Genomic DNA, 144179 nt, shown 5'->3' with positions numbered 1-144179 from the left:
GGCTGATAATATGCAAACACAGTGTAAACGAGAAATAAATATAAAAATGCTAAACAAATTTGCCTAAATCGGCCCAGCACCGCTCCCATTAAGAAGAGAGGTCCCAGTGCAAAAACCCCACACTGACACGCCCTCAGTGTACTTTTGTGGGCTATATAACACATTTCCTAAACTAAACATTCTTTTCTGGCTCCACACACAGTGGTCTAAGCGGTTGTTTGGAAGAGCGGCGCCGATTATAACAGGACAGAGGGTAGTTTCTAGACCGTCTGAGTCTGTGTTGTGGATCCTATAGTGAGATGCTGTGCCAGGAGCCCTAAAAACAGCACCTAACTGCTAATGTAAAAGACTGAGCTGTTAAAGGGCTCTGCAGTGTGTATTCCAGAGAACAGTTCCTACATTTAGCAGTATACATTTGAGTGATTTTTAGGGCTCTTTCTTGAAACATCACTGTATTTATTACCACTGGGGTGAAGTAGTTACAGAGTGACAGCGCAATGGAGTTTGACTGCAGTGTTATAAGTACAAATAGTGTGGTGTAAAAACAGCAAGTTTAAGACTGCCCCCTGCTGGAGACATACAGTACAATAAACATATAATTATCTCATTGTACTGTATTAAAAGCTGTGGATGATAATTCACTACCTATAAAAACTGATAATAAACAAATATTTTAATGCAGCACCTAATTAGAACAAAGCCTTTGCTCACAATAAGCTGGTGATCAGCAAAGAGTTTGGAATTTGAACAAATATTTATTGGCTTCTTAAAGGAAATCCAACAGCTATATAAAATCTTGAACCAGCATGGCCAACTGAAGAAAAACAAACCACCCAGACTTGACAAACATTCATCAGGTTACTGCTGAGCTGTCCACAGGGACCTAGAAGTGAACTGTTAATAAAATAAAGCATCAACAGATGTCTAATTTAATGTTGATGGTAAGTAGAACGCGAGAGGCCTGTATTACACTCTCACTGGGCTCTAAGTTCTGCTCTGTTAATAATGAAGCCAGTCATTTTAGATCAATGTAGCACAACCTCCCCTTTGGTGATATCTGCCCACTTTTATATCACTGAAAATTATACCTTTATCCTTGCTTCTGACTTGACTGATTTGAGGTGATCTGCAGAACCTTTGAACTCTTACGTTAGGGGAGATAACATTGCTCAGATTGGCATACTTTTTCATTCAGAAGGTATAACTGGGATATATTAAATGAATTTATTATTATTATTATTATTATTATTATTATTATTATTATTATTATTATTAATATAATAATAATAATAATAATAATAATAATAATAATAATATACATCACCTATCCAGGCTTTTAATGAAACTGAAATGATGTAGACACAATTACATGATTATATTTTAATGATGTCACCATTATCTTTAAAGGCCGTTTTAAAATTAATTAATTGATGAGAATAACTGATAATGATTTTGGCACTGGATGCAATGTCAGCATAATTCCACCAGTTATTATAGTTTTTATTATTTATAAAAAGCTGTTGTAAGTACCTTAAAATTCAAGCCTGTGGTAAATCTGGGTATATTTTTCATTTGCTACAATTACAAATAAAGACTAGAATCAGTTCTAGAAATGCATTGAATGGCTTCAATTTTGTTATTAAATTAAATACAATGTGTGTTCTGTCTTACTATTTTTGATGACTAAAATGTTGAAGCAGTACACTGTTGATGTGTGTAATTACACTATTGTGATAAGTTTTAGGCACCACAAGAGGGCAGAATATTTTGATGTAAAAAAATGCAGTTCAAGCAACCACGACTTTAGTTTTTCTCATTAGTTCAGTATAGAAAACTCTAAATCCCATATGCTGAGTTGCATACAGTACATATTACACAGTGATCTCAGTGCAGGCATGTTATTATGCTGTTGTGAATACAAACAAGGACACCCTTAAACAATGTTCAATAATTACAATGTGTCACATATGGCTTTGTGGTTACGTTAGACCAGGAAGAGAATCGACACACGCTCAGGACTGGGATATGCAAGTGCTGCTGCGGGTTTAATAACAAATAAACAGTTCGTACAAAAACAAAACATTGCACACAAAAGAAAACGTCATGTTGGCCAAAACAGACAAACAAACAGACACAACAAAACAAGTATCATGCTGGTGTATACTCAGCACACGAAGCAGTCGCTTATTTCTCTCACTTTCTTTCTGTACTCATGACTCCTGTTCCGCCTCTGAACACATTAACCTCGATCAGCTAAAGCTGCAGCTTTTTATACATGAGACTGTCTCCAAATTAGTAATAAATTAATCCCTCTGGAGATGGTCTGATTCTGCACAAGTTTAGTATGGATGGAGAATTTTAACCCCAAACAAAACATTGCGTTTTTACACACTATAAACAATACATTTTAAATAATAGTAACGCAACACCAATACAAAATAATACACATACACACAGGGGAGGGGTGTCCCCGTCACATATGCACCGCCTTGTGTGCAGCACGCATGGTCTCAAAGGTCACCTCCCCACTTAAAAACTCAACAGTCCCAATCATAGTCCTGAGCTAGGAACGGAGGCCTCAATGGGCCCTCAGGTGGCACTGCTGTTTCTGCTGACAGCGCACAAGCTGAATCTTCCAGTAAAGGTAGTTCTGGCAGTGGAAATGCTGCCAGTGACACAGCTGGCAGGTGCCCTGCTGACAACGAACATGCTGACAACTCCAAGGCCAGCTCCTCCAGCAAAGGCAGTTCTGGCAGCGGACATGCTGCCAGTGGCAACACTGGCAGCTGTAAGGCTGACAACGCAATGCCGGCAATGCAGTACTGATGATATATAGCTAGTAATGTGATAGAACCTGTTACTAGACATATATATATATATATATATATATATATATATATATATATATATATATATATATATATATATATTAAGTAGGTTATTGTGTATGTTAACTGTTGTTCATCCATGAACATTATAAAAAGAAACAAGAATATGTAATAATACTTTTCGTGTCATCTATACAAATCGATTATGAAAACAAGCTATCGGTAGATTTGTTTAGCTAATAATTGACCATAGCCAGGGAAAAAAAACCTATTAACGGTAGAGTGACATGAATGCTCGTGTCATAAATTGATCCATAACTAGGTAACTGTGAACTTATAATATATATATAATAGTAATAATATATCTTCTATATATATATATAATTATATATATATATATATATATTATATATTACGGTACTGTTTCTGTTTGTTTCTTCTGATTGTAATGTACCTTGCTCCATAAATAAAGTTTGGCTGAATTGCTTCCTTTTCATTAAATTAGTTTCTGTACAGAATGGTATATTATTATTTTGGTGGTCATTTATTTAAGTTTATTAAATTAAATCGACAGAATGTTCTTGATTTTTGTCTGCCTTTCTCCTGCCGTAACTTTTTTTTATATATATATTTTTATGCAAAGTATGTTAAAGTGACGTGGTCTTGAAATATAAATGCTATATCAATGTTTTATACAGTTCACTTTTAAACATACGCAGCGTGTAACAGTTAAGTTTATTAGAATAAACTATAATGAAACTACTGTTTAGTTTTTTTTTCTCTGTTGGCTTGTGGAGAAACTGCATTTAACAGCCAGATTTGGATAAAACGTTAAGAAGATATGAAAAGCGTTGTCAGTCACAATACAATAAGATTCTATTGCTGCTGGGGGCTAAACGGGACCCCTAGCCCTCTGTTTTTTTCTTCCTCCTTAGTTTTATATTTTGCCAGCAGCCACCACTGCTCAAGTCTACTCCAGCTTTGCTGTCAGCCTGCTAGAAATTTTGCCTCCAGCCACTACAATTCCAACTGACCTTGCCATGTATAAAACCTCTTTGTTATGTCTCCAACATCTTTATTTATGTTTCTGACGGTATTATTCCGCACACTGATTCCATGCTGAACTGTTATCTGTATCTCAATGCAATGCAGTGTCTGTGTTTTTTTTTATTTGACCAGAAATGGCAAAAAACACAGACACAACGAAATAGTAAACCAAAACAGTAAAATATCTCAATATTAAACATGGTTAACCATGGACATGATACAACCTAAAAAGTAAACTGTATTATGTTTTACTGATTTTAAAGAAACTTAAAATTAGATTCCTTTAGCTTTAGTGGTGAAAAACTAACAGGAAACAGTATACAGAAGATCAACCAATCAGATTAAGATTAGATTAAATTGGCTTTGCATGACTACAATAAATACAAGTGGGGTTACAGTGTCATGAGGGCAGGTTTTCAGTAATAACTTGAGTAAATCCCTATTAATATATCTGACTAAATAAAAAAAAAGAAAATCACATATTTGCATTTTTTTTCACAACAACATAGCTTAAAGTGCAACCTAGTGTGGATCTGAAATACTGTAGTTAGCTCACGTATTCTTGTGTCTAGCTATTTTTAGCCCAATTTTCTAAACTTGGTACAGGTTGATGAGGATGTGTGGTGTTGGACAAATGCTTCAGAAGCAAAGACACTTGGCAGAAGTATTTAGTACCATCATTAATGGTGGTTTATGACAAGGAGTTGTATTGCTTCCTTTCAAGGTACCCCCTCCATGACCGACGCCCTGGAAAAGCAAACAGGCACCGCAAGGTCCTACCCTACCTAAGTTAAGTACCACCTCCAGGGTCGAAAGACCAAACCAGAGTAGGAAGGGCCAAGATCAGGGTGTAAGTGGTGAATGACCATCAAGTGCTGTTTGTTCTTCCATTGCAGGACCCTGCGTCGTGGTGCTGGAGAGAGGGGGTACCGAGCCTGAAGGGAGCTAAATACAAACCTTACACTGTGACAGACCAACGGATTAGAAGGTTCTTGCATCACTCACCTTCAAATTTAACTTTCTTTGACTGCGTTTCTACCGGAGCAGTGTTTGGTGACTTGAATTAAGTACAGGACCCACAAACTGAGTTTTCTAGGCCTGAGGCCCAGGTGAATATACTGGAACTATAGTTTCACCAAACTGCTGCTTTGAAAATTGTATTTGAGTGTCTAAATTTCCTGTAATAAAGAAATCATTGTTTTACTTACCGGTTTGTGTGGTTCCTGAACACTCATTGGGGAGGTTCAGGTGGTCAGTTTGAAGTCTAAAACAACCTGTGGGTAAAGGGTTATAAAGATAATTATAAAAATGTATACTTACCTGGAATGAACAGTATGAGTAAACCCTGACAGTATCAGTTATGTGTATGTATTGTTGTTCTTCTTGAGATTCATGCTGTATATTTTTTTTTTTTTTTAATTTCCTGATAGTTACGATGTCAGTGGAAAGTGATGACAGAAAATTATAAACAAAGTGAATCTCAAAGAAAAATAGATTAAGATAACTGATACCTTGTATCAGTATCAAGTTTTGAAAAATAGTGAGGGGTTTGAGATACATTTTATACCACTGAATTTTTCAGCCACCAAGAATGCAATTTGCCCCTGGTCTCTTTCTCCTGACCGAACACCACACATTACATGCAACAAGGTTGTACAACAAAAGCTCTGCATCCACCCCCAATGGGAAAACTGCACTCTTAAAAATTAAAAATGAGCTCCAGTCAATAGAAATAGAGAGGCACACAGTGAATCCCATCCAAAGTGACATATTGAGACCTTAGGACCATCTGTAACAAGTGAGGTAAATAAAGCCTCTTTTACAGTGGCACTGCTACCCAGGTCCCAGTCCTGTGTAGTGTGAAACCACGTACCGGGTCGTAGCTGGGTTAACCCGGATCAATACGGACTGACTTGGGTCGAGCGAAACAAAATGCATGGCCTTTCGTAAGCTTAGGAAATAACAAATTTATTTTGTATAACCATATTTTTGTAGATGAGACACACTATGAGCTAGATTGCAGCAGGGTCCGACCCAGGTAGAGCATGCCAGTGTGAAAGAGCCTTAAGTCTCTCTAATGTGACCCCTGGACTTTTGAAACTGGTAAACAGTTCAGTATTCTAACCTTTTGAGTCTAAAATTGAAGCCTATACACTCCATTTGAATTATTTATAGCAACTGAAACTCAATATTACAATATAAAGGGTATTCCCAGTAAAGTTTGTTTTCTTGACTTGTTGAATTTATTAAGTTTTTTCGTCTCCTGATATTTTACCCATCCTGTGTTGTTTCCTGGTTCTGACGTCACCACTCATTCAGACTGCCACAATTACAAACTAGGAGGAGCTGAAGGAACAAGTAACTGAATGGCATTGCAATGGTGATAAAGACACGATATCATCTATGTAGCATACTTTGCATATTACCATACTTTAGTGCATTTCCAACAGCTCTCCTTTTTGCTTTATCATGTTAGCACCATGCTTGATAAGCCTTGCTGTGTTTTAACAGTGGTGTACCACATAATTAGTATACTATATACCAAGTTTTATAAGCAAAGTAGCAAAACTGCAGATTTCTACAGGGACTCTGAAAATATGTCTAGCACACTTGATACAATTTCTACCTTGGCTTTCCTACACTGATTTGGGATTTCACAGCTGTGAGCACTGTGAACAAAAACCTGCAGGCTTCATTGAATAAATAGATGTGTTTACTATTTTTAAGGAGGAGTACATAGATTTTAAAATATCTTTAAGGATGCCTAAATAAAAGTCTATTAAAAAATTCATGAATATGAATCAACAAGAGGGTGAACTTTTTGTTTAGTTGATATTATGGGCTGCTGAAGCCATCTAACCTAATACACCTAGAAATCCAAGAGCCCAATTCAATTAACTTACTAGCCAAGGGAAAAGCAGTGGCTTGGCATGGGTGTAATACATAAACCAAAATACCTCTATGTATGTCTCCGCTCTTTTCAATGCAAGAAAATTAATTCAACTTAAAACAAATTGCATTTGTACTTTGTTTACTAACTGTAAACAAATAAACAACTGTGTTTATTTTTTTATTTTTTTTAGGAGGGAATGTGTGTTTAATGTATTTGTGAGAGAGTTCTAGAGGTACAGTGACACAGGGCTGGGAATCAGAACAGCTCTAAACAGTGGTGCTAGAGAGGGCTACTGCTTTAGCCTAGATATGTGTTACAACCATTCCCCTTTACTCAGGTATTAATCAGTTATATTTAATTTATAACCTCTTAAACCTGACGAGGACCAGAACTGTGCACCTGCGCGCTAAAGATTTTTTGTCAGTTACAGCTCCCATTTAGAGCTGTCTGGGCCTAAAGCCAGCTTTAGTCCGGAATGTTAACGCAGAGCACCTCAACAAATGGGTGACCAGTGCTGCTTTAATATTACCACTTGCTCTCCCTTTTCTTGTGTTGACAATATTTGGTAATTTGATTGTTATATTTTGTTTAATGTGCAGAGGTTTCAAATACAACGTTACAGATAAAATAAATAAATAAATAAAAAGCTGTTACTGCTTCCTGATGCCTCATTACTTTATTCTGTTGTAGTTCAAACTCACTCCAGCAGCACAGGCTCCAGGAATCAGCTGTTTACCAATCATTATGTATTTAAAAATAGCTGCATTGCCAAGATATTCATCACAATAAAGGTAAGGTAGGAAAATTGATTTTAAAGCCTTAGTTAGCACATCTTTAAATTATGGCCTTTTCCAAACCTAAACTTTTTTTTTTTTTTTTTTTTTTTTTTTTTTTTTTTTTTAAACTGATCCCTAGTATTTTGTAAGGATTGTGCAGGTTTTCAATATAGTATTGATTTTTTTTTTTTCTTAATTGAGAATTTTAAACATCCAGTTATAATCAAATTTTAGAATGCTGCTATTCTTATGAGAACCCAAACAGATGACATTTGAGTATTTGTTTATTTAAAAGTCTAACGGCGCTAACCCGTCTGAATTCACCATATCCAAAACCTATTGGAGTCACCACAAAATAAAAAAAAGATCATTTAAAATAGGTTTATGGTAAAATAAATACATAAATAAAGAATCTTAATAATTAATTTGAAAAATAACATATTGGATGCTATTTTGAAGACCAGGCTAATTATTCAGAGTGTGATAAATATTTTTATATTTAATTATGTACATTGAGCTGCAATGGTTTTATTCTTCTCACACAAATGCCATTTTCTTTCACACTTCAAAAAAAGTCATCCCCCCCAAAACGGTGTGTTTAAACCAATATTTTAAATTACAGAACTTGATTTCAGTAAGATGAAATCAAATGTACAGATGTTCATTTCTTTTTTTAATATTACATAAACATCATAAAGATAACGTACACGACGCCTCAGCAGTTTCCAGTTACTCGCTTGGTTTATTCTTGATTGAAAAGGTAGTGAATAAGCGCAGGACTGATTCATGAAACACCAAATCAAGTAGAAAATTGATTTCCTACAATGACCATTCTGGGGTTGTGAGATAATGCAGCAATTCCGGTCTCAATTCTTTTCTCCAAAATGAGGGGCGTTTCTAAAAGGTTAATTGGTGCTCTCAGAAGCCTATCACGACGAATCACTGACTACCATTTACTTGAGACACTCCAATCACTTCTAGCCAAATTCCGGGACTAGTCGCTCACAGAGCCAATGAAAGTAATCGCCAGTTCAAACCCGGGCGTAGCAGCTTGCGGCTGGGCGAGGAAACAAAAGAAACAATAAAAAAAGCCTTCCGGAACACGCTGATTTCCATTTCAGCCGGCGCGGGCGCTTTTTTTGTATTATTAGTAACCACATTTGTAAATATTTTTATTTTTTATTTTAATCTATTTGAATATCTTCTTTTGAAAATATTTTAACAATGACCAGTAGCACAGCATTATTGGTTACCGAGGAGAGGGAGCCCGAGCTCCCGCCCCTGGTTGTAGAAAGGCTTGAAGACCTGGGCCTCGATGAGCACGGCCCGCAGAGCTATTCAGGGCCGCAGGAAGCCCCGATCACTGCGGTACATCAACATCATCAGGCGGCCCAGTTCAGGTTGCTCGCCAGCGTGCTGGATCTGCAGCCGCAGCCGCAGTCGCGACATCAGCAGCGGGACGAGGAAGTAGAACTAGACGAGGAGGAATTAGACGAGGCAGAGTCAAACACGCACCTCACACAGGCCCATATACCATGTTTGGGCTCTGTTATGCTGCCGGGGTTGGAGGCCCCAGAGACGGTCATGCTGTATAGCGGCGGCGTGGAGGACCCCCAGCAGCAGCAGGTCCCTGGGATGATAATGATACTTCCTCCAGGTTACGGAGAGCATGGTTTCGAGGGCGATCATTCTTCTGTCATGCGGAGGAAGAGCGTCAACACCACAGAGTGTGTCGAGGTGCCGACCTCCGAGCACGTAGCAGAGATAGTTGGCAGACAGGGTGAGTCCTGCAGCATTATGACCTACATTATTAAAAACAATATCTACAACCAGGCATTTATTTGCAAACCGCTGTGACGGGTGACTTGCATTAACAAAATACATGTTAATAAATGCACAACATTAAATGGCAATAATAATTATGTTGTGCATTTGTGAACTGCATGTGGTCAAAGTAAACGGGGTTCACCTTTTTCTAAACCAATATACCTGGGCGGGTATTTTGCTTTTATTTGTTGAGGCGGGGAAATAAAAGATTCGAGCGATTTAAGTTTGTTTCAGTATGTATTAACCCAAAGTACACACTACATGTACTAGTGCCCTGTCTGATTCGACACGCAAAGGCTGTTTCAAAATCGATCGTTGTCTGGGTTGGCGAGTTATAGACAATGTGTAAGTTAGTTTTAAGAAAGTGTTACGGTAGAACAAGTCGAATGCTTTCCGAAGCACTTACTTATGTGAAAAAGCAGAACATTGTTGGTCATATTTTCAAATCGCACGTTATCTACGAGTGAAAAGAAGCTTTACTCTCACAATTCGTGACTTGCATTCTTAATGATCAAGCTTGTGTAACCAAAACTCTATGGGGCTGTTCCCAGAAGTTCTTGCCAAAGGACATTGACCTAAAACTACAGATATACATTTAACTATGTAGAACAGGTTTCATACTGTCAAAACATGGTGCTAGTTTTGAAAAATGCTTCAACTTTTTGTTTCACCAACGTACTGCAAGTACTGTGTGTGTGTGTGTGTTTATTTATTGCCTCACCATCTCTTGAATTGCAGCCCAAAAATGATCACACTTGTGTTTGCGGCTCCAATCTTCTACAGTTTGTCATGTTTACTTTTACAGAGGTAGCCCCATCCCGCTCTTTTTAAAATACTTACCACAGTGGGCCTGCTACTAAAGGTTATTGTTGTTATTGTTATTATACTGTGTGTACTTTAAAACATGGGTTTATAGGGCAATAACCAACTTAACTTATTTGAGTGACCAAGTTGTAAAGTCTCCAGTTATTGTCAGTGCTACATTAAAAAGCATTCCATATAAAACGTTTAAATTAATATGGTAAACTAAACTGTTTACATATTCTTAAGCTTTGCTTATTGTATGAGGTTTTTGGTGAATATTATCTGGTAAAATAAAGACCCATCTTGGACTTCTAAATGGTTGTTTCCATGGTGTTTAAAATGCACCTTCAGTCTGTTGGGCCCATGGTTATGAACTCTTCACCCAGTTTATAATGAAACTTGGAATGGACATTCCACTGGGCTTGGGCTGTAGCCTCAGAATAGCTTGCCTAATCTTGAATCTTTATTACAAAAAGGTAATCCAAATACTCGTGCTGACATTTTGAAGGGCGAGTTGTCTTTTGGTTTTGCCAATGACTGACATTGTCATGAACTTGAATAGCAGCGTATTCATTTAATATTTAAACAGAATATTTTGCCATCTGTTTATATATATATATATCTATATCTAATATATATCTATCTAACCCTTTGCGGCCCATTTATTCAGAGCGTGTGAGGCACGTCACGTCTAATTTATTTTCACAAGCTGTTTTTTTACACACGTTGTTTAAATGTAATTTTATTCACAGTAAAACAAGTTTAAAAGGCACTGCATATAATCTCCAGCCCTGCCCCATTTGCTGTATTTCACATATCTCTTCATAGTAGTGCATACTAAAATCATCTCCTGATCACTCGATTTATCACCAAACTTCTTAATAATGTTAGCCAAATCAAAGCCAAATGTCTGCAATTTTCTTTGAGCACTGGATGCGGAAGCAGCTCTGTATGTTTTAGGTCTGTGGTGAAGGGACTATGCATATTGCTCGGGTCCGCCTCTTATTTATTTATTTTTATTTATTTGTTTGTTTGGCTTCTAGTGGCCTTTCAGCCATTGAAAGCTTTTCTCTGCTTTTTGCGGAGAAATAACCACTAGGGACCTGTGTCTGACACCGGAAAGGAAAAATTGTAATGGCTGACCTGGTCCGACATAGGACTGCAAAGGGTTAATGGGAACTACAGTTAGTTAAATTATATCTTCTGTCTAATTCCTTTAGTGGGCCTGAAAATCCATTTCAATATTTATCTCCCTTGTGATGGCATTTCAGCAGAACTCACCACTCTCTGCTCTCTTCCTTAGGTTGCAAAATCAAGGCGTTGCGGGCCAAGACCAACACATACATCAAGACACCGGTGCGAGGGGAGGAGCCAGTCTTTGTGGTAACAGGGAGGAAAGAGGATGTGGCCATGGCTAAGCGGGAGATCTTTTCCGCAGCAGAACATTTCTCTATGATCCGAGCATCTCGCAACAAGACTGGCCCATTGACCGGAGGACTCCCTGGTGCCCCCAACCTGCCTGGCCAGAACACCATCCAGGTCCGTGTGCCTTATCGGGTCGTGGGCTTGGTGGTGGGTCCCAAGGGTGCCACGATCAAGCGGATCCAACAGCAGACGCACACCTATATCGTGACCCCCAGCCGAGACAAGGAGCCAGTGTTCGAGGTGACGGGCATGCCAGAAAATGTGGACCGGGCACGCGAGGAGATTGAGGCGCACATTGCCATGCGAACCGGCAGTTACGTTGAGATGACTGGGGAAGAGAACGACTTCCACTACAATGGCACCGATGTTGGCTTTGAGGGGGGGCCTACTGGTGGTGGTGGCGCTTGGCTGAACAACCGTGCCCCACCGGGGGGAGGACCCAGTGGCACCCGCGTGATCTCCAATTACCGCAACGACAGCTCCAGCTCCCTGGGGAGCGGCTCGACCGATTCCTACTTTGGGGGCAACCGCATGGCAGACTTCAGTCCCACCAGCCCCTTCAACGCAGGCAGCAGCTTCTGGTTCGGGGAATCCTTGCTGCCCCTGGGCTCTGAAGACCTGGGAGGAGTGGAGTCTCCTGGCTTTGATTCCTTGACAGCGCCACCTCCTCCACTGCAGCAGCAGGTCATCTGGAGCCCTTTTGAGCATGGGAACCCCCTCTCAGGGTTTGAAGGGAAAAACCAACGGCGGGATAGCCAACCCAGCACTCCACGCCTCTCACCCACCTTCTCTGACAGCCAGGAGCACCACCGGATGTACACCCAGGCCTTCTCCTACTCCAGCGAGAGCTCCACCTCCAGCTCTCCTCCCGACTCTGCCAGCTCAGCAGGGCTGTGTCAGGGCAAGCGGGACTGCATCAGGTGCTTCGAGAGCGAGGTGATTGCTGCTCTGGTGCCCTGTGGCCACAACTTGTTCTGCATGGAGTGTGCCAACCGCATCTGTGAGAACAGAGAGCCTTTGTGCCCAGTGTGCCAGGCTCCTGTCACACAGGCCATCAGGATCTTAAGCATTTGAAATCCCAATGAGTTAGTTTGTGAGCAAGATTGATGGATACAGAGGCATTTCAGTGGGTGATGGGGCGAGGAGACGGGCAGATGGAATCTTTTGGTACCGTCTTTTTGCATTTTATTTTTTGACTGTTAATAGGCAAAAAAAAAAAGGGTTAGGATTAGGCTTAAGTTGTTGGTCATATAACATACATACACAGGGTGTTTCTAAAGCCCTGCCCCATAATGGTTTTGTTTATTATGGTCCGTTGCAAGCGAGACTCTAATGTACCGCTATAGCACAGTATACACCACAGTGGGCCAGGGCTTTTGAAACATCCCGTAATAATTATACTCTTCCCCCAACCCCATAGCTGCTAAATTGAGAACAAACTGCATGTTCTATTGGTCCCCTGCCTGCCTCTTCCAGGGATGCCAGTTGTAAAAGGGAGAAAGTGGTGCTTACTTTATATTTACATTTAAAAAAAGTAAAAATAGGGCATGCGCTTGTGTCCAATTTTTAAATCCCTATGGCATATAATCTGCAGAACAGATTATTTAGTAGTTGGTGTGGGGTGAAACTACTCCAGAAATAAAGCCACACCTCTTAACTGCCTTTGATAGTACTGCCGTGCTATGTAACCATTTTTGCAGTTTACAGCAACTTGTGCCTAATTCCGCTGTTAACAAAATTTTTGTTTTAAAGAATTCATGTTTGCATGGGAAGGGGGTTTACAGTGGATCAAGTATCACTGTTACTACAGATCAGTCAGCCTAGACTGAAAGTATTAATGTTTTACAGAAGAATCTTGAAAGCGTACTTTGTACAGTCGGCATAAGATCAAAGGATCAAGAAATCAGTCTGTTTTAACCTTGATTGTTCAAGTACACCCAACCAGAGCTTTTAAACTGGGGAAGTCCACTGGTCCTTCACATAAAAAGGCATTTGTGCAAGCTTTGGTTGATTAATGAAGCTGTTTAACATTCCATTAATATTACATATGTTTGTGTGCAAAGCTCAATGAAAAGAGATCACCCCCAGCCTCCCCTTTTCAAAAAAAAAAAAAAAAAAAAAAAACACACCATAGCTGTTGTCATGATTAAGGCTCCTTATCACAGTCTGCTTTCTTGCATATATGTTTTTTTGAAAATATGAATTGTAGCTTTTACTGAGTATTTTAGCTGATTCCTCCCCTCCTTTTCCTGTAGTATAATGCAGTCGTGGTTTTGAGTTGCAGGTGACGTTTTGACAGACCTTACTCCAAGTTCCAGCTTTGTTTTCAAGTAGCAGTGTTACCAGTCTTATGTAGCACACCAGGGAAGCCTATTTCTCTGTGATGGTTTGCAGTGTGTCCTGGAAGAGAAGAGAGACTGGTGGTTAAGACTAGTTTTCTGATTGGCTGTGTGTGTAGCTAGTCCAGACACGGCTCTCCTGTTGGTACAATGTTCAACCAGTTACAGTTTGGAACCACATCAGACAAACTTGGTCAGGAGCCCAGTGGACTTTCCTGCAATAATTGTTCAACAGCAATTCTTTCCAAAACCAAAACAAACAACAACAAAAAAAAAAAAAACACTTATTTGGTTGTGCTTCACTGATCAAGGTTAACATGGACTTTTTTTGCATGTATTAAACTAGTAAATATAGATAAGTATATATTAAATTCAATATATATATATATATATATATAATATATATATATATATATATATATATATAGATATATTTAAACTAGATCCATTTATTTAAAAAATATCAAAAAATATTGTTTATAAAATTTCAGTATTAGACTTTTCAAAAAATAAAAGGTCATATTAACCTTACGATGAACTCTTTTTAAAGCTAAGTGCTTGTAGTATAGTTCGTTAGTATTGAATCTTAAACTTGGCAGCCGTCTTGTAGTTATGAACAGATGTTCACAAAGCATGTGTTTTATATTATTGTATTGCAACTAAAAAGCCAAGGAATTAACCCATTATGTGCGTGTACTATTTCTGTAAACTACAAACTAAGAATGACATACTGTACCAATTAGTTTAGTATTTGCTAATTTTACTACACTTTTGTTATGTATATGTAGGGAAGTCATAGGGATTATAAATTCAATATATTGAGTAAAGTTTAAAAAAACATATATTTTATGATAAAGGGCCTTTAACTTGTGTGGCCAAAGCACTGATATTATTATATATTTGCTGTAAAGAGAATTCTAAGAGTTTTATTTTTCTGATATTAAAAGTTACTTAATAAAGACAGTTTCCTTTAAAAAGTTGATGTACTTATTTTGTTTTTTAATTGTGTGTGTATGTGCTGGGTTCAGTTTTCAGTGCTTTACTATCTTTTAAAATTAAGTAATGATAGTTCTGTGTTTGTCAGCAGTTATGGTAATACTTAACAAAAGTTAGATTAATCCCAGAGCTTGGTCTAGTCTGTTCTTAAAGGATCCCAATCACTACAGCAACAGCGTGGCTTGCTAACTCATCTCATACACTCACCATTCTACTTTCTTACTCAAGACTGTCTCCACTCCAACTTTATCTGGTCCTGGGCTCTGTTGTGCCTGAAAGCATGACTATGATTAACTTAGACTTCTTTCTGAGGATTTCTAAACACTTTGCTAACAGATTTGTTTTAGAATAATAGGTCCACTTCCCTCAGCCTGTCTTTATAACATACCTTTTTAGCCCTGGGACTGTGGTCATTCTTCATGACAGCGTCAACTAGTGGTGCCACCTGAACGTGCAAATTAGTGAATTCTGTGTTCCTGACTAGAAAGAAGTCTCCCGCACTTCTGTGTTTAGTACTTAGGAAGTAGTTCAAAACAATCACCACACACCGGTGTATATGTTTGTTTTAAAACTATGCATATTTTTTTATTTTATTTTTTTATTGACAACATTCTGCCACAGTTTGGCCTCTGTGCAAATTATATTTTCAGTTTTGCGATGGCAAAGTGGTAAGTGTGTTCTTTAGTGGGAATATCTGATGATACAAGGTGACTGTCTCTGGTGGAATTTTGCCTCTTATTTCTTGATAGGACAATAGCTTAGGATACAAATATAAAGTACAACTCACTGCTGACTTTGGGGAGGAGGGAGATGCGTTGTTTTAAAATAACTAGCAGGAGGACAGGTGCTGAAGCTGTGCAATCTCTTGGCTACTATAACGTGGGAAGGAAAGGCTTTTCAAGTGTAAGACTTGGGTAACCTTACCTAAATGTTATCTACACTATAGTAACTAGGCATTGACATGCTTTTATGCATTTGTGTGATCTTCAGTGCTTATGTTTGCAGCAGTAAGTGATACTACACGTGTATTAGACTGACCAGTCTAGCTTTCTTAAATCAATGGTTATGAGCAAATCCACATTTGAAAGAATAAAAAGGACCTTTTGTACCCTGGACCAGGCTAATAGGTATGAAAACTACCTGCTATTCTACAGCATATTACTCTCTGGTTATACTCCTATAGATAAGTATTGAATCAAGCTAATTTGGCAAATACAATGTTAATGCTGGAGGAGGAGAATGTAACTTACCAAATTCTATTTTGATGTACTGCGACAGTAACATCACTGGCAAGGCTAGTTACTGGTAGGAAGAGACTCGCCCAAGAAGCTTTATTGTGCATTTATTAACAAATTCACAAGGACCAAAACAAAAGGTTCACAAAAAGTTACCTTCATTTGGGCAGGCCAATGGCCTTCACTGAATTGGTTTCCCCACAAACACAGTACATCCATTCTCTAAAACTGCACCTTCAAACAGGATTTCTCTCCTTTTATAGCATGTGGCTGGGCTTAACCGATCCTCAATTGATCAATTAAGCTCCAGCCACATTCACACACACACACACTACGCATCCATTAAGTTGATCTTCAAAGTGAGCAGGCATTTGGTGGGGGGAGATCGCACCTGCCAAGCTCGCCAGGGGGTCCTTCCAAATGGCAGTTTCTATGAGAAGTTAAAAGGCTTGAAGTGCAGTGACTAGCCTGACAATGTAACGCTGATGAATGAAACATTCTCTTTTTTCTTGCCAAAAGCTGCAATTTTACTGTTTTGAAATTGTTCTGCATATAAAAAAAACGTCATAGCAACAGCCTCTCCAAAGTTGTTGCGATAATTTGCATTTGTTGAAATTCAAAATGAACGATAGCAGCTGTTGTGTACCTTGTGGTACAAACAGAAAAAGAGAAAGGTATGTTTTACTAATAATCATGTTCAAATGTTTACGATGTGTTTTGGGAACTTGACAGTAAAAGTGCTTCACTTATAAGATCTATCATGTCACAGCAACTAAGAAAATAGCAAAATAGGCAGGGCCTGCGCCAGCCCCGACGCCAGAGGGGGGGCCTACACACATGTAGAAATAAATATACAATTTCTGTTGCAGCTATCCTACTCAAGCAGCCTTTAGGACTAGAAACGTTTAGTTTTCACTCAACTAAACTAAATTGTAATCATACAGTGCAGTGAAACTTCAGATCCCCCCCCCTTTTCTTTTTACTCTTTTCCTGCTTGCCTTCTGTTCCCTTAATCTCGCCTCTCCTCACTCCCTATTGGCTTGTGTCCTACCCAGGGCTTTGTAAAGCCGAAAGCTATTGGCTGATCTTGACATATATTATACAAATGTGCCAATTAAAGACATACTATAATTGGCACATTTACTTTCCAACAATCAAGACTCATTTGACAAGCATTTTGTTGAGCCTCAATATAACGTCTGAACGCCTATTATAATTGTACAGTTTTAAATCATCAAAAATTAAACCTGCTAAACCTCCAAATTAAAACAAATCTGGATATCAAAAATGGAAGGAAAAGACTACAAAAAAAGTAACTTCCATTACATGAGAGTAGGTGTTAAAACTACTCGGCTCTGTCCAAGATAAGCACCAACTAAGGCATAGCTTCTTTTACTGTAAACTAATGTGATCCAACTGCATTTCCTTCCATCTGATGATGCAGATATCCTTCTGTCGATGTTGATGGCTAAAGTATAATGCTGGCTCCAGGGATCAGCCTATTTTGCCTCCCTGGCGCATCAGCACATACAACAGCTGCAGTGCTGCCTCCCTAGCGCAACAACGTGACAACTGTCTGGACTGAGCTGAGTAGAGTACTTCTCTGGGGTCTTCAAGTGGGCACCTTCCATCCTTAGTGTTTCGTCGACTAGCCCACAACACTTTAAGAGGGCTTGACACTGATTCTGGTGTCACAGCATCACCCCCTCCATCCCTCACTCAGCTAAGCCCAGCTTACTTACCTTCTTCCTTTCCATTGACATTGCTTTCTTTCTACTATGCTTGAGGTCCTCAACCAGACCAGAGCCAGTTGCTGCTCCTTTCTGCTGTTTTAGATCAGTTCTTCACTATGTGTTGCAACTCTTGACCACTGAATCCAATGTCTCTGAGATACCAGGTTGTGGAGTGTGCCACAAATCGACAACCCACCTCCACTGGATAAACCTGGACTCTCCATCCTCACTGTTCCTCTTCAGCAGTTAGTTGAGCTTATCAAAGTTTCTTCCTTTCATATGCCTCATTCACCGCATACTCCCATGGCACTGTTAACTCTACCAGGTGAACAAGCATGCTGATCCAAACCACAAGACTAGGTTAGTGGTGGCAAGCTCCGGAGGGAAAATAAGCCATTGTCCAACATCTGCCAGCATTTTCCAGTCTCTAGCAGCTTCCAGTTGTCCAAGATGAGTTTTGGTTTCAATACCTTTTCTTGGTGGTTGCTCCCCTGAACAGAGGAATGTTGTTCTTCATGTGTCATATATTTCTGGAACTGGTGCGCTTGTCTTCCAATGCCAAACATCGCAGCATCTGGTCATTGCACCAAATAAACCGTCAATGGCTAAGACCCACCTTACATCCTGTCAAAATGTGTCAATGTAGCTGGCGATTAACACAAAGGACACTACAGATCCTCTCCTGCCCATAAATTAGGTTCTGTGATGATGGGAGAACATAATATATTGACCTGATGAGGAAACTGATCCTGCTCTGTTCCATTGTCCTTAGATCTCACCAGCTGGTCTTGCATTGTTCCACACTCTCCCATCTCATCCATTCTCTGTGCTTGGCCTGGGAAACTGCCTTGAGGCACCTCATGCTTTCCTCCTGCTTTTGCACCTTGTTGACTACGAGCTTCCTCTGTTGAGCTGGGGCTGCTTTGTGCCATGTAGGAGGAGCTGAACTGAGACCTCTTTCATACTGTACATATTTCATGATATCACTGATACGAAGGGCAGCCTTTGCATTTTTGCAGAGAGCATAAAGATTTGTTTTAAGTTAATATATACCATATAACAGGAAATTTTGGCTGGTATTAAATTTGGCAGATTTGCTACATTGGGGGATTTTTTCACAGCACTTTCACAAAAAAAAAGTAACAGTTTTGCTTTGTACTTTTAATTCCAAAAACATTTAAATAAATGTTTATTTAATTAAATATGTCTACTAAAACAGAATCTCATTTACAGCAACTTGTTATAGCATCTACAATGCAAATACAGCAACTTGGAGAACTGTACTGAAGAAGTACCGAACTGTATGCATTAGCTAAATCCAGGAATGTCACATGGAGCTCCTTCCTCTCCTTTTTAGCTGCTTGAATTTGCTGCCAGATCACGCTGATGTGCTCTAAGCATCCTGGGAAACCTTGAATATCGGCGTTCTGTACTGAAGTGTAAATGAAGCAGTTCTTCAATGGGTAAGCTGACAATCTCTGAGCAACAATGCTGAAGAAAATTTTGCCTTCCACATTTAACAGGGAAATAGGGTGAAACTGACTGATGCTAATAGAATCTTTTTCTTTGGGTACAAAAACCTCACCTGCTTGGCGCCATGCACTTGGTACAACCTGTTTTTTCCCATGCTACTTTCATCAATTTCCATTCTGACGCATTCTGACGCAGGCCCTGCCTATTATTTTGCTATTTTCTAAGTTGCTGTGACATGATAGATGTTATAAGCTAAGCACTGTTACTGTCAAGTTTTAATTCTCTTTTTGAGCTGGTACAACTCAAAAAGGATACTTGCTATTACTTTTACTTATATATTACTAAAGAATCATCAAGGTAGTCCTCACTCCTCCAGTAACCACTGAAAGCAATGAGCGTCTGTTCCGCCCGTCACCCCCCTCCCCTCTGTGAAGTGACGCCCATGTGGGCAGGGAGTTTTTCTTCTACATGTTTACTGTGTATCCAATTGAGACAGCTCAGTCTGCAGGACCTAGTAGGGCAGTGTCAGAGTCAAAGTTGCCTTTCAGTGTTCATTTCAATGTAGGGTGGTCTCATGTTAATAACAATTTGCATATCCCTCAATATACAATAAAACCCAATTTGTTAGAAAAAAAATGTGGTTCAAAGCATACGTGTATATAGTCTAGACTTTCATAATATTTAATTTCCTACCCGATTAATGTCATTATTTAACAGGCTTTACTAACTCATATTCCTTTTCAACTACTGATCAAACCAAATTTGTAAAGTTTTGTTTAATAATAGTTGTTGTGGGTTCAGATATTACAGCTGTACACTCCTAATGGTCATTAACAGATATGTTCAATAACTATTGGTAACACATTTCACTGCAAAGTCTGATCAAGTCCTGACTAAGAGTTTAAAAGATATAGCCTTCATTAGCACAGTAAATCAAAATGCAGAGAAAACCAGATTCCATGGTACAAAATGCGTATAGCAAGTTTCATCACAAACCTATCAACACGTCAAAAGATGCAAGTGAAAAAAGTGTCACATGCATTCACAGTATGTTAAAACAAGTAAGTTAGTACTCTACACCCTTAGTGTGGCTGTGAAAATAAAATTATAACCATCACTAAAATGAAAAAGTAGGTCACCATGACCTACATCCACTCCATATGTAAATGTTAAATTGTACGAGACAGGTTCCTCCATACAACCAGATTTATGATGCTTTCTGAACTTAAATGTTGTATAAAACATTTTATGACAATGGGGCAAGTAGTTCACTAGATGCAAGTTTGACACACACACATACATTATATATATATTATATATATATATTATATATATATATGATATATATATATATATATTATATATATATATTATATATATTATTTTAAATTCTACGTGAGTGTCACGTCCTTACACTAAATTGTTTGCCATCTTTGAGTTGAAATATTTATGTAATCATTACACCTACAAGTGTTAAGACCTTAAATGTATTATTGAAACTTTGAATAATTTCAATAGTTAATGTAAATAAATACATACCATTAATCCTCCAAATAAATAAATGTATGTATGTATGTATATATAATCTGTATTTGTAGTATCTGAACTCTTCCCCTTCCCTCCCAAAAAAAAAATTTCCACAAATCCCCCAAAAAATCCTCCCCCCCTTCCCCCCTCCATTTCTCAAAACCCCACCCCAAAAATCCCCTCCTGTCCCTCCATCTCAATACCCCCCCACCTCAAATCCTACCCCTCCCCTTCCCACCCTATTTTCTTCATCTTGTACAGAATCCAGGAACCCTGTTTCCAGTTTCAAAGGGTGTCTTTGATTGACCATTCAGCTTGTAGTGTGGGGATTGTTGAGGTTCTACTATCCATGCAAGGTTTAAAGAAACAGTACTGAATCAGAATTACTAAGCAGGCCCCTGTGACCTAAACGCTAGAACTCAATTTACTAGTTCTGTAGTACCTAAAAAACCCCAATTACTACTATTTGAGGTTTACAGATAACTCCACATTTAGACCAGACTGTAAAAAGTCCTTGACTTGGATACCTGTATTACCAGTAGGATCCTTTCTTTGTATGACCTCAGACTCCTGTATTTCAACTGGAGAATAATACCAAAATGCAAGTCAACTGAAATAACCACATAGCTTTTATTGATGTCTGTCTGTACACGTTATGCACTTTGGGAACTTCAGATTTTTACATCAAATTAAAATTTCCAAATTGAATCCCTGGAAAAAAAAAAAAAATTCTGGTGATTTTAACTTGAAAATATGCATTGGAGAAATAAAACACCACTACAGTTAAGTGCAAGGTTAATATAAAATGAACAAATTATCTGTTCATACAAATAACAAAAAAAACCTCCTTTTAAAAGTTGAAAACAAATTAAATCTAGATTTACTAGAATAACTTCTACCAATAGTCTACTTAAATTTTCAGTACTATTTTCTGTTGAAATTTGCATAGCCAGAGGTTACATTTACACATAAACTGTTTATTCCACTGATTAAAAATAAATTCAACTTTAAAAAAAGGGAAAAACAAATTCTAAACATTATATAACTAGTTTGTAGTCTATGCAAATACTATAGCATATCAGAAAAGCTTGGAAAGGCATGAACACTAAAATACGTATGTCTATGCAAAAAACTACTTTTAAAACCTGTAAAAATGTAATTCATGCATGGTTATAAACTACTACATGTATACATTCAAATACCAAAAGCATAACTTACAAATACTATAAGATAATGAAGTTTTATAAACTTAGACTACAGAATGGCTTATAAAAGTTAATTTAACATCTCAATGTGTTTAAAAAGGACAACATAATTTGTGTTAAGATGTTAACACACACACTGATGTCAAATTATTTATCAAGGTTCTTATATCAAAATATAATTTGTGCAAGACGATGATAGTTTCCATATCAAGTACAACCAACATGACTCTGAAGCCTGTCTTGGCTTTGTAACACTGTTTTCACAGATCTAAAGACCTTGATATAAAGCGTGACATTTAAAGATAGCTAGGTTTTTAAACATATTGGGAATTATTTTTTTGTCCAAATATGGGGAAACATGTACATATAGTTTATTGAAAGAAATTAATACAATCAAAACTGGGTTTGCAAATATCAATGTTTTAAAATCATTATTTTTGTATTTAGTGTAACAATTTATTTATTTATTTTTTAATATAAAAAGTGCCAATGCAAATTTATTTGAAACATTTGCTTATACAACTATGGCCAAAAGTTCTGCAGCACCCTATAGAATTAATTTTGCTTTTTAAAGCCGAATGAAATCTTCTGAATAATGTTACATTAACATACATTAAAATGTGAGTTTTAAACCTAACATGAAACACTGTACTCTTATTATGGCTTCCAGTAGACCTTTGCAATATTATTTTGTAGTTTCTGTGATTACATGATAAATAAAAATCTAAATTTATATATATATATATATATATATATATATATATATATATATATATATATATATATATATATATATATATATATATATATATATATCTATATGATGTAAAACTTTTGGCCATAGCTGGACATTTTACCTTCTAACCAGCATTAAACATAAAAATGGTTATTTTGATACACTATGATCTCATTCAGACCTTGTAAGAAATGACTCACAATTTAAATTTGGTTGCTTTTAACATTTTGTCTTGAAGGTCGCAATGTTGACGACCAAAAAATAAAATAAAAATCTTAGTCAAAATAGTGAAAAGGGAACGGTTTCCTCCAGGAAAACAAAACACACAAAAAATAAACTAACCAAAACAAATCTGGCATAGAAAGCCACCACAAATGAAGTTAACACATATATAGTCTCTCAAGTTAGGTGGTTAAAAGAGGGAGCACCAGTCAAATACAAGGAAAACATGCATTTATATATTCCCACAGAAAGCTCAATATACATATTTGATGGTTTCAATATTAAACATTTAAATGCACTGCTTTCTAACTTGATAATTTTTTTTCTTCTTAAATCAATCGATTAACAAGAGTCAGAAGGTGAAAGGGAGATATCTGTAACTACAGCCCTTAAATTTCAAAAATAACCTTTTCAATCTGAAGGAGCTCCTAGTGGCATCTATACAAAACAGTAGCAAGGATCATTTTAAAGTTTGTGGGATCAGCCCATCAAAACGCAACTCAGGACTTATTAAAAACCAAAACACAGAAACCGTGACAATCTTCAAGGATGCAAAAATGAATACAAGCATATAAAAGAATTTAATTGAGTGTGGATCCACTCTGGTTAAGTTAATACCTTTTACTGTTTTTGTATAAAAAGGAAGAGATTTTGGGGTTCATTTTAAAAAGGAAGTCTGGTATCTCTAAATGTGTATTACGATAGTTTATTGTAACATTCACATGCATTAAAAATGTAATTTACAAAGCAGTAGTTGATATTCGCCTAATTGTGAAGATATCTGTACCCCCAAAATACACCCTTCTAAACCATGAAATACTAGGTACCTGCGCACCCACCATTACTGCACTTTGCTTTATGATAAAAAAATAAATAAAAACAAAAACAAAAAGTATATTAGAAAAGTCAAAAACAGAATATAGTTTTAGATTTTTTTAGTCATTAGTGTTAAAATAGAATCAGTATTTTTTGTGTGCTGGAAAATAGTCACTATATCGATTTTCCTTTTTTATCTAAACCTGTTGCTCAACATGTGTGCATAGATCAACTTTTGGTGACGAAACCCACCAGATCCACAAGTCAAAAGATGCACACAACTCTTCAGCATATCTATTAAATCTAAACAAAACAAAACAAAAATTTAAGTGCTAAAATAGCGGTTGTTTATTTAAAAAAAAAAAAAAAAAAAAAAATCAAAATCTAAATAAAAAACAGTGCTCTAAGTTGAAACACTGATGAGCTTGTTGCAGGGTGTCATTTCTATTGCATCAATGCTTGCGTCTTCCTATTTGTTCCAGTGTCTTGTAAGAGTAAGACAAACAGCAAGGCCCTGTTCACATGATACGTGTGAAGGAAAACAGCAAGAGCCTGAAACCAAAGCTCAAAATATTGTAATTTCTACTTGCAGCTTCAGTTTGTCCTAAAGGACTATGGAGATCGAAGACTGAATACGTCATTTTGTTACGACATAAATTTGTAGAAGTCTGTTCTAACTGGCTCCTGCATCCTGCGGGCTCGGCAGGGCTCAGTCCAGAGGCTGCGGGTCTGCGATGGGCATGGTGTGCAGAACCTCATCTAGAAGCTGCAGGGCACGGTGCAGGTGAATCTCGATCCAGCACGGGGTCTCCTTGATGCTCTGTCGTGGGTAGTCTGGCCCCCAGCCTTTGACAAAGCTCATTCGGAGGATGCACAACCGCCGCAAGTCGTCCACGCCGATCCCAGCAGCAGCAGACAGACCTGTATAAGAAACAGACAGAACTGGGTTAACCAGCTGGTGTGAAGGATATAATTAGATTAACACAATGGTACTCAGGAGTTGTGTTATTTATTTTTTTATGAGAGCATTTTACCAGAACATCCGTCAATTTGGACAATGAAGTTGCTACCTCGTGATAGGGCTTTGATTGGGTTAGAATTCATATTTAACAGGATTTTACAAGTGTCCTATACTAACTTTTATACCAAAGTGTTTGGATACCTAATAAGTACATTTTGTGTTATAAATATGAATTACTGGTATTCAGTTCACATGTGTAATCTTGTTTATTGGTACACAGTGTATTCAAAAGAGAGCTTTTTACCACTACCATCTGTTCTTATATGGACAATAATATTTTCCCTTTTTCTTTTGAGTTATGAACACTAGCTAGTTCCTGTGGCCTCACATTCCAGAGTTGTATATGCTACATATATTTTATTATGGGTTGTTTAGGGCAAGCATATGGCAATTGCTAAAGCAGGGGTTGCAGTTCACAACCAAAGTTCACAATGCAAAACAATAATCCAGTTATTCTACATTAACAAAACTGTGTGCATCTTGCCAAAGCTGTTATTCATAAGTTTTTTTTTTGTTTTTTTTACACAAGTAAGCAGCTCTAAGAAACCGAGCAAACCTTGCCGTTGTGAAGTTAGTTTTAGTAATTGCAAGCCGACAGAATTGGGCAGGAAAGTAAGTGCATGCAAGTGTACTTACTGAGCATGCATTAATTACAAATACATGCAAGTACCACCAATTGGCACAACCAATAACAATGGCATATCTGCACAGTGCTGCACCTCAGATTCCCACATGTAGTTTATTAAAAGGAAAGTGTTAAAAAAAATGTAAAAAATCAAGTACTGTTCTTTTGAAGGTAAGTATTCCCTAAGGCAGTTCAAAATACTTGCCATGTCAGAAGTACTGGTTTACTGTATATAATACTATATATGCTGAATAAAACAAATTAACAGTATAAACTTAGTTGCAGGAAGGACCAGTCAAGAGTTGTTTCCTGTTTTACACCATTAAAATTTGGTCTTATTCCTTTAAAAAAAAAAAAAAAAGAAGTGTAATTGCCTTTGTGCTTGCTGCTAAATATGGTCCATTGAGTTAGAGGGGGAAGTTTATATTGGGGCAAGTTTTGCACTTGCTTCACTTCGGGTACAGTATTTTATATCCTTAACAAGGGCTGACAGTGCGCAGAACAATGGGGAGAGTTATATAAGCAAAAATATTTTCATTACCTTTACGATTTCAGATGCGTGCCTTTGAAGTAAGAGGGCACTGTCAGCAAAAGGACTGCGACTCATGTCTTTTTACACACAAATGAGTTACTTGACTTGAAAAACCTCCTAATGGCAATGAAATTCCTACTTTGTCTGATTTAATGAGTAGTATACAACAAGCTTCAACATGGAACTGAAAATGTGTTTCAATAAACAGTATTCTGTTATTCTGAAAAACCACTGCCACAGATTATTACTAGTGCTTAACATTTTTAGTGTTGGACATTTCCATGCCAATACATGTGTAAATGTTTGTGTAAATTGACAAGTTGCAGCTTGATTTCTTTGAGATTAAATATTAAAATTAGATAAAATACACATTGGAAATAGTGTAGATAACTTTGTCTGAAAAAACTAAGTTGAAGAAATTTTATCTGGTACAGAAGTGTACGCTCTCTCTCTCAAACATGACCCAAATAGAACATGGCAAAACATGATGACTTACAGGGTGTTTCCTAACAGCATTGTCACATTTACGTCTAATTCAATTGATTATTCTAAATCTAGAAAACGTAATTATCGTTTTTTTTTTTTTTGTTTTTTTTACCACTGTAGCAATAGATTCTATATTCGAGATCAGTTTTTTTAAATGCACTACATTCATATCAGTGTCTGCCCACACTTACGACGTGAAAGTTATTATTTCACCTCTTTAGGAAGGAATAAGTGTTTTTTTTTGAGAGCCAATTTATTACCTGTACTATTTATTAAAACGTGTTTTTGGGGATGCAGGATTTTGTTAAAAATCACTAATGAAGGTTTTAAATCTTGTGTCCTGAATTTTGTCCACTCATTTCTACGTTTGTAAGAACCAGGAAGTCTGTTGTAGTAAATCCAAAAAGGTGCCATCCCTTATACATTATCTAGGGCATTGACCCATGCTCTTTGACTTCTGACTGAAGAGTCTCTTCATTTTGCTTCAGTGTTATTATTGTTATTGATCTGTTGACATCTGTCCTTCATGTTGCGAACGTGATTGTGGTTAGGACCTATCACTTACTTGAAGGGTATAATTATTCAGTGCATTATATCTTCCATCTTTCTAGTTTTATAAAAGGTAAGTTTCTGGATTTTTACAGCAAATTTGACCAAGACAGATGAAGCGTGTGTTTCAGTATATCTTGCAAAAAAGCTGTGTGGATGGAAGTGTATGCCTTTCCATGTAACCATGGTAGTACTAATCCACTTGTAGGAAACTTTTCTGCCTTGATCTATCCTATTTATCTATGTTATGCAGAAGTGTTGCTTATATTACACATTTTATATTACTGTTTGATAAGCACTGTAAGTCTGTGATGGAGAAACGTAATTCTCTCTCTGACTGTAGTAAGACGCTGTTTTTCCATCACTCAACCAGAAAGCAGTTCCCTTTCAATTAGAATGACAACCATTACCGATTATAAAGATCCAACCTGTCCGTCCAAGCCTTGCAGGAAGACAGATGCGATGCTCAAACAAGCTTACGCATCGGCAGCGCTGTCGGCCCGAGCAGCAAATGCCATGGCCATACTGGTGCTCTACCAGAATCAGTTGGCAGAGAGCCTGCAGGTGAGGGCTACACAGGCAGACACGGGGGAGTTTCAAGCGGTGGGTAGGGCGATGACCGACCTAATATGGGAGTTACGTCAGGCATCAGGGAGATCGCTGGCAGCACTGGTAGCCGCCCGTCGGCATTTGTGGCCGACACAAGCCAAGGTCAAGGAGACCGAGAAGGTGGCGCTACTGGACGCCCCCATTACACTGGGGCAGACTTTTGGGGCGACCATTGATGTAAGCCTTGAGAAGTCCCACAAGGCCATGGAGGTCGCCTTTTTGCTTACCGTCAGCGCCCAAGTTGACATGGGCAGCCTACCGGGGTGAAAGGGTATGAACATCGCCCTCCACCCATAGCCAAACAGGCAGAGGCAGGAAAGGCCCAGCGGCAGGGGACCACCACAGGCCAGGGGTAACCGGTTCTCCGGCTGGAGACGAGGCCAAGGCCTAAGAAATACCTATCCACTCCCAAGCCCAAGGGAGACCGCCCCAGAGGGGCCCCGGCTGCCACCAAACCCCCCCACAACCGGACTGACCAACGGCAACAATCCATGGCAAGGCTGCACCCAGCACTCCTGGGTGCTATTGACAATGAGACATGGATACACTTTACAATTCCGCATAGGTCCATCACCCTTCAAGGGTGTGCTCCCCACCACCGTCGAACCAGCGAGGGCGATACTCCTTCAACAGGAGATTGTCAATCTTCGAAGGAAGAACACTGTATGCTTGGTAAGTCAGCGGCTTTTACTCCAGATACTTTCTGGTGCCCAAAAGGGACGGTGGTTTCAGACCAATTATGGACCTCATGGTCCTCAACTTATTCCTCAAAACAGAGGAAGTTCAACATGTTGACAGCACAGCGTATCCTCCAGTCCGTCCAACTGGGCGACTGGTTCACATCAATTGACCTGAAAGATGCCCACTTTCACATCCCGATCTGTCCCGCGTACAGAAAATATCTGCATTTCGCCTTTCAAGGCAATGCGTACATATTCTGCGTGCTGCCATTTGGCCTCTCGCTGGCGCCCCGCACATTTTCAAAGTGCATGGATGCAGCACTGGCTCCACTCAGGCTGTGGGGTATTCAGATCCTAAACTATCTAGACGGTTGGTTGATTTGCAGAGGTGCACACAAAACAGGTCATAGATCATGTGTTGAAGTTGGGGCTCTCAATACATCAACAGAAAGCAACTTCGTACTGAATCAGTCCACAGTGTTCCTTGGGATCAAACTGAACTCTGAGCATGCTTGCCTCACTGTCCTGGACGCACAGAAACTTGCGTTCCATCAGGGCAGTTCACCTCCCCGGTGTAGACAACAAGTGAGCAGACCTCCTGTCCAGAGGAGCTCCAGACAGCTCGGAGTGGAGGCTGCATCCTCAAGTGGTGGAGCAGATTTGGGAGAGGTTTCGGCCGGCACGAGTTGACCTCTTTGCCACAGCCAAGTCCACTCATTACCCCCTACGGTTCTCCATGGAGAGAGACAGGGGTCTGGAGCCACGACAGCTTTGGTACAGCTTTCCCCATTCGGTAATGGTTGTCATTCAAATTGAAAGGGAATGTTAAGTTATTACCATAAACCTGGTTCCCTGAAAGAGAATGACAACCATTACCCTTCGAGGTAGTGTCCCCAGCTGACCTCTGTTTTCGAAAGAAAATGGCGATGTGCTACTATGAGGATGTCCCTCTTCAGCAGGAGGTGGGCGGGACTTCCCCCTCACAGCAGGGCCCTGATAGGGTAGCTTTTGTATATTTGCTCAGAGATACAGTCAAAGAGGCTCTTCCCATTCAGTAATGGTTGTCATTCTCTTTCAGGGAACCAGGGCTATAGTAAGAATCTAACGTTATCCGCCTACAGTAGCTTTACAGACAAAACTGCACACTAAAAAACGATACTTTTTTTTTTGTAAATGGACAGATAAAACTACCCCATAAATTTGTTTATTCAATCTATTTGCTTGTCAGGATTCAGGGAATGGCATAAATGAAATCTGCATTTGTTTGTTTGTTTATATATATATATATATATATATATATATTTTTTTTTTTTTTTTATCTTTTAAAGTATTCTTTGCTAATGAAAATGCTTATGCATACAGGGGTTGTGAGTTTTAAGATTAACAATTAGCTATAAACACGGTGCTTACCATTGGATTTAAGGAGCGCAGGTAATACATGTCTGCTTGTTCTGTGGCAGGCTGTTGTCTGTATGGAAAGGGGAGTGAGCTCCTGAGGCTCATGCTTGATATGCACTGTTCTTTCAGGGCTGTGCTTACCTTTTCCGTAGAGGGGACGTTTAATAATGTTTAACCCTATTTTAATAATGGTAAAATTTAATAAGGGTAAGATTTGAGTTTATATTGAAAGGAATGTGAAGCAAAAGCACTCTTACTGAGTAAATAATAACAACAATAATCTGGATTAATGTATAATTATTATGGCTATTTGCCCAGTAATGACTTTGCTGGGGGATGGACCTACCTGAGATAAGGTATAAAAGAGGTCAGTATAAGGCGCTCTGGGTGGGCTGGAAGTTAGTACTTGACCTCTGTGGTAGTGTAGTATAGAAGGATCTGCCAATGTTTTTTTTTTGGTTTGTTTTGATCAAGGATCATTGTAAATAGTTATTTGTTGAAAGAACAAGCTTATTTTTGTTCACAAAAAGTATTTCTTTCTTTAAACTGAATTTTTGGTTGTGCGTCCTCCCTGTTTAACATCAGCCACCCAGCACACCCAAAGTATCCTTGTATAAAGCCGTCTGATAACTGTGTGCAAGCAACCAAACTTGATTAAAAGCATCATAAGGAATACGTTGGACTTCCATATTTGACTGTTTTTCATAATGAAATGTCAATAAACAACAAGTCATGCACAAAATGTTAACAAATCTAATTTCTGGGGCTCTTTTCATGTCTTGTGTCCGTCCTTGTTTGCAGCGTTTCCATGCACGGAGCTTGAACTTCAAGTGCCTGCAACATGAAAAGTGATCTTCCCTTTAATAATTCTGTCACTGAGACTCTAGAGCATATGCTAAGAGGGGGGTGAACATCACATCATGAACTTTATTTTTCAAACTTTGTGTTACACACGTGTACCCCGTTAGCATGGAAACGCCCCGTTGGTGTTGAACTTAATCCCGTTCATGGTCCTGCAGCAACATGAACCTACTAAAATTCCTTATTTAAAAAAATAAATAAACCACCATCTGATTCTCTCTCGCCTTTTTTTCAATGCATATAATTTAACTAATAGAGAATAAAAACAAACTAAACTACCTACCTAGCCTTGTATATTTAACACATGTTTTGTAGTCTCCACAAACTGTCCAGCACCTACTGTTGCAGTCACACCAGTGCTAACTTTAGCTGTTGTAAATAGTGCAGTGCAGACTACGGGTCAAACCAATGTTCATGTAGGGTCCAATTTCTTTGGCATCTCTACAGGAATCGTAGGAATGGACCCGGGAGAGCCCATTTTGGAAGAATTCCGTCTACAGGCAGAAAACTTTCACCCATGTATAATTTTCATTAGTTCTAAAATATACATGGCAGGCCTCTTCATGACTCAAGGACTTCTACTTAGGATCCATCTCAAGCCTCCACTACATCCCCGTTGCCAGAGATATGTACTCTGGTAGGAGCAACAAGTTCATTGAAAACATTTCATGAGATAAGATTCAGGCAAGTGGTTCCTAAAATATAGCCTTAAAATGACATATAAAGGATATTTCTGCTATAATCCAAAATACAACAACATCTGGGCAATGAGGATTAGCCCTGAAGAGCTCAATGAACTAGTAGACTAAAATAAAATCACAGTAGAGTGAATATAAAACTTACTGATAGCTGGAGCGATTCCCCCAACAGATCCCGGTCCAGGGATATTACCAGCCACTGCTGCAGCCTGAGCAGCAGCTGCAGCCTGCGCTGTGGCAGCTTGCTGTTGCATCTGCCGATGGCACTGCCGCAAGTCAAACACCTACAGTGGGAGAAAACAAGGCCAAATTTTGACTTTGAGATTCAAAAAATCTCTTAAATATTTCTATGATTAAACACACAAAACAAAATACAAAAATGGTCTGGGAAGGCGGCGCTGTATGTCAAGCGTAAATAGAATTGCAATGTCAGCAGTGCTGGTGTCCAACTAAATTCTGATCCATTTTAAAACCACAAGTATTTTTTGCATACCTTCCAGGCACAGCAGTCCAAGAGCACTCATTCTAGAACTGACGGAGGAATCAACCCCTGCCATGCATAAACTGAACTCCTAACCCACTGAGCATGGCTTACCACCACGACAACATTAAGATGGAAGCAAAATGATTCTAGTTATTAGGCAAGAGACTTCCAGAATGGTCTTCGCATGAATCATAACCATTTGCACACAGTAAGAGTGAAGTTAAATTTGTTCTAGGGAAAATAAATATGGTTTGGTCAAGTCCCCAAGAAGCAAACCAGAGAACGAAGAGAAGTTATTGTTGATCATTTTAACAATGGAAGGCAACAAGCCGAGATTCGACCTGTGTGCCAGCAAGATTAAAAATCAAGTGTGGCCTAATTGATTTTATTTTTACATCAAGGATTTACCTTTTCTTGCCAAGTCACACAAGTACCAGTACTCAGGAAATACAACAATCTCATTTTAAAAGGCACTATCAAACCAACAGTATAGTTTAGGATCATCTTCATCACCATCAGATCTGAGCCAATGCAGGTATAACATTTGCTACTCGCTATGCTACTTACACTGGAAACATTAACTCGTTCAAAACTACCAGAAGCATCTGCGAGTGTTGGAAACATTACCAGTCCCTAGTGCATTCATTTGCATCCCTACAGTATTTCTTTTTTTCTAGGTACTTCGAAGTCAAGGTACACACTTCTTACCAGTATCTCGCTATTCAGATATTTTTTTTAAACCTATACTTTTGGAAAACTTTTTTTTTTCTTTTTAAAACAAAATTGTATACATTTTCTATTTATTATTATTTACAATAATTATTCAAAACAAAATTACATTTTAAAAGATTAAAACAAAAAACAAAAGCAAAGTAGGTTGTGAATCTTATTTCAGTTAATTTACTGTATGAATTCTGTATCGTGACCCTCGCATCGCGATACGTACGTACAATGAAGACACTGCTGATGCACAGCCCTAGTGGGTTTTTTTTTTTTTTTTTTTTTTGGAGAGGTTAAAACAAGGGCCTGTATATTTGCATATATACATGCTCTAAGCCAAATGACTACCCCTTACCAATGTCAAATCAAATGATGTGGTTAGGCAACCAATGCATTCAGAATTAGGGCCTGATTTTGTTACATGACTCTTACCTTTATATACGCGCTTGGATAAATTTTGTGAACTGCATCCCCAGGTGCTCGGCCAGCCTCCCTATCCAAGTAGTAGCTCTGGACAAAAACAGCGTGATCACTGAGGCACCTGACCCAGACATCTCCTTCTCCTTTACACTCCAACTGTACACCTTTTCCAATGTGCAACCTGCCCACAGAAGGAAAAAGGAGAAAGCAGTGAAGACATCATCACCATGAAATAAGTAAACTTGCACTTTTGATTTCAAATAAGTTATACTTAAATGAAGCAATTATTTTTTTTTTTACCTGGCTCTCTCGATGGCTTCTGTCCTGTGAACGTTGGACAGCTGACCCAGACAAAACCGATCTCCTCCAGATGGATCTACATAGCCGTCCACAGTGACTATGGGGCAGGTTGAAGGCACCTTGAAGGTCTCCCCCACCTGAACATCCATCTCAAAATAAGCAATCGAGCACCAGTACTCAGGAGCTGGGTAAGAACAGATCCAGATAAAGTCTTAAACACAACACAACAATAACTACTGCTCCAAAAAATTATTAAAAAGGGCTTACTGGAATACATTTACAAAACTTCAGCTAATTACTTTGCAAGCTTTCATTTCAGAGAATTAGATAAATAATCTAACAGAAGACACCCTGATGATATTTAGGAAACCTGCCAGCTGACATGTCAAGGCGTCACAGTCAATTTTATTCCCCCAGACGATGATTAGTTTTAGAAGTTGCCAATTAGCGCAAAATAAATCCACAGTTGGACATTTTACAAGTTTACTCTTGCTTTGCATTTTAAATAGGGGCTCAAACTTCCACCTAGTTTTCGGTACAGAAGTCTGTCCTTAGTTGTATAAAACAAAAGTACTGTAGCTGAATGGGCTCGGCAGTGCAGTAGGACTGATTTAAAACAGGAGATATGTGAAATGTGTTCAGTGGTTTAACCTTAGACAAATCCACTGCATAATTTACCACAATGGGCAGGTCCAGGACTGAATGGCAGTGGACGATCAGGTCATAAATGAACTGCTTTCAGATAGCCATTAGTGGAAGCTCTTAAGGCACATGCTGGCAGCATTAAAAACAAAACAAAAACTCACATTACAAATACTAACAAGGGCCCTCTGATCCACAAGATGCAAGAAAGCACTTTAGAAGGCGTACAACTTAAGGATGACTCAGGTTCAAAGCCATACTACTGTTATACAGCAGTTACCATATTAAACTGATTGACTCATTCAATTTCTTACAATCAAGAGCATGAGTTCAGCCATTCTTAAGTGACAGAAGCCTAGGAAGGGTTATTTTAAAAATCTCAGACAAACAAAACTAACCTGGATGGTTAGATATTGGTGGTTGGAAAGCAAGTTCATTGTGCACTTGCCCTGGAAAAGAAGAGACTGAAAATGAATTGGGGTACTGTTACAGCAGGTAAAGAATTCCCTAAAATTTTCCGTATACACACCACCTAACTTTACCACTGATTTAGTAGTTAGCCAAGTCGAATTTAAAAGATCATTTTCTAAGATAGACCAGTTAACCAGACTAAGAATATAGTCTGTTTTAATGAGCTTAACAGTTTAGGGAACAAAAGCATAACAGTCTAACTTGTGTTTTTAGAAACATCTTTAGCTGTGAACTCCAAAGTGTATTAAAAATGACTGTCCTTCACAATAAACCTTAATGAGTAAGGTGAAGGGTCAAATTGAAGGCTGTTAATGGGTTTGAAAGGAATGAATCCGCAGTCTTTGTACGAAGCATTAACAGTCAAATTGCAACAAAATTGAAGCTGTGTTTAAACATGTAATAAGCTGAATTATTACGACAATACTGAAGCGGTGTCTTTGTGCATTATGGTTAATAGTCAGCGCCTTGTAAAAGCTGTGTATGTATCCACTTACAATAGTGCCCTGGATGTTGCATGGGCGGGTGGTGCTGGAGATGCCCATTCTGGTTGTGGGGCATGTTGGGAGTATATGTTACTGTCCTGCTTCCTGACCAGGTTAAAGTTGGGTCTGCAGACAAAGCATACAGCAATTTTACATCTAGACCTGGAAATCTTGCACTAAACCGATTTACAAAAAAACACAAAGAACTCATGCCAGATATAAAATAACACATACAGCTGGACTGAGAACACCACACGTTACAACACCCTACATCCACAGTAGGTGGAAATATGAACAATCAAAACATATGCCCATGCACAGTTTAATCAATCAGACACGTGGTTTACAAGAACATAACATGGATTCAACAGCTATATCAGTGGTAGCCAAGCTTACTGTGGTGGTAAGTAGCAGGCTGTGCCTGGAAACCATTTTGCTGTGATCCAGGCTGAGCAGCAGAAGCAATCTGAAGAAGTCCATCACTGTGGCTTCCTGGTAACATAGTGCTGGACTGGCCTTGAGAGTACAAAAATGATCAGAAAATGCTTACTGACAGCTTTACATTAGATATACAGTAACAGTCAGTTTGAGTACACTTGCTGGAAACTAGGTTTTTTTCATAATTGACTTTTACATCGTATACGTTTCTGTAAATACTTAAATGAAAACATGTCACAATATACAAAACAAAACATAAGTAGTATCAAAGCAATGTTCAAGAAAATTGTCTCTAAATCTTGGATTCCTCAAAATAGCCACCCTTTGCCTTAATAACAGCCTCACAAACGAGGTATTCAGTTAACTAATTTCAGCAGGAAATCACCAGACATGTCTTCCCAGCTCTTCTGCAGCAATTCCCAGAGATGTAGAACACTTGTGGAAAGCTTTGCTTTGACTCTTCTGTCCAGTTCGTCCAATACAAGTTCTATGGAATTGAGGTGTAGAGACTGGGCAGACCAGGTCATTAGACTGAGTTGTCCTTCACTTTCCTTCTTCACCAGATAGTTCTTGCACAACTTTGAGGTGTGTTTTGGGTCATTATCTTGCTGAAGAATGAAGGACTTCCCAACTAGACGTAATCCTGATGGAATGGCATGCCTCTGAAGTATGCTATGATAGCCATGCTGGTTGAGCTTGCCATGGACTTGGTAAAGATCACCAACTCTGTCACCAGCAAAGCAACCCCAGACCATGACTCTGCCTCCTCCATGCTCGATAGTGGGAACCACACATGCATAACCCTCTCTGCGTCTTACAAATACTCGGCGGTTGGACCGAAATATTTCAAATTTTGACTCATCGGTCCATAAGACCGACTTCCACTCCTTAAACGTCCAGTTTGTGTTTTTTGGCCCAGGCAAGTCTCTTCCTCTTTTTCTGCACTCTTAACAATGGTTTCTTTGCATCAATTCTTCCAGTTAGGCCAGCTTCACGCAATCTCCTCTGAACAGTTGATTTTGAAACATCAGCACTTCTAGTACATTTAGCTGAGCTTGTATTTCTGGGGCAGTTAATTGCTGGTTTCACAGACTTGACTCTAATGAACTTGTTCTCCGATTCTGAGGTCACCCTTGGCCTGCCTGACCTTGTTCAGTCCTCATGAGTACCAGTTTCTGCAAATCGTTTGATGGTCTTGGCCACAGCAGTTACAGACACTTGCAAAGTTCTTGCGATTTGTCTTAAAGACTGACCTTCATTTCTTAAAGTAATTACAGACTGTCTTTTTTCCTTGTTTAACTGAGCGTATTTTGTCATTTTCTGCTCCCTTACATTCAGGAATGACAAACTTGTGCCTATGCTACCTATATTTGTAGTAATCATGGACCCTCACCTGTTAACAATAATTGGTGACAAAAGATTAATTAGGTAACATGCTAGTTAGCTCAGAGAACATCTAACAAAGACACTTATACTTAGGCCAGTGTTATAACACCGTGTTAAACACATTTCAGACTTTTAACTGACTTGGGCTTCAGACTGAAATCCCCTTGCTTTGGGTGACCACTTCATTGAAATTGACAAGATCTACATTTTCATTTAAAAATTAAACTTCTGAATGCAATTCACTTATGATTATCAGCTTATATAAAAGTACATGTATCATATAATGAAATATTAAGTGTTTATAGACAGGTTTATACAGTTAAAAGCATAGATAATCATGAAAAACCTGGTTTCAAGCAGGTGTACTCAAACCTTTGACTGGTACCGTACATCAACCTTTAGTCACACAAGCACATGAAAACAATGTGATTGTCCTATGAATAAGACTTAATTGGTTTACTAGTTATTGCTGTATATACTGGGCCAGTATTCTGCAAGGGACATGGACATGCTATGGAGAAACCTACACATATTTATGTTCCATGACTAATTGTGCTACTTCCATAAGACATGTCCTTTTATTTCAACACAAATTCCATTGCCCTCCAAATTATGCATGTATTATTCAAGCACATTCAGCAATATGTATGTGTGCACATAACTGTGGCTTTGGCATTGATTGATGGCAATTATGCTAAAATATATTTTCTCCATTTTAAAACATTCTATTTTACTGTTTCAGGTTAAAATATACAAACATGCATCGTTTTAATTATATTTTCTTTAAATATTGCTCGTTTAATGCAACTAGTTAAAAAAACATAGGTCATAAAGTACACAGGGTTCTGGTTCTAAAAATCTGATACTTTTGGTTAAACAATTTGAACTTCTTGATTAGAAGAAGATTAGAAACTAGGGGGATAAAGATGAGGTGTTACAAAGGTTTGAGAGCAAAAGGACCAAGCCAGGAGATCAGCGGTTCAATCCCAGCTCAGTCACTCGCCTACCATGCAACGGGTCACTTGACAATTGCGTTCAGCACTCCAGCAGTATGGAAGCTGCAAATATCTTGCCAAGTAACATTAACCATTTTAAACTCATCATTGATAAATTATTTGTAAGAACACTTTTAGAATATAGGCACATTTGTATTCTGCATCTACCAAATTAAAATATTTTTAAAAAACTGAAAAGGGGAGGAGGAAAAAAAATCTGTGACAATTTCTACTGATAAGAGGCATCAGTATCAATTATAAATCATTACTTATCACTCCTTTAATTGATCGATACAAATTATTATTATTATTATTATTAATAAAAACTGCAGGTATAGTTGGCATTAAGATTAATGTGTTTACATTTTATTTAAATCAGAAGATATCAATTTCCCATTAGAAAATGCCTTACTTGAAGAAGCCACAGGAATGCTGGGAAAGCTGGTGGAGCTGGAACTACTGGATTCTGAAGGCGGTAGCATGGCTGGTGTGTTGTAGGCCTCAGTGGCAGGCCGGCTGCTTGGCTGGTGTTGAATTGTCTGAATCAAGTGCCCTTCACTGGGCAGGGACTGCGGCCCCTCCACATACTCATGAAACTCATCTTTCACTAGAAGGCCTGAGGTAGCTGAAACAAATAATATAGAGATACAGTGCATATGGGTGGAGGTTTTCATTAGTCACTTCAAAAGTTCCACTAAAACCCTGGTTATATTTAGAAACTTAACTCTCAGACTATTTAACATGACTCAACCTGTGTGTCTCAATGTTTTGTTTTCTGTCAACTCTGCCCTCTTAATTTCTGACCTAAGCAGCCTGCAAACACATTTCTGTTTTTACTTACTATTTAAAACACCACTTTTTAAAATCAGAACACAAATAATTGTCAGTTTATATATAATTTAGCACAAATAGGCTCCCCATGCCAACGAGGTAAAAAGTAGCAAGCACATTTGCAGGTTTTTTTTTTTTTACTTAACACGATTTCAACATCTAAACATTCTGAATTGCCACAAGTAACTAACTCCTCTTATGAAGGGAAGTCCACAAAAATGCCACTGGAAAAAAAAGAGTTCAGTCAACATTTTAAAAGGCATACTGCAACCAGCTAGGAATTAATCTCCAAAATAAAAACAAACAAACAATTTCAAAACCAAAACGAATGGTTATAATCCAACTCTGGCTTGTTATATACACTAGAACACAAAACGTATTCACACACTATTAGGCATTCGCATAAAAAGAGAAATTCATTAAATGCAACAGTGGTATACAATCATGTTGGAGGACTGAGAAATGAGCATTTATGTGCACAAAAAAAAAAAAAAAAAAAAAACATCCAGTGACCAACAGATAATTGTTTTGGTAAGGGAACAAATCAGAAATTGTCAAATGTGTTTGGTTTTAGTTCCCAGTTGATTAACCACCCAGGATGTTTGAATAAAAATATGAATTAAATCCCTGAACTAAACTAAAATAAGAGTCAGGTTGCGCTATTTCGAAAGGCACATTTCCAGAGAAGAAAAAAAAGCAAGAAACAACTTGGCTGTAGAAAGGTGCTGATCAAATTTTGTTCAAGTTCTGCTAGTTTTATATCATTGAGTTTATCTGAAAATGTCCCTTTGTACCTAAAATAGGGCCTGCAATTTTAGACGTTTCAAGTGAACATGAGGATTGTGGAATAACACAGCATAACTTTTTGTACAATGAAGCATGACTAAAAAGCAAAAAAAAAAAAAAAAAAAAAAGATTCTGCTTTCACGTTATTTTTTCATTTATATTAATTCTGCTGTTCATTAACAAACATTTTACTTACCAGAACTTTGTAATGTCAATCCTGAAAGGTCTGTGAAAGAGAAATGAAATTAACAAATACATTTTCATTATATTCACTATTTTTCGACGATAAGCTTTCAACTGATTTTTACAAGTATAGAATCTGTTTCCATTATTGATACAAAAAGAAATTACAGAAAATGAGGCATGTTTAAAAGATCTAAACAGCGAGGATCTAAATACTGATGCTTTTTAACTATACTAATTCACCGACCCAAGTAGAAAAAAACAGATAAACAAACAGTTGAATAAGGTTTATGAAAAATCTGAGAGGTGTGTCCATGCTATTTTGCTCTGCACTGCTCTCAGACATGGCTTACCTATGCCAGGTGACACAACCCGTTCGTAGTGGTAAGGGTTCACACAGACATTGTCACATTTCAGGTCAAAGGCATACTGACAGTATTTGACGTGTTTCAATTCATTTTTGTGAAGATCAGGCCACCTCCAGAGACGAGCATAGATAACATGGGGAAACCCTTTGCGACCAGCAACCTAGCAAAAAACATACAAGGCGAAAATAGGTCACAAAAATAAATGAAGAGCTGCATATAAAAACTGTACGTGGGTGTACATCCTAGAGCAGGACAAGCCTAGCCTATCAAACACAATTACACTGACAATCAAAAACTACCAAAGTGTTAAACATGAAAATGAAAATACACTACATTTAATTACAGGAAAATTTATTCTGTCTGGGTGTGCTATAACAAAATGTAAGCTACTACAACAATTCACGATAACGTAGGACTATGATACAGCCAAAGTATACCAAACCTGGGCATTCACTGCAATTATTTTAGACTCAATGGGATGGTGCCAAAGCACTACAGCCTTAACTTTAAATAACTTGCTATTTGTGGAAATGTCTTGCTTGCTGAAACACAGTAACACTTTGAGCCGTGGGGTAAAATTATTACCTGTTTGAATGAAAAAATAAATCTTACTTTTTTTTTTTTTTTTTTTTTTTTTTTAACGCACGTTAAACATACTCCTGTCTTGTCCCTCTTGGCACACTAATTAATTTCCTGCTGAACCTTTAATACAAATGAGTGTAATTCTTGTTTGAATATTAGTCACGGAACCTCATTATGTAGCAAAGCACTTAACCTTTGACCATTCATTAAACAGAAAGCAGGTTACTTGTATCTACTGTCAAAGTGAGTTCCAGTATCACAGATGTGCATCTAGTCTTCTCTACCACCTTTGTGCTGCACATGCTTTCACTTCTCAAAATACACTTTAGTAGTTTTTTCTGCTACAAATGAAACTTGTCAGTTTCGGCACAGTACTCTTTCAGAAACCCATGAATCAAGCAAAGTGCTTGATGGGATAGCTACCAACTGCAGCCCCATTAAAATTGTAGCTTTGTTTTATTTCAATAATCACATTTATTTTTAAACAATATTAATTACAATTATGGAGGCTGTAACTATCACTCAGTGAAGGTTTTGTTTAATTGAGAATTTCAAGTTAATAAAATATAATTTAAAATGATTACTATTTAAATGGCATGAAAGACATTGGTTTTGGAGTAAAGGAAACTTAGAATTGTAAATTCAGTAAGGCAAGTAATCAACTGGCTACATTGTGATTTAGCATTTGGTTCAAACAATTTAACAAATTCTGGATTGTAAATAAACAGAGAATCCAGAAACAGGAAAACAGGGTTTTTATGCTGGGTTCTTTATTGGAGGATGATGATGATAATAATAATAATAATAATAATAATAATAATAATAATAATAATAAGAGTAATAATAAATAATAATAATAATAATAATAATAATAAGGGAAAATGCAACAGTTTTAAAAGCGGTCCAAAATTTATAATGAAGGTATATTTTAACGGTGATGGGAAAGCACGAAATGCAACACTGAAAGATCATGATCATCTATAAATAGTGTTCCATCGTGCATCAACCTTGAACTGATTGTTTGACTGATCAGTACCAGCTTCTGAAAAATAATCATTTTCACAACTGATATACAAAAACTAGGATGTTAAGTACAGTTATGTGTGTCGTAGAAGACAAATTGGGAAGTTGGAGTGCAGCAGAAGCAGTTGCATTTATCTTGTTATACTTCAGGGACCTTCAAACCCTTTGTTGTGGCAAACCTAAATTCAGGTGCACAAAATGACCTTAACGAGCCACACAATTAGTTCAATGGCCTCTGCCTGTGTGCAATATTAGTGGTTCTCATGATTTCAGAATAAAAACACCTGTCTCTGTGAGGTTCCTTGGTCAGGTAGTGAATTTCAAGCAATGACTCAACCATGCAGATCAACGAGCTTTCAAAGTAAGTCACAGATAAAGTCATTGAAAAGCACACATCAGGAGAAGGGTACAAAAGAATATCAAAGTCTCTGAATATCCCTGTGAGCACAGTCTACTCAATCATCAAGAAATGGACGGTGCATTGTACCACCCAGACACTGCCTAGATCAGGCCGTCCCTCCAAACTGAGCAGCCAGGCAAGGAGGAAACTGGTGAGGGATGCCACTGTGAGGCCAACGACAACTTTAAAAGAGCTACAGGGTCAACTGCAATGAACTGAATGCAGCATACTAACCCCGTGCTTAGTACGGAGATATGTATTAAACTAATACGCAAGTTAATACCAATTGCAATGAACTTGGCAGCTCAAAATAACAACTACTGCCCTCTAGAGGATATGAAGTACAAGACTAACTTCGTCTAACCTTTCTATAGACTAATGACTTATAGTACCGTACTAAGCGGAACAAATGTGAAAAACCCCAAAATGTACTGACAACTTTTGTCACTGAACAATTCATAATCACAAATCCATACCCTATATTTTACATATGAAAGACATATTTATTTGCATATATTTATTTTATTTTTTTTTATACAAGGGATATCATTGCAATATATTTGTGTAGCGCTGGGATGAGTTTCGTGGCATTATAAAAATACGGAAAACGACACTCCTAAATTACTTCCACAGAGGAAAAATGATCCAATGGCAAAATATTACAATTACAATTGAAATGACTTATTACAAATATCATGAAATTGAGAATATATTTAAAGCCGTACAGTAATTATGTATTACCCACATGGAACAGAATTGTAATATTTAATATACAAGTAATATATAACAGGCTATATGTATACTTGTGTGAAAGTATGCTTTTAGTAGCCAATGCTACATATTAGTAGGCTGTAGCATGCATGGGTTAGGGGTCAGGACTGGTAGGTGACGCAACAAGAATATTGATAGGCTTATAACAATGGGGTCGTGGCCCTACAGCGGACTGGTGTTGTAGTCACTGTGCCAGTTTTTCAAAACGGAATCTGGATCAAGTGATCCGGATTTTGTAATCCTAGACTTTGTGATCGAAATGCCTTTAAAAACAAAACAAATTTCATAAGCATAATTATTTGTAAGGTGGATACCAGTAATCCAGCAATGACATTTCCTGGGGAAAAAAAAACAAAACACACAACACAAAACAGATCAAAACAATCCAGATAAAAGGAAATCTGGAACACAAAATATCAGAAAACAAAATTCTGATCACTGTTATCCAGATTAAAAAGTTTTGAAAAACCAGCCCCTGGCTGTGCCAGTTTCAATCTCTGCCTGTGCAATATTTTTTATTTATTCATTCATTTTAAATAAATAAATATTGTATTCAATGTACAACACCAAACAAGTTTGTCGGTCTCATTTTGATTAAAAAAAAAAAAGACATAAGGGATAATTCAGCCTCTGTATTTGTTGTGCATAAATATACCCTTCAAGTTTAAAACTTAAGCATGAATAAATCAAAATAAATAAAATGTTAGATTTAGATGTAGATGTTTAGGTTGCGTAAAAAAACAAAACAAAAAAAACCTTTATGAAAAACCACACTTTTAAAATATAATTTGTAACAATAGCTCAGATTTTGAGCTCCGGCCCTCTTCAGTTCCTGTTTGGAAGCACACCAAAAAAAAAAAAAAAAACACATAATCCTTACTGTGGTACTAGAGCTGAGTATCAGCTAGTCCCCAGCTTTGTTCCGCTTCTTTTTTTCGTTGTAATTGGTATTAAGTTAGTTACCGAGATAGTACCGTACTAGCTGCTACGCAACTTAGTACACAGCTCCATACTAACGTTGCAATTGACCCACAGAGTTCAATGGCTGGGATGGGAGAAAATGTGCATCAGTCAACAACATCCAGAACAGTTCGCAAAAGTAGCCTGTATGGCAGGGTGGCAAGAAGGAAAGAGTGCAAAGTAGAGCGACCAGAATTATTCCAGGCTTAAAAGGCATGTCATATGCAGACAGGCTAAAAGAATTGAATCTGTTCAGTCTTGAACAAAGAAGACTACGTGGCGACCTAATTCAAGCATTCAAAATTCTAAAAGGTATTGACAGTGTCGACGCAAGGGACTTTTTCAGCCTGAAAAAAGAAACAAGGACCAGGGGTCACAAATGGAGTTTAGAAAAAGGGGCATTCAGAACAGAAAATAGGAGACACTTTTTTACACAGAGAATTGTGAGGGTCTGGAATCAACTCCCCAGTAATGTTGTTGAAGCTGACACCCTGGGATCCTTCAAGAAGCTGCTTGATGAGATTTTGGGATCAATAAGCTACTAACAACCAAACGAGCAAGATGGGCCGAATGGCCTCCTCTCGTTTGTAAACTTTCTTATGTTCTTATTACTAAAAAATAAGCCATCTCAAAGCCTGCATGGAGTTTGTAACAAAGCACCCGAGTGATCCTGCAAAAATGTGGCAAAAGGTGTTGTGGTCAGACGAGATCAAATTGGAACTTTTTGGTCTAAATGCCAAGTGTTACGTTTGGTGCAGACCCAACACAGCACATCTCCCAGTCAACACCATCCCTACAGTCAAGCATGGTGGTGGCAGCATCACGCTATAGGGATGCTTCTCCTCAGCAGGGACTGGAAAGCTTGTTAGGATTGAAGGAAAAATGGATGGAGCAAAGTACAGGCAAATACTAGAGAAAAGCCTGTTTCAGTCTGCTAAAGACTTAAAACTGGGGCAAAAATTCACCTTTCAGGAGGACAATGATGCAAAGCACAAGGCCAAAGCTACGCTGGAGTCGCTTAAGAATAAGAAAGTGAATGTCCTTGAGTGGCCCAGTCAAAGTCCTGACTTGAATCCTACTGAGAATCTGTGGAAAGATTTGAAAACTGCTGTCCATAAGAGATCCAAGCAACTTGAGAGAGCTTGAGCAAATCGACCAAGAAGTATGGGCACAAACTGCACAAAGCCAGTGTGCAAAGTTGATAGAGACTTACCCAAAAAGACTTGTGGCTGTTATTTGCTGCCAAAGGTGCTTCCACCAATATTGAGTTGACAGGTCTGAATACTTATGTAATCAACATTTCAGTTTTTTTTTTTCTCTTTAGTTTTGCTGACATTTACTGTAACTTCATACCTTTAGAAGTCTTCAGTTTGAACATTCAAGTTTTGAACAAAATATTAAGTTTAAAAAAAATGTGTATGCATCATTTTGTAATTTTACAGAATGGGACACCGTAGGAAGAGTCTGAATACTTTTGCAAGGCACTGTGTGTGTGTGTATGTATATATTAGTGACAAAAAAAAATAGATCAACTTTTAAAGAAAAGTCTTTGTAAAAGGTACTTTGTGAACAGAATACAATACAACTGAGGACAGGCTAGTTTACCTGCAGCCTCCCATCCAGTGTCCTCTGTATGGTGACACACTTGCTGGGATGAGCTCCGTTGGTGGTGATAGCCGTGATGAGGGAGTCCAGCTCATCCTTCTTTTCTTTAAGCTTCTTCACCAGGCTCTCAATGGCCCTTTTGGCAAAGGTCTCGCTCTCCCCACCCTGCCTGTGGCACATGAGGCTGTGAACGATGCTCAAACAAGCATCGTTGCTTGTTGGCGTGTTGGTGATGGACATTTTAAATATGCGATGTCCCCTGCTTCGAAAAGACTCTGCTTAATTTAAAAACAAGAAAAGGGAAGGGGAGAGAGTGTCTGTAGGAATGTGTGCACAGTGCACCAATGCACACTGCCTGCTGTCCCCAAGCAAAATCAAACTGAGAAAACCTACAAGTTCACAAGCGCAACTGCCTGGAAGGTAATCTGGAAAACAAAGAAAAAAATGAAATTAGAAATGCATCCTGGAACACATTCAGGGATAAAACATCTAATTCTTTGCAAATATGGATACATTAAATATTGCTATTTGTATAAGTTTTAGAATCAAATATAATTAAGTACTTTTACCTCCTTGCTGATCATTGAGTAGTTATAATTTGATACGCTTAAGGAATTAACAATCTTTGACAAACTTTGAGCTCTTAATAATTGTAAGTATTTTATCAAGATTACTTTATGCAAAATGTGCTCTTGACTAAGTTTTATTAAATCACAAAACATAACAAAAAAATTCCATACTATGCATACTTTGTGCAATTTCAAATCCCAAGTTCTGTTTTTGTCTTGTAATTCATGTATTACCCAATTGGAGCATTGCTTTGTTAAAACCAAATTAAACTCCCTCCAATTTTAAGAGCTAAGTTTTGGAGATGCCTCAACACTGCAACGATGGTGCTAAATACTCCATGCTTGCCTGCTTTCAAAGACAAAGTTAGACTACTAATAAATATAAGTGTTCCACAAAGAGACGTGAAAAACATTAGGAAAAGATCCTCATGAACTGTGTAACCATGTCACCTGCAGTTGTACAACCATTAAGCTTATAAAATGTAACTATTCAAAACTGAATACATCATGTACTACAGGCAAAAAAATTGACTGGATGAAACAAAAATGAATATCATCCACCTGCTGTCCACAGCACAGTGATAGGAAAAAAAAAAGTTTCAATGTTCCCTATTCAGAACCAAAATAGCATGCTTGGCTATGCTGAACCATCATTTTATGAAACGTAATTATCTTCTGAGGGCGTATGTACAGCATCATAAAATTACAAGTTGCTGGAGTTGGTTCTCTGTTACACTATTTGTGATCCACAATTTAATTTTTTTTTAGATATTTATTTTGACATTTAATTTTTTTTGAAGATTGCTTAGTCAAAATAAAACTGGTTATAGAATATTTTTCCCATATTCTATGAGACATTTGGAAATAGTGCCAGCTATATATTTTAATAAGCTAAATTGTTTTATTATAACCAGCTGCAAGACTGTGCACCAATATGTTTTAAAGATTATGGGGAAATACAGTATGTGACATGGAGGATAAATAATGCAAGACATTGTATGTAGAGTATTATGTACACCCCCATTTATTGATCACATTTTTCATATTGTTAGATTCTCACAGACAGTGACATACAATTATAACAGCAAAGTGGGATACAGTATCCTGGAACAGGTTTCAACTTTCACATAGCATCTCCACTGCTGTGTTGTCATTTATTACAGAAAAACCCTGATCCTGGAAGGCCCGCAGTCCCTCCTGGTTTTTGTTCTAACCAGTGTTCCCTCTAAGCTTTTTAGATGCCTGGATGCTTGCCGTTTTGACTGAGAAAGGGTAAATCAGTGAGAAACCTTTGGACCCGCACTAACCCTTTTAATATAGCTGTATTGCATTATACAATTTTGAAGCAATATTTCAACACAAGTATCTCAACAATTTTACAATTTACTTTAAACAAGACATTTACTGTGGCTCTGCCTCTGATTTTGAATCATCCTCTGATCCTATGCAGCTCCGTTGGTTGTTATCAAAGATATAGACTGCATGCTTAACTGGTGGCCTGCATAAAATTGCTTTATACTACTGCATAAAACACTGGCTTCTGCACTGCCTTCAACTGTAACCATCTCTAGGGCTACTAATTGTTCCATTCTTGGGACCAAATACGGTTTTTCAAAAATGGCCAATTCCATTTGCTCCCACTTTATAAATGTATTAATAAGTAAACACAATGTTGGTAGTTTAAAATAAGTAAATGTAATAAATAACCACAATTGTTTTTTTCTTCAAATCAGACTCTTGTTGCTATAACAGATAGTAAAGCACCTGAAGACACTCAAACCTGTCATAATGTTTATAGACATCACTTGGCTCATTGCTGGCATTAAAATAAGTAGGAAAACCTAAGAATTATATTAGAGCAGTTCAGAAACCAAATGTCCAGTATTGTTGTGTGAATCATATTTACAGACTTCCATTAACACAGTAGTTCAACCTACAAATAAAGGTGTTTTGAAATTACCTGGTTTAGCTTATTGCTCATTTGCAAGAAAAAAAAAAAAACATGAAACAGTTTAGTACCAGTCCAGCAATGCCATATGAGAGTAATCCTATGTATAGTACTCCACAAATGAATTTTAGTGTTTAGCGATTATAATAATAACCAGGATAAAATATGAAACACTAATAAAGGTGTGTTGACTGACTTGTTGCTCTAAATCAGGTTCACTGCTGTGTATTACCGGTAATTTAAATAGCGCCCCTTTTAATGTAAACCCAATTAATCCTCTCATTTGTTTCTTTCCTAATTGCAGTGTTATTTGCAAGATTTCAAAAGAGGCGTGTCTCCAGACAGAATGTCTTTATGAATGTGTGTATAGTGACTACATCCTTTCTACATTAAAGGAATCTATTTCCTTATAGATTGTATAGCTAGAAAAATAGTTTTTAGCTCATTTCTTCGTCATCAGAAGATATCATTCAATTAAGAAACGGTCACAGTTTAAAATTGCTAATTATAGCTTAATTAAAAGGCAGGTAGCATGGAAAGAAATAAACTAAACAATGAAATACGCAATTAATTTAGCCTACTTCAGAAAAGCCCCGCCTCAAGGTCCTTAGGTCTTAGTTTTTCAGCATAGAATACAGTGCTTTGCCATTGCTGGCATCTTATTTGCTTTCTTACGACTGGCATTATGATATATAATGGTATTGACTCATACATGATCACATGAATTACAGCAAAACTTTAAGACTACTACTGCAGCATCATAGACAATCGAATTTCTTTTAGCTCTGGCTTCCTGAAACATTGTTTTTTTTTCTTCATTGGTGCAGCCACAATGTTGAGTTTCAGCAGAGACATGGAGTGAAGTCACATTATGAATAAACCGAAAAAAATGGACACGGTATGTCTTCAATTACTATACACTTAAATGTGTATTTGACTAATGTGCTGATTACATTTTTACCAATTTCAAAATGCTTGACGTGTGTTCTGAAATGGACGTTTTTTAAAAGTCAAAAAATAAAAAATGTCAAAGTATGAGTATTGTGATTTTTATTGACGTTTAACGGAGTATTTATACTTTTAAATAATGCAGGAAGACTGTGGTTCACTGATTTTAGTATTCAATTATATGACGAGTTAAAAAGTTCATGAGCACGAGAGAATTGCCAGATGCCTGCTTCGCCCACCCTGTACCAATAGATTCGCTGGTGCCCGAGCGAGCGCTGCACTAACGTGAAGTGCATGTTTTGAAGAGGGAAATCAGAGAATCAGCTGAAAGACAAACACAGTGCTTATGTTAATGCTTTGTAAGAATGGTCTCAAAACAGGTTTACCTTGAAAGGCTGGAGTCTTGATTGAGATTGATATTTATAACTTGGGAAAGTTAGTAAACTGAATGAAAGGTTGGTGCAAGTTACTGCGAAAAATGCGCACATTTTAGCCTTAGAGGGAATGCTGGTTTTAATTGTACACTAAATTGATTGACCAATTAAGCTTCTAATAAGCACTTAATTGGTCCAATTAAGTAATTTAGGGTACAGTAGTGACAAAAACAGGAGGGACAGCAGCCCTCTAAGACCAGGGCTGAGTAGCCCTGGTGCAGAGTGTGACTAGATGTCTGGCAGTGTAGAATCTGAAATTCAATCCACTCCACAATGCACTCCATTTAATTTCTGTTTACAACATGTGTACAGCAGCATGTTGCAGCCTTTACTGTTGTTGACAAAAATGAGAAATGTGGCAACAATATCAGAGTACCAAAACTGGGCATTATTGTATGGTAATCCTTGAAACATCGTCTTCTTTGAAGGCAAACTCAATAATCACCATGTTCAGGTATTAGTATATACAGCAGCAATGATTGACTCACTCAGGTATTTCAGCGCCATACTCTCTGGACTGTCATAAAATGCATCAGTACTGATTTACTGTCCAGTTCCTCTGGGGAAGTTGTATTACAAGTGAAAATCTTTAGCAACGACACTTCTCCAGGGTGGCCCATAAATCTAGTCATCAGTCATTAGTTCAGTGGTGGAGCTGAAAGTACCTGCCAACAATCAAACTGCAGAGTTTCTATCATCTTCTATGATCAACTGACCATCTGTCAGATCTGATCAACTGTGACTGTAACTGAAACAGCTTTTCAAGGGAGGTGCTGCTTATATATATTACAAAATTAGACATCAGGAATGCTATTTGCATTACAAGATCATCTGTTATGTGTGTGACATTCCACTTTCAGGAAAGCGTGCGCTGCATATTCAAGAGGTTCTCATCTTTTGGCCAATGTCTGCACATGACCTATCAACGCATTCATTTGTGAGGAATTTACCCTCTTAAATTATGTATAACCTTTGTACACGGTTTGTCCTTTGCTTGCACTTCTGTTTTGGGCAAATATAAAAGTACTACTTGCCTGCTCTGTCTAATTATTGTAATTCAACTGGATATCCCTGCATGTGAAGATAAAAAGTGAACAGTATGCTGTATCTCGGATTTAAAAGCTTAAGATGCTGGTTCATAAAGTACTGAATAACCAAGACAGAAATGCAGGATTCAGGGAAAATCAAGAAGCAATCAATATGTTTTCCATGCAACGTCCAGATGCTGTTCAATCACCAGTGGATCAGTTTTCTTGGGGTGAAACTGTGAAATCATATCTTTCAACTAACATAGATTTGCACATGCACAATACATAAAGATGCCGATTCATTCAGATAAGCACAGAACCATTCATATAAACCAAAAGTACCAAGGAGTTACATTTAAGTGTTGCTACCACTACTACTTAATGTAAAAATAAAATACACCGAAACTTAAACCTGTCACTATTAAACTGTGGTACTATTATTTCAACACCGTTTGTTTCACACCCTCTACTGCCTATTACAACTGACATTCACCGCCTGAACTGCAAAGTAATACGCAGTAATATTTTGACCTATATATCTAAAAAATAAATTCAAAATGCATGTAATTTTCCTAAATTTTATTTCTAATTATAAATTAATGACCTATTAAACGCTTAACAACAAAAACATTGGCAGAATGTCCTATTTGAGTATATCAGTTGTGTACTGTAAACGTTTAAATTCTTATCTAAAAACAACTTAATATATAACTAAATTTCCCTAAAGTTTTTATCAATAAAATACTTTCTTTTTTTATTATTATTACGTAAATCTTGTTTTAATACAACAGGGTCTTAGTAAAACAAAACAAACAAAAAAAAAAAAACGTGACTTGATTAACTTGATTATTTTAAAGATGTTATCACTGTCTGGTTGTGAGAGAAATAGTAAGATAAGAAACATTGCAAAACGGCACATTATTTGTTAGTACACAAATCATAATTTTGCAATTGCTGATACTGTATTTACATTTCTTTCTGCGAGGTACTCAACGGATAGGTCATGTACGTATTTTAACATGCTCAATAGTACATGCAAACAGTTTATAATAGACACGCTAATACACTTACAAATCCAAAGTACCGTAGTAGTATATTAAACTATCCAAAAATAAATAAATAATAAAAATATGCAGTATCTATTTTATAGCTGTGCAGATTACTGCTGTGCTCAATCTAATTCACTCATGCAAGTCTTCAATACAAAAATACGTAAACACAATCCAGTAACTGATTTTAATATGGGCTTTCTATATAGACAATGTCATCATTTCACTACTGGGTGAAATGTATCCACCCCTCATTCTGTGAAATTATGCATTTGTAATCCACGTATGTGAAATAATTTAAAAACAAAACACTCAGATGGTAATGCGACACTGGCTTCCCCAATTAATAAACGATTTACAACACAACAGAAGCAAAATAAACAGCCTCCTTCCAAAGACGCTTTATTGAACCAGCAAAATACCACCAACGCTACCCAAATCAGATTGAATGGGCTCTCCCACGGGTGCCATTTGTTTTAATAGTCTCCTTAATTCCGCTCTGCTGCAGCTGGCGAGTGAACGAAAAACACTGAAACTTTCAACTTTTCCTGCGAATGGACTGGATAACTCGCGCTAATTCGGCTGTTTTCACTCCAGCTGCATTATTTATTTTAAGATCCGTACCTGTCTGTGACGCGATGGGGTCTAGACTCATCTGGGTTGAGATGCCTTTTCCACTGGTGTTAAATTCAAAGTGGAAGTTTAGCACAATGGAGAGAAAAAAAACCCCTCAAAATCAGCCTCCATCCATCCGCCTCTGCTCTCTCTTTGGGTGCTGGTTGTTACTGTTATCAACATGGCGAACCGCGCATGGGCACAGGGATGCTCCGCTCTGCTGACGAGCACGAGCACGACTGGGTGGGTGGGATTGCTTTGAAGGCACAAGCACGAGCACGTGTGGGTGGGGATTGCTTTGCAGCGCCGGCTCGACGCACAGGGTTGATAGAGTAGTGTCTACTAGATAGAGTACTGTAGCTGGTTGCCAGATAATAGAAATGTAATTTCTTCTATCAATGTTCTTGAACAGGGAAATACAAAAATGTAATGAGATAACCAGTTAGATACACCAAAATGTGATCTAATGGTTAATGGCACAGTACTACTCACACTACTTTCTATTCCTGTGTGAGGGTGTGTATTATTAATACATGAAAAACAATAGCCTATACAAGTATACATGCCAACTTTAACAGTACAAGTGACAACACTAAATCTTTTAAAAATCAAGGTGCATAACTACATATCAGTGTAAATACTGTAGCACTGGATGAAATTGCCATCGACTAATACAGCTCACAGCACACCATGCTCCACTCTCTGAATCTATGCACACTCACACACCCTCAGGTCCGCCTGCACCCATCGCAACATTGCCCCTCCTTCCTCAGTTCTCTGAGGAGACAAAGTCCAGGAGGCAGCGAGGCAAACGTCTGTGGCATTGTGGCTGACAAAAAGGGACACCCTGGCAAGCTGCTGGCTGTCAGAGCGAGCTGGCGATGTGTAAGTCCCGGGTAAAGATGAGTCTGAGGGTCCAGCCCCCAGGTTGTCTCTACACCCCGCGCCGGTAGAAGGCAAGCTGATTTCAATGGATCACCACCTTCCGGCCCCTGGTCACCTCCCCAAGTCAGTCCAGGACCCGGCCAGGCCCCTCCCAAGCACTGTCCAGCTTGGGGCAGCTTACGACAGGGGCTATAAACCCCGACAAACTTCCTGGATGAAAAGTGCCATCCCCTCACCGGAAGGGCATAATACTGCTTTTGGCGGCCACCTGCAGCCTGCAACTGGACGCAGGAAAAGCAATGCACGGTGCCCAGATAATTTGAAGTATCCTCTGCAGCATCGGATGGCCGGCCAAACAGTAACTCAGCCTGATCTCTCAGCTGAGCATCAAAGCAGGAGTGCATCTGGTCGACTCCTGCGCAGCAGTGCGGCAGGTTAACAGGACCAGGGGCAGCTATACATCTCAATCTTTCTGGTGGCTAGTGGTGACAATTGTGCAGAGAAGGTAAGGTTAAACCGCTCCAGCAGCCCATCACTCTGAGAATGCAGCAGAGTGGTGCAGGTCTTATGTATCCCTATATGTATCTCTGCAAAGACAGAGGACCCAAAGTTGTGCCCCTGGTCTGAGTGCTGCTCCTGTGGTACTCCAAACCATCAGGAAAAAGTCTTCCAGCAGCACTTCTGCCACTGTCTCCGCTTCTTGATCTGGGGTTGCATACACCTCTGGCCACTTCATGAACTTTACTGTGACCTCAGTGCTTAAAACTTTGCCTGAGGATGTCATTGCTGCAAAACTAAACATTATACATTGTTACCATGAAGTCAATACTGAAAAATCACAAATAGAATAAAAAAACAGAAGAAAATTGTTTGTGTTTGTAAAACCCTGTTTGGTTGACATTGCATAATTAATTAAATGTGTTACAGTGTGCCAATTCATCAATATTGGTAACCTATTTATTTGACTTCTGAAATGTATGACATATGCATTGATATTTGTGGTACTATATCAAACCAAAACTATAGTCATATATGTGTAGTTGGGCAATGCCCCTCTTTCCTGACTTGTATCCATCATTGATTCTGAATACTTTAAACTAGTGGTGCATAACTCGGTCCTGGCGGGCCGATGTCCTTGCAGGTTTTTATTCCAACTGCACCCTAAAAAGTACTTTATTGGACCTTATTAGAAGCTTAATTGGTCCAATTAACTAATTTAGAGTATGGGTAGAACAAAAACCAGGAGGGACATCGGCCCTCCATGACCTGAGTTGTGCACCACTGCTTTAAACATACGCCAACTGAGTGGAAGCAAATTCCTACATTTCTATTGGAGTGCTGTAACAAGCTTGCAAGATTTAAAACAAGATTACAAGAAACAGAAGGTTGTTCTTCCTCGCTAGATTTAAAGCTATATTACAGTTTGACAGGGAATTACACACTAGTGGAATTTAAAAGAGAATTGCAAACTGTGGCGAAATGTAAACAAAAATGCCTAAACACACAAAAAATCCATAAGAATTTGCCCGTGACCATAAGGATTTAGTTGTGAAAGTCAGCAAAGGAAAGAAGGTAAAATTGAAGTGTGCAAGTACTGTGAAGTTACTCTACATACCAAAAGAAAAACCCAAAATAACCGAAAACAATAACTTCATACAGCATATGAAAAGCGAAAGCCTCGAAAAAAAGAACGATTTACATAACTCAAAAACAGCTAAAAATAAAAAATAAGGACCGAAAAATTAAATTAATAAATACCAAAAAACAGAGGCCCTAATTATAATTATATACAGTTTTGATTTTGCAAAATTGTGAGGCAATCCTTTTTCACAAACCATCTTTTTTTATCTTCTGGAGAATCCTTCAAAATGACCAGAGCTATGCCAGCTTAGGCATTCTCCCTGCATGTCACTCATACTTAGAATAACTCATAAAACATTTTCTCCCTGGGGACGCTCTTTACAAATGTAACACGGTTAGGTAGGAGGTGGGCAAGCTATGCTTCTTGCGATTGTTTGCAGCTGTTCACTTTTGATTTCTATCATTTTAGCCCATAAAGTCATAAGGCACTTGAAAACATCACATATTCACTATCTTCTTTTTTCCTTGTTGGTAAAGGTTACGTCTTGAAGAGTAACAAACATAAAAACAGTAAGCAAAGGCTTGGTAAAAGAAACACAGCCACAGGACAGTCAGGAATAACCTTCGCTCATTAACAGAACTCTGTTCACAAAGCTTGGTTACTGTAGTAACCCTAAAATACACTTTTTTCGACAAATATTTTAGAGATGTTTTTAATAGCAATTTATTTTTTAAGCCAAATATATCCATTTTCAATCATCATTTTCTGTAACATTTCCTGGTAACTAATCAAAAGTGCACTTAGAGCAGTAGTGTAATCAAGAGTGTTCACTGGGAAACAGCGTTGGCTGAGGGCCAATAACAAATGTATCTGTTCAATCCAACAAACAGGGGAGTTTACCTGCTTTTGTTTTATTTGCCATAGAGTATCAACCAGTAGTTAACTACAACTAGCGCTAGTTATTGCTAGTAATAACCTTTTTAATAAATACAGGACTACAGGAAAAACATGTTAAACACATTAAAATTTTTATTCTGATACAAAAAAGACAATACAAAAAATTAGACTCCTTTTTTAATTGGAATTACAATTGTTAAAAAATCTTCAGCCAATATAACCTCCTGGCCATTTAAATGTGCTGCAGCTTGCCGTTTCAGTTCCATGACATCATCCTCATCCCCCTCTTTTAGGAGAGCTGGGGGCTTGTATCTCTGGCTAAAATGACAGAGAGCCAGTTGCTTTGCTTGGCACACTTTAGCAAACTCTGCTGCCATGCTGGGAGTGCTGTGCCCATGCTCCATGGCCTTGTCTTTCTGGGTGTCATCCAACGTGGCTTCATGGATAAGGACATCTGCTCCATGGCACAGCTGCTGACCAGCATCGCCCACAACGCTGCAGCAGTCACCCAAGATACAAATCTTTCTTCCTGGGATAGGTTCCTCCAAAACATCCGATGGGAAAACTGTGACTCCATTTTCTAGGACTACAGATTGTCCAGTTTTTAGTCTGCCATAAACTGGTCCTGCCTTTATTCCTAAATGGAAAAGAAAAGGACTGAAATTAGACTAAACTTAGACTTGATGGCGAGTGGCAGTTACAGAACTCCTTCGAATTGATTTATATATACAGTGGCTTGCAAAAGTATTCAGAGCCCTGACCAATTCACTCATATTACTGAATTACAAATGGTACATTGAAATTTCATTCTGTTCAATATTTTATTTTAAAACACTTAAACTCAAAACAAATTATTGTAAGGTGACATTGTTTTATGTTGAGAAATATTTTTAAGAAAAATAAAAAAACTGAAATATCTTGCTTGCATAAGTATTCAATCCCCACACATTAATATTTGGTAGAGTCACTTTCGCTGCAAAAACAGCTTTAAGTCTTTTGGGGTATGTATGTAACAGCTTTGCACACAGTGTCAGAGTGATTTTGGCCCATCCTTCTTGGCAGATTTGCTCCAGGTTGTTCAGGTTGGTTGGATGATGCTTCTGGACCGCAATTTTCAAATAGTGCCACAGATTCTCAATGGGATTGAGATCAGGACTTTGACAAGGCCACTGTAGGACATTCACCTTTTTGTTCTTGAGCCATTCCAATGTTGCTTTGGCCTTGTGCTTGGGATCATTGTCCTGCTGAAAGGTGAATTTTCACCCCAGTTTTAAGTCTTTGGCACACTAAAACAGGTTTTTCTCTAGTATTTGCCTTTACTTTGCTCCATCCATTTTTCCTTAAATCCTAACAAGCTTTCCAGTCCCTGCTGATGAGAAGCATCCCCACAGCATGATGCTGCCACCACCATACTTCACTGTAGGGATGGTGTGTCTAGAGGCATGGGCAGTGTTAGGTTTGCGTCACACATAGGGCTTTGAGTTTTGGCCAAAAAGCTTTATCTTGGTCTCATCTGACCACAAAACCTTTTCCCACATCGCAGCTGGGTCACTCTCATGCTTTCTAGCAAACTCCAGACGTGCTTTCAGATGGTACTTTTTGAGTAACGGCTTCTTTCTTGCCACCCTCCCATACAGGCCAGTGTTATGCAGAGCTCTTGATATGGTTGACTGGTGCACCATTACTCCACTCCCAGCCACTGAACTCTGTAGCTCCTTCAAAGTGATTGTTGGCCTCTCTGTGGCTTCTCTCACAAGTCTCCTTCTTGTTTGAGCGCCGAGTTTTGAGGGACGGCCTTTTCTTGGCAGTGCCTGGGTGGTGTGATGCAGCTTCCACTTCCTGACTATTGATCCAACTGTGCTCACTGGGATATCCAAACACTTGGATATTATTTTGTACCCTTTCCCTAATCTATGCATTTGTATTACTTTATCTCTAACTTCTGTAGAATGCTCTTTGGTCTTCATTTTCCTTCAGATTCACAGCCTTACCAATGATCCTTCAACAGTGGGGTTTTTATCCAGAAAATGTGACAGCAACTTTAATGGTTCACAGGTGGAGGCCAATGGTAAGGTAATTTTGTCCTCGTTTGGGCAATTTCTTTCATCGGTGCAAACTGGGAGCTTCCACAGCACAGGGGTTGAGTACTTAGGCAAACAAGATATTTCAGTTTTTATTTTTCTTAAAAATATTTCCCAACATAAAACCAATGTCACCTTACAATAATTGATTCTGAGTTTCAGTGTTTCAAAATAAAATATCAAATAAAACAAAATTTCAATGTACCATTTGTAATTCAGTAATATGAGAGAATTGGTCAGGGGTCTGAATGCTTTTGCAAGCCACTGTATGTATGTATGTATGTATGTATGTATATATGTATGTATGTATGTATGTATGTATGTATATTATATATATATATATATATATATATATATATATATATATATATATATATATATATATACATACACACACACACACACACACACACACACACACACACACACACACACACACTACTGTGCAAAAGTTTTAGGCAGGTGTGAAAAAATGCTGTAAAGTAAGAATGCTTTCAAAAATAGACATGTTAATAGATTATATTTATCAATTAACTAAATGCAAAGTGAGTGAACAGAAGAAAAAATCTACATCAAATCCATATTTGGTGTGACCACCCTTTGCCTTCAAAACAGCATCAATTCTTCTAGGTATACTAGCACAAAGTCATGGATTTTATAGGCATATAGTCAGGTGTATGATTAAACAATTATACCAAATAGGTGCTAATGATCATCAATTCAATACGTAGGTTGAAACACAACCATTAACTGAAACAGAAATAGCTGTGTAGGAGGAATAAAGCTGGGTGAGGAACAGCCAAACTCAGCTAACAAGGTGAGGTTGCTGAAGACAGTTTACTGTCAAAAATCATACACCATGGCAAGACTGAGCACAGCAACAATACATAAGGTAGTTATACTGCATCAGCAAGGTCTCTCCCAGGCAGAAATTTCAAGGCAGACAGGGGTTTCCAGATGTGCTGTCCAAGCTCTTTTGAAGAAGCACAAAGAAACGGGCAACGTTGAGGACCGTAGACACAGTGGTCAGCCAAGAAAACTTACTGCAGCAGATGAAAGACACATCATGCTTACTTCCCTTTGCAATCGGAAGATGTCCAGCAGTGCCATCAGCTCAGAACTGGCAGAAAACAGAGGGACCCTGGTACACCCATCTACTGTCTGGAGAAGTCTGGTCAGAGGTGGCCTTCATGGAAGACTTGCGGCCAAAAAGCTATACCTCCGATGTGGAAACAAGGCCAAGCGACTCAACTATGCACGAAAACACAGGAACTGGGGTGCAGAAAAATGGCAGCAGGTACTCTGGACTGATGAGTCAAAATTTGAACTATTTGGCTGTAGCAGAAGGCAGTTTGTTAGCCGAAGGGCTGGAGAGCGGTACACGAATGAGTGTCTGCAGGCAACAGCGAAGCATGGTGGAGGTTCCTTGCAAGTTTGGGGCTGCATTTCTGCAAATGGAGTTGGGGATTTGGTCAGAATTAATGGTCTCCTCACTGCTGAGAAGTACAAGCAGATACTTATCCATCATGCAGTACCATCAGGGAGGATTCTGATTGGTCCCACATTTGTTCTGCGGCATGACAACGACCCCACATACAGCGGAAGTCATTAAGAACTATCTTCAGCATAAAGAAGAACAAGGAGTCCTGGAAGTGATGGTATGGCCCCTACAGAGCCCTGATCTCAACACCATCGAGTCTGTCTGGGATTACATGAAGAGAGAAAAGCAACTGAGGCTGCCTAAATTCACAGAAGAACTGTGGTTAATTCTCCAAGATGTTTGGGCCAACCTACCTGCCAAGTTCCTTCAAAAACTGTGTGCAAGTGTACCTAGAAGAATTGATGCCGTTTTGAAGGCAAAGGGTGGTCACACCAAATATTGATTTGATGTTGATTTTTCTTCTGTTCACTCACTTTGCATTTAGTTAATTGACAAATATAAACTATTAACATGTTTATTTTTTAAAGCATTCTTACTTTACAGCATTTTTTCACACCTGCCTAAAACTTTTGCACAGTACCCTCTAAATCCATGGTTGGAAATTCTGGCCTGTGATTCACATATTAAACATCTACTGCAGACTAAGTCATAGTGGAAAATTAAATGCCCCTCGGGAAGACTTTTGTTATCTCCAGGGTGCAATGCGGCTTCGGGAATTATAGCCTTCAGGTCACACACACACACACACACACACACACACACACACACACACACACACACACACACACACACACACACACACACACACACACACACACACACACACACACACACACACACACACACACCCCCGACGTCAAGTAAACGTAGGAAATTTTATGACCGGGTCAGTGTCTTGAGTTTTAAAAATCTCACCATGCGCACGTTTATTAAACACAAAAACAAAATAAACAAACAGAACCTAAATCCCCTCTGAGTTTAACTAAACTTTTGGTTTTTCCTGGGGAAAGGCCTTCAGTGGTTTTCTTTTTAAGCTCTAAGCAGAAGAAAATATTGCCCAAAGTGGCCAGCAGAGCTTTATAGAAAAAAAAAAACCAAACAACATTCAGCTGGCTTACAAAAAAAATAAAAAAATACCATCAACATGGTCTGTGAGGACCCATTATGGCCTTCTGGTTGAAATGAATACCTACAGGCAGAATACCCATGCTTTGCCAACCATTCTGTCACTGGCAAACAGTACATCATCCATTGAGCACATTAGCCAGTACACACAGTTACCCATGACAGACAATTTAATTGAAGATTTGAACACAGAAAACACTAGTTAAAGCAACCAAAGCGACAACAAGAGAAATGCTGCATAGTTTATTTACCCAGTTCCTTCAGCTTCTGTACATTTAGTCTTCCTGGACGCTCCCCTTCCTCCACTACAAACCCAAAGGATGGTATCCGATGATAAAGCCGAAATGCTTTAACAACGACTTGCTCGTTTTCAATAAGAGTGTAGGAGTTATCTGCTGGCTCCAGATGGATAGTCCTTCCTTGGCCTTCTTGTGGATGAAGTCCTTCATCGCAGTTAGTCGTTTTTGGGTCCAGAAGTCCCTCTGATGGACTCTGGTCTGCAGTAGGAACAAGCTCATGGACTACATAAGGAAACAGCAGCTGTGAACTGGAAAGCCCCAGCGTGACTCTGAGAAACTTTCTCAGCCCAATCGGTCCATAGATCTCCACAGGCTGGTGATCTTTGCCAGCGGTGGAAGTGCAGTGGAGGCTCAAAGTGCAGAGGAGACCTGGGAGTCCAAACACGTGGTCCCCATGAAGATGGGTGATAAAAACTTTTGTGATCCTACCTGGCACATTGAATAAGAGAAAACAATGCAGTTTATTATGTCTCAGTAGCATGCTACTTACATTATATATAGTAGGGTATTTTATGACAACATTAAGTTAGATGCATTAAGTCCATTATGTTAAATCCATTATGTCAATGGGTGAAATACTTGCAAGCTGATTAGCTATTATTGCTAAATTATTATTCTATTAACGCTCGGTTTGCATACATCTTTACAACAACAACATTATCACGGAGTAACTTTTCACATGCTAAAGATGTATTGCTTTAATTCAGATAACATGTAGGTAGCTGTTGCTTCCAGGAATCTAATCCCGTCCAGTTCTGTAGGTCACACAATACATGACTCGAAATGATTAAGGAATACGTACCACAAACCTTTATTCTATAGCGTTGATTTTCGCACAACAAAATGGGAGTACCCAAGCGACTACAATGACAAATTGACAAATTATGTTTTCAGTCGGTTATATATATATATATATATATATATATATATATATATATATATATATATATATATATATACACACACACACACACACACACACACACACACACACATATATATATTACACACACACTGCACTTTAATGGTGAGACTGGTTTCTGACTCTCATATATGTGGCACGTATCAGTTAAAAAAAAATAAAACACACAGAACAACAAAATATAATGCTTCCTGGACGTAGCAATATTACCCTTTTACATTACAGTGTCTGGCATACAATTCTTGCATTGTGTAACTAAACTACACGTGGATGGTAGTTAACAGTAACTAATGCGTATGTCAATACTGTATAAATAAAAACATTTACAGGATGCGGGTACCCTGCACTATTGCCTATTGAATTTTTGTTGTGTCGTCATCGGTTCGCGTCAACTTAGATAAAAAAAACAGTCGACATTCATTACATGAGCTCACAACATGCTTACAATCTTAAATGGCTGCGAATCAAAACACACAGACTCACTAGCTTTCAACTGGCTCTTCATTAGTTGGGTCTGTGTCCCTTCCCCGCAGTCAAATAGCCAGCAGTCCCCCTCGATCCGAAGAACCAGCGCTGAGGCACCGCGATGCGGAGATGGGTTGGCAGAGCCGGTCCCCAGGAAAGTCAAATCCATAGCCATTTTATTAAATGATAACACCAGGAATTAGAAGCAGTTTGATTTTGCACGACAGAGGGTTACCACGGTGTAATTCTCATCCACTGTGTACACCTTAGCCTGAACTCAACTTTTTCATTCGCTGCATCAGAGTGAGACCAGACTTCATGCACATTTATCTTCTGAACTACATTTCCCAGCAACTGTCTATATTCCCGAGTCCCGCGAGATCTGTGTCTGGCCGTGCGCTGTTCTGTTGCATTATGGAAAATGCAGTTGCTTTCAACAGTAACATCTTTAGGGCTTCAGATTTTTGGTGTTTTATTCTACTCTCCTTTAAGAATTATATTAATACATGTTAATCCATATCGTGTATCTCGATCACAACTGAGAAACGTGTTAATAGTAAAATGTATTTATTTTTTTCTTCTGTGAAACAACTAAATGTGCTTTTAAAATACTTTTGATTATTATTTTTACCCACCTACAAATATATTTCATGTTTAAAAATAAGAAACAAAAGTTTCTTTCATTTCATGTAATGCATCTAAAATTTCGTCAAGATAATAAATACATTTAAAAACAAATCTGTGCTGTGGCACCCCTACATCCAGCGACTTTTAATCTGTGGTGTTTCTTTCATACCAAAATAGAACAGTATGTAACAGAAACTAAACTTTATTGTTCTGTCAAAACAGCTACTAAAGTTTCCAACATCATTCCAAATGTGAGAAAACGCAGCTTGTATTTTCAGTTTCTAAAGAAATCACACCACTCAGTGAAATTGGGATCTATTTGTGGTCTCTCAAACATTTCCCCACTTAATGTAACTAAAAAGATACCAAATGAAATATTACTTTTATTGTGGTTGCAAATATTGTCCAATTTCTTAAATATTAAAAACTGCTATTCTGTGGTCAGCAGATCATTCAGCTTGACAAAACAGGTTCTACATTTGGGTTGGTAAATGTATTTTGTACATTAGAATTTTTTTTTTTTAAAGGAAGTAATAATTATAAATAAAAATACACCATGTTATATAATGCTTTCAATGTTCGGTAGTTTACTGGTGCTCGATTGTGCTTACCCATTTGTTATCTTATCCCTCTGCACTGCTGCTCAAAAGTACTGTATTTTCAATGCAAAATGCTGTGATTCATATTAATAGTAATAGGACTTAGGAAACATATGTAAATATATAGTAAACATGAGCAATTTTAGTTTATAGGAACACACTTAAGTTCTCAAATTTCATGAAAAATACCTGAATTTGAAATTACGAAACAAAATATGAATTTCCAATGTAAAAATAAATAAATAATAATTTCTGTGTGCAATCTTATTGATTTAAACTTGTAAACATGATTTAGTGATCATGGCCTGTAAAAACGTAGGTCACACACAGAACCACTTGTCCTACTGTGGTGAAACTCTCTACATCCTTTAGCATAAATCATTGAGAGATCAGACTCTGGGGCACATGGGTCTGTCTGTCTGTCACACGTTTTTCTTTTAAATCAGAAAATATTACTTTAGTTGGCTAAAGTTGGTCAGACTGATATTCTGTAACTAATTCCATTATTGTCAGAAGCAAAACAAAGAAAATAGTCAAGAAACAATAAGAAAAATAATTTTAAAAAGTTATATATGCAAATTAAGAAACATTTCTCACTTTCAAGTTGAAACCCAAGGTGTTTAATTACTGCTTCACAACTGTTTTATATTATTTGTAAAGTGTTTCCCCATATTTGCATAACAGCAGGTTTGTGTAAATGGGCTCTTACAAGACAGAGCAAATTATTATGCTGACATAATGCCAGAGAAGAACAGTATTACATGTCAGGTTTATAATGGGCAAGCCAGCAGAACTGAAAACCCTGTTACAATAAGGCACTTTTTTGGCATATGCTCCTGTATCCAAGACAAGATATTTCACAAGGACCAGTCACTGTTTTCCACCCAAATTACCCTGAAGGAATTAAAGGTGATAATCATTAAAGGCTAGTTGTATAGTCTGTGCAATAGCATAATTCTTTAAACACTGCAGACCTGTGTACAGGGTTTGGAAAGAGAACTCTATTCAAATCAGCCAGCCAGTAAACTAAGAGTTATGCAAGTGTTGAGCTCTACTGTTAAATAACGCTCCACAATATTTTTATACACGGTTTGTTCCTCTGTACTAATATGTGTGTCAATTAGTGTTTGTTTTTCTGTATCTATTTCACATATTGAGTTTGTTGTTCTACGTTTTAACAGTAGTTTTCAAACTTAAAGAATAGTTTGCAGAACTATGTGTACTTTGGATACTGTACAATATATCCTCCCTCATGCTGTATGATCATGTATGGGGCAAATGTGTGTGGGGGGGGGGGGGTCTGTTTGAGGAAAATCTTGAGGGCAGCTGTTTATAGGTTAATACAGTCATCAAAATCCCAAGAAATTAAGTACAATTGCAAAATACATTTTATGTCACATGGATTACACACATTTGATTTAGTATACAGAAACAGAAATACAGTAATACGATGTAAAATGGCCAGAACAATTTGACAGTAAATAAACAATTAAGAAATAACCAAGATATAATTCTGCATGACTGAGTGCACAACTTCAGTTTCTTCAGAGTAAATACCCAAACTTTGTCAGCTGAGTCACCTTTGGGTCCTCATTATGTGACACCATACAAAACACCAGCTGATTAGGAGGAGGAAGTGAAACTGTTGGCATGTAAAAGATTAAATACTTAGTTCTACATCAGAATATCAAGAAATGCCTACTTTTGAATGGTACAACAGTTTATACATTTCACAATATGGGCATTCTGCCGATCAAAAACATCCTAAAACAAAGAAATACAGAAAAAAAGCTAGTTTGTTGACTTGAGATTAAGCAGTGTTGTATTGTATCTGTTTTGAGAATATATTTATTTAAACTAACCAGCTGTTTTAAAGGTAACCAAAAGGTATTTTAAAATCAAAGTTAAAGGTTTTATATATATATATGTGTGTGTAAGAATTGTACATTAAATCTGATTTTTAAATGTGTAATCTAGATTTTAAAAAATGGGAATTATTAGAAATAGAGCTAAAATAAAACTAACTTATCAGAATGACACTACATACATAATACAAACATATTGGAACAGAGCTACAGTAACAAATCTGAGGTACAGTTCTGTGTTTTTTTTTAAATGAAAGCAGACTATTACAAAAATAAAGTCCATAAAAACAAGCTACAGTATAGCAGTACATCTTACACCGATGTCAATGATGAGGAGATATACGTAGTTTGGTAAATAACGTCAGACAACAGGAGTTTCAATAATGGTCTTCAGTGCACTCAAGTAGACTCACTTTCTCTAAAACCCATATTACACTCATTTACATTATTATTACATATTAACAAGTTAGAATAGATGAAAATAAAAAAGGGGCAGTTGGTAAAAAACAAGAGATTTTATTCATTTGTTTTATTCAATGAATATCAGTCTTAGTTAAACATTTTGCATTCTGACAGAATTGTGCTGTGTTTCATTTGTTTATGATTTACACAAAGCCTTTACATCCCTTGTTCTTCATCTACTTTCACCAATAAAAAGTCACATCACATGAAATAATTTTACACGCATGAAGGACATTTTAAATCTATGCAAGTCATAAATAATGACCCTGTAATGCAATGGACCAAATTTCTGTTATAAATTGAACAAAAATTATCCAAAGGCGAGCTGCAACTAGATGTATTAAAAGTAAGTATAACAAATGCACAATATAACCACAAAAGAGGACAAACAGGGAAAAGGAGATGAAGCCCTGATTGTCTTAATCATTAAATGCTATTGATTGTATCCATTAAATTACTTAAAATAAGTGTGTTTAATCCAATGTTAGTGACATTAACCTCAAAACCTTCTTAAAAAGGCATAAATAGAATCCATGTGGTAGGCAGAATTGAAAAGGGAAAGAAATATGAAAAGGACATTAAATAAACAAATAAAGGGCGTGAAATTACAAAACAAAAAGGGGGCTGATCCATGAGTACCAACTTTGCACATGGTCTCCTCCTTTGGAGATAGAAACTTCACTTGAGTTTGGGAGGTTTTGCTGCAGCTTCTGGCCAATCATAAAGGTCAGGCAAAAAGGAATCATACTCTATGTTCCAAATCTTCGATCTGACGAATTGCTCTTTATGCAAAGGCTCTGGATAATGGAAGGCGACGCCATGGGCATACACATATTCAACGACCTACACAGACAGAAAACAAAAATGTCAATACAACATATGCACCTACGATATGACAATGATGAGGATATGTATTAAAAGACATGCCAAATCCACATTTTTTTTTACAAAGCGTAAGGGAAACTTGAAATCCCACTGCCTAAAAGAATAAAATATGAAATACTGTGAGCTCTGAGCATTTTTTAAAAATCAAACTCAAAACGACAATTAATTTGAAACCATAATTCACTAATTAATTGCAAATATTGCTACATGATTGAAAGTAATTCAGAATGTGTAAAATCCACTCAGCTATCTGCAAATATGAAAGTCATCATAATATATTATAGCAAACATACTTTAGAGGGTTGTTCTTCCTTCTTGTCAGTAACAGATCTCTTTTTTTTGGGGGGGGGGGGGGGGGGGGGGGGGGGGGCCCACAAATCAATATCAGATTATTATTGCAATAAGGGTTCTCAAATACTGTGTTCATTCCGTTTCTGGAATTCACTGTATCAGAAAGCGAATAAAATACAAGAGTAATTGCAGTAAGAGCCACCCATAACAATTAAAAACATCATACAAAAAAGTAAAGTAAAACAACTTAATAAATCAAACAAAACCACAAATTAGGAAATCAGATGGGTTAAATTAATAATTTACTTTTCTAATTTGATTTCTGCTCTGTTGCTAGTTAAATTTACTGCAGAAATGTAGTGTTGTTTACAGTGGTGCAAGTCATGAATACAGCACATATAATCAATTGCAGTTTTAAAAGGCAAGTAAAGAAGATGCAATGTAGATGCATTGCCGATACCACTCGCCTGACCGTGATCTGAACATGACCTTCCAATGTGAAATTGCACCTGACCCAACCCATCTCGAGCAGGGTTCGGAAGCTTCTACTCAGTATAACCTCTTACCTTTACTGCAATGCGTATGGAAACCTCCCTGATGTTAGAAAGTGGTGGGTAGAGTCTGCCCTGACTCATTTCCTCCTCCGTCAGCTGTTCGGCTAGTGCCTATGAAACAGAGCATGTATGTGAATTGAATATCAGGAAGAACGGTATTATTTCATCTGTAGAAATGTAGGTAATAGATTAAACTCCCATAAGCAAATTGGACTATTGCTCCAGATGCAAAGAGGTGGCGGGTTTATTTATTTATTTATTTATTTATTTTTAATTTAGTCGTTGCCAGTTATTTTTTGTTATTTTCTCCCAATTTGAAATGCCCAATTATTATTTAGGCTCAGCTCACCGCTACCACCCCTGTGCTCGGACTCGTGAGCGGCGAAGACGAACACACGCTGTCCTCCGAAGTGTGTGCCGTCAGCCGACCGCTTCTTTACACACTGCGGATTCACCAATTCACCATGCAGCCACCCAGGAGCTACAGCTTCTGAGGACAACGCAGCTCCAGACAGCTTACAGGCAAGCCCGCAAGCGCCTGGCCAGACTACAGGGGTCGCTGGTGAGCAGTGAGCCGAGGACACCCTGGCCAACCTAGCCCCCCCCCCGACACTCAGCCAATTGAGCGCTGCCTCTTGGGAACTCCTGTCCACGGCAGCCCATACTCGAACCGGCGACGTCCAGGCTATAGGGTGCATCCTGCCCTCACACAGAGCACCTTTACTGGATGCGCCACTCGGGAGCCCCCGGGTTTATTTATTCTAACCTAACTAAATTCACAATTGAACGTTCAGCTACAGTACACATATTGTATTAAAAATCGGTAAAATCCAGAAGGACCTCTAACCAAAATAATTAATTTATTTTTGCCAACTGAATAAGCACTTGACAGCGTAGAATAAAACTGGAGCTCCTACATATTAAGCTTCAGCACTTTTTTTTTGTCCTATGAGGAATTCAAGACCAGTAGGCTAGTCCATCTAAGCTAAGAAAGGTCTACACACTAGTGCTGCATGTGCTAAGCAACCAAGGTACCAAAAAGATGACATTATTTTATTTCCTGATACTTCAAAGTAAAACCTCTAGTAGTATGCAAAATGATCAACCACGTTTAATAATTCTGAATAATATAAATAAACTCAGTGTTGAGATGTGTAAATCTAGCCACATGGATTTCTGCAGTACAAACCAAATATTAGAACATAAGAACATAAGAAAGTTTACAAACGAGAGGAGGCCATTCGGCCCATCTTGCTCGTTTGGTTGTTAGTAGCTTATTGATCCCAAAATCTCATCAAGCAGCTTCTTGAAGGATCCCAGGGTGTCCGCTTCAACAACATTACTAGGGAGTTGATTCCAGACCCTCACAATTCTCTGTGTAAAAAAGTGTCTCCTATTTTCTGTTCTGAATGCCCCTTTTTCTAAACTCCATTTGTGACCCCTGGTCCTTGTTTCTTTTTTCAGGCTGAAAAAGTCCCTTGGGTCGACACTGTCAATACCTTTTAGAATTTTGAATGCTTGAATTAGGTCGCCACGTAGTCTTCTTTGTTCAAGACTGAACAGATTCAATTCTTTTAGCCTGTCTGCATATGACATGCCTTTTAAGCCCGGAATAATTCTGGTCGCTCTTCTTTGCACTCTTTCTAGAGCAGCAATATCTTTTTTATAGCGAGGTGACCAGAACTGAACACAATATTCAAGATGAGGTCTTACTAGTGCATTGTACAGTTTTAACATTACTTCCCTTGATTTAAATTCAACACTTTTCACAATGTATCCGAGCATCTTGTTAGCCTTTTTTATAGCTTCCCCACATTGTCTAGATGAAGACATTTCTGAGTCAACAAAAACTCCTAGGTCTTTTTCATAGATTCCTTCTCCAATTTCAATATCTCCCATATATTAAATGTCATTTGCCATGTGTCTGCCCAGTTCTGAATCTTGTCTAGATCATTTTGAATGACCTTTGCTGCTGCAACAGTGTTTGCCACTCCTCCTACTTTTGTGTCGTCTGCAAATTTAACAAGTTTGCTTACTATACCAGAATTTAAATCATTAATGTAGATTAGGAATAGCAGAGGACCTAATACTGATCCCTGTGGTACACCGCTGGTTACCACACTCCATTCTGAGGTTTTTCCTCTAATCAGTACTTTCTCTTTTCTACATGTTAACCACTCCCTAATCCATGTACATGTGTTTCCTTGAATCCCAACTGCGTTCAGTTTGAGAATTAATCTTTTGTGCGGGACTTTGTCAAAAGCTTTCTGGAAATCTAAATAAACCATGTCATATGCTTTGCAATTATCCATTATCGATGTTGCATATTAAATAACTCAACACAGCACTATCTGACCTCTGATTGGTTCTGTGGCACATTCTACAGAAATGGGCTGACCAAACTTGTATAATGTTGCTCAGTGTCTAAATAGTTTTGCTTAAGTAAAAATGCGTATTGACACAAACATGATACAAATTTATTTTCATGAAGGTGTAAAAAGTGAGTAAAAACCTTTGCAGCCTCCAGAAACACCTGATCACTGATGTGACGCACTCCGCTAAGGATCACAGCAAGAGCCACGCCTGAATTCAAAGAAGAGAGTGGTTAGAAGTGTTTGAAGCATATGTTTATACTACTTAAAATGAACTTGGAATTGGATTTATGTCCTCTATGCATAAGCAAACTCGACCATAAGAATCAAAAAATACATTTTATACCTCAAATAAAGCCAGTATCTTTTGGTCTTTAAAGTGGCTTGCAAAAGTATTGACCCCCCTTGGCATTTTTCCTATTTTGTTGCCTTACAACCTGGAATTAAAATGGATTTTTATTTGGATTTCATGTCCAAATTAGTGAAGTGAAATGAAAAAAATAACTTGTTTAAAAAAATTCTAAAAAATAAATAATGGAAAAGTGGTGCGTGCATATGTATTCACCCCCTTTGCTATTAAGCCTCTAAATAAGATCTGGTGCAACCAATTACCTTCAGAAGTCACATAATTATTTAACTAAAGTCCACCTGTGTGCAATCTAAGTGTCACATGATCTGTCACATGATCTCAGTATATATACACCTGTTCTGAAAGGCTCCAGAGTCTGCAACACCACTAAGCAAGGGGCACCACCAAGCAAGCGGCACCATGAAGACCAAGGAGCTCTCCAAACAGGTCAGGGACAAAGTTGTGGAGAAGTACAGATCAGAGTTGGGTTATAAAAAAAATATCAGAAACTTTGAACATCCCACGGGGTACCATTAAAGCTATTATTAAAAAATGGAAAGAATATGGCACCACAACAAACCTGGCAAGAGAGGGCCACCCACCAAAACTCACAGACCAGGCAAGGAGGGCATTAATCAGAGAGGCAACAAACAGACCAAAGATAACCCTGAAGGCGCTGCAAAGCTCCACAGCGGAGATTTAAGCCATACACTCCACAGAGCTGGGCTTTACGGAAGAGTGGCCAGAAAAAAGCCATTGCTTAAAGAAAAAAATAAGCAAACACGTTTGGTGTTCGCCAAAAGGCATGTGGGAGACTCCCCAAACATATGGAAGAAGGGACTCTGGTCAGATGAGACTAAAATTGAGCTTTTTGGCCATCAAGGAAAACGCTATGTCTGGCGCAAACCCAACACCTCTCATCACTCCGAGAACACCATCCCCACAGTGAAGCATGGTGGTGGCAGCATCATGCTGTGGGGATGTTTTTCATCGGCAGGGACTGGGAAACTGGTCAGAATTGAAGGAATGAGGGATGGCGCTAAATACAGGGAAATTCTTGAGGGAAACCTGTTTCAGTCTTCCAGAGATTTGAGACTGGGACGGAGGTTCACCTTCCAGCAGGACAATTACCCTAAGCATACTGCTAAAGCAACACTCGAGCGGTTTAAGGGGAAACATTTAAATGTCTTGGAATGGTCTAGTCAAAGCCCAGACCTCAATCCAATTGAGAATCTGTGGTATGACTTAAAGATTGCTGTACACCAGCGGAACCCATCCAACTTGAAGGAGCTGGAGCAGTTTTGCCTTGAAGAATGGGCAAAAATCCCAGTGGCTAGATGTGTCAAGCTTATAGATACATACCCCAAGAGACTTGCAGCTGTAATTGCTGCAAAAGGTGGCTCTACAAAGTATTGACTTTGGGGGGTGAATACTTATGCATGCTCAAGTTTTCTGTTTTTTTGTCTTATTTCTTGTTTGTTTCACAATAAAAAATATTTTGCATCTTCAAAGTGGTAGGCATGTTGTGTAAATCAAATGATACAAACCCTCAAAAAATCAATTTTAATTCCAGGTTGTAAGGCAACAAAATAGGAAAAATGCCAAGGGGGGTCAATACTTTCGCAAGCCACTGTATCACCCAAAAACTTTGGCCAAGGGTTTTTCCAAAAACACTGAAGTCTAAAGCGCTAACATTATACATGCCTTAAGTACTTTGTATTAATGAAAATCAGTAAGACACTTCCTGTAAAAATGTTTAATGTCTAATCCTAGTGTGCCTGACAAGCACTGAAGGTGCAAGTTCACCTTCACTGTAATAACATCTTGTTTAATACCTGGAAATATGTAGGCATTGTTCCCTTGACCTGGTTTAAAAACACGGCCATCACTCAATGTCACTGGCTCAAAAGGGCTGCCACTGGCAAACAAGCAACGCCCCTAATGAAGAGAAAAGATAAATTCAGTGCTATTACAGAACAACTTTTAAAAAAAAAAAACAGAAATGGTTGTATTTAGACAACCATAGCAGTAAAGTGAAGAGTTTAGTGAAGTACATGTTATGGCAAGTACAGTACCTGTGTCAGCGTGTATGCTTCCTCAGCTGTGCACTCAGCCTTTGCCGTGGGATTGCTCAGTGCGAATATAATGGGGCGCTCATTGATGGTGCCCATAGCCTGGAGGACTTCACTGGTGAAAAGCCTACCTGCACCAGCCACACCTGTAAAAAAAAAGGTGTAAATAAGCCAATTATTTATTTTATTATTGAGATATTAAAAAGGTCTGAAGGTGACGAATTCAAAAACTCAACAAGAATTGGGAGTTTTTCTGAACAAAAAACAAAGAATCCTGGGGGCATAATCAATACGGAAAGACAGATCAGATCAAACTACAATCTAACACATAGAAGTGTACCAATTGCTGTTTAAATACACTTTGTCAAATGTAGTGTCAGTATCACTGACATGGCCAGAGGTTAAATAAAAAATGGTAATGCAGCTATGTACAAATTTACAAGACAATAACTAAAAGGTGTACATCTCCACAGCAGAAATTTCTATATGGCAGCCATGATCAGCAACACATTTAACATGCAAGGAGTAATATAACCATGAGCTTTATAAAATAACTGTCATTAAAGGGTAATTTTTTTTCTTATACAATACCAACAGAAAATAGCTGTGTAGCAAGTGTGAAGCGAAAGAGTTAGGTCTTTTTTTTGTTTTTCATATATAAATTTAGTAGTTGCCAATGGACTTTTTACCCCATTTTTTCACAATCTGGAATCGCCAGTTCTATGTATTTATCTTGGTCCACCGCTGCAACCTCCACACCGACTTAGCGAAACGGCAGCAGACACACGAGTCCTCTGAAACATGCCCTGCCAAGCCGTCCACAGCAAAGCCATCAGACCAATAGTGCCAGAGGAAAACAAAGATCTGAATGACTCCACAGCAAACCCGCAGGCGCCCTGCCGGCCACAGGAGTTGCTGGTTAAACGAGAATTATCCTGCTGACCTGAACCCTCCCTACCTGGGCGACGCTCTGCCAATTGAAAATTCCAGTCACGGCTGCGAAAAGTTACCGTTGATACGAACCAGTGATCTCCAGGCTATAGGGCGCATCCTGAACTCCATGCGGAGCACCTTTACTGGATGCACCACTCGGGAGCCAGAGTTAGGTCTTTGGAAAAGGCAGCCATTTTAGCTCATAGGTCAACATGAAGGATACCGTTAAATTTTACCCAAGGAGTTTCAACACCACAGAAAATATGAAGTAGCCAGCTTAAAGGGTTTCTTGTATATTATCTGTAGCAGATGTGGAGGATTTATAAATCCATACAAGCTCCCCTCATAGGGATGCTATATGCAAGCTTTTGTCAGTTCTTACCAATAATTGCAGTAGGTTTGAGCACATCAACGGCATCTAGAAAACTGTTCACTGTTTCTGCAGGGGGTTGGTGAGCAAATTGTTCCTGGTTCATGTCATTACCCTCTGATCGGCCCTGAAGAAAGATAAGAGACTAAGTTTTAATACATATAGGAGATATGGGTGTTGAAGTACATTACGATAAAACATGCGACTTGCTGGTCAGCAACTGTACTCTGCTGCCTTGACCACTCCTCACCTGCACCAACAAACCATGCTTGTCAAACATCCAGATTTTCTTCCTGGCTTCCGATTGAGATATACCACTGTCCATCATCGCCATGACAATTAAACCAGCTATTCCAAGCGCTGCCTGAAGAGAGGAGAAAGGAAGTTAAAATTGTAATACCATTAACTGGGTTTAAGGGAATGGTTAGTTTTTGCCCACCACTCTGTAGACACAAATTAAATTAATTTGGCTACAATATATGGAAATTACTGTAGCCAGGTTTTTCTGGAAATAGATACATTTATTTTTTAAAAACGCACAAATTAAGTTGAATTTTTTTAAAAAACATGGCTAGTAGAGACAAAAAATATTGTTATCCAAGATATGCGTAACAATACTATTCAAAATAATTAGTTAGTTGGATTATTTTGGGGTACCACTGCATAGACACTTGCTCGTTGAAAACATAATATATAAAAAAATAGACATCTATTCTGGGATAAGAATTTAGTAATATTAGTGGCAAAACAGGTAAGCAATCCCGCTCCCCACCCTCAGCAGGCAGTGCACAGCCCAGGATGCCTACACACAGACACAGGTGCTGCACTTGCCATAGCACACCCTTCACTTCAATCAGCTCTTCACAAAGGCAAAGATCAGGAACCGATATTCAAAGTTTTTTTTTTTTTTTTTAAACTTTAGAACTCTGTTCCATGCAAAGGATATGCACAAGACACTGGAATTCTAACAAGTCCTTGGTGATTGGTTGATTTCTCAGTTGTGATTTATCACATCCAAATGGATGTTTTGGTTCCACCCATTCAGAAGATTCAGTGCGGGTACAAAGTCTCACCTCTCCCGCTCCCAGGAACAGAACCCTCTGCTCTGTGATGGGTTTACCGGTCATTTCCTGTGCACCCAGCAGCCCTGCCAGTGCCACTGCTGCAGTGCCTGTGCAAACAGACACGAGGAAACAAGACTTTAAAAAACTGAGCAGTGCGCTTCAATTACACATACGAGTATACATACAGCAGTGAATCAGCATCACTGCAAGTAAAAAATAAATGCAAAAAATTATTTAAAAAAAATCTCTTTAGAACAGGTTTATTCCGCAAACTCTGTTTTACGTGAAGTGACTCATTGAAAAATGATTAGGCAATGGCGCCACCTGCAGTACATAACAGTATATGCTCTAAATGAGGAAGTAGCAATGCTTTTGTCTATTCACACTGTAAAAAGAAACATGTATGTTCACATTCTATGCAACATATATAATTAAAAAGGATAGACACACAGTACTCTACACGTTATTTTTGATTCTGCAAAGTCAGGTGCTGCATGTTATAAATCAATGCTTTCACCATCTCTGAACAAACCGAATGAAATTGATTTTAGAAGTCAACTCACCCTGAATGTCATCGTTAAAGGTGCAGTATTTTTCCCTGTACTTTCTCAGGAATCTGAAGGCATTGTGGTTCCCAAAATCTTCAAATTGAATTAGGGTGTTCCGACCATATCTAGGGAAGAGTGAATAATCTTAGCCCCAGCTATTTATTTTGTCTTACTAGCAGTATTGGACTGTTCTATGATCAATCCAAAATAATAGATCTTAACAGAATCACTATGAATGTCCTCTTACAAAGCAGAAGTAATCACAGGCTTCAGTCATGGCACACAATGGTATTCCGACAGGGTGACTGCCTTGGTGTTGCTATAAAGTCAAACTTTCTTACATTTCTGCAATGGCTTCCATAAACTCATCAATAAGTTCATCATAGAGCTGGGAACGATCTCGCTTTTGGTAAAGACCCATATAAAAGGGATCCTTCAGCAACGACTATAACAAACAAACAAAAAAAATATGAGTTAACAATTCCACAAAATGTTTGCTCTTCGTTCCTACAATTCTCCTGAATCTCCACAAGGAAAGCTGCGTCTGTTACTGCAGTACTACAAATCATTACCTATACAGCAATTTGATAGTACTGGATTCCCCCAATAAGACACTTCCTTTAAACCACCACAACCACACCACATTTTGGCTGCAGAGTGGGGATCGCACTGCAGTCAGATAGCCGAAGCTGTAAATTAGCTTACTCTCTTACCTTGTATAATTCCTGCTTTCACTAAAACTGGAATGCAGATATCATTTCCATTGGTTGCAGTTCAATATATCACACATTCCTCAATTATATTGCTGTATTAAAATTACAGCAGTAGAAAATTAAATCTCAGCATGGACTGTTGCCAGAATCGTTTTATAGCTTTTGCTGACCTTGTTGTGTTGTTACTTTAAATTAGGGATATGGAGATTATACCACATTATAGGTGTTTCAACAAGTGCTTCTTGTTACCCAATTCCTTTCTGAGCATGAAGTGGATATTTACCAGGAAGAAGCAGTTAAGACATTTAATATGTAACACTGTATTGATAAAATAATGTGCATACCAGCATTTTGTAAAAAGCAGGCATAGAACGAAAAGATTTTTTAAAACAAAGGTGGTAATGTCACCGAATCCAATAGTGTTACGTTTGAAGTCTTTGTTAGTTATTAAAAACATTCTATGAACAGCATCTTTAAAAGGGTGTGGTTCAGACATAAAAAACATATTGGAAAGCTTACTGGATTGTCCGTTCCGACATCAATGCAGACAGGAAGGCACTTCTCGGGTCTGATTCCAGCACAAGCTGTGTAAAGGCACAGTTTCCCCACAGGAATTCCCATCCCATACACGCCCAGGTCTCCCAGCCCCAGGATTCTCTCTCCATCAGTCACCACCACCGCCTGCAAGAAATTCTTACATTGCATTCACACTGTACACAGCTCCAACTTGGCTAAACTGTCTTATTTACAGTGCAAACTCTACATATATGTTAACAATTTCCGTTAGTTAGTACTGTATGGTATACTGTTGATACATGTATGCTGTGGTACATGAAGCAGTGTTTTATGTCTCTTGTAAGCATAACGTCCATGCATTACAATCCACCTCTTGTTTATGTACTTCATTGAGTACCGTTAAATCTTCACAATGGTGAACTGCAGAAATCTGTAATTGTACTTAAACATTTTAATGTCATAATTGGCTTCCAGCATAACAGGATGTTACCAAGCATTCATAGTCAACTGTAATGTTTGAAAGACGAACGGTTAATCACAGTGCAAACATACTGCAGAAAATGCAGTGACTCCTTTTGCCACGTGAAACCATGAAGTTAATACAAGAATCCAATGTTGCAGACTCCAGATACAGACAATATTGCTTTGTTTGATTATTGCTGATAGCGTTTGGAGAAATATGACTTGTTTAGCATTAGTTCCAATATTACATGTAAGGTTCCTAATTAATTCTATAGCACCACTGTATTCTGAGTTTATTGGTTTTACTTAGAACATTGTTGAAATAATTAGCTTAACACCAAAACACTGTGGGAATGGTAATGCAGTTACTGAACATGTTACCAAACACAAGGACTACGATTTACCAGTGTTACGTCCGTATGGCCAGTCTTCAGGGAAATTTTATCAGCAATGACATCATGTGCTTAGTGATGTTATTGCCGATGTCAAGTGTGACAGAAAACACACACATAAGGGTGCCGAGTTAATGTTGCGTGACTACCTTAACTTGCTATTTCCTAACCTTTTGGACTTTTGCAATCAAACCTTAACGTTACTTTAACAAAGTTGTTGCCATTGAATTTCCATTGTTTTGCAGAAGACATCCTGGAAAAGCAAATAACCACATCTGCCACATAATGCAGTGGTGAAAACACAATTAGAGACACTAAACAGCACTGAAGAAAGAGACAAAACACCAAGTACGTATAGTTTTTTCTTTTTTTTTTTTTTTTAAGCCAGATTTATTGAAGCGAAATAAAATCTGAAAAATGTTAATCCCTGCCCGAGGCTGGAGAGGTGGGGACAGCAACAACTGTACTGGAGGCTGGAGAGGTGGGGACAACTTTGAAAAGTGCAGCAGTTATTCTTCATGTTGTATGGCTCTGTCCACTCGCTCTAGAAAGATCATGCAAGAATTGTGCAGGTTTTTAGGCAGTCTGATGTATTGTGTGCATTAAGTATCATTACACCAAAACCATTACTCATATTTTTTCACCCAGGCAACATAGTGACCATGGCTGATGGTTTTCCCTTTGTGGAACAAAATTGCAACACTTTAAAATGTTTTCCTATCATGCTTGAAATTGGCAAGTGTTGGATTAATTGCAGTATCATATAATTTTATAAACTAATAAACAATATGGGGGCTAATGAATTCCATGTTTGAATTTTAAAATGGCACTATATAAATCTACTGATACGGAACAGTACGTTTAATTTCTAACTCAGCACAAGTAACATTCCAAATAAATAATTTTTATAAACATATAAAATGCATTTATGTCTTCACAAAATCATTTTCATTTCGGAATATTCTTTTAAAAACTGTAAACGGGAGCATGTTGCTGTGAAAGGGGGAAAATGAAAATCGTATTTTCCTGAATTAAAAACATATTATTAGTTTCCCCAGTGTTGAAGGCACAAACACAAAAAACATTATCACCGATTACCAGTTTTATACACGGGAAACACAGATGTGACCCGTGTGTGCTGAACTATATCTCGTCTCCCTATTCAGTGCAATGAAGCGGTCGCAAGTCCCTCTGCCTAGCAAACAATGTCAGACTGTTAGCTTTAGGGTTCTATTTCTGTAAAACTAGAACCCCCCAGAAATTATGAATAGCCTTTTGCACATCTACACCCCGGGGACTATTTGTATGCAGAGCATGGTTCCTTAATTTCCTATACTTTTTGAGATACAAGTGTACAAAAAAAAAAAAAAAAAAAAAAAAAAAGTGTTGTAATCATTTTGTTGCAAAGTTTGTATTGTTCTTGTTTTTTTGTGACCACGCAGAAATATAATCTATCATCGATACATAGATAGACAGATACATAGATAGATAGAGTCTGCACCGCCTATGTCGCTGTTGCAAAGAAAGTTGGCATGGCAACATCGCAGGTGCGACTAATTTTGTTTAGGGATAAAAAACTGGTGCCAACTGTATGTATGTATGTATGTATGTATGTATGTATGTATGTATGTATGTATGTATGTATCAATCAATCAATCAATCAATCAGCATACCAGCAGTGGAAAGAAAATATAAAACAAAACATGTCTGCTAAAATGTTCACATTTCCTGTCGCCCCCCCCTAATCTTACCTTTACATCGGTTTCTGGCCAATTTTTCAGAATGGACCTTATGTGACCTCTGTCGAAGATGGAAATAAATAACCCCCTGTAATTTCAAAGACAACATACACAAGGTAAGTAGCCATGTGAAAGCAAACCTGTGCATTTAACATGCAAAATACAGACACTGGGAAATCCAATAAAGAAGAGTAAATGCATATTTGTTTGGTCTGAAGCAAGAACCCATGGATAGTAATACTCAAATGTTATATCATTCATGTAAAATGCAAAAGTTAATTTAATTGGTTGATTCTTTATATAATTATATATGATTCTTTATATATATATATATATATATATATATATATATATATATATATATATATATATATATATATATATAGCCATGGCATTATTTTTTTACATGTACTCGGATACAAAAATCAGATGTTTGTATTCAAAATTACAAAAATACCTTCCAGTTATTTACCACCCTGCAACTGTATACATCTATCTAATTAAAAATAAACAAAATGCAGTGTCAAAGTTATATACTATTTATTTCGGGAATAAACAAAACAATGTTTAACTTGAACTGCTATTTGGCATCTTTTGGGGTAAAGTAAGGTCTACACAACATATTCTTTACTGCTGGGATATTTTTCTACTTTAACGTGTTACGTTATTGTGTAGGTCTTGCTGTATAATAAAAGGCACATACACAGGGGCCATGGCCACACCCCCTGCTCCTACTGCTATGCTGTCTGTGCCTGCGTTCGCACAATATAATGGCTTTTATTACTTTTGGAAAAACAAATGAATATTTAAAATTATGAGCGAATATCCTAACATGAAAATCCCATGTTCGTCGCAGCACTAATTTTATATATATACATGTATTAGCTCAAAGAGCTATACAGACACACACACACACACAGAGTGTACAAAACATTAGGAACACCTTCCAAATATTGAGTTGGACCCCCTTTTGCCTTCAGAACAGCCTAAATTCGTCGGGGCATGGACTCTACAAGGCGTTGAAAGCGTCAACAGGGATGCTGGCCCATGTTGACTCCGATGCTTCCCACAGTTGTGTCAAGTTGGCCTGTAGTGGATCTCTACTCTGAATAGCTCATTCCATCTCATTCCACAGATGCTCAATTGGACTGAAACACACCCCACACCATCGCAACACCACCACCCTGCAATGTTGACACGTGGCATGATGGGTGCATGATGGGATACTCATGTGGTTTTCTCCATACCCTAGTCCTCCCATCAATGTGAAACAGCAGGAACTGGGATTCATCAGACCAGGCAATGTTTTTCCAATCATCCAGTGTCCAGTGTTTTCGTTCCTTTGCTCACTGCAACCGCAGTTTCTTGTGTTTTGCTGAAAGAAGTGGAACTCTTTTAGGTCGTCGGCTACCATACCCCATTCGTGTTAAGGTACGACGAGTTGTGCATTCTTTTATGGGTCTTTTGGCACCAATGTTGTACTGGACTGTCAGTCGACTAACTGTAGCCTGTCTGTTGCTCTGCACAATTCGTGTCAGCCGCCTTTGGCCTCTTTCATCAATGAGCCGTTTTCAACCACTGGCCTGCCGTTGGATGGATGTCCTTTGGGTGGTGGACCATCCTTGATACACATGGGAAATTGTTCAGTGTGAAAAACCCAGCAGCGTTGCAGTTCTTGACACACTCAAACCGGCACGCCTGGCACCTACTACCATACCCCGTTCAAAGGCATTTAAATCCTTCTTTAACCTGTCTCCCCTTCATCTACACTGATTGAAGTGGATTTAACAGGTTACATCAATAAGGGATCATAGCTTTCACCTGGATTCACCTCGTCAGTCTATTTCATGGAAAGAGTAGGTGTTCCTAATGTTTTGTACACTCAGTGAGTATATATATATATATATATATATATATATATATATATATATATATATATATATATATATATATATATATATATATATATATATATATATATATATATACACACACACACACACACACACACACACAGCAATTACAGCTGTGAGTCTGTTGCGATAGGTCTCTACCAACTTTGAACACCTAGATTTGGCAATATTTGACCATTCTTCTTTACAAAACTGTTCGAGCTCTGTCAATTTCCTTGGAGAGTGTTGATAGACAACAATCTTCAAGTCATGCCATAAATTTTCAATTGGTTTTAGGTCGGGGCTCTGACTGGGCCACTCAAGGACATTTACCTTTTTGTTCCTTAGGTGAACTTCCATCCCAGTTTCAGCTTTCTTGCCGAGGGCAGCAAGTTTTCCTCAAGGACTTCCCTGTACTTTGCTCCATTAATTTTGCATTTAGGCCAAAAAGTTCCATTTTAGTTTTGTCAGACCACAAAACTTTGCCACATGGCTACAGAATCTCCTGAGTGTTTTTTTCCACACTTCAAAACGGGATTCAAGGTGGGCTTTCTTGTGCAAGGGCTTCCTTCTTGCTACCATACAGGCCAGATTTGAGGAGTGCTTAGGATATTCTTGTCACATGCACACTTTGACCAGTCTTGGCCATAAAAGCCTGTAGCTAATTCAAAGTTGCCATTGGCCTCTCACCTTCTTGCTCGGTCATCCAGTTTGGAGGGACGGCCTGATCTAGGCAGGGTCTTGGTGGTGCCATACACCTTCCACTTCTTAATAATCATCTTGACCATGCTCCAAGAAATATTCAAGGCCTTTGATATTTTTTTATAACCATCCCCTGATCTGTGCCTTTCAACAATTTTGTCCCGGAGTTCTGAAAGCGCCTTGGTGCTCATGGTTGAGTCTTTGCTTTGAAAAGCAGAGGGAACCTACAGGAACTGCTGAATTTATCCTGAAATCATGCGAATCACGGCAATTTAACACAGGTGGAGGCCACTTAACTTGTTGTGTGATTTTGAAGGCGATTGGTTACACCTGAGCTAATTTAGGTTTGCTATTACAAGGGAGTGGACACTTATTCAACTAAGCTATTTCAATTTTTATTTAATTAATTTTCTACAAATTTCTAGAATATTTTTTTCACTTTGAAGTTATGGGGAAGGATGTGTAGATAAATGAAAAACAATAATGCATTATAATTCCAGGCTATAAGGCAACAAAAGGCGAACATTTTGAAAGGGGGTGTAGACTTTCTATAGGCACTGTATATATAAAAATACTTCAGCTTTAAAATCTATAGACAGACTATGCATTATTTCTTCCTCCATCTGTTCTTACTTTGGTCTCCTGAAGATATGCCCGTACTGCGAGCAAGCCAGGCCCACGGTGGGAGTGTAGACAATTGGCATGAGATTCTCAATTTCCTCCTGTAGTATTCTATAAAACAATTTCTCATTTCTCTCCTGGATTCCCATTATGTAGATGTACCTAAACAAACAGACAGATGAATGGCAGTTTCACTGAACATATGAAAACCAGGTCATTTAATACATTCCCCAAGCCAGTATCTTCACATGTTCTTTTTTCTTATTGCAATTAATCAAATGCTTGAATTCAGGAGCTGCTGTCCTAGAGCTTGCCTGTCACAAATATCAGTAACACAGGCTAAATGAGCCAAATTGTCTTTATAGAAGCAAGAGCCAGCAGCATCCAGTGACTTGGCACTTTGGGTCTAGTTTTCCCGTGTACTATATTGTCCTGACATAGACTAATATAAAAGACTAATTGTCTGATGCACACAGTAGTGTCTGACAGGCAGGCAGTCAGAACTGAAGAGCAGCTCCTGAACTCATATAAAGAAACACACACATATCAAAAATTAAAAACAAACAAAACATATAGCTTTGACTAAATGCAAAAATAACTACTCAGAATTTGTGCAAACATCATAAAAGTATAAGGATACAGTAAAACGGTAAATTTAAGCTAAATGTGATGCTATTTGGTCTGGGAACCAGAAAATATATACACCACTGCAAAATTTTACCAATAGGAGGTGTAACATGCCAAATCTTCAAATTCCTCTATCCATCAAAAGGGAGCAAAACTGTCTTCACAGAAAGCTGGTTCTAATGGAGAGAGCTTCAGAGTGCCTCCTTATTGAAAGGGCTCTGCATAGCTGTTTTATTAGGGAGCTGGTCACAAAGAGGGAGTATACTGTATTTCATTTTATTCCAGCAACAGTAATTAACAAGCATTGTTAATCCATCAAAATAGAAAACTCTTACTATATCCTATAGTGAGTTTTGTAAGGTATAGGCAACTGTTTAAGTGGACCCCCATCCACCCACCCTTCCTTACTTCTGTAAGGGATCAGCCATTTTCTCCAGGTTTCTTTTAAAGCGCATGGCTTGAATTTCCTGGGTCTCTATTTTGGGTGGCAGTAGTCCCTGCAGGCCCAGGAACTGTCTTTCTTTCAAAGTGAATGCCATCCCCTGGAGTGAAGAACATTTACAAAGGTTTAATACAGTTACAGGCACTCAAGGTTTTACAAGGTGGGGAGAAAAACAAAAACCATTACACTGTACCAATACCAATACCTAACAGTCAGGCTCTCTGACCTGTTCACATCTACATAAAAGGAATACAAGATGCACAAATAGGCACCCCTACTTAAGCAACAGACCCCGATTAGAGGGCATTACTTTTTGTAATTCCGGTTAATCAGTGGTTTTAGTGCCATTAGAAACTGATAAACAGTGGTTGTATTGTTATTTTAAACATTTTAAATCTCTAATTTACAGGTTCATTTATGATTTAAACTTTTTTTTTTCCTTCCGTTTCAATTTAAAAAGGTAAACATTCTCTCTGAAAGCTTTGTGATAAACTACTGTGTGCCTGCAATGCAGCTTCCCGATTGGTGGATGAATTTTCTAATCTCAAATAGTGAAATATTATCTGACTGTGCAAACAGGCAGTGCCATTTCGAAAAAACGCACACTACAACTGACATTTCTTATCACTGGGTCATTGTGGAGAGTCATATACACCCAAGTATTTAGTCAAGTACCTAATAGAGCACATCGTGCCTGCACTATCTGTGCTTGATAACTGGGGAAACATATGACTCAGCAGAATAGGATAGTGTAGCTTTTCTTCTTCAGCTGTCAGAGACAGGGAGAATGTTCTGGGACAGGAGCAATCCCAATTTTGTTTCTCATAATGACCATCTTTGTACAGAACCTCAAAACACCAGGTGCCTTTATTTTGTGAAAGGCAGAATCAACATAGAGTAGAACCTGTCAATCAATTTAATTGGTTCCAGGGATCCATCGAATATGTAAAAATATTTCTTAGTGGATCATTATACTACATTGTAGAGGCTTTATTTAATGGTCGGGCATTATAAATTAATGTCAGGTGCCAGTGTCTAAAACATCAAAAGTACGCTACTGCACATATACTATGCAAAGAAAATCAGTGAAAATGATTGCAAAACAAAGCATTTATGTATACGGTATTTGGCAATTTACAAAATAACATTAAAAAGTTTTTACCATGCTTTCTCAACATATGCCAAAGTGATCTGTCCATGTTAACCCAAGACAGAAGAAAGAAAGCGTGCATACAAACTTTCTTTTCTTTTATTTAACATGGTTAAACTGGACAGTTACGTGAAGTGACAGCATGTGAAAAGTGAAACTGAATTCCCAAAGAACTTTTTATTTATGTATTTTATTTATGTATTATGTGAGTTCTTAAACAACCCTAAAAATTCCAGCCATCCCTGGAATGCTTTCATGTAAAAGATACCACTATGTAACACAATTTTTGTTCCTGGGTAGTAAGTGTTATTTCCTAATTGCTTATGCCTCAAAAGTATAGAAATACTGTAAATTACTTTCACAAATCAGCCCCCAAATGTAGTCTCCCATCATGTTCTCGTTATACTGTCCTTGGTAGCGGCGTTCAAAGTCCAGTATATCCTGGTGGAAGTGCTCGCCTTGTTCCTCCGAGTACACTCCAATGTTCTCCTTGAATTTATCAAGATGAGCATCAAGGATATGGACTTTGAGGGACATCCTACAGCCCATTGTGCCGTAGTTCTTCACCAGAGTCTCAACCAGCTCCACATAGTTTTCGGCCTTGTGATTGCCCAGGAAACCCCAAACCACTGCAACAAAGCTGTTCCAAGCCGCTTTCTCCTTACTAGTGAGCTTCTTGGGGAATTCATTGCACTCCAGGATCTTCTTTATCTGTGGTCCAACGAAGACACCGGCTTTGACCTTTGCCTCAGACAGCTTAGGGAAGAAGTCCTGAAGGCTGCCAACTCCTTATCTAGAGCTCTGACAAATTGTTTCATAAGGCCCAATTTGATGTGCAGTGGTGGCATCAGCACCTTCCGGGGGTCCACCAGTGGCTCCTACTTGACGTTGTTCCTCCCCACAGAGAACTCGGTCCGCTGTGGCCAGTCCCGCCTGTGGTAGTGAGCCTTGGTGTCCCTGCTGTCCCAAAGGCAAAGATAGCAGGGAAACTTGGTAAAACTGCCTTGGAGACCCATCAGGAATGCCACCATTGCAGCCTCTTGATGCCATCTCAGAAAAATGCAGACATGTATCCACTTAGGCAGCTGGAACTAAACTGAACTGGTGGGCTTAAGGACCCTGTATTTATACTACTATTTATATTACTGGAAAGTTCTAGAAGTTACTCCAAGTTTACTCAGCACTGAATCTATCTGGAATGTTCTGGAAAATAGGTAAATTTCAAAATATCACTGTCCTGGTCACAAAAGCAAAGTTTGTGGGGAATAATAGCCATTTTCTATACTTCTGAGGCATAAGCAATTAGGAAATAACACTTACTACCCAGGAACCAAAAAAAAAAAAAAATTTGTTACATGGTGTACTCCACTTAATGGATTCCTTAATGTTGTTGCTTGCTATAAAAAAGTGGGTCTTATGCACATGGAAGCAATGTACTATTCAGTACTGATACCACTTGGTTTGTGCTGTGAGACAATGCACTCTGTTAAAGGAAGTCTCAATGTAATGTTCTACTACAAACTGAACTTCTGTCTTGTCAACTGGAGTGATTCTACAGTGTGTCGCAAGCCCTGTAGCTAGGACCCATTCCTGCTAAAAAAAATAAAACAGAGGATTGCAAATGATTAAAGAAATAAAAAACATAGGACAAGTGGTTCTCCTGATATATGCAGAAGAAAAATGAGAAAGAAAAAAGACAGGCAAACAGCATTGAAAGTGTGTGCTAAAGAAAGTCTGCATATAAAACACTGTCTCTTCAGAAGGTCAAGCTGAAATTCAGTTCACAATTTATGATCATAACCAGAGAGTGCAGGATATTGTTTTGGTGGCTATTTGGTTCTGTCATAAAGTATCTTGTTACTGTGTTCCTTTGCCAGCTGGCACAGTGACTCACCATCAGACTCTGTGTGGGGAGAGAGAGAAATAGATAGATTATGTGTGGGGGTGTGTGTGGGTGTGGTCCAGTGGTTAAAGAAACAGGCTTGTAACCAGCAGATACCTGGTTCGAATCTCAATATAGGAAAAAATAAAGAGCTATCTGAAGACCTTAGGCAGAAAAGAGAATACAAGAACATTTCCAAGCATTTGAGTATCCCAATTTCAACTATTGTTCTTCTTGATAATAGAAACAAGACTCATGGTACTGTCACAACGCTCCCTCAGTCCAGAAGAAAGAAGGTTCTTTCACCAAGAAAAAGTAGAAGAATTGTGAGGAAAGTTAATAACAATCTGAGATTGACTGTCAAAGATATTCAAAGTGAATTGGCTGAAAGCAGGACTGGGGTTTCCATTTCAACCATAGGTCGAGTACTGCATGGTGAAGGTCGCAAGCCAAGGAAAAAGCCACTCTTACAAAAACGACAAAATCGCTTAAAGCTTGTAAAACGGCATTTGAATGATGGATATGAGTTCTGGTCAAAAGTTTTGTGGAGTGATGAAACATAAAAAATAAATATTAGGTCACACTATTTGGTCACGCCAATAGTCGTTACATTTGGAGAAAGTCTGGTGAGGCATACAAAGAAAAGAACACCATACCTACTGTCAAGCATGGAGGTGGTAATATCCTTCTATGTGGCTGTTTTTCTTCTAATGGCACAAGAAATTTAGTTCCAATATATGACAAAATGGATTCCATAGCATACCAAAAGATACTGGCCAATCTGAAATCCTCGCTACAAAACCTGATCAGACAATACAGTCGGCACTGCTTTATTGGGACGCTTCAAGAGAAGTAAAAATATACCGAATAAGCAGCTGTCCCAATTAAAACAAGACGCTTTTGTTTCTAAATGAAAAGAAAAAGAATTAAATTACATCACATTATGAGGTCAATGATGGTCATTAAAGGTCATCATTTAAAATGAATCCATTTTTTAAAAATTGTATTGATGAGCAAAATTAAATCGCTGTTTTTTTAATCTCTACAAAATGAAAAACAATGAAATCACATCTTAAGGTGAGGCACCATGCCAACTTTCTTTGCAACAGCAGCCTGGGAAACCACAGGAGACTCCTCCTCCTTCAGAGTTCAGTGCAGTTTACACAAGTCACAGGGTAATCACATATTCACTGCACTGCGCTTTGCAAAGCTGTCTTACTCTGAAAAGCAATCTCTGTTCATCATCTGAAAATACTGTATCACAGGGGGGCTCACGAGTGGTGCATCCAGTAAAGGAGCTCTGCGTGGAGTGCAAGATGAGCCCTATAGCCTGAAGATCGCTGGTTTGAATCCAGGCTGTCATTTGCCGACTATGAACGGGAGTTCCTAGAGGGCGGCGCACAATTGGCCGAGCACCAACTGGGTAGGGAGGGCTCAGGTCGGCAGGGTAATCCTCAGTTCACTGCACACCAGTGACTCCTGTGGCCGACATGGTGCCATCAGGTCTGCCGTGGACCCATTCAGATCTGTGTTGTCCTCCGGCACTATAGGTCTGATAGCTTTGCTGTGGATCTGCAGTGCGAAAAAAGACGGCCAGCAGTGCATGTTTCGGAGGACGCATGTGTCTGCCGTCATTTCGCCAAGTCGGCTCAGGGGTTTAAGTGGCGGATTGCGATTAATACATATAATTGGCGATTCCAAATTGGGGGAAAAATGAGGTAAAAAAATCAATTGGCAAATACTAAAAAAGTAACTTCCCAAATTAAATGACGTAAATAGCACTGGGAAGAACCGTCTCGCAGCGATTATCAGTCTCCTGATTAGGGGGCGCTGACTGTACTATTCATAATGTTTTTCAAGGTAAACAACCAATACAAGAAAAAAAAAGTGATTGGAAATACCAACTAATGTCCCATCCCAGTTTATGCCTGATTGGGATCTCTTCCATCAATGCAGATATGTACAATACAAAGTCTCTTGGGACTCTGAGGAAGGACCAGTAAGAATCATGTACTTCCAAAACAAAAAATATCTTAGCATTACAATTCCTGGTTCAATTCAGTACACGCGTACCTTGTTTGTTCTTGGATTCAGCATAAGCGGCTTGCCCTTCTCTTTGGTATGTAAAGTGCGGGTCGCACAGGCACACGGCCGGACCGCCACCCTCAGTCTGGATAGCATCGTTCACAGGGCTCAACCTGGCAAGAAAGGAATGACACGAGAGGGTTGGGACAGAACAGTACTGAGTCTCTGTCCCGCAGGATATCATTCAGAGAACACTTTCCATACGGACTTCTTGGGGGGGGGGGGGGGGGGGGGGGGGGGGGGGAACAATGGTGGGGGGGTGGGGGGGGGGGGGGGGGGGAGGGGGGGTGGGGGGGGGGGGTGTGGGGGTGGGGTGGGGGGTGGTGGGAGGGGGTGGGGGGGGGGTGGGGGGGGTGGGGGGGGGGGGGGGGGGGGGGGGGGGGGGTGGGTGGGGGGGGGGGGGGGGGGGGGTGGAGGGGGGGGGGACAGTTTATGGGGGACTGAGGGGGGGGGGTTGGGGGGGGGGGGGGGGGTGGGGGATGGGGGGGGGGGGGGGGGGGGGGGGGGGGGGGGGGGGGGGGTGGGGTGTGGGGCCGTCCCCCCCTTTCTCGCGGCTCTGGGGGGTGGCCCGTAACGGCACCCCAAAAGGTCTAACAGGTTTCCCCGACCACTTCCGTGACTTTCGGCGGTCCACCCACCCCCTGCCGTGCTTTTCGTTCGTTCAAAGGGGCGGGAAGAGTCTGGATAGCATCTTCACACAGGGCTCAACCTGGAAGAAAGGAATAATGACACGATGGGCAGGGTTTGGGGACAGAACAGTATCTGAGTCACGCAATACTCCAACAGCATTTATGGAGCATCCCCTAGAAACCGAACAACAATTCTCCCATTAGGACAGGAGGGGGGGGGGGGCGGGAACACAGCCAAAGAAATAAATCCTGTTTGACAAGGGTGGAGGAATATTGTTAAATTGAACCATTGGGAAGCGTGGCCCAGGACTCCACAGGTTTCTTCCGGTATTACCCCGCCATCCCCCTAACCGACGCACCTGAAAACAATTCTCCCATTCGGGACAGATTGTTTGTCCTAATTGCCACTACATATCCGGCACCCTGTGGGGCAATACTAAATACATAAAATCCTGTCAAAGGCAGAACCCTATGTGTAAATCCCCCCCCCTGTACTGGGAATATTTATGACAATACCTTGTCCAGTTCAGTTAATACATTTATTTTGGCGAGCATCCCTAGAAGTGAATAAGGACTCGTAACAACCCTCGGTACCCAACTTAGGAAGATGTTGTACTATTTATGGCATCAAAAAAATGAATGTTAAATATCGTATGTGAATGTTCTTCGAGTACTGTAGTTATTCCACAAATGAGGATGGGTGCATAACTGACAAGCAAGTGAGATGTTTGTACATTCAAAGTATTTTGTTTATATAAATATTACAATGTATTGAAAATACTAATAGTATGTTTAAACCTAAATTAGTCAGATGAATTTGGAGAAAACTTATTTACAGAGTAGTGTGTCAGTACAGTACTTTTGAGATATATAACAGTGTTTAAATCAGCACAAAATCATGACCAAGTCAACAGAAAAAGTAATCTGACATGAACTGCTGTTATTACACTGAATCTCTATCCACAAAGACTCTTATAATCCTCTTAAAAAAAAAAAAAACATTATACAACCATTTGGAGCTAGATACGTCAAGGTCTATACTAAGAATTCATATCAATCTAGAGATATTCGGGTCCTATTCTGAAGTTTTCAGGGAACAGAAACAATTTAACAATCTCAAAACTACAAAAAAATTGATCCGCTCTATCCTGAAACAAAGTTGCCTTTCCAGTAAACAGAAATCTTTGTTTATTTTGTATCAGTAATAAAAGAGAAAACGCAACAAACAAAAGATATATCTGTATACACATGTATATTTATAATCAGAATCAATAAATAGTCTCCCTGCAAAAATCAGTGTGCACATAAAAACAATGCGTAAAATAATGAATAGTTCTCAAACCACGAAAATGAACTGACTCGAAGAAAATGCTCTCTGCTGGAATCTCACCCACATTAACATATGAGCATTTAAAAGACCTGGCACATTCTGCCACATCAGGAACTCAAATGTTACATTTTTTTTTTTTTTTAATTGGTTTCTTTCTGTGGCCTTTGCGTATGCTTGTATACAGCATATCTACACTTTCCTTTTTCATTAAGCTGAACACAATTGACCTTAATTATCTGAAGTGAAAAAGAGAGAAAAAAAGGTATGCTAATTTGCACAGTGCACTACATTAGGACTGTGTTGTAGTACTGCAAAAATCACATGAATGTCTTGCACAAGAAAAGGTGGAGTCACCGCCATAAATTCTAGCAATTAAAGACAATCCGTATTGAGTAGCACAGTATGTTGTACTTTTAACAACCATTAAGGTTAGCAATTAGAAATAGTACATGCTTTCTGGTATAATGAACAGATATTAATTACTTGCCTCAATGTCAACGCTGTCTCTAATCTAACTTTGATCTCAAAAAGTTATTTACAACCTGTATGAAAAATGTATCCTCTACACCAAGGAATGTTAACACACTAACAGAATAAACCTGCATCTCCAGTGCCCACACACACTACTGCAGGAACTGAACACTTCATCAGGCCAGTTTATGTGTTGGTTTGTTTCAAGTGAATGGACAATGCGCGTAAACCTTGGCAGGGAAAGCTTGTGAAAATGTCCCAAAAAAGGTCTCCGTATTTTACAGTGAAAGTCTCAATTACTTGTGAGATTCCTGGAAAAGCTTGTGAAATCAACGCCCACTTACATATGTAAACATGAGTTCCTCGTGAAAATGTTAATTAGTTCGTTCAAGTCCTTTCCTAAAGCTGCTATAAAAGTCAAATGGGAATAAGCAAGTTAAAATACAAAACTGAAAGATCATAATTGGATAAGTCTCCACCACCCTGAGTTAATACTTGGTGGAAAAACCTTTGGCAGCAATTTCAGCTGAGAGTCTGTTGGGATAGGTCTCTACCAACTTTGCACGCCTAGATTTGGCAATAGTTGACCATTCTTCTTTACAAAACTGTTCAAGTTCTGTCAAGTTCCTTGGGGAGCGTTGATGGACAGCAGTCTTCAAGTCATGCCACAAATTTTTGATTGGTTTTAGGTCGGGTCTCTGACTGGGCCACTCAAGGACATTTACCTTTTTGTTTCTTAGCCACTCCAGTGTAGATTTGGCTGTGTGCTTTGGGTCGTGGTCATGCTGAACGGTGAACTTCCGTCCCAGTTTCAGCTTTCTTGCCGAGGGCAGCAAGTTTTCCTCAAGGACTTCTCTGTACTTTGCTCCACTAATTTTCCCTTCTTTCCTGACAAGTGCCCCAATCCTTGCAGATGAGAAACATCTCCATAACATGATGCTGCCACCACCATGCTCTACAGTAGGGATGGTGTGCTTTGGGTGATGCGCTGTGTTGGGTTTGCGCCAAACTAACACTTTGCATTTAGGCCAAAAAGTTCCATTTTAGTTTTGTCAGACCACAAAACTTTGCCACATGGCTACAGAATCACCCGAGTGTTTTTCTGCACACTTCAAAACAGGATTCAAGGTGGGCTTTCTTGTGTAATGGCTTCCTTCTTGCTACCATACAGGCCAGATTTGAGGAGTGCTTAGGATATTCTTGTCACATGCACACTTTGACCAGTCTTGGCCATAAAAGCCTGTAGCTCTTGCAAAGTTGCCATTGGCCTCTCAGTAGCCTCTCACCTTCTTGCTTGGTCATCCAGTTTGGAGGGACGGCCTGATCTAGGCAGGGTCTTGGTGGTGCCATACACCTTCCACTTCTTAATAATCATCTTGACCATGCTCCAAGGGATATTCAAGAACTTCTATATTTTTTTATAACCATCCCCTGATCTGTGCCTTTCAACAACTTTGTCCTGGAGTTTTGAAAGCGCCTTGGTGCTCATGGTGGAGTCTTTGCTTTGAAAAGCAGAGGGAACCTACAGGAACTGCTGAATTTATCCTGAAATTATGTGAATCACTACAATTTAACACAAGTGGAGGCCACTTAACTTGGTGTGTGATTTTGATGGTGATTGGTTAAACCTGAGCTAATTTAGGTTTGCTATTACAAGAGGGGTGGACACTTATCCAACTAAGCTATTTCAGTTTTTATTTTTAATTAATTTTCTACAAATTTCTAGAATATTTTTTAACTTGGAAGTTGTGGGGTAGGATGTCTAGATAAAAGGGGGGAAAAAAAAAAGTAACTCCAGGCTATAAGGCAACAAAAGGTGAAAATTTTGAAAGTGTCAGTAGACTTCTGAAAGGCATTGTATACCCATTTACACCTGTACACTGATATATGTACAGGGCCGAAGTTTGTGAACCCCAATGATAATTATGGAAATTTCGTAGTTTTACCACAATAGCCTTCTTGAATCAAATCCAGTCTTTTCTTAAATATCCACCAAGGTTTATATTAACAAATTCCATGTCATTTGAAACAAAATGATGTATGAATTAGACAAACAATGAGTAACTAAGATTCAGAGTATGTGAAAATGTAAATGAACCCCTGGTTTTATCAGCTCAATTAAGGGGATAATTAGAATCAGGTGTTTAAATAATTAGGTAGATCTTCAGGGGAGAGTTTGGGAAGCCAACCCCTATATAAAGATCAGAAACTTTGTGAGTTTGGTCTTCACCATACAGGTGTGTGGAAACACATCATGCCACGATCAAAAGAAATCTCAGAGGACCTAAGAAAAACAATTATTGGTGCTCATCAGTCTAGAAAGGGTTACAAAACCATTTCTATGGATTTGGGGCTCCACCAATCCACTGTCTACAAATGGAGACAAACCAGAAAATCATCTAGGAAGTCACAAAGAACCCCAGAGTAACATCCAAGGATCTGCAGGCCACTCTCGCCTTGGCTAATGTGAGTATTCATGACTCAACTATCAGAAAAAGACTGAACAAGAATAGTGTTCATGGAAGGATAGCCAGGAGGAAAAAACTGCTCTCTAAAAAGAACACTGCTGCCCATCTGAAGTTCACCAACTTTCTGGCCTCAATGAGAAACGTTAGGTTTGGCGAAAACCAAATACTGTGTTCGAACAGAAGAACCTCATCCCAACCATCAAGCATGGTAGGAGTGTGATGGTTTGGGGCTGCATTGTATCAGAAGATTCTAGAGGAGAATGTCAGGCCATCCGTCTGTGAACTGAAGCTGAACCTAAAGTGGGTCATGCAGCAAGACAATGATCCTAAACATACAAGCAGATCTACAAAATAATGGCTACAGAAGAAGAAATTCCATGTTTTAGAATGGCCTAGTGAAAGTCCGGACCTAAACCCCATCGAGATGTTGTAGCAGGACCTGAAGCAAGCTGTCCATGCAAGGAAGCCCTCAGATGTCACCAGTTCTGCAAGGAGGAATGGGAAAAATTCCTCAAAACCGATGTGACAGACTGACCAACAGTTAAAGGAAACGCTTAACTGAAGTCATTGCTGCTCAAGGGGGTGCCACCAGTTACTGAATATAAAGGTTCACATACTTTTTCACACATGGACATTGAATGCTGACTCATTTGTGGATAAATAAATGCTGAAAAAGTATCATGCTTTTGTGTCATTTGTTTAATCAGGTTATCTTTATCTATTATTAGGACTTAGATTAAGATCTAATAACATTTTAGGTTTGAAATATGTGAAAATCCTAAGGGGTTCACAAACTTTCTCGGCACTGTACATACCCGTTTCTTTTGAAATGTATATTTTATTATATTTTTTCACTGTTTATGTTCACTGTATATGCGCTCATTTAAAAAAAAAAAAAAAAAAAAAAAAAAGCCTTTTATGTTTAATTTTCCATTTAAATACTGTGTTTCTGTGATGCAAATGTTAGTCAGTTGTACACAATAGTATGGTCTTTCATTTTCATAACAAAGCAGTTTAAAAATGTATGGGTCAAAGTGACCCACGTGGTAGTTCTAGGTAGTTGGTTTTAAAAGATTTGACATTAAAATATACTTTCTATGAGTTGCTGGTGTACATTTGATCACTTTTTTTTTTTTAACTCACATATGCAGAATTATTCTAAAATAAGATCATGACAACTCAGGCATAAGAGTTGTCTTTAGCCAATATTAAAACCCTAAACTATATATATCAAAAGGCTTAGATGTCATGAGTTTAGGAGTAAACATACTGGCTGCACTATCCAAATGAAAAGAGACCTTGTATTACGTGGGCTGGAACTCTGAACTGCAGTTACTGCTCTTGTACAAAATAAAATAATATTAAAGCTTCTGCTGGTTATTACGAAGGAAGACGTCAATTTAGAAATCTATCTGTAACTGGTGTTTTCAACAAAGGTCATAGGAGGCCAGTATTACATTAAGCTTTTTCAAAACATATAACTTGAAACAGGTTTTAGAGAGTTTACGTTTGCTCTATAGATTGAAGACTAGAAATATGATGGCTGAAACCATCTACTGTAAATGCACTTAGTGAAGTGCAACTTTAGTTATAACAAAACTGAACTCATTTCATGGTGTACTTAAATGTGCTGATACATGATATTTTCTCTCTTTGATAAACCTACACGATGTAATTAAATTGCTAAAGAAGCTTTTCTTTTGATATTAATTTGAAGATTACTGAAATTACTGATTACCCTGTTGGGTGCGGACCATGTCATCTAGACGCCCTTGCTCTGTATGTATGTATGTATGTATGTATGTATGTATATATATATATAGGCTGCAACCTAAATTCTGCGCTGCACTGAATGACATATGCAAGAGCTAACACATGTTACTTTGGTTTTAAATTAAAAACTACTTTAGTTTTTATAATGTTCTATGTACATACCAGTTTAAACACTAGTTTCTTTTAAAATGTTTACTTTATTATATTTTGTTCATTTTTTGTAGTAGTGCTTTATATGTAGAAAGTTAGAAAATTTAAATTTAAATCAATACAGCGTTTCGGCTGTGCAGATATTTGATATGCTGTGCTTGAATAAAACTTGTGAGTTGTATCCAATAGTTGTTTTTCATTTTAATACTGGTGTTGTTTAAAATGTAACCGTCATGACGACTGCTGGCGGTGGTTTTAGGTACAAGTATAACCGCGCGGTTCTAGCGTTAACATAGTATTTTTTGTGGTGCATATGTAGAATAATATTGTCTGGCATTAGGTTTGAGTACTCAAAATGTTTAACGCTCGATTACTCAAGCACTAAATTACTTGAAATTCCCACCCCTAAAACCAACAGTGTAATGTAAAACTGTAACAAAAGCAAAACTGTAAACTACACAAACTACAGCAAAAATGCCTTGGTTATGCCAATAAATGATTTGGGCCCAACTGCCCTTATAGGCAAGAATTCACTAAAGGTTGCGTATTAAATTAGAATTCCCATATAATAAATCAATCAAATAACAGTTATGGATTTGTCCAGTACATCTTAAATTGTGATGCCATCCTGTTGATAAAACACAATCCCTTAAAAAAAAAAAAAAAAAAAAAAAAAAAAAGTTTAAAAAATTGCAGTTTCTGAGAATTTCTTTTTTTGTGGCTTATTAGATTTCTAGTGTCTCCTCTTGTAAGAGAAACACGTCTGCACAGCTAGAGCTGCCAAAATTATCACCATCACTAAAACTGCACAAGATATCTATTCTACAATAAGAGCCACCCAACACAAACACAATGCATCACCTTCTAGTATTGGATTACTGGTACTTTTTAGAAATGTAAAATACTGCATCATCAGAATCTCTGCATATAATGCTTATTTGTTTTTATAAATTGACCAATGTGCAATATGATGTGGATTTCATTGTAGCTGGCATGTCCTAGAAGATATTCAAATGTGTTCAGGATACTGTACTGTATTCTGCAATCGCCACTCAGTTTGAAAGGTTAGGCGACTCTGGTTACCACTCCTCAAACATTACTGACTTGGAACATCACCACAGTGAGTGTGCATGCATTATTTTTTCGTAGTGGTTCATGGAAAAGGGGAATTTTAAACTAGTAACAACTGCATGATTACCTTTTGAAAACCGTCCTAAAATACACTTGGCTAACAGAAAAAAAAAGAAAAGGCCATGCTTTGCACCAGAGCGCCAGTCAGTGTTTTTTTTTTTTTTTAGTCATAGGATTTTACCTTTAATCTAATAATTGCATGATGCAGCATTTGCCACAGAGCCACGGACAGAACATCAATGTGTACTGATGGAATAAAGTATCACACTTTTACAACCTTAGAAATAATACAAGCCGATTCAAATGAAACTAAGTAAATTCGAGACAATATCGCTACTTTCTGTAATGTTAGGCTACTGCAGTTTTTTTTTTTTTTTTACAGCTCAAAATGATTCTCATTAAATAAATAAATGATATTATTATTTTTATAAAATTTATTATATTAATAAATATCTTAACAAAATGACACATTTTGAGTAAACCCATTCTACTTAAATACAAATGCACGTCAATGTGACTTACTTATGCTTTTTTTTTATGTAGGTAAGTACATTTTATCCTAACAAGACAAACAGACTACGTGATTCATTATTGAATTCCATACTTACTTACGTACATAAATATTTATTCATAATATTAGCATCTAGCTACGGTGACGTAATTTCAAATTGCATTTTACCACTGTGTACTACTGTATAAACACAGCAACATTAATTACAAACTAATCTAGGTTGCTGCTCAGTATAGAAAAGTAACTTTAATATACTTACCTACGCAGCTATTTTATAAGAAGACAGCAAACTGTATATACAATCACAGCCTAAACCCGTTCGGCTGCTGTGGGTCTCCACCGGCTTCATCTAGAATGAAGTTCTCAACCTAACCGGCAAGAGGGCGGGATCTAACCGCGAGAGTCGTCGGCCTCAAAGGAGCCAATAACACGCAGTCATCGGCAACATCTGACGCTCTGCGTTAGCCAGTCAATCTGTACGACGCATGCAGCGCACGGACGCGGCTTTAGCGTGCTGAATTGTGATTGATTTGTGTATAAATCAGTACAGCGTATGGAAGGAGACAGGAACTAGCGTATGAAATACAGTAAAATAAGCAGGTATCCAGGGGCTGAATGGCTGGTATTTTTCTGCTGGTGCAGTAAGAATGTTGGGATTTTACATAAATATTTTATACAGTGAAAGTGAAAAGTAAACCCAGACATTTATTTATATTTACTTCTGTTGCTAATGTGAAAGATCAATGGGCCTATTAAAAATACCATTGATATGCCAAATTTAGAGAGTGCGTGAGACCCTGCTATTGATCTGATGGCACGAAATGTTTTAGTATCAGCACTTATTTTACAACACTACGCAAAAAAATTAAAGGAGCAGCATTTCAAGCCTGAATGTTTCCAAAACACAATGACCAAAAAACGAATTATTATTTCAAATTGGCGATCTTTACATAGTTCAAAATGACTCGGTATAAACAAATAATTCTGTCTTTCTGGATCTAAAAATGATTCACTTAAACATACGTACGGTAAAAGCAAATGTGTCATTCATTCCAGCGTTCCAGTTTCTCTATGTTCCCATCAGCTGTGTACATGACGAATGAATTCGGAATTGAAATTGTCATTTTTACTGATTGTTTCTGTTAACACATCTCCAAAAAATTGAATTTCTATTTTAATTGTCTTTAGAGGTAAATCTTGCAATTCATGGTAGCAATACGTTGAGGTCAGATAACAATAAAATTACAGTACTGTGCAAGTATCAAGAAGTTTGACAAATGTCAATTGTTGTTTTACTGTTGCACTTTCAGGCTTAAACCACAAGATGGCACCAAGATATAAGAAAAAAAAAAAGACTGTTCATCTTGGTATCACACAATTAACCACTCCAATGTCAAAGTTTTAAGCTTGTTTCATAAAGTCATAAACCCAAAGGATTATTTAGAATGACCCATAAGCTTACTGTTTGCTGTCAATACAAGAACCTTAATACAGTAACAAAACAGCCTTGTAATAGTAGGTATTCCAAGATTAGTACTAATCGAGTTCTGTGACATCAACATTGCACTGAAAGTCTGTAATCCCTAGTTTAAATTGGAGCTAGAAATGTATGCAGGAGTCTCAAACTCCTGGCCTAGTAGTCATATGTAAGCCTATACCAATTAATTTGGCCCCCCAAGTACTTTATATAAGTTTGCCATGGTATATGATTTGATTATTAAACTGTATTAAAGCACAGACAAGCAGGATGAAACACATTCAGATATGATAGTCTTATACACAATAGTATTAAATAACTCAATACAGGTTTTTTTAAGCATGTGACAAGGCAAATGTTCTAAGGTTTGAATGCATTTTAGCAAGACATAAATTGAAGGTAGTTGAAGGTATAAGCAGGTTGGTTATTGTTTTTAGTGATTCATTGCTGGTTTTATTTTGTTAAAATAGCTGTTTTCCTTTAGCCCTTTTCTGCATGAGTTTTTTCTAACTATCAAAGTATTTAGATATTGTAAACTTATGAACATAATATATTTGCAAAATAAGGGGAGAGAGTTGCCCTAGAAACAGACTGACTCATTCGTGGAGGGGCGTTGGCTACTATTATCAAAACAGAAGCACATGCTGTATTCAGTGTAAAACAGTGACAGCAGGTGACTAGAACGAAATGTTCTTTTTTTTAGTGCTCTATGCAGTAAAGGGTAATCAGTGATTTAACACAACATCTGTATTTTCCAGTACATTTGGGGCCTATTTTGAAAGCAAATACACTTTCCATAGGGCTTTACCATAAACTGCATTCAGACTATTATTTATTCAAAAGCAAGGCCAGTCTCTGCATTTTGCATCAGTGTTGAATGTAACTGTATTGCTGTTCAGCAGTGTTGTAGTGTGCAGTATTTTAGAGCTACTTCTGTATTCTGTAACCACACAGAGGACACTTCTAAAGAAAATACAGCTGACACAGCTTTGCAGCACATAAAAGTTACAGAGACAAATAAAGAGTCTTTTTGGTTGTGACTCCTTTCAAAGCTTCTGTTCTGCTGTCTAAGCAATGTCATAAGTAATTAATAAAAATCTATATTTTGGATTTTTCTTTTTTTAAGAAGCAAGTCATTAATTTCACAATACTGCATTTCTGTTTCACTTTAATCTTAAATAAAGCATAACTGATGGCATTGCTGTTCTGTTATAAATCGAATTTTTTTATTTCTTCCGACGTGTTTCAAATTAGATTTTCTTGTTTTTTTTTTTCTCCTACCACCCCTAACATTTCGTATGATGTTTGCAATTATTTGTAGTGGAAGAGCTGTTACTCATATATTGTGTTTTTACATTGTTTGATATTAATGTGATTTGACTGTGAGTTCAGGAGCTTCTCTTCAGTTCTAGTTGCCTGTAGGCTAGATAAGCCAGTGTCTTTATTTAAGTAAGTGCCAGGACATTTAGTGCGCAGCAGTGTGTAGCCAGCAAAACTAAAGGAGACTTGTTTTCAATGGAAGATCACTAATGGCGCTGGGTTTTTGCTTCTGTAAAGATGCTGATCTAGCCTTGGTTACATATATCTATGTCAGCCAGCTGGAACTGAAGAGCAGACACCTTAAATAGGTAAGAAGACAGTTAAAAAAAAAAAAAAAAAAAAAAAGTATATATATATATATATATTTGAACCTACTTCATCTTTAACAAGGGAGTTTAAAGGCTAGTTTCACTGATCCCAATTGACACTAGTTTTGGACTACCTTACCTGAAGTAACATTAGGTACTCTAAGGTTATTACTAATCAGGGTCTGTGAAACCAGCCAAAGAAGATTATTGAAATTAGGTAATCAAATATTTGTGTAAAGTAACTCCTACACTCCTAGTGCAAACACTCCTAGTGCAGACAGTTTAGCTTATCGAATACAGCAGAGGCAGAGATAATAGCATCTCAGATAATGGCGTTTCAGCCTGCATCTTCGTCTATTATTAATTCAGGAACAACTTGTAGATGATGCCTTATCTCTCTGATATGCTTAGTGTTACAGAGACATAAGCACAAATGTGACAGTAAGCTATAGGTTGGTGCACATGGTGTGTGCACTTTGCATTCTGGGATCAAGTTTAAATGTAAAGTTCACGTTAAACCCCAGATCAGTATCCTTGGAACCTTATCTCGATCTCACAACAAGGATCTAGTTGTCAAGAAAATCTAAATAATAGCACCAACATTCATCCTAAAAATGCTAGATGAAACGCATTATTATTATCATTCATGTATATTAACAAAAAACACAATGGAAATCTCTGAGATCAAATCTGGGAAGTTTATTTTCAGGCTTGTTTTTTCAGGTTATTAATGCTCCTTGCAAGGACAACAAGACTGTTAATAAAATAATGTCAGGGGGCTTGGTGGTGCAGTGGAGTATTCAGTTTCTCAAGCCTTTGACCTATGGAGCTCTGTGTTCAAATCAAGTGAAATTAGCTTGGTCTCCCAGTGTGCATTAATCCACATACAAAACAAAATAAAAAATAAATAAACACCAATTCCACACAATTGTTAAGCTCTGCTTGAGAAAGACCAAGGACTATAAAGACGGGGTGTGCAAATAAGCTTTGCCGTGCTATGAAGGAAAGGTCTTGTGGTGCCTGCTGGCACCATGCTGTAACCAGTGCCATTGTCTGTTATGCTTTGAAAGGTATAATGTTTCAATCTGTGAATCAGGCACAAAGCCTTTCTCAGATGGTGTTTGTTTAACCTTGTAGAATAACTGCACTTTCTATACTAGGTAAAAATCAATCCTGCCTAACCCACACCAGTGTTCTGCTTGGTACAGCTTGTACTCAGTGTTTGTGCTATTGATGCCTTTAAGTGACTATCTTATTGCATACATTGTCATCGGATCGGTCACCAGTTGCTGTGAGAAGGCTGAATTACTAGTTCTTCCTTACAAACTCAGATACATTTTTGCTTCCCTTTTATTGCCAACTGCAACCACTCTTAGCCAAGCAGCATAGTCAATACCCTGAAACGTGATGCAGTTCAGCTACTTTGCATTGTTTTACCTCATGATTTGCTTACTTCCCAGAAACGTCCCCACATCCCTGTATGTGTCATTATTCTACAGGTCTCCAAGACTGCAAACACTTGACGGCACAGTAAGGAGCTTTCTCATCTCCAGACCAGGCCTCTGCTTGATGATATTTAGTTGCACTATGCTGAAGGTGGTCTTTGCAAAAGATAAGACAATAAACTGAAAGTGAATTGTGAACTTTGAACTTGTTAATATATATATATATATATATATATATATATATATATATATATATATATATATATATATATATATATATATATATGTGTTGTGTTCTGAATGAAAATAGGGGTAAGGTATCAACCCCCAATATGCTGGCTAAAATCCAATAGTGGCCCGTAATTATTTTTCTCAGCCTCCACAAATCAATATTGGACAGTCCTGAAACATGAAATTATAAATAAATTATGTTTACATAAATAAAGAGTAAATTAATAAAGTAATAAGAACATAAGAACATAAGAAAGTTTACAAACGAGAGGAGGCCATTCGGCCCATCTTGCTCGTTTGGTTGTTAGTAGCTTATTGATCCCAAAATCTCATCAAGCAGCTTCTTGAAGGATCCCAGGGTGTCAGCTTCAACAACATTACTGGGGAGTTGATTCCAGACCCTCACACATATAACTTTTAAAGATACAACTTATGTTTCTTTCAAAACTGCATATTTGAGACTCATGCAGCTAAGATGTACTCATTATTTTGTTAACTACAATTACTCAATTCTATGTAATAATCTAAATCCAATGTTTATAGCTGAAACCATGTAAATGAACAATTAACACATTGCTATGTCCCCTCATAAGAATATAAGAACATAAGAAAGTTTACAAACGAGAGGAGGCCATTCGGCCCATCTTGCTTGTTTGGTTGTTAGTAGCTTATTGATCCCAAAATCTCATCAAGCAGCTTCTTGAAGGATCCCAGGGTGTCAGCTTCAATAACATTACTAGGGAGTTGATTCCAGACCATCACAATTCTCTGTGTAAAAAAGTGCCTCCTATTTTCTGTTCTGAATGCCCCTTTGTCTAATCTCCATTTGTGACCCCTGGTCCTTGTTTCTTTTTTCAGGCTGAAAAAGTCCCTTGGGTCGACACTGTCAATATCTTTTAGAATTTTGAATGCTTGAATTAGGTCACCACGTAGTCTTCTTTGTTCAAGACTGAACAGATTCAACTCTTTTAGCCTGTCTGCATATGACATGCCTTTTAAGCCCGGAATAATTCTGGTTGCTCTTCTTTGCACTCTTTCTAGAGCAGCAATATCTTTTTTTACAGCGAGGTGACCAGAACTGCACACAATATTCAAGATGAGGTCTTACTAGTGCATTGTACAGTTTTAACATTACTTCCCTTGATTTAAATTCAACACACTTCACAATGTATCCGAGCATCTTGTTAGCCTTTTTTATAGCTTCCCCACATTGTCTAGATGAAGACATTTCTGAGTCAACAAAAACTCCTAGGTCTTTTTCATAGATTCCTTCTCCAATTTCAGTATCTCCCATATGATATTTATAATGTACATTTTTATTTCCTGCGTGCAGTACCTTACACTTTTCTCTATTAAATGTCATTTGCCATGTGTCTGCCCAGTTCTGAATCTTGTCTAGATCATTTTGAATGACCTTTGCTGCTGCAACAGTGTTTGCCACTCCTCCTACTTTTGTGTCGTCTGCAAATTTAACAAGTTTGCTTACTATACCAGAATCTAAATCATTAATGTAGATTAGGAATAGCAGAGGACCCAATATTGATCCCTGTGGTACACCACTGGTTACCACACTCCATTCTGAGGCTTTTCCTCTAATCAGTACTTTCTGTTTTCTACATGTTAACCACTCCCTAATCCATGTACATGTGTTTCCTTGAATCCCAACTGCGTTCAGTTTGAAAATTAATCTTTTGTGCGGGACTTTGTCAAAAGCTTTCTGGAAATCTAAATAAACCATGTCATATGCTTTGCAATTATCCATTATCGATGTTGCATCCTCAAAAAAATCAAGCAAGTTAGTTAGACACGATCTCCCTTTCCTAAAACCATGTTGACTGTCTCCCAGGACCCTGTTACCATATAGGTAATTTTCCATTTTGGATCTTATTATAGTTTCCATAAGTTTGCATATAATAGAAGTCAGGCTTACTGGTCTGTAGTTACCTGGTTCAGTTTTGTTTCCCTTTTTGTGGATCGCTATTACGTTTGCAGTTTTCCAGTCTGTCGGTACCACCCCTGTGTCAAGAGACTGCTGCATGATCTTGGTTAGCGGTTTGTAAATTACTTCTTTCATTTCTTTGAGTACTACTGGGAGGATCTCATCCAGCCCAGGGGATTTGTTTATTTTAAGAGCTCCTAGTCCCTTTAACACTTCTGCCTCAGTTATGCTAAAGTTATTTAAAACTGGATAGGAACTGGATGACATGTGGGGCATGTTCAGTGGGGCAGGGTCAGTATCTTCCTTTGTAAAAACTTGTGAAAAGTAATCATTTAATATATTTGCTATTTTTTTTTTCTTCATCTATGATTTTGGCATTTGTATCTCTTAAACATTTAGTCTCCTCTTTGAATGTTCGCTTGCTGTTGTAATATTGGAAAAACATTTTGGAATTGGTTTTAGCTCCCTTAGCAATGTTCATTTCTATTTCTCTCTTGGCCTTTCTAACTTCCTTTTTGACTTGCGTTTGCAGTTCCGTGTACTCTTTCTGCGTACTTTCTTTTTGGTCCTTTTTTAATGCTCTGTAAAGTGTCTTTTTTCGCTGAATATTTTTTTTAATTGATCTATTAAACCATTTTGGCAATTTAGTTTTACATTTAGATTTGTCTACTTTAGGGATGTAATTGTTTTGCGCCTCTAATACTACATTTTTGAAGAACAACCATCCTTCTTCTGTGGGTGTTTTCACTATTTTACTCCAATCTACTTCTGTTAGTCTCTGTTTCATACCTTCATAGTTTGCTTTTCTAAAATTGTAAACCTTAGCTTTAGTCATTACTTTTTGGGTTTTAAAAAACACTTCAAATGAGACCATGTTGTGGTCTGAGTTTGCCAGTGGTTCTCTGACCTCTGTTTTAGTTATTCTATCTTCGTTATTTGAAAAGACTAAATCAAGGCATGCCTCCCCTCTAGTCAGTGCCTTGACAAATTGTATTAGGAAGCATACATGAGTGATGTTTAAAGCTGGAAAAAGACAGCTCCCACAGTTTTTTTTTTTTGCAAAGGGCAGACAGTTGCTGCCAAAATACATCAGCTCTGCATGCAAGCAGCAGTACCCATGGCTGAGGCTGAGTTTACAGTTTGCTGGCAGTTACTGGATGCCAGTATTGAATGCCCTTTTAATCTCGGGTTCCACAGTTAACAGTTTCATGCTTGATTTTGGGGTTGTGCTTTAACTCTTCTAGTCAACCTTTATCAACTAGATTTCAAACATATGATCAAAATACTATTCTTGTTAACAGTTGATATTTAGTAATCTATATGAACTGATTAAAAAAAAAAAAATTACAGCTAAAAATATTAATAAAATATCAGACCTCTGCTTCAAAATTATCAACTCCAAGTTGATCATATCATTGAAATGAGGTTGCATATTTTTTTGTAATATTTAGCAAATCATGTTTTGTATTATTATAACTTTTTTGTTTTTAAATAATTTGATATTTGTAACATTTGTTCACATGTAAACATGTGATTGTCTGATATTATACACTGAACAGGAACCTGGTTGCATTTGGCATTGCCCTGGTGTGTGACATGTTTTCCAGGTACACCCTGGGTCCCTTCATTACTCTGGAAAGGAAAATGAATGCTGTAGTTTATTTAAGCGTTGTTGCAGATCAAGTCCATCTCACAATGTTGTATTTGTACTCTGATGGTGATGGTTACTTTCAAGATGACAGTGCACGCATCCTGCAGGGCTGAATTCTGCTTGAGCAGCATGACAGCGACTTCAGGCATCTTCCATTGCTACCACAATTCCCGGATCTTAATCCAATTGAGCATGTTTGGGGTGAACTTGAATGGCACATTGTGGCAATGTTGACCGCCCCTGTGTGTATTTTGTGTTGTATGTTACGTGCTGTGTGTTACTGTTGGTGTATAGTCATGGGTACACAGGATATAAACGGATCTGTGTAACAAGAGTGTTTAAAATGTATATTTGTATTTAGGCATGAGGATTGCACAGCACTTCACGTGCAAGTAAAATGTAATAATATGTGACCACGAGGAATTGCACTTTATTAATTCACGTGCAGTTGTACCGCGACTCCAATTGAATGTTTGATTAGCAGTCGAGTCTCGGTAATGCTGCATAAAAGCAGCATGTTTTAACTCACTCGGGGTTGTGTGTTCGGAGAGTGGAGAACGGGATTGGAGACAGGGGTAATTGTAATAGATAATAATAGAAGCTCACCGTGTTTTGTCTGTATAGTCCGTTCTGTTTGTCTTCTTGTTTTGGCTACGAGTGCCGTGTCCTGTGTCTTGTTTGTCTTACAACCTTTTATGTTCTGTCTGTTTATTATTAAATGCTGAGCGAGACCAATCCCCCAGCTTCATCAATCTCCACCTCTGTTGTTTATTCCTGGTTTCTGGTCTGATGTCACCCAGTGCGGCCGTCTTTGTGACACACATTCATTCCCACTATCTGCCTACCCCTGAGACCTTCCAGTACCATGTGGAGTCTATGTCATGTCACGTAAAGGCTGTAATCTGGGCAAAGGGTGGTCCAGCCTGTTGATAGGTACAGGTCCTAATAAAGTGGCCGGACAGTGTATATTGGGGATATTCATTTTTTCATAAAGTAACTATTTCTAAAAGATACCAAAGATTTGAATAAGGTTGCATTTATTGAATAATATTAATAATGGAAAATGCTAAAAATATCTACCAAACGACCTTCATTGACAATGCTGTGGCACTACAATGTAAATACAACAGTTCTGTACTTTGGTCAGATATAATAGTCTGAGTCATTGGTAGAATGGTACCACATGGTGATATGTTCAGATATTACGGTATAAATGTGTGCTCCTGTATCAGGACCACTGTACAAACTTTGTTCCAAATACATATTGTAGTATTGTGGTTTGCTGCAATGGTAATGATAAGGTCTCTTCAGGGTAATATGATTGGTATTATGATGGTATTTTTTTTTTACAAATTTCCCTGTAACAGAAAGATTCAAAAGCACCATTGTCACATGTTCTTCCACTAGCTGCTTCAGTCAACATGGGCAAGGAGTTAAATCAACGGTAAACTAGGTATGAAAATCCTTGTACTGCATTAGCATTAGCAGCACTACTATCTATTAGTTTGTAACCCTTTTAAGGCCGAGCCTGAATATTTTGGGCTCTGGAACATTGACCTCAGGGCCGAGCCTGAATATTTCGGGCCCTGCCCTTTCACAGCGCTGCCTGCTTTATTTTTTTGCATCATTCAAAATGGCTCTGAAATGTGATCTGAGTGTACTGATAGGCTTACAACAGTCACACTGACTGAAGGGAAGGCTAGATGAACTTTGAACCCGGATAAGTTTGTAGTTAGGAGGATAAACAGAGAGCGCTCATTTTGTAAGGAGTGGAGTAAAAGTTATTAAATTGAATCCGGCAAGCGATCTCGCAGGCTGCAATCCAGTTTGTTTTGGAGAGTAAGATTGATTGTGATTACTCCAGTGGGGGTGAGGATCTTGATTTAAAGGATGAAGAGGTTTTGGATGCTATTTTCATAACAGACACTGAAGGCAACATGATTCATGACTAGATTTCCTATGTTTTATTTATGTTCTTGTTCCCAAATATCTTACTAATATGCCATTACATATATTACATCAGTAATATATTTATGACGTGTTATTGTGTTTGCCGGTTTCCTTACGTAACCATTCATCATATCGTTCAGGATAGCATTTCATTGATTTCTGAACAACCTTGCTGCCTCAGTCTCACCTGGTGGATTGTTTCACACATTTATTACCATCATAAACTTCAATACTAATAACCAGTAACCAGTCTGCTATATTGTTGTAGTTTCTGCATCATTATTTACTTCACAATTAAATGCATTAATAACAGACTCTCCAAGAACAGTGCTAAGCAGGTTTCTATGAGCAGGGCGGAGTTTTGACACACTTGAGTTCTGGGGCTTGCTGACTCTCATGAGTTCACATCACATCCTGAAAACCAGGTCTGGAGTGTAACTTCAGACCAGACAAGCTCCTTGACTTCACTAGGGAAAGGGAAGCTGAAGCTCATCGGCTACATATTGCCAGGCATTCTATTATAACCCAGGCACTGAGAGGAGCTCACCCTCCCACATACTCCACTGTCAGCTTCTCCAGCCTAAAGGGACTTGCATGATACACACTGCATGAACGGCCTCCTGTGACAACGGCTTGGGGAAATCAATGGAACAAAACATCAGTCAATTAAAAATGCCATTTCAATAAATACAGAGTTCACTGGTATTACAGCTACTATGTGGATTTTGGACTGTTAAAATATGATCATGTAACATTGTTCTTTGTTTATTTAATAATGATGAGTATTGTTCACTACTACTAGGAAATGGGTCAAGTAATTCTACTCTTTTTAAAAATGTTTTTTTGATTCCTGAGCCAGTACAGTTCTATACAGTGGGCATCATTTTCAACCTGTAAAAAAACTGGACAGTCAACAAGGTCGGGTTTAACAGGCATGTCGTCCTGTGAAGCAGGCTGTTCACTGGAAGCACAGTGCTTGAAAAACCCACAGCTGCAAAAGCAATCCTATGATGCTACTTATAGGCAGAAACAGGCATTGCCTGGCCATTCTTGACACCCTCTTCCTTTTACTTAGCCCTGTTTCCCAGAACATTTCCAAGGACACTCCTAATGATTTCCAGAGGGATTTAGGCTACTTCCAAGCTGCATTTCTAAGTACTCATCAGAGCACATTAGGCGCATTTTAAGCAACCCCAGTGTGCTGTGCTTTCAGGTTCAGGTTAAAAGGCAATAAAAAGAAGTCAACATGTGACCAGCGAAAAGTGGTGGTTTCAGGGTCACAGAACATTAACCTCAGTGACTCTTTGTCAGACAAAAATAGCAAGTGCTTGCAGGAGAGATTATATTTGTCATAGTTTGAGGGTTATCTATTATCTAAAGAGGTGCACATTTAGAATATTGTAGCAGTCCTTGCTTAGTCCAGTAATTTTGCAGTTTACCTTGCCTATGATAATACTATGCTTTCATAGTGGTTAACCATGCTTTATATATGCTTTAGCATACTGACAGCATCTGTGATTAACTATTCTTGCCTGTGATTCCACTATGCTTTTATGGTGCTCTGCTAGGCTTTTAAAATGGGATACCACAGCTGACTTTTAAAGGCGAGCAGATGGAGTTAAGAATTGTTCCTATTTTATCAGACACATTTGGCTTTACCTTGGATTAAGTTTATGTTACGGTGAAACAATTCTGATGATTGCATTGCTGAGTAAGGAGGGTAACCATACAACAATGCACAAAATAGTATGTACCACTAAATAAACCTCAACTAAGTCAACTGAGTGCAAATTTAGCACAGCACATTCATAAGTCTCTTTTGTGCTATAAACCTGTTGTAAACCCGGATGGCCACAATCAGGTAAGTAACATTTGAGCTTTCCCGTAATATCTTACAAATTGTTGTAAACACCCTTATTAATGTAATGCACGTTTAATTAATAGTACAGTTCTTATGATAAGTGACATCCAAAATAAAATGACAAGGCACTTAAGGGTTTGTCATAAGTACTGTATTCAAAATCAGACAGGGTCAAGTGGATTTTAATAATAGCGCTACTATCATAGCGTGCTACCTCTATTTGTGTTGTAAACAGCCATGTTTGTTGCTTTTGCTGGGGCTATATATACATTTCATGTTCATGTTACAGCACATCTATAGCTTTGGAAAGCAAACTGATGACTGGTGCATTTATCTTTCTCGTGTCAGTGCATTTCATGACGAATTAGGGTGATTGTTAGAGCAGACCAAATAAGTCATATTCAAGTATTGCATTTTAATTAGTGCTGGATTCTGTCAATAAAACACACTTATTTTTTTTTCAAAAGGCACACTCCACTCTCACAATCAATGACCAAATAGGCAACCTCAACCGAATGCTTTGCTGTGCATTATGATTCCCAGCACATTAGAACATTAACAATATTTTCCTATAAACAAAAATGCAACAAAGTGTTTGTGCCATGTTAGTTCTTTTCTTTAAAACAGCAGTAATAATTACTAACTTAAATCATTTAACATTAGAAAGATCTTGTTAGTTTCCACAATCTACCACAACTGTTGGATTTCCTAAGTAAATAACTCCTTTCAAATTTTGTTCACATCTGTTTTCACTCTATATATCCCATAACTTCATAAATAGTACAACACTCTTTATTTTACATATCAAATTCTTGCAGGGTTGTTACCCATATGACACAGTAATCCCATCTGTATGTTTTTGTCCATCCTGTGAGCATGTTTCTTTACAGTTGACTAGCTGTTGAGGCTGTTTCACTTCCATCACTACACTCTCCACCTCAATATATGCACACACAACAGTTTTCACATATTCAATTAGTTTTCAGTTCAAACATGCCTCCTTCTCTACCATCTCTCTTTCTGATACACCTCAGCCTGCACTATCTCGGAAGGATGCTCCGGGATGCATGTGCCATTGATCTCGGCCAGCCGGTTGTCTGTCAGCTCCTCTGGCTTACTGCACATTTTGAGTGCCCGGGAGATGAAGACGTCAAGGTCAAACTGGGCCTCATTCCCATTGGTTATCTTGGCGGCAGGCAGCGCTGTGGCTAGAAATTGGGGGGAGGAGGGTGGCCTGCTACTCTCTTGCTGGAGTTCTGTTGCGGGCAGCAGCGGTGGAGGGCTGGGACTGTCCAACCTGGCCTGGGTGCTCTCTACCCAGCGAGAGATCTCCAAGAAGAGGTCTGTGGGGGGTTCCTCCTGATCCTCCAGACTCAACCGCATCCCTCTGCTCCCCCTCCTCATCCCCCTACCCTCACCACCACCGCCACCAGGGGGCCCCGACATGCTGTTACTCTTCCAGTGTGAGAGGTCCAAGATAAGCTTGGGTTCAGAGTAGTGGTGGGGCTTGCCATCCCGCCACAGCAGCTTGTCCAGATAAGAAGGGGAGCCCACCTTGTAGTCAAAGGAGTGCGCATAGTCGAGATCCCCTGGCCCACAACGTTCCAGGGAGGAATGGGAGTGCTCCAAGAATCGCTCGGAGCTGCTGTGAGAGTACTTGCGTGGATCTACCTGCACTTCCTCCAGGATGGGCATGGATCCTGCCCGCGGGTCCCTCTGCACCTCCGCCACCATCGCCGCCTCCTGGGAACGCTCTCGTTGCTGCCAGTCTAGATCTGAGGATAGACTCGCCTGGTACCTGCAGGGGAAATAGACACAAGGTATCAAGGTAAGAATTTGCAGTGCTAATGCCAACACAATGCAGATAATTGTGCACACCAGTCAGTGCCTCTGTGGGCATAGATAAGGGGTATCTACATGTTAAAACGATGAATTCAAAGATCATTCTATATCTAGGCAGGTATATATCTGGAATTCACATACAACTACTGTATACTGATTACCATACTATTGTTTCAAATGCTTGGTTCTAAAATGCTCACTATACCGTCATTCTCTTAGTGATGCAACTCATAATCTGGAAGGAAAATAGGTTAGTAGGGCTAGTAGTTTTGACCATATATCCACTTAGGAGATGTCCTTTAATTAGTAAACTTGATTAGCTTGGATTAGCATAGCTAATAATGGTCTCTAAAATGTCTTGGCTTTTCCAGACGGTAACTTAACAACCAAAATACTACTAAATTATCCCCCCTCCTCCCAGATTTTCAGTGTGTAATAAATTTTACTATATGGACAAGGCCAACTACTCAGAACCCAACGCAAAAATAAAGGATGAGCCCTTACCGTCTCTTGAGTAAGGCTGTTAACAGATATCCATGGTACTAAAAGAGATATTTAATATCACCTACATTTTCCTAATATTTTATTTCTTACCTGTTTATTATCATATTATGTGGGTTATGTATGATTTCCTACGGTTGTATCTGCTAAGATGAATTGTTATTCTGTTTATGAGGTGGTGAAGCTCATTAATGTTGCACCGTGCATGGAAAATCATAGATGAAGCATAGGTGAAACACTAATATGCCGCCTATGTTTTCTTAGAAAAACACAGATGAGCCAATAACAGTGCACTTAGAAAACAAATGAGGAGTAAACATAAAACCTGGTCTCACTGAGGGTTCTTAGTGACTAAGTTAAGGATAACAGCTCTCACTGGAGACAGCAGTCTTAACTGATTCATTTATTTTCCTTTTGAGATATGCTATTATGAAGAGTGTCTTGGGGTGTTCATAGGAAAGACAAAATATAATTAGCTGGTCCCAATTTGGAGATTTCCAATTGCTTGAAATCCTGACTGAGTATGTTATAATGCTCCAAGACATTGCATGTTTTCTCAGGGCTTGAAGTCTACTCTAATCACCATGACAATACCTCTTTTCTACCTAATGAGAATTAGCTTTCCCACTGGATGAATGTCCTATCTGCTATAGAGGACCCAATTCAGAGTAATTAAATCTAGTGCTTCTCAACTCAGAACCGATACACTAACTGACAAAGACAGAACATGTCTCAAAGATGAAAAAATATTTGCTTTCCTGTCCCTAAGTTTTAGCTTGATAAGTAATTAATTTAAGTAATTAAGGCATACCATTTTATAACATTCTCTTGTCTGGGTTCTCTCTTCCCCAAAGAGATAAGATTGGTGAAGCACTTGGTGAAGCACTTTAACCAGGGGTGAAATTCTCAACAGAAAAGTGCAGGTACTCATATTCACAGCCGGGTGTAAACATTAAATATTTTTAGTCAATTGTAGTGATAAAATAAGCCTTAAAAAATAACTGATAAACTATAACCAATTCACCACAAACAAAAAAGCTGAAATACTGAAAACTTTGTACCCTCTGCATGTATCATTTAGTGATGTACTGTAATACAGTAGTCTCTGTATATAAGAACACCTTCTAAGAGAACACTTCGTCTATGAGAACACCCTTGTGGTGAAACTGATTATTCCCATTGTAATAACTGATTATTCCCATTGTAATAACTGATTATTCCCATGCTCCAGTTAAAGGAACAGGAACTTCACTTTAAAAAAACACCTTTTTGGCACTGCTAGCAACTTATTCACAACAGATACAGTACTGTTTTGTAACCTGATAACTCATCATCATCAAACTTAAATTAGCCTGTTTATTCAGTGTTTTCAAAAGCGACTTGTCATCACGAGAGTGTCTTGAGGCACACTGATTGGTTTATTAAATCTTTCCAGAACCTCCGTCCTTTCATTGACTCATTTTGTATTCTGATTTCCACGAGTGCACCTCATCGCTACAAAATGGCACGTGAACAAACAGTGAAATGTTCCGCTGTTTCTCTTGCTACAAAAAGTTGGCGAATTCTTGAAAACAACCGAATCAGACACAAGTCGAAAGTAATTTGGTGTTTCCTGTTCTGGTGAGTTACTTTACCATTCTGTTAAATAATGTGCATGTCTTGTACATTGCTGCTGCGTTTTTTAACGCGTGTCGGGGTGCTGTGTTAATTTAGTTTGACAGTTAGTTTATTAATGTTAGTAATTAAAAAAAAGAAATTCACTCTTGCAAATAAAGTTCCAGCATTTTATTGTACAATTAATTACTATTAGTGCCACTGTTTCTCTCTCAGAAATGTCAATTCACTTTTGAATCATTTATCTTCATGGGAGTAACATTCAAAACTCAGTAATTTATGAGCTTCATCATGTACATTAAGAAAATAATTACATATTATTTTTCTTTGTACAGCGGTTCCCAGAATTCATTGATGCACATATTTTACACCTATATTGATGCTTTTGAAAGTTTAAAAGAAAAAAAAAATTAATTAGGAGACTAAATGAAACACTTCAACTACAGCACGTAATTGACAGGCTGTTGATTTGTCTGGCACGAAATGCTCCTGTAGCCTCCACACTTTGAACAGCATCTGTTGTAATGAGAAAAATATTTCAATCATCCATCCCACTGGGGGGCTGAATAGCAATTCTGCAATCTAATTTTAAGGATATGATTAAGTTAATGGTTAAGGGTAAAACTGTAATTAAAGGTTAGGGTTATGTGTAGATGTTCCTAGATGCTTGGATGATGCTTTTCAGACCAGCTTGAAGTTTTCTTTCTATGAACCAGCTGTGGTAAATAAATGTCATTTATTTTCATTTTTCAGAGTCCATGGTGTGAATTCAAACAACAGCTGCAACTAGGTATGGGTGTGAGCTTAAAAGTCTTTGGGTCTTTTTACATCCTAGATGATCATTTTTCCTCTCAATATTTATTTCTTTAATTAATAGACGTTCAAGCTATTTTCATTGGTATCCCCCTATTTCAACTGAAATTGCAAATGAAGAACATTTATCTTCTGGTGGAACTGAAAATGATGGACTGAATGTCAAACAAGCCAAAACATCTGAACAGTACTGCGTCACCTTGCTTCGGTGCAAATAACATTAATAAAATATCTGCCAGCTCTTCTAAAGCTCTGGCTAGGCTCATTGTTTGTCTTCATGTCGTCTCTTTCTCCTACACTGATGCTGTGCAGCTACAGTGTGTGGCACTTTTCCAGGAGTATGTGTTACCGGTGATACCTATCTGCTTTTCCACAAGATTGCAATTATATTGATGATGTTAAGCAAAAACTTTGCTTAAAAAGCCGTCTTCGCTCAGTTCGTGTTTGTTTTGTTAACAGCAGGGTCATAATTTAAATGTAATCCCAGTCTCGGTTATCCTTATCTTGATGACAAAAACCACAAAGCTATAAAACAGTCTTGTCATTACAGCTTTCATCGAATCCAATATCAAGACAAACTGAAGACACTTTACCCAGTACCAGCATGTTACAGCCATATAATTAAATAGATGGTGCTTGAATTTAATGAAAATCTTTATTTTTAATTCAGGAAAATACAGGATTCAAACATACAACTACAGTATAATTACATTAAAAAAAAATAGGGTTAGTGACAGAAGTTAGTAATAGTTGGAAACTTTGTAATGCTTTTTAAATAGACTTTTTTAGTTTGTTAACTGTTAACTCATATTATTGATGTCTTTTCATTTAAAAAAAAAAAGCCATTTCAATTAGTAATGGGATCATTTCTCCTATCAGGTGCACTGACTTATAGAGGTATGACAGGCATGTCTAAGGCTCATTGAAATTCAGCCTTCTTGACTTTTATCTGTTTTCAGATGATTTATTTCCATACTAGCTCTCTGTAAGCACAAGAACATTGAAGTGTATGATTCTGTGAAGGGTGTAAGAACACAGCCTAATTGTGTCTTAAAAGTGCTGATAGGCCTAGACTTGAGAAGTACATAATACTTTAATATTATCCTGGTGCTTTACCACCAGGTTTATATTTTTGCTTTACCACCAGGTTTATATTTTTGCTTTACCACCAGGTTTATATTTTAAGCAACAGACAAGAATCAGTAACTTGCACAACCCCTGCCAAGGCTGTAAATCTAAAATAAGATTTAGGTCCCCAGTATCCACAGGTTAAATGTAATATGGAAAATTACCTCTATATGTCACCAGACAATGCTACTATTAAAAACCTTTAAATAATCTCCTTACTATTTTATCACAATTGGATAACTGCAAGGTATTTGGGTCACACATTTTTAAAAACCTGGTTTCACAGTCAGTTCATTCAGTAAGTATTTGAAACACATAGTTAAATATGTTAAACAGAGTGTTTTTTTTTTTTTTATTCCCATTGTCCATGTATCCCCACAGATCTCCCTGCATCCCTGATACCATACCTCTCCCAGTTGGATATCTGGCTCTGACTGGCCTCCATCCATAGGATGTCATCAATCTCATCCTCGATGCGGAAGGGGTGCTGCGAGATGGGCTCATCCTCGGGGCAGGAATACTGTCTCATGTAGCGATGCATCAGAGCCTCCTCCGCTGTCAACCGATCCATGGGGTTAAAGGTCAGAATCCGCTCCAGGAAATCAATAGCTGCCAAAGGGAGGATATTTTAGTAGTAAGAAATCTTACCAAGAATAACAAACAACTTTCTGCCGCAACAACTGTCAAACTTATGCACAGAGCAACAATAAAATGTGAAAACACATTAAAAAAACCTCAAACTTGAAATTCTTTATCAGAAATGTATGGTGTTTTTGACACATGTGCATGATATTTCAATTCCGTAAGTAAGTCAAGGCTGGTCAATACAAGTTAAGTCCAAGTAAATCCCAACCTGGTCTTTCAACAATAAGGACTTTATTGGATTGGCCTTCTGTAATGGGAAAGGTGTTTGAGCTACAACTGGGAATGAGTCAACGTATCTTATTTCTACCCCTTTAAAAAGGGACAAAAGTTTCAGAAGGGGTGCATGCTGGGAGGGCGGGGTAGATAGTAACATGCTAGTTGAGGAGTTCTACATTTAAATAGTGGTCAAGATCAAAAGTAAATTCAACTTTTTATACATCATATTTGGAACATGGATTACATCTTTAGTATAGAGCTTTAATTAAATCTGTATTTCACTTTTGATCCTCCTGTGATAAATGTTATGGGCTGAATATTGCTGAACAGAAACACTTGTGATAAACAGTAATGCATGTAAGTTATTGGGTCTCAGGAAAGCAAATAAGAATGGGCAGGCTAGAAGACTAGACTAGCACTTCTAATTTTACAGAACAATGCCATCTCAGGAAAGATATAAAAACAAAGACGACATTGTCTAAACATTCATCTTACTAACACTTCAGTGAAGTTTGACTACACCAGGGTTTTAATGATCAAAGATCTGGCAGAAAATCTTGCAGCTTCTGCATCCCTATGTAATATTTTTTTTTTTCTAGCAAAGCTCAATTTTTATCTGATTTTATCAAAGCAACAAGCGTTTGAATGGTTTTAATTCATAAAATTATCTTCAGTACATTAGCAGGTGTTTCAGCTGATAACTTGAAAAGGTTCACTATTGCATTGTGATTCATTCAGAGGATACATATCAACTAGCATTCTTAAAGTAATCTTAAATGTTCCCCAAAGCAACACAAACCTTGTGCAAACCACTTCAATATTGCATTAAAGACTGCACAGCTAAACTCTGCAAACTGTAGGCCTCACTTTGTCCCAACACTCTTCCTTGTTTTATGTACCTTCTGCATTGACCTCAGGCAGCAGGTCTTTTAGTGGTTTCTTCACCTCCCATTTGGAATTGATGTACGTTGGCATCACCTTGAGAAGCTCCTGCTTATCCTCCTCATGGATTACTGGAATTGTCTCCAATATCAGCTGCATCTGCTCCAGCTCATGAGCACCTGTGAATTTAAACACATTGAGGAGCTCAGATTTCTGAAACGTGTCACTAAAACCAGGTTCCATCAATCACATCCACGCTAAATCTGGCTAAACCATCAGCAGATATTCCATTAAAGACTTTTGCCTTCTTTACATCTACCCCTGGGATTGAAAGTGTTTTGCAAATCAATACTATTTGTTTCCATCAGCAGCACATCAATATCAACACAATTTGAGATGGGGACTTTTTGAGATTGATCCACTTGCTTGGACTAATGTTAGTACCATTGACAATGCCAATTGCAGTGCACTCAAAGTTCACTCGCTTATTGGGATCCTGAGTTAAACTAGACCAAGTTTAGTACCGATTGCAGCTCACTAAACCAGACCCTTGCAGTGGCTAAAAAGATCCATATTAAGTAGAAGTGCACCCTGTGTAGAGACTTTGATAGTCTGCTTCTTCCGACATAGAAGTTGCAAAAATGAAAACTGCTCTTTCTGGCCCCTATTGTCCATATTACGTCACCCCGGGTATAGTATTGTACTTAGTGTTTATTTTTTTAATAAGCGTTTTAAACCTTCTAATACAACCTTGCAGCCCTAACAAAAACTATAGTAATTTACCATAGTTATTGTGCATTTTTAAATGCTTTTCCGTTTTTTTATCTCCTCGTACATCATGCTTATCGATGCTTTCACTACGTTAGATTATTCTGTGGTTATATTGTTTTTAAACTTGCATTTTAATTTTTTTGTTAAAAAGCAATACAATTGAAAAAACAAAGAGATTTGTATAAATTGTCTTTATAATGTTGTCTACTTGTTATTTGTACTTCAATGCACAGAAAATTATCATTCAAATTCAGATCCTGGTTTATATTTTGTATATACTGGTTTATGGCTGGGTTCCCATGTTTGTTTGGTCTAATTCTGTTCAGCTCACTGAGATTTTCAAGTCCTGAAGGTAGTCCTTGAAGTGGACTAAACCAATGCTACCATTGACCCATCAAATGCAGATTTTTCACTTGATCCTTTAGGCACTTATATTTCATGCCAGTGCTTTATCTTTCTATATCTGTCTAAACAATATACAACATATACTGCTGGAGATTAATGTGTAATAAAGACTAGTTAATTTCCCAAAAGGGTATTACTTAAAGAAAAACATACTTTGACATCCCTTAATGATTCCACATTGCATAAATCTAATTAAAACATTGTAAATAATTAAACAGATTTACCAAATAATTCCCTTCTCTCACATGAGGAGAACAAATACGCTCATATACATCTGGTAGTTTCCCTTCATCCCCCAAATTTCTGAGTGTAAATACTACAGTAATTTACATTAAAGCGTTTCTCAATTCTATTGTTCAACCCCAGTCTACTGGCATTGATGTCTACTGACTTTGCAATGCTCTTAAACACTTATGAATAAGAGATTTATTAAGATGACATTATATTATTCCTCAAGCTGCCATTAAGCTACATGGAGGTGCTGTTGACCTCCAAACGAAAAGACAGGCCAGTCTGATATACCTGATGTCATCAGCCAGCCACACTTCAAAAGATGCAGAATGTCAGCAGACCTTAGCAAAGGTTATTCAATTCACAGATGGCTAGTTTGTTTCTCTCCCTCAGCTTTATATCAGTAGCATGCCTTTTTACCAGTTTTCCAACCCTATCCTGGGAGATTTGTCTTGAACATCCTAATTCCCCTATCTGGTTATCATTTGACTTACTCCCATTAGCTAATGGGAAACTTTGTTTAATGATTGCCAATTGAGATGACAGGAAACTTAATGGAATATGTGATGACTTTCTTCCAGAATTAATGGAAAAAAAGTCAGTTAAAAGTACAGGAATGGAAAACTGATATGAATTACTATATTACAACTAGGACAACAATCTCCCTAGAGCAGAAGTAAGACCTGTGTGAAGCCACACTGCAACAACCTGTATTATTGTATATGTAACACTTTAAATATGAAATTCTAAATCATTGTTTATGTTTCGGTACAAACCAAAAGACAATAATTTGTTTTGTTTTTTTAAGAGCACCAACAGGGTATAAATGCATGAATAAACTAACAAATAAATAAAGGCTCCTAACAAAGAAATAAGCGATCTTTCCAATGAAAGCAAGTTCACATCATAGCACTGGTTGTATGGTCAGCTTGGAGAGTGTAATTAGGCGGTAACACAATGTAGCACAGAAGAGCTAGATGGTGCTGCCAGCACCATGGAGACAAACTGCTACTGTTGTCATAGAGGTTACCACAGGCCAGGGAGACAGAGGGACAAAGACAAATAAGGAGAAACTGCTTTTAACAATGCCACTGCTGATGTCACCCTGTGAGTGATGCCAACTTGGGAGAAAAAGCACACACAACCCCAGCATCTATTATCTCTCTGTCAGTGGATTTCAAAAACAGTTGCCTGGCTCCAAAGTACACATGGCAGATGAAACCAATGCAAACCGGCAAAAACCTGCTCACAGCCTGACACAGGAAGTCACAGCATGCAGCTCGCCCAACCATTGATTCCCTGCTTAAATATTAAAAGCTGCACTGCAGGTAAAATCGAGTCTTTTAAAATACACTTTATTCATTTATTTGGCAGACAGATACACACAGGTATTACAAACATTGCTGCTTAACAGTAAATGGTAGTTTTTTTTAAAGAGATTCTGTATGAATAAGCCAGGCACTTATTTGGAACTATAGTTTTTGTGAACAAAAACAAAGCATTCCTGGCGGAAGCGCTATGTCATATTAGAGCGAATGATTTGTAATAATAAAAGTAATATAGAAAAAGATCTGTGTCATTTAAATGTTTAGAGGTTAATCATAATGTGTCATTGAAAACTTGATTTCTACAGGACACCACCTGTAATGGAACTTTTAATCACAGAATCCTAGAATACAGCTCATGAAAGAGAGGTCTGTAAGCTCCTTCCCACAAGCTGAACTCTAACCAGACCGGAAGTTCCGGGTCGGGCGGCCATCTTGGCCCAAGGCAGGAACCATGCGGCCACCGAGTCCCATCTTTGCAATCAGCTGTGCCGTGCTCGTCGATTGGCTGAAGTGGGGCAGCGTGCTGATTGCAGGGGCGGGACTCGGCACTATTTAGAAAGCGTTGTTTTGCCATTCGGTCTCCCTGTCCTGAACTTAAAACACAGAAGAGACGCGCTGTGCTTTGTTGTTTTGCTTTTACAAACCTGCTGTAATTCACAGAATCCTGAAGCTTTGGAAAACCTGGTGGATTACAGTGGTAAAAAAAACAGGACTATTCTTTATTCCTAGGAAGGGAGCCAAGAGGCGGTGAGAGGAAGCCCACTGCAGCAGCACGGAGAAACCTTGTGCTTCCTTTGTTGTTGTTTTTGGTAAAAATGTTTTTGTTTACTCTTTCTGAAACCTGTGTTTACTATTTCTGGTATTCCCGGTAGTTTTCTTGTTTGTTTTCTGCAATATTGGACTGTTTATTTTCGTTGTATGTGAAAATAAAATCCTGCCCAGATACCATTGTTGGTACAGGACTCCAGGACTAAATGTCACTACCGGCTCCTGTGTGATGTCATTTCTGGTCCTTCCCTAAGGTCCGCCCACTACCCTCCCACAGATACATATGCACCTTTCTATAGTATATGGACACGTCTGTTGTGTAATAACAGTTTTTAGAAGTCTTCTGACTGAGTCGCGAATTTTAGCAATACTGTTGCCCAAAGGAATAGACAGTGTGTTTCATCATGACACCTTGTCATCCTGGTTCTGCAACATTATGTGTTTAAAGACTGACTTAGATATATCAGAAGACAAAATGTACACATCAGAGTTTAGTTACACCCCTGCAGTTTCCTATCGTGTTTAATATTTATAAATCATAAGACCCCTTTCAACTGATCACAGTGACTCCAATCAGTATTTAAAAATCTATCGAAAATATGATCTCCATATAGGTTTCAGTTAAAATAACAATATTTAATACTAAGGTAAATGACATTGTCATTTTCAACTCATCACGCTTATGATTAGCGTTTACATGTTTTGTTTTTTTACACTGCATTTTTCATTTTTTGATTTACAACACGTGTGCTAGGTATACTGCAGTGAACTAAGGAGTTGAACTCTTTTTTTTCAAACCATATTTTTCTAGAATTTATCAAACTGCTCTATTAATAATTATAAGAAAAAAAGCAAATGAGGCTTATTGTGTTATTTGTCCTTTAAAATATCATCTTCAGAAGGCATCTCTATACAAGGTTAGCTGTCACTGACAAATACATCAGCTTTGTACGGTGGTTGGGTATAAAAGCGTCATCCATGTTGCTTTGAGAAAGATCCTGTGAACTTGATGTTTCTGGTTGCTTGTGTCAGACTATTCTTTACCTTCATTTATTGTTGCCCTCTCCCCTGGCTTTACACTTGCTCAATATGAAATTACTGTGGCTTGCCATATCCCACAGGCCTGACCATGACAGACAGAGGACGCCGTCTTCTACAGTAATGCATGTAAGATATTGTATTTACAATCATGGTACATTTGGTGTAAATACATTAGGTGTGAAATTTCTGTCTTTTCACAAAGGAAAATGCAATTTTCAGTGAAGGGCTCTTCTTAATAACCTCCTACTCTCTCTTCTAAAGCATCTACAGTAATATGGATCCTATTCCATTTTTTCCCCCAAACAAACATACTTAAGTGGTTATGGACTGGTTTGAATTTCTTTCTGTTAATGTCCACTGCTACATATTTTACCACATCTATTCCGCTTTGTTTTAAAAACATACATGTTTAAAGACAACATGCATTAAAAGTGTATTTGCAGGTTTTTTTTAAATCAATTCCATCCTTTAATGTGCCTTTTAAACTGTCCTCCCTATGTCCCTAATCTATATGGAGTTCAAGTTTCTATATGTATTTTGGGAGGTGTACAACCTTTTCATTTATGGATCAAGACCTCCAAAAGGCATCTGTGGTTTCAGTTTGTCTGCGAGACACTTTGCAGAAGCAGGCACAGGGAGGGATATCAATTCCAGACTAGAGCTAACATTATCAAAATGACTGTGCTCATGTAAAAATGCAAGTTAAAAAATCATGTGAAAGAATTAAGTGTATAGCGGTTCTTCACATTTATATTAAAACAGGACAGACAGACCGACAAACTACATATACACAATATTACATATCTTGTGCTAAAGAATGTCCTTCGCAAGTTCCATCACAACTGATAGTAGGGTCAACACAACTATAAACACAAACAAGCTTACCAGCAAACAGCATCCTCCCTGTTAACATCTCTGCCAAGATACAACTAGTCGCCCACATGTCAATGGCTTTGGTGTAATTGTTGGGTGAAAGGAGAAGTCGTGGAGATCGGTACCATTTAGTCACAAGTCCTTCAGACAGATAGCCCTGGAAGACAAGAAGAAAACCGTGTACATTATCTTCAGCTGGCATTCTTTTATACCATCTGTGCATTTAAAAATGTACTACAGCATTTCTTCCAACTCATTATACCCAACAGCCTTTAATTCAAATGATTAAGGGGGAGGTTATACGGATTGTAGTGACTTCAGCTACCACTTTTTACCTTTTATTTTTTGTATTTCGCCATAGGAAAACATATTTGCATCTCATTTATGGAAGACTGCAATAGTGACTTTCAGCAACAAAATATAATAATAAAGCTCTCCCTTCAATGTATACACATGTATGCAAAAGGAAAAACAGCTACCAAATTGCTTTTGGAGGTTAAGCAGGAAAAGGCATTGATTCTTTTTCAAGAGTGAACTGAAGACATACAGAACACTTCCCTGGGGGAAGAAATGTATGCGGTATGCAAACAGATACATCCCCTCATGCACCAGATTTTCCAACCTGAACAAAAGGTTCAATTGTTAATACTACTGTACGTACCAAGTAGGCTTTTGCATTCAAATAAATGTGGACAAATATATTATGTACAGGTATCGATATGTATTTTTGTTTTAGCTCATTTACAAGAATCATGTAAAGTTTAGACTTACGGACATTCCTCCCTGAGATAAAACTGCAGAAGATGGTTTGCAATCTTTTATATGTAGGCTAATGTATTCTTACTGTTATGAAAAGATGCTATAAAATGTAAACCTGAGCCATCTAAGTACAGCCTTGTTCGGTCAGCCAGGGCATGACACAAATTTTCAGCATTTGTATAGAGTTGATTTAATACCACTCATATTGCTTGATAACTTATTTGCTAAAAATCATAGAAGAGAAAGAAAAACAATGTCAAAAAACACTGACTAGCTCAATGTGCAAATTCCTCTATTATTACCACTAGATGTAAACTTTGACATGCTTTAGCACTCGATCTTCCTTCTTTTGGGGCTCTTTCTGTGGAATTTTCTTTAGAAAAGCTTTAGCTTTAGCGGGCATCTACCATAGGATAATGACAGCTCTGCTAGGAGTCTGACTGGACGATCAGTGAGGTTTTTAAAATGAATCTAAAACTTATATTGTTGATCTACAGATATATATATATATATATATATATTCCCTCCATAATTAATTCTAAAGTGCAACGCCAATCACACTGAATATAAAAAAAAGGAAAAAATAACTTTAAAAAAAAATGCAATTCTCAAGTCTGCAAACATAAAAGTGGTTATTTTTGGTTTGAAACTGGAAAATGAATGGTTACCATGCACAGGCATGATGGAGAATACTGTACAGTGACTGCATCTGTATTTGTCATCTTTTGTGCGAACTCCATGGACGAACATGTATTTAAGAAAAATAAAACCATTCTCAGTTCTTCTCAGTGTTGTGAAAGAGCGGGCTGGAAATGTCCGCTTCATATTAATTGGTCAACTCTAACATGTTTCTTAGGTCTTGGGCCATTGATGATTTAAAGAGAGACAGAAAACCTGCAGGATTGTAGCACTTCAGGACCAAGATTGGCCACTCCTGCCATATACAATTGGATCGCTCTGCTCATACTCCTGGTCCTTTTCAGAGTATACTACAAACAACTGAAATACTGTCTGGCTGATATGTTAGAAAATTCAATCTACTGAAATGGCAAGGCTGGGTATTGCTGCTGCGAAACGAGCGATGTGGGACATGCAGCATTGACAAACCAGTCGCGATTCTTCTGCCTTTTTATTATAAATAAAAAAAGGAGTACCACTACACAGACCTGCCATGCACAATGGGAGTGTGAATCTTTACTGAAAATGGAAGTATGCCCCAAAGCCTTTTATGTCTGCAAGTCATGGTAGTGCCAAAGGCATATAACTTGAACCCACAAGTTTCACTGACTGGCAAGATAACAAATGTGAAAAAAAAAAAAAAAAAAAAACATAAAGAAAGATTTAAAAAAATGTTGTTATTATCATGTATAAATTACTCTTCTGCACACTGAAAAAAAAAAAAAAATTTAATTAAAATGTTACTTGCTTATAATTTTACACTGTTAATACATGGTTAATTATATGTTAACATGCTGTATTGTAGCAAATGTTATGCATTAAGTAGCCTATTCAAATAAGTTCATACTCTTAATAATGGGATGGCACTTACAGTTCAGAAGTCACACTTAACAAAAAGAGAAACTCATTTTCATGACTTGGGACAGCAAAATGTAATTAAAAATGTATTACAGGAAATCAGATTTTCTCTCAATCTGAGATAATTATTTTATGAAAGTTTTTTCACCTCAAATTACATTCTGCATTTTCATACAGAGCTTGACAGTCCCTGTTGACGGTCTTAGTCTTGCTGCGATTTTAAAAGGTTGATAAAGATGACCTCACAGCTCTTGGCTAAACAAAATCGGTTGATTATATCATCTAAGAAAACACTTAGGAAAGAAAGCTCTGTGCTTCATCATATCTAATCCCCTACCACTCCATGGGTGTCCCGAGACCAGGGACTGCAACTGCAGCTGCTCCCATTTCCTTTGTAGAGGGAGCTTTGGAACTAAGTGGCCTATACTACTGTCTCCATGATGATAATTTTCTAAGCAGCCAAGGAAACCCAAAACCAAACTAAACACAACATAAACTAATTAAATGCAAGAATAACTATATTATTTAAATGAGTTTCAATAAATGAACTGTGGTTCAAAAAAAGTTAATAAACCAAAAATAAAAATGCTGCAATACACATGAGAAAACCAGGCAATCTGACCAAGATTTTGTGTCTTATAGGATGGAATCGCCTAGTGTTTGGAGATTCCAGACAGTTCATATACACCTTCCTTCTACTGCACACACATTCTCAAATGTTTACTCCAAATTGTTGGGTCTATGACAATTTATCACCAACAATTTATCACCAACAATTCATCACCAACAATTCATCACCAGGTACAATTCATCACGGAGGGTACGTTATCATATCACAGCCGTTTAAAACGCTACAGGTGAAAATGACCGGTACGGCGCTTGTAGGTAGTTCGAAATTTCAGTGCTTCCTATATTAAAATAAAGGTTTGAAAAGCAAACTTGTTATTTTTGTTTTGTTTTTTTGCTTGTTTGTTTGTTAGTTGGGTGGTCACAAACTAGTAAAAGTTAGTAGTTTTATTTATGTAATTTGTAAGTGAATACGTACTGTATCTGTTATTTATGATTTATTATAGCTTTATTTGTTTTTAGCACAGCTTTTATGATATATTGTGGCCTTAATCGGTGAGCTATTGTCCGTGATGAATTGTTGGTGATGAAGAGTGCGTGACAAATTGACATCATACCCAAATGGGTAGTATTCCATTTTGTCCAACAGGAAAAAACACCAATTACAATTCTGATATGAATAAAAAAACAACTTAGAAAGTACAGTACAAACTCCTAAATGAAATGTTATTTATTTCTGGTTCAGTAACTTTATTGGATGTGATTTGTTTTTGAAAATATTACATTGATAATAATTGGAGAAATGATTAAGAATGTCTCTCAACATTCAAAAATGTAATCTGTTATTCCAGTATAAAATAACAATATGCCTACTATGATTTAAAAAAATAGGAATGCAGTTTTTTGTACATACGAAGGTATTTTCACAAATACTCCAATAAAACGTGATGTATCTAACACACAGTACATACCTGGTTTCCAAGATCTAACCTTCAATAGCTTAACCCAGTGGTTTTCAACCGGGGGCATTTCTAAGGATCATAATGATGTTTTAACTGTATTATATATTATCTATAAACCACTGACCATACATATTTCAGCTCAAAGGTTACAGTCTGACACTAGTTTCAAAATGATCATTCACCTGTACTCACCCATGACATTGACTGAGTGGGTTTCCACGTTGATATTAGGCATAGGAGCATTTTAGTAACAGCAATAGCGGCTGCTTGAATGTTTTCAGTGTTTGATAAAGTACATCCAGATTATCCTGTGTATCGTTTCCAGAATAAAAAATTGATACATTTCTTACTTGCCAAGAGAGAAATGAAAGATGAAAAACACGAGAGTCAGAAAGAGCAAACCGACAAAAAGTGATTCCGTCCCTTTAGATCATTTTTATGCTTATCATTGTTAGTTATTATAGTTTTATCTTGAAGTTCATGTTTTTGATATTGTAAACAACAAATTGCACACGTAATCATGCAGAGATGGGAAGTAAATGGTTAGGTGATAAACATTTACAGTGCAGACTATTCTGGTTTATAATAATTTTGCCCCATAGAAGGTGAATATGTGTGTTTCCAAAGAGATTCCCAAATACTGTCTTCGATTATTATGTGTATCCAAAAACTTAAAAGTTTGAAGAATTACTGTTTGGTATTCTGTCCTAAACCAGAAGTTTGCCAGTCCCAAACTGTTGTGACATAAATTATATATTAAATAAATGGTGGGAAAAAGAATTTGTTAATCAGATTATTCTGCCTTTTACTGCAGCTGTGGTACCAAAAATTGTAAAGGGGTATGTGAGCTGAAACCTCCAGACAGAAGGGGTATAGTTTCAAAAAAAGTTGAAAACCACTGGTTTAATCAATAAGAAGTACTGAGTACAATACAATATGAAAATGTCATTATATCTGGAAAGAAGATTCTATTAAATCAGATAAAATATAACAAATCAGAGGCCTACATTTACACACATGTAGGTCACAATGATCTAGATTCTGATCAAGAACATGTGCTACGACATCACTATACCACATTTAATTGCAATTCAATTAACTTTTCTAAAGGTATAAAAGTACAATACTGGTCCCCTATTAAAGTTACAGTGAAAATCACTATTCCCATGAAAGCACACTCCTGTTTTTTACCACTTGATTTAGCAGCTTTTAAGCCTAAATGCATTTCACAAAAAAAAAAAAAACCTCTCAGCCAAATCATATTGTCAAAGTAACAGCACATTAGCTTCAACGAAATCCTAGTAAATCATCTGTTATATCATCCCTTCCACTATAATATATACACAGTTTAGCTCAATGGGTCTGATGAAATTGTTGACGTTACTTATGCTTTTGCTTTCTCAGTTTTAGTTTCAGGGGTCTTGCAAAATGCTAGCATGCAGATTTTTTGTTTCTTCCTGTCACTTTTGCATTCATAAATTAGGAAAGCCAGTCCCAATGAATAATCATGTTGAAAAGCAATATGTATATAGTGCTAATATTTAGAATGCAATTTCAAACACCCTCTAAGGCAGATCCTATAGTGAACACGGCCTCCACCATGGATCCATTTTTTCATCTGAAGATAGTTCTTAATGATTTTCGCTGTATGTTTGGGGTAGTTGTCATGCTGCAGAATAAATTTGGGGCCAATCAGATGCCTCCCTGATGGTATTGCATGATGGACAAGTATCTGCCTGTACTTCTCAGCATTGAGGAGACCATTAATTCTGACCAAATCCCCAACTCCATTTGCAGAAATGCAGCCCCAAACTTGCAAGGAACCTCCACCATGCTTCACTGTTGCCTGCAGACACTCATTCGTGTACTGCTCTCCAGCCCTTCGGCGAACAAACTGCCTTCTGCTACAGCCAAATATTTCAAATTTTGACTCATCAGTGCAGAGCACCTGCTGCCATTTTTCTGCAAACTGTGTTTTTGTGCATAGTTGAGTCGCTTGACCTTGTTTCCACGTCGGAGGTATGGCTTTTTGGCTGCAAGTCTTCCATGAAGGCCACTTCTGACCAGACTTCTCCGGACAGTAGATGGGTGTACCAGGGTCCCACTGTTTTCTGCCAATTCTGAGCTGATGGCACTGCTGGACATCTTCCGATTGCAAAGGGAAGTAAGCATGATGTGTCTTTCATCTGCTGCAGTAAGTTTCCTTGGCTGACCACTGCGTCTAAGGTCCTCAATGTTGCCCGTTTCTTTGTGCTTCTTCAAAAGAGCTTGGACAGCACATCTGGAAACCCCTGTCTGCCTTGAAATATCTGCCTGGGAGAGACCTTGCTGATGCAGTATAACTACCTTGTGTCTTGTTGCTGTGCTCAGTCTTGCCATAGTGTATGACTTTTGACAGTAAACTGTCTTCAGCAACCTCACCATGTTAGCTGAGTTTGGCTGTTCCTCACTCAGTTTTATTCCTCCTACACAGCTGTTTCTGTTTCAGTTAACGATTGTGTTTCAACCTACATATTGAATTGATGATCATTAGCACCTGTTTGGTATAATTGTTTAATCATACACCTGACTATATGCCTACAAAATCCCTGACTTTGTGCAAATGTACCTAGAAGAATTGATGCTGTTTTGAAAGCAAAGGGTAGTCACACCAAATATGGATTTGATTTAAATTTTTCTTCTGTTCACTCACTTTGCATTTAGTTAATTGATAAATATAATCTATTAACATGTCTATTTTTTAAACCTGAGGTAATTTCAAAACCAAATATGTTACTGATTTTGTCCTAGGGCTTGAACGACTATTTGCAAAAGTCGAATCGTTGGGGTAAAAACAGTAGACTTATTAATAAATCATGTATTTGATAATGTCTGGTGCCTAATTTGCATATGTTCTAAAACAGAGTTACTGTAAAAAATCAATTATTGTACCTATAAAAAAAAAGGAAAATGACTTTGAATCGTGTGTTTTAACATGTTTTATTGGTTAAAACCAAATATCAGAAGTTCTACATATAGACTTGTATATCATAACAAATGCCCATGCATAACAATATCAAAACAAACAACTGATTTCACGCGCCTATTTTATTTCCTACACACAGCAAATTGGCCAGTGTTGAAATCCCAGTGTTAACCGTTAGTGTTGATTTTAAGGGTTAAATGCTCACATTTTATGCCACGCAGTGTTGTTTCATATCTAAACCAAGGTATGTTTCACAGTGTAAAATAAAGTACACTAATCCTGAGTAATAATATCAACATCCAAGATTTTAGTTGGTGGTTTCTGCAATGGCGCCGCTTCTGCCCTTGCTGGAGAAGTTCAAGGTAGGCTAATATATTGTAATGGGCACGGCTGGACTGACTTGCTGTTGCCACCTGTTGGCGGATTGTGTGCCGTGCCCAGATGCGGCCTCCACAAATATGTTAATAAGCAGCAGAGGACACTGGGAGTGGGAAACAGGGTAAGGGAAATACTGTTGCTGTTGTTGTTATAAATGTTGTGATTATTGTAAGTGCCCCTATTAGTTATTTTGCCATACCCTGTAGCTGTTGAAACCATCCCGTGTAGTTTTATGTAATACGTGAATGGCAATTTGAGGTGAGGTAGGGCTCTAGGGTTCGGAAAGGGCTGTATGTGTGTGTATATTTCAGTGTGTGGATGGTGCTGACTTGCTATTGGCTGTCTAAATAAACCACATTGTACCTGTGTTTCCAGTTATTCCTGTGCTTGCTGCAATATTTTAATTTACTTTCATGGCAATGAAACAATGTTTGACAAATTATCAAATTATTAGTTTAAGACTAGTTCAGTGTACATAGTTCATATACAGAGAGTACAATTGTCTCTGCAGCAGTGTTATTTCCCAACACTTTGGTAGTTAATTTTACAATAAAGGGGTGCTAGTTATACACTGAAAGAGATGTAAATTTAACTCTCATAGTGTTAAATGCTTTACACTATGGAAGTGTTACTTTTTTTTTACTTTGCAAAAGTGTTACTTTTACACTGTGGATTATGGAGCCATATGAACACTGGAAAAGTGTTAGATTTGATTCCTACAGAGTTGACTTAACATTGGCTGATTTCCTGTGCGTAATAAAGAAGCCACATCAAGTAAACCTCTAGTCCTCGAGAAAGCAATCGTCCTAAACTAAAGAAACATGTACTACAAATCTACTGCAATATTTTTAAAACATACACAGAGGAAAAGGGGATCACACAATAGCTGATGACTGTGGTGGTTTCCAATTAAGAAATCTTTTTTTCACCCACAGACTCTCTTAAGCCAAGGCCAGTCATTTGAGGGGAGGACAGAACTGTTGTTCATTCTTCCCCCTTCATTTCTCTGCAGGGAAGATACGGTGTCTGGCCAGGGAGAAACAATCAAAGGGACGTGTGACATGATCTCATACGGACAAGGATAAGATGTCTACATTTCACAATGGAATATCCATCACCAGGTTCAGAAATTATAAGCCGGCTGGAGACTCTAGCACAACAGAGTATGTGCATGCTGGGAAGTCACTTATTATGCATTACCTTTAGGCTGAAACACAGACAATGGGTTCAGCTGGATGAGCATTTACAATGTGCACAAGGCAGGCTCATACGAAGCAGACAGCAGCCTTTTTTTACTGCTCTGGCTGTTGCTGCCAGAGGAAGGAGATGGGGCATGTACACCATCTAAAAACTAGGTGGTTCTGTTACCAAGATGTGTCAAATAAGGATATTCTTGTGTTGCAAAGGCACTTGGTGGAAGTTAAAAGACCTTAGACAAACATCCATCCCATACCATGAGAAGCCAGCATAAAACATACCGGTCCACACAGGGTGAACCAGTAATATGTAATATAATAATAGTAATATGTTCAAATATGTTCAATTTAGAGTCTGTTTCAAATCTCTTTTCAAAATGTCTGCTCTAGTGCACTGATATTATAAGGATTATTGCCCACATTACCAAACAGGTAGCACAGCAATAATGATTCACGAGTACGGAAAAGAAAAGCCAGAGCACTTCTTATGTTTATTTATTTGTTATGTGTTTTTCATTTTTGTGTTCTTGTGGTCAAAGGTTGTTAATTCCGAACTTGTTTTAGCTGGTTGGCTTGTTTTACTTTTCACAGTATGATTAAAGTCTATGTATAAATTAAGACCCTTTAATAGACTCCAGCTTTTATGAAGTGCCAGTGACACTGAATGGGTAATATAGCACAGGCCAACAGTAACAGCTTCATACATTTTAGTGCTGCTCTGAAAATTATAGGATTCTAACAAACCACAACTGTAATATAAAGCCCATACTTCATAACACAGGTGGGGTTTCCATGCAGTTCAGAAACTCAAAATTCTCTCTCCACTGTTGTGAGAACGTGACACAACATGCACAGATATATCATTGTGCAACCAGAACATGGTGAGACTCTTACCTTGTTAGTTTGAACTGCAGACACCCTGCTGCTTTGCCATCAACAAAATCACTCAAAGAAAACATGTAAATGAGGCCACACCCTGAAAGTTGTGCTAACTACTGGTACTGGTGCCAAGTGAAAAATCGTGTCCTTAGTTTTTCATTAACAATATTTTTAAAGGTACATGCTAATGTTACAAAACAGGAGTTAATTAAGGACTAGTTATCAGAAATATAACTCAAGGGATCATTATAGCGTCTAAATTGGAGTTCTACAATAAAATGCTAGGTTCCATTATTATTAATATTATTATACTTCTTATTGATGTTTCTAATAACAGATGGGGTTACGCAATCAACAGGCAGTACTGGGATCGTCTCAGGCTGCATCACATGGGATTCATTATTGATTGCTGATTGGCACTGACTGAGATTTCTTTAAATGAAAAGAAAAGGGGGAAACAGTATTATCCAGAGAGACAACTAAACTCTGAATTCTAGCTATAAAACACAACTTAACCATGTATGAGAGCTGAAACAATCAATAATACAATGCTACAGTCCCCATGGGACTATGTTCCACTTTCAAACACATTTATTGGAGTCATATCCTGTTAAGATACATACTGTTGCATAATCGACCACTGCTGTCTTAATTCACTTTACAAGAACAACCTGGAAGAGCTGCTATCGAAATGGCTTTATTTTAGATTCATTTTAAATAATGAATCAACTAACCCCATAAATAACTTGTTTTAATTATTTATCTAGGAAAGAGAAATACAGTGCTCTTAACAAGAACAGTTCTTATGCACTGTTATGGTGCAGCACATTCTCTCACAACACAACAATAACAGAATCTATCACTACAGGCCCTATGTTTTTATTGTTTTGAGTTTTTATCAATTAAATAAACTTTAATATTTAGGAAGCTGTTCTAGGCTGGTGTTAAAGATGTCAACAACCGTCTTGACTATCAAACCTTTATTTAAATAACCCATGAGTTAAAGCTTTTTGAAAGCCACATGCATTAAGTCCCTAATATAATGTATTAGTAACAAGCAGGGGTGAAATTCTCAACAAAAAAAGTGCAGATACTCCTATGCGCAGCCAGGTTTAAACATTTTATAAATGAAGACAATTTGAGTGCCAATGAATAAACACTTCTAAAATGTATAGCTATCGATACACAATACATTTAAAAATACAATATAAGCCTTAAAAAATATAACCAATTCAACATAGATAAAACAGCTGAAAATACTTAAAGCTTTGTACCCTCTGCAAGTATCACTCAGTAGTATTGTAATATAACACTTATGTTAAACCTTAAATGATAAGTATCAAGACATATGCCACTATGCCATAACTGCTGTAGAGAGGGAGTTTTTTTTCAAGATATCCTAAAAAAAAAAAGGTTTTTTTCCAAAAAAAAATTTGTTTATGCACATAAAGATTAATATATATATATATATTATATATATATATATATATATATATATATATATATATATATATATATATATGTCCAACAATGCACAATAGGGGCTGAAATACCCCTCAATTGGTGCATATGTAACAGGCACTACTAAAATTAGAACATAGATCTGTTATTTCTTTTTTTCTTTTACTTGTTACTAATCCCACAATAATACACATGCTTCTCTGTTGTTTTTCTGTCTAGATTAATTACTACGAATTATTCCAGGAAAAAATAGCTTTTAAAGAAAATGCTTCTCAGAGCTGAACTTCAGTGTTACACATACTGTACATTTGGTTGGAGACGTGAAATACAGACTCTCCGTAATCAATACACAAAGGAATATATATATTGACAGCAACCTAACCTAAAGTATAGTGTGCAGAAGACTAAACCATGGAGAAATGTAAGAAAAGAGTCACCAAGGAATTGTATTTTAGTGTAAAACAGAAAATGACCGTGGGGCACTGCAGCTTTAGAAGGTCTAGTCCCTCGGGTTGCTGTCGGACTTCCAGGGCCACATCAAGCATTATCTAATGTTTCCACTTGTACAACAATGCATACATTTTTATCATGGAAGCTAAACACCCATACTGGTCAGTTCATGTTTCATAGACGTGTTGGAAATATCTGTGATACAGAGCTGCTGTATGTGGGGCTATAAAGAACCAAATTAAAACTGGAAGTGTGCTGCTCAAGATCATTAATGAAAATCTATAACAAAAATGGAAAACAGTAAAAACGCAAAACAATACAAACTTGGCCAGGGTGTAAACATGAAAACAACAGAAACACAACTTAAAGAGCCAAATCAACATGGGACAAATAATAACGCTGTGTTTTTGCTCATTAAACCTAGTCTCTCCCATAAAAATGCCCTGAAGAAACTGATAAAAATGGCCAAGTATTGGGACAGCTCCTACCGTGGAGATCTTAACATGGTTTAAATCGTTTATGAAATGCATATAGATGTGCCACAAATCCTTTCATGAGGATGAATACATTCATTACAAATTCAGCAGCGTCTGATACATACTTTATGTGAGTAGTGGGGGTCCACAATCCTGGCCAGGCCAAAGTCTCCAATCTTAAGCACCAGGTCCTCTGGGTTGATGAAGATGTTGGCTGGCTTGAGGTCTCTGTGCAGCACGTTGGCGGAGTGGATGAACTTGAGCCCCCGGAGTAGCTGGTACATGAACAGCTTGGCATGCTCTTCAGACAGGGGCCCTTGCTCCAGAAGGTGGGACAGGTCTGTCTCCATGTGCTCCTGGACGATGTAGACAGTGGTCAGCTCGCAGAAATCCTGGGAGAGGGCATGCCCCTGGGGGCCAAGCACCTCAAACACCTTCACCACGTTGTCGTGCTCCAGCCGCCGGATGATCTTAATCTCTCGCAGGGTGTGCTTGACACTCAGTGTGTCTGTGATGACAATCTTCTTTACTGCCACCTTGAGGCGGCTCTGGTTGTCCACGGCGGACAGGACCAGCCCATTGGCGCCGTATCCCAAGGGCTTCAACTCAACAAAACGATCACCCAGATCAAAGCCATGGATGTTTGTCATGTAGTCACGCTTTGCTGCCATTTTCAGAAGATCAGGAGCATATTGTTTTTGCCCTTATTTTATTTATTAAATTAATAATTACAAATAGATAAATTAATACATTAATTAATACATATACAGAAAACCACTCAAATGTTTTGAAAATGAAAAAATGTTAAGCAGAAATGTCACCTTATATTAAAAGATTCTTTAAAAATGTGAATAAATAATGGCTGAAATATTAGACGAACACTGTCGAATGCTCATTGTCATTCAGTGATCTCATATTCCAGTGCCTGCAGTTCTGGCCATGGCTCCCTAAAGTTATATTCTTCTCAAATTTCCAGGAGTTCATTCTGTGTTTCAAAGGCAAAGAGCTCCGGATCCTAAGGGATTGAAGGGCTCTCGTCTGCCCGATTCCTAAAATAGATCTGAGGTTCTGACAGAGTTTCACAGTGTTGCTTCCAGACACATGTCTCCTGCTGTGCCTTGCCAACAACTCTGATCTTTACAGCTCATTGAGATTTTTATTGGTGTTTGTTCTGCCAGCATTGTTCCAACACATTGGCCTTCTTCCACCTCTGCTCACCTCCTGGAAAAGAAGGTAATAACAAAAAAAAATTAACCAAGTTCATGAGAATAGTTAATGTGTAATCCTTGTACATAGCCACGAGCAAGGAAAGCAGAGCTGTTGCTTAAATAGGAACACCAAGTTCTCCAGAGCTGACATTATAAGTGTGGTCAGGTTCATGTTATACATGGATACAAGCACCAAAAGAAACACACATATACATATATGACACCCGAAAACTTCAAAAAAAAGGATGGTAAGTAGATTCAAGAAAATGTACACAGTCTTTTTCTTCAATCAGTTGTTAGGTTTATTGAAATATGCAGGGAGTCTGGTCTCAGGTACAGGACAAACAGATTACTCGTTCTTACAATTTCTGCATGACATTAAATACCCTTCTGTATAGATGGTCCACCTCCTCTTTCTCTGACACTTAACCAATAGCAAAGGTACAACACATTATTCTGTTACCATATACTATATGTATTTAATTTAGTGTGTATGTGTGTGCGTGTCTGTGTGTGCGTGTGTGTAGTCTAGTATGTCTAGTGCATTCCTCTTCAGCTCCCTGGTGCCCCAAAAGGTCCATACATCTAGTTTTTGTCATCTTCTTTGTTCATATTTATCCGTATTGCTTGGGACATGTTGAGTCCAGTTGCATTATCTCTTATTCTCTCTGAGAACCTTTGGGTCCAACGGCAGTCCCTGGGAGCCTTTAGCCCCTTTATGCTTTGCATTCCAAAAGTCTTAGAGCCTTCTGGTCCACAGCGCTGTTATAGCTTGTAGTCAATGCTGGGCAATAAGCTTGTAGACGGAAGGGCTCTATCAATTGTTAGCAGTGCATGCAATTTGAAAGAAGCAGTCTGCTATCTGCAATATTAGTCTCTTTTCAGAAAAGAACACCAGTATAGCTCTGCCAGTCTAAATGCGTAGCAAACTGCTAATCAATTCTTGTTCCATGTTTTCCAACAGCAGGATATTTGAAATCATAATATTTTAGACATGCTGTTTTAAAAAGTTCCAGCAGATTAAAAAAACAACAAAAAACAAGAGCATCACGCATCTTGACCGCTGTCAAGGATTCATTAGGCATTCATTGGTATCAAGAGGTTAATTTATTACCAGCAGACGGCATTCAAAAATCAGACATAACGCTCTTTAGAGAATGCTGGAGCACATCAGGAAAAAATACCTAAGGGTTCATAATGAAATTCAAGCACTGTGCCAATGTCAGCATTCTCAAGTCCTCCTTTCGGAAAAAAACTAATTTATAAAGAACAGAAATGAAAACTCTAAGTGTGTAGTGTAATGATCAAGATCATGTCAATGAAAATGTATGGCAAAAATGGAAAAATATTTGTTCACAAAAACAAAACTGAAGCACACTGGGGAGTTGCATCAACCTTGTTCTGTCAGCAGTATTGATTATGCATCTGAGCTGCATTCATTTTTTGTAGCCCAGTGCCTCATATCACCTTCTCAAGATTTTTACATGAGAGAAAACATCCTGCAAATGCATTATTTTGCCAATTTTCAGTTGGCAAAATACAGAAAAATATTTCAAATGTCCAAATTATTTTTTTACTAAATGTATATGATTATAATCCAGAATAATCTTGTAAATCAGATGTGAATGTCAAAGGGTTATTTCCGAAAAAATACTTAACTAACTTTACTAAGAAGTATTATTTTCTACTGTGCAATATTCAAGCAAAGGCTTGCTAAGTTTGATACAATACACCCTATAACGCCTTTCATTATAATGAACCTTCAGCTATAACGAACCTGGCCCCTGGACCCCAAATAAAAAAAAAAAAAAAAAAATAAAAAAAGATAATATAAACACACACTGTCAACATCCCAGTCCGCACGCACGGGAAGCAACCTCCACAGAGAAGTCAATAATTTTGTCTTACTAAATAATACGCGCTGTGTAACTGTGCATCTGAAAATAAAATAATTTTATGTTGCAACAAACCTGGAAAGTACACAGATCGTTTGAAAAAAGTAGTACGGCAGGCATATCTCTGTCATGAATATAGGTTGTCAAAAAGCACTCTGTTTTTTGGCTTCTTCAGCAACCATGCGGCAAAGCAAAATCGATTAAAGAAGAAAAAAAAACTTTAGGATCTGGTTAACTTTTCACGTTGGGTTTATCTGGTATAAAAGCCACTGTGCGTATTATGTTTTGGATTATTTTTTATTGGTATAATTATTTAAATGCAGGACAAGGGAAGTGCCGTCCGCCATTGTTTGTTATTGTTTTATGTTTGTGATTTAGTACATCTCATTAGAATGCATGACTTTTGGCTAGTAATTACTTAATTAGCTGACAGTCATGTAGATTTATTAAACTTGGGCCACCACTGTAAGAAACCTGACACTTTTGAAGACAGGGGGTGTGTTGGAGTGTTTTGGAGAGAGAGTGTCGCATGTAAAACAAACTGCAAAGGAACAAAATGAATGCTACTTACTTTAAATCTACCTGAAGGTACTTGTGTCTTTTGTTTGTTTGTGTTTATTTTGGCCATTGTGCTGTTTTCTTTTACTATTTGAAAGTTTGTTTAAATAAATAAATACGGAGGGCAGCCAGTGGCTCATTCGACCTGCCAGTACATTGTTTGTTTGGATTCATTTCCTCGTCTGACGTCACCCCACACGCCATTCTGCCACAGACCCCTACATCTCCTCCCACATCTGACAATGCCTGTCAGCTATTTCAACTTGGACACATTCATACCACCTCAAACCTCTCTAAATCCGACCTCCTCCACTTTCCTTCTGCTTCCTCTCACTCCTCTAACCTCTCCATCACAATCTCCCTTGACTCTTTCTCTTTCTCCATCTCCTTCTGCTAAATGTCTAGGTGTTACTCTTGACCCCTCACTCTCCTCTCAACACATGTCTTCACTGACACACACTTGCCGCTTCTTAGCAAAATCTACCAAATCCATCCTTATTCCAGCCAACTACTGTTTAAGCTTTTGTACCCTCCAGATTGGACTACTGTAATTCTCACCTTACTGGTCTCTCTGCTTTGGCTATCCGCCCTCTTCAGCTCATTCAAAGATCTTGTATTCTCCCAACGTCGCAACCTGTCTGCTTCGCACCCTCCACTGGCTAACCACCTCTGCTTGCATTCAATTCAAGACCTTTATTCTTGCCTATGGCTGTCTTCACAACACTGCCCCCTCCTACCTCTAATCCCTCGTGTCTCACTACACCCCATCTTGGATACTCCTCTACAGGCAATCTGGTCATGCCTTCCTCCACTCCCCATTCTCCCGTGCCTGCTCCTTCTCTTCCCTAGCCCCTATTTGGTGGAATGAGCTACCAGAGAACTTCAGGACTGCTCTGTCTCTCACTGTCTTCCGCTGCCTCCTCAAGACCCTCCAGTTTAGACTGCACTTGTAGATCTCTTGATCTACCCCTCCCACTATGCACTGTGTTCACCTGACCTATGCACCACATTACTGGATCCTCAGCTGATGCGTTATCCTTGCACTATTGCACTACTAATATATGTCATTGTAGATATAACTTGTTATAATCCTAATTTGTTACATCCTATTTCATATTGTATTTTAGTTGAAGAATATGCACTTACTGAAACAATACTGTATTTAAATATTCATTTTGCATTGTAACCCTGTAACACCTGTAAGTTGCCTTGGATAAAGGCGTCTGTCAAATAAATAAATTAATAACAACAACAACAACAACAACAATCATAATAATAATAATAATAATAATAATAATAAAGAAGAAGAAGAAGAAGAAGAAGAAGAAGAAGAAGAAGAAGAAGAAGAAGAAGAAGAAGAATAGAAAACATACTTTGCAGTGTATTTTTCATCTACCACTAGGATGCAACAGAGTTGAACTCTTGTCTTATTCTAGCTGAATGCATGGCCAGTGTACAGGGTATCAACAGTAGGCTACTTTCCAAAGGAAGGTGTGTAGTTTGGGGGGAAGTTACAGGCCTTGTTTAATAGACAGCACATTAGAGAATTACAGCAGCTACTGTCCAATGCTTACACACCTCTTCCTAGAGACATACAAGTTTCACATGTCTGTCAGCGCTCACTGACTGACTCTATGAGGTTATTCCCTGTTTAAAACTTCGGAAAGAGATTTTTTTTTTAATGGCTGGTGACTATTTTTTAGATTAAAAGCTTTCTAATGTAAAGACCTTGGGTGCAAGCAAATTCTTGGTAACAGCAGTTTCCTATATGGAAATGTATGCAAACAGATGGTTGGGATTAAAAGTATGAAACAACATTAAGGCTAAATTCTCCTATCCTTTAAGTTTTTATTTTTATATTAATACCTAAACAGTTGTGCATCTAAATAATGCTGCTCTTCAGGATTATATTAATCTAGCTGGGAGTTTCCAACAGGGTTGAATTTTTGATCCACTTTACTACATTACAAATATATATATTTAAATTAAAGTAATAGTAAGACATCATGTTTTTGACCACAAAGCAAATATTAATTTGGTTTAACAGTGCCCGATACTGATACTAGAAAAAAATAAAAATACAAAGACATTTGTGGTCTCTAATCGTTGATGTAAATCATATACACATAATAATTTAGCAACTTCTTCAGTGAGATGTTACATGCCAGTCGATGACAAGTTATTATGTGTGTGTTGAACTAACAACAGTTATCTCACTGATGTATAGTGCGCAGCTATTCCTACTCCACATACACGGAGTTGCGAGCTGTGCTCTGCACTGACAGTGAGTACGAACGTTTAACAGATTGGCAGTTGCGCTTTGAAAATTACAGTTGCAGTTCTATTCCCCGTCACAGTTTATTCCAGGACATGCAGGCTATAACGTCAACTGAATATTCCGGAACAACTGAGTATCACTCACGCTTACTGCACATTAACTAGATGAACGTTACTGGAACTAATAACCCCAACTATCTCCCCAAAAGACATGCATGTTTTATAAATGAAACCAATCAAACAGTAATAACAAAATCCAAACTATGTAAATAGCCTAATAAAAAATAAGTTTTCTCAGTAAAAAAATGTTTAATTCATTCATTCATTAAAAAGGATATATATATATATATATATATATATATATATATATATATATATATATATATATATATATATATATATATATATATATATATAAACAACACAATGTGTTAATTTCCATCTATAATAAGTTTAGTAAGGGTGCCCTTAATCCTTTGTTGAACTGTACAGGAAATACAATAAAAAAATGTACACTGTTTATTCAATCTCAAACTAAAACTTAAGGAACACGATTACAAAAACAAATAATGTATGTTTGGTACGAGTAAGCATGAAAATGGTGATGATGCTCGCACGCAGGCTTCTCAAACAAATGCATACATTGTAGCCTGTTCCTCTATGCACAATCACCATCACACATATACACACAGGGACTACTTACCATATTCACTTTTATCAGATGGCTGAAATACATACACACTAATGTAGTATTTACATTTTTTGCAGGCAGTTTCAAATAAAAAGTAACTGATATTTTGTTTTATTCGAGTTACGGCTGGTGGACCTGTTCTTATCTGTCCTTGCGATCTGTTAGTCCTTTGTTTTGAGGAATGATCTGGGTTATCATAAAGCAGTCGGCGTCATAGATAGCGAATGCCTGCTCCTACTGTATCTCGGTTTTCTCGTTCGGTTTCTCCTCTTTCTGTTAGGAACTCCTCCACCGTGGCGCAGCCCCCAGCAAAGACGTCATCTTGAAACCCCTCAATCAGTCTACAGCCATCTGCTTATCCAAGTGCAGCAGCATCACTGAATGGAGCTTTTTGGACGGTGCAAGCTCCGTTGAATACAATTATTATTTTTTTTTTTACATTTTCGTACTCTGTGGTGATGTAGGTGCCAAGAGGAAAGCAATTCTGCAGTGTCCCTCGAGATTCCCGACAATATAAATCTGGCACCGCGCAGGCTGCAAACCATCTTTTCTCTAGCAATAGAGCAGGGGCCTAACTACAGTATTGCAATAATTAAACGTAAGTTTCTTACCCTCCACAGGCTTTTCTAGCAACACTGTACTGGACCTCTGCCGCTGAGAAAGCTGGTTTGCAGCGTTTCAGGTGCCAGATTTATGTTGTCTGGAATCTCAAAGGATACAGTAGATTTGCTTTCCCTTTTGGCATTATCAGAATTGTATATCTGGACTGTAGGGGGTATAAAATGCATGCCTAAATAATGAAAACAATAGTGCAGCAACTGAACTCAAAATCAAACCATATAAAATGACAAACATCAAAACAGTTTGAAGCATTCCTGTGTTTCCATGGCATTCTCATTGAGGTTTTCCATATTGATCACTTTTTTTTTCATTTCCTCTGAATTAGGCTCCACAAGAGCCCCTCTTCAAATCTGCATCTGATATGGGTACAAAGCTGGAGCTAGGTTAGAAGGGGTTCCAGAGAGAAATTAATTATATTTCACATGCTCCTCCAAATCACTGTTAGAGTTCTGTTCTGTTAGAGTGTGGAGACTGGATTTCTTAAAATGAAATTAAAGCAAAGCACTGTGCTTTTATAATGAGAATAGGCCAGAGATCAGAAAATGCATACAAAAAGGGCCAATCCCCAGTGGCTTATTTTATGAATGCACCACTGCTGGACTGCAGGGAGAGTCTCTAACAGCAGCTGGCACTGCAGGGGCTTTTATCCAATTAGGGAGGAAAAACAGTTCATTGTCCTTCAGTGGCTACTACTGGTCAAGTACTCACAGGTCTAGGCGGGGTCACTTGGTAGCTCAGTAACATCTGTGGTGTAGGTACAGCGAGTGAAAAGAGGCATTTGGCTTGACTGCGTGAATGGAGGTTAGTGAAATTATATTATTGCAAATAAACAGACACATACTGGATATCCTCTACTATAAAAGGGTTTATATGCAATCTAAAGTCAGGCTAATTAAATATCTTGAAACTTAAGTAAAAAATAAACAAACAAACAAAACGTATCACTGTAGCACTTTGTAATATAAAAAAGAGCTATTGCAATAAATATCAGTGAGCTTTACATATTTAGAGAAGAGCATGTTATGTGCTTGTAACAAAAAGTACAGTATTGACTGTTGAATGGAAAAGTCAGTATTACACAGATCATCTTTTAGATCTAGAGGTATACATTGAACCTAATATTTGATGCACAGTAGAAGGAATTGGCTGATACTGAACAAGCAATAAAGAAAGATTTATGTTAGATAATGATTATTGTTGGATTAGATTTTTTTATTGAATCTTGACGTACTGTTTTGATGTATTATTTATATACTATATGTATGTATCATACAGCTTCCCAAAGTAATTGGACTACCTTATTATGCAGTCATAATGCATTCTTATTATTTATCATTTTTGATATATTTTTTTACAACAAAATTGGCATATTTTTGAACAAGCGTTAATTTAGCAAATAGTGATTGGATTCAAAGTACAGTATGTGTTTTTTAATTTTAATTTTTTTTTTTGTTTTACAGGGGACAGCTGCATGAATAAGTGATAAGACATGATGATTCAGAGCCAGGCTCCATATTCCATTCTGAATCCTAGCATAAATGATTCCTTACAGTGTGTTCCCCCATCCTATCTTGCTGTAGACTGATACATATATTCACAATGTCATGCATATAAGTGGACTAGGTATAAACACTATTCTGGAATATAAAGTGGTATGATACCACCAGAATAATGTCGAAAGCAAAGACCAATGAACACTTTTTACATGTTTAAAGTGATCTACCTTGATGGCCATCATAACTAGCGTCTTTTGAGACCAAAATAGAGCTTTTTGGCCTCAACGCTAAGCGCTATGTTTGGCGCAAGCCAAACACCACACATCATCCTGAGAACACTATCCCTACCGTGAAGCATGGTGGTGGCAGCATCATGGTATGGGGATGCTTCTCTGCGTCAGGGCCTGGAAAGCTCATGAAGATAGAGGGCAAAACGGATGCAGCAAAGTACAGAGAAATCCTGGAGGAAAACCGGCTGAAGTCTGCAAGAGACCTGGGACCTGGGAGAAGATTCATCTTCGAGCTGGACAATGACCCCAGACATACAGCCAAAGCCACACTGGAGTGGCTTAAAAACAAAAATGTTGATGTCCTGGAGTGGCCCAGTCAAAGCCCGGACCTCAATCCAATTGAGAATATGTGGAAAGAGTTGAAAATTGCTGTTCACCAAAGGTCCCCATCCAACTTGACGGAGCTTGAGCAATTTTGCAAAGAAGAATGGGCAAAAACTGTAGTGTCCAGATGTGCAACACTGGTAGAGACTTATCCAAATAGACTCATGGCTATAATTGCTGCCAAAGGTGCCTCTACCAAAAATTGACTCAAGGGGGTGAATACTTGCAATCAATTATTTTTTGCTTTGTATTTGTAATTAATTTAGAACAATTTTTAGATTTCATTTTTCACTTTAACATTATGGACTTTTGTTTGTGTTGATCAGTGGCAAAAACGCCTAATTAAATCCATTTTGATTCCTTGTTGTAACACAATAAAATGTGGAAAAGTCCAAGGGGGGGGTGAATACTTTTGAGAGCCACTATATATATATATATATATATATATATATATATATATATATATATATATATATATATATATATATATATATATACATACACACGCACACACAAATCAGGAGCTGTGAAAGCTACATGTATGTTTTCATATTGTAAAAACAATGCGACAGAGTGCTGCTGGAATAAAGCACACACAGCAGGTATTTCAAAGACCTCAGGGCAGGCAGCTTTAACGTACAGTTTTGAGTCTAAATACTGAAAGAGACATGCAGCCTAAACCATAACACTAGCCCTAAACCGCACTGATCCTACTTGAGATACTACTGGTACATAACTAAGCTGTCAGTTCTGACCTCAGCATTATATATATACTCTGTCCTAATTGTAAAGCTGCCTGCCAGCTAAACAGGCCTTGGCTCTGTCTAATTTTACAAGGCACCTTTCCTTACCACATGCTCATGCCTCAAGCAAACCAAATACTGATTAGAAAAAGTTCCTTAATCTTATGAAAGGACATGCAAACTCATTACCAGAAAGTAAAAGCCATATCCTATACAATGCAAATAAAGGAAGAATTGCTACTTTTCCTATCCGTTAACAAAATACAAAATGACAGCGTTACACGTATAAAAATAACTGCCACAAAAATATCAACGTTTTGTACCTTAACTGATATGATTTAGTAAAGTGCCTAGTCTGAACGTACAAGGAATACTGCCCTCAAGCAAGCATTGAGAAAGATGACCAAAGACATAGCTTTTGTAACCCTGATGCAGAAGTGAAATACATGTCCTATTCTCCTTTCTTGCCAAGCTCTTAGGGAGCAATTGCTGCTGTTTTTTATTCCAGTGCAGCCCGTAGCCTTTGTAGTTGTAGTTCTGGGAACAAGCTGCTAACTCTGGTCCCAGTTCTTATTTTCTCTAACAAGGTAGAATTCAATTAACTTCCCAGGCAGGCAAGCAGCCAGCTTATTTTTCAATAAAAAAACAGCACCAAACAAACTTCCTTAGCACCCTGTGGGGGGGGGGGATTTGGGTGTCAGTGGACCATAATAAAGGAATGCCACTCTTAAAAGGGCTTTAAATATGGAGATATCTCTCCACATGGTAGAACAAACCACATCATTTTTTTTTTAAGTCTCTAATATAGGAAAACAAGGGTTGAATCAAATTTAAATGTGCTTTACATATTTTACAAGCTGTTTCCATGGTAACCACCATAAATTGGAATCACGTGCTTAGTTTACATAATTACTTATATGTGTTTGTTTTTTTATGAAAATACAATTATGGTATTATATATCAGTTGCACTTGACTTCTGCATATTAAACACTTCCCATGTGTTCTATTATGTCATGAAGCTAGAATTTAACAGAACAATTAAATATGTTCACT

The 144179-nt window shown here is 38.0% G+C and overlaps 5 protein-coding genes across 7 annotated transcripts; 1 reads left to right on the top strand and 4 right to left on the bottom strand.

The window, feature by feature from the left end:
* Nucleotides 1–8555: 8555 nt before the first annotated feature.
* On the top strand, nucleotides 8556–13849 carry LOC121304305 (RNA-binding E3 ubiquitin-protein ligase MEX3C-like). Its single transcript, XM_041235370.1, has 2 exons — nucleotides 8556–9324; nucleotides 11479–13849. The coding sequence occupies exons 1-2, from the start codon at nucleotides 8769–8771 to the stop codon at nucleotides 12672–12674; spliced, it is 1752 nt and encodes a 583-aa protein (XP_041091304.1). The 5' UTR covers nucleotides 8556–8768; the 3' UTR covers nucleotides 12675–13849.
* Nucleotides 13850–22926: 9077 nt separating this feature from the next.
* Nucleotides 22927–51950, bottom strand: LOC121304289 (mothers against decapentaplegic homolog 4). Of its 3 annotated transcripts, none has more exons than XM_041235340.1 (12): nucleotides 51789–51950; nucleotides 45189–45613; nucleotides 39833–40007; nucleotides 39493–39522; nucleotides 38092–38304; nucleotides 35257–35376; nucleotides 34873–34986; nucleotides 34306–34371; nucleotides 33266–33449; nucleotides 32978–33146; nucleotides 31487–31625; nucleotides 22927–24803 (listed from the first exon to the last, which is right to left on the bottom strand). In XM_041235340.1, the coding sequence occupies exons 2-12, from the start codon at nucleotides 45426–45428 to the stop codon at nucleotides 24592–24594; spliced, it is 1662 nt and encodes a 553-aa protein (XP_041091274.1). In that variant the 5' UTR covers nucleotides 45429–45613; nucleotides 51789–51950; the 3' UTR covers nucleotides 22927–24591. The 3 variants fall into 3 exon arrangements, with proteins under 3 accessions (XP_041091274.1, XP_041091283.1, XP_041091293.1); XM_041235349.1 differs by having other exon boundaries at nucleotides 34306–34356; XM_041235359.1 differs by lacking the exon at nucleotides 22927–24803 and adding an exon at nucleotides 29732–30616.
* Nucleotides 51951–55251: 3301 nt separating this feature from the next.
* Nucleotides 55252–61812, bottom strand: LOC121304285 (zinc phosphodiesterase ELAC protein 1-like). Its single transcript, XM_041235328.1, has 3 exons — nucleotides 61495–61812; nucleotides 60042–60518; nucleotides 55252–55780 (listed from the first exon to the last, which is right to left on the bottom strand). Exons 1-3 carry the CDS (start codon nucleotides 61649–61651, stop codon nucleotides 55308–55310), a joined length of 1107 nt encoding a protein of 368 aa, XP_041091262.1. The 5' UTR covers nucleotides 61652–61812; the 3' UTR covers nucleotides 55252–55307.
* Nucleotides 61813–64072: 2260 nt separating this feature from the next.
* On the bottom strand, nucleotides 64073–96517 carry LOC121304278 (NAD-dependent malic enzyme, mitochondrial-like). Its single transcript, XM_041235317.1, has 16 exons — nucleotides 96413–96517; nucleotides 87679–87803; nucleotides 82540–82673; nucleotides 81517–81666; nucleotides 78302–78377; nucleotides 75700–75861; nucleotides 74809–74912; nucleotides 74483–74592; nucleotides 73929–74026; nucleotides 73106–73219; nucleotides 72868–72982; nucleotides 71556–71698; nucleotides 71316–71418; nucleotides 69272–69342; nucleotides 66772–66870; nucleotides 64073–65872 (listed from the first exon to the last, which is right to left on the bottom strand). Exons 2-16 carry the CDS (start codon nucleotides 87784–87786, stop codon nucleotides 65708–65710), a joined length of 1752 nt encoding a protein of 583 aa, XP_041091251.1. The 5' UTR covers nucleotides 87787–87803; nucleotides 96413–96517; the 3' UTR covers nucleotides 64073–65707.
* An 11954-nt stretch (nucleotides 96518–108471) lies between these two features.
* LOC121304268 (mitogen-activated protein kinase 4-like) lies at nucleotides 108472–140026 on the bottom strand. Its single transcript, XM_041235307.1, has 6 exons — nucleotides 139664–140026; nucleotides 133148–134243; nucleotides 121406–121550; nucleotides 115994–116155; nucleotides 114641–114842; nucleotides 108472–110133 (listed from the first exon to the last, which is right to left on the bottom strand). The coding sequence occupies exons 2-6, from the start codon at nucleotides 133691–133693 to the stop codon at nucleotides 109341–109343; spliced, it is 1848 nt and encodes a 615-aa protein (XP_041091241.1). The 5' UTR covers nucleotides 133694–134243; nucleotides 139664–140026; the 3' UTR covers nucleotides 108472–109340.
* Nucleotides 140027–144179: the final 4153 nt, after the last annotated feature.

Source organism: Polyodon spathula, chromosome 2 (genome assembly GCF_017654505.1).
Source record: "Polyodon spathula isolate WHYD16114869_AA chromosome 2, ASM1765450v1, whole genome shotgun sequence".
Taxonomy (NCBI): domain Eukaryota; kingdom Metazoa; phylum Chordata; class Actinopteri; order Acipenseriformes; family Polyodontidae; genus Polyodon; species Polyodon spathula.
This window is presented reverse-complemented; position numbering and strand designations above follow the sequence as displayed.

Coding starts and splice junctions, on each gene's coding strand:
- LOC121304305 (XM_041235370.1), top strand. CDS start 8,769: ATGACCAGTAGCACAGCATTATTGGTTACCGAGGAGAGGGAGCCCGAG. Junction 9,325..11,478: donor AGAGATAGTTGGCAGACAGG/GTGAGTCCTGCA, acceptor TCTCTTCCTTAG/GTTGCAAAATCAAGGCGTTG.
- LOC121304289 (XM_041235340.1), bottom strand. CDS start 45,428: ATGTCCATCACCAACACGCCAACAAGCAACGATGCTTGTTTGAGCATC. Junction 39,523..39,832: donor GGTTGTGTCACCTGGCATAG/GTAAGCCATGTC, acceptor TCTCTTTCACAG/ACCTTTCAGGATTGACATTA. Junction 34,372..34,872: donor GCAACATCCAGGGCACTATT/GTAAGTGGATAC, acceptor ATTCATTTTCAG/TCTCTTCTTTTCCAGGGCAA.
- LOC121304285 (XM_041235328.1), bottom strand. CDS start 61,651: ATGGCTATGGATTTGACTTTCCTGGGGACCGGCTCTGCCAACCCATCT. Junction 60,519..61,494: donor GAAGAGCCAGTTGAAAGCTA/GTGAGTCTGTGT, acceptor TCAATGTGCCAG/GTAGGATCACAAAAGTTTTT. Junction 55,781..60,041: donor ACAGAAGCTGAAGGAACTGG/GTAAATAAACTA, acceptor TTTTCCATTTAG/GAATAAAGGCAGGACCAGTT.
- LOC121304278 (XM_041235317.1), bottom strand. CDS start 87,786: ATGCTATCCAGACTGAGGGTGGCGGTCCGGCCGTGTGCCTGTGCGACC. Junction 75,862..78,301: donor GGCCAGAAACCGATGTAAAG/GTAAGATTAGGG, acceptor AATTTCTTGCAG/GCGGTGGTGGTGACTGATGG. Junction 74,913..75,699: donor ATGTCGGAACGGACAATCCA/GTAAGCTTTCCA, acceptor TGTTTGTTATAG/TCGTTGCTGAAGGATCCCTT.
- LOC121304268 (XM_041235307.1), bottom strand. CDS start 133,693: ATGGCAGCAAAGCGTGACTACATGACAAACATCCATGGCTTTGATCTG. Junction 114,843..115,993: donor GCCTGAGGTCAATGCAGAAG/GTACATAAAACA, acceptor TCCCTTTGGCAG/CTATTGATTTCCTGGAGCGG. Junction 110,134..114,640: donor CAGATATCCAACTGGGAGAG/GTATGGTATCAG, acceptor TTTCCCCTGCAG/GTACCAGGCGAGTCTATCCT.